The following is a 144,179-nucleotide window of genomic DNA, read 5'->3' as shown; positions in this document are numbered from 1 at the left end:
AGTGGAACATTGCTGATTTTAGAATCATTTAAGGCTAAGGCTGGTGGTAAATGGGGAGATAAGTTATCAATGATAAATCTTTGCTACTACAGGCAACTAATCTCCCCAAAATGCCTCCACTGGCAATAATGTGAATTGCCAGTGGGATGGCATACGTGTTTTCTGAAGTTGCCTCATGAGCAACTCTGTGGGTGACTAATCTCCCCCTGTGCCACAAGCCTAAGGCACATAATGTTCTAGCTACTGACCTGCCCCAGCTACATGAACACTCTGTTTTCTCTGCCTTTTGCAGCTTGCCTCTAACCTGTACTGGGTACCACAGAGCAGGGGACAACAGTAATACTTTTTGAAAAGCCGATACCTTGTCACATTCTTGACTTCACCGATAGGGAAGATGATTGAAGTCAACTCGAGAATATGTGACCTGCGAAACTGCGCCAACTGTGAGTGCTGGTTTTTCAGATCATGATTTCTCTTTTCAACCATATCACTCAGTTTGCGGTTCCGCCTCTGGATTTTTTCCTTTTTCTCCTGATGCCACTGAGCCCTACGATAAAGTTTCTGGTTATCCTCTTTCAACTTAAGGAGGAAGGTTGAATCTAAAAAATACAAAGTATATTAAAGTAAGCAAATTTTTTTGCCTAAATCACATTTTTACCTTTTGCCCCTGAATCTCAGTGACAAATATCACGATTTAGATATTAGCAAATATATGTGTTATATGGTTAATTTATATGTAAAAATAAAAAGATGGTGTAGGAGATTCATTTGATAAGGCACAATAGGACAGACCCACTCACTCCTGACAATGTGTGAAACGGAGAGTAGAGTTGGGAGCCAGAGTTTCAGGCAGGGAATAGGCAGACAGGACGATCAATCCTAGGATATCGCTGATGAGTTTCTTGAATGGGTGCAGAAGAGTGATGCCAAACACGTGGCTGCCCTACTGCTGTTGAGCTAATATTTCCAGCAGCCTTACTGGTTGTGTGCTCTCTGGATGCATTACTGTACCCAAGGTAACTTTATGAATATGGCACACCTATTTTTTCCCCTCCCCAAAGACCCATAATATCAGTTGGTCGGCCAAGAGAAGTTAGGGAACCATTATTCTATGTTCGTACTTGCAATTATGATTAACATAACTCGTAACGGCATTTCATCTATGATTAATTTGTATAATAAGCACCTTTCTGCATATTTTATAATTAACAAATGTAAATATTTATATGAGTAACAGCGTAAGGAATGTAGTATAAGGAAATGATGTTATTATTAACATATCACTATTTCACTTACTTTTTGATATCTCTTCCTTGCCATTGGAGATGCTTTGCTTCAGCTGCTCGATCCTCATTTTGCAGGACATAATCTTCCATTTCTGAAATATATAATATGTTTGGAAGCATTTCTGTTTAGCTTGTCAAGTAATCACTGTTGGTGGAACATTTTCATGTCTGAAGCCATCTGCCAGTCCTAGCATATAGCAGCAGCGCAAAAGTCTGATCCTTATGACTAACATCACATAGGGACATTACAAAGAGAAGCTACTTGTAGCAGGTCAGAAACAGGTATTATTGGTTTCTAACAAGTATATCAGATCTAGGGTATCACTGGTTTCCAAAAGAATTTCCAGGCAGCTACTAACCAGCACTGATTCTGTGATGCTCTTTTGAGCGCACAGATAAAATGATTTATCAGCTTATTTGTTGCCTAAAGTGTGTAATTGTGGATTGCCATACACTAGGCCACTAATATCCTTGCAGATCACCAGGCCATACTACATGGAAGTGACCAACGCTATCCTTTAGAACCAGTCTTCATGGGTGATTCCTGGCTAATTGTGTTTTCTCTATCACTTCCACTGCAGGATGAGAAGCCGGCTGCAACCTTTTATATAGTAACTATCTTCTTACAGACCCTCCAATGAATTATTTAAAACATGCCAAATGCTGGCGTTGGAGCAAAGCTGTTTAGGAATGTCAGCCCTAGTATCCCCTTCAGCCACTGTGAGTTTTTCTTATTGGGAAGCCATGACAGACAAGATAGACAAATAGGCAAAACACAAAAAGAAGAAAAAATGCTATAGGTCTTAAAGTGCCCCTATCACAATGAAATTGCTACCCCCATCAGAGGTACGGGCTAATAGACCTGCACTCAGGTTGGAGGAAACAATAGTTTTTGTTTTCAAACTGTATTTAATGTATTTGTGGTGTCACTACCCTCAGTGTTTCACTGCATTTAATGTATTTTGGGTGCCACTAGCTCCACAGAAGTCAATGTACCATTATTAACCGGTGCATAGTGGGGCTCATTTATCAAAAATGGGCAAATCTGCCTGTGAGCAGTAACCCATAGCAACCACTCAGTCACTCGCTTTTTTCAGATAGCTGCAGGTAGAACAATGAATGCATTAATTGGTTGGCATGGGTTACTGCCCATGGGCAAATGTGCCCAGTGTTCATAAATGACGCCAACTGTGAGTATATATCTATATATACTGTACAAACGAATTGATTCTAAAGGCACATGGGGCACAGTGCATTTTAGCTGGCAGAGAAATGCCTGAAGCCACCCTAAATAACTAGAAGGCAGTATAGACAGTTTTGCCTGTTTACCCACTGGCTAAACTTAAGGACAGTACCAGCAGTGCTATTAGCCTATAGAGTCACTATCAATTCAGGTAGCTGAATCCTTCAGCAGAGGTGTCAGGGGGCTGCTATATTATTTCCTGCCCGTTGTTCTGCTAATCGGCTGGGAGGGGGGCAATATCACTGCAACTTGCAGCGCAGCAGTAAAGAGAGAGACTGAAGTTTATCAGAGCAAAAGTCCATGGCACCTGGGAAATGAAAAACATGTCTAGCTTCACATCAAATGTCAAAATTAAATATATATATATATATATATATATATATATATATATATATATATATATATAAAAAAAAAAATCTGTTTGTGCTTTTCAAAAATGGATTTTAATGGAATTCTGCTGCAGCAGCACAATTAACTGATTTATGTTGAAAAAAACCCATAAAACCCTTTTTCCACAACAGTATTCCTTTAGCATTAAAGAATGTTGATTTATTTGCCCAGGTTAAACTGGACCTTTTAAATTTACCAACATGCTTCCATTAAAAGCAAAAAGACTACTCACCAGCTTATCTGCAACCAGCTTTTCTTCAATTGCCTTTGCAACTCTAAATGTAAAAAAGATATATATCTTATTTTATATAAAAGAACAGTAAATTGATAATTTATGAATGTGGGGAAAAAAAATGACACCCAAGAAGGGAACCAGTTCTAGCACACATTAATATTTTATAAAAACACAGATGTACTGAAGGCATTCCCAAAACATTCGTATTTTTACTTCCCATTTTTACTGTCCCTGTTGTTAGACTAAAGCTGGCTATAGATAGGCAGATATTTGCTAGCAACTTAACACCTCAAAACTGAATGACATCTGACTGGCCATGTATGGGAGCACAGCAGTGGCCTGCCCAGCCAATATCTGGCTGTATATCAGGTGTAGGCTGCTGCCACATAAGGCTGCTGTCTGCCAATGTATAAACATAGGCAGAGAAACTCGGCCTGTACATCAATGCCCCACGCTCAAAAAATCTTGCTGTTGTGCCTTTACCCAGGCCAAAACAATAGCTTTAGGTGCAGGCACAACAATAGGCTTTTTTGAGCATGGGGCAGATTTTTGGCCTGCGTTTCTCTACAGGCCAAGAATCCGCCCTGTGTGGAATCAGCCTTAGGTGACCAGATCAGCAAGAGGAAGTGGAAAGCAACCTTTGATTCTTTAACACTTTCTGCACAAAGGAAAACAATGCCAGGACTCAGCAACACAGATAAGAAGTAAGAGAACTGCAAGTACAGGGAATTACAGGCAGGCCAGCCAAATAATCTTTCCTCTTTGAATGATTATAAAGAACCCCCATGAACCAAAGCCCGGCTGCTAAGGCACTGCCCATTATCCAACTCAAAGGTGACTTAAAAATTGTGTTATTCACCTTGCCAAATGTAATTTTCAGCTAGATACTTATCTCATTACCCTGTGAGAAACCTCCCCTCCTGCATGAGATCCCGCTAGAAATGCCTTCATCTCCATTTTCAGGCAATTACCAAGGATTCATGCATGTAATGTGTTTTACTTGCGGCAATTCAAACAAAAAGGAGCAGGTATTGCTAGGTGCTGTACTGCCCACAGGAGAGGAGATTCCTTGCCCGGCAATGAAGCAACGCTTGTCATAACCTCATGATTAATATGAATGACACTGAAGAGATTCTAGCCAATTACTGGGGCACCAAGCCTACTCTCACTTGACCCCTCTAAAAAACATTATGAAACCATAGTTTAAAGCAAAGAAATAGACTTATTGTCATGCAAACAGTATTCTATTAGGCAGCAAGTCAGGGCATGGAATTTCCAGGAATTGTGTGATTTAACAGGGAAAAGCGTACCTATCCTATGTGTGGTTATAAATGGGATATTTTGCTTGCTATATCATGACTAAAGATAAAATACTTTCAATTACTACTGAACCAAGTAAAACCTACTGTTTCTGGAAGTCCAGCTGCGTATCACGGAGGTGATTTAATCTTTGTCTTTTGTCAGCAAACCTAAAAGGTAAGGAGATTATTGAGTAAACCAATGAAACTCAGCGAGTAAGCACAATTTAACATTTGATGTGTTCACTGAACATCTGACACGGCAGCTGACTGAAGCGTTCTATGGCAAAGGTAACTCTGAGCAACTTGTATGGCTGCCTAACATACAGACACCTGCTGAAATAGCTGATGCTGAGCAGAGAGCTACATGAGGAGGAGAATGTTTTGGGAGGTCTGAGGCCAATTAGAATGCCACAGCATATTGCATGTGTTGAATACCCATGGAGCTATGATTATAACAGTTGTACAGCAAAAGGATACATGTAAAAAAATACAGATTATGTACAAATATTAAATGTATGTGAAGTTTCCCCAGCCCAGGGTGTATACACAATCTGACCACATTTTTGTCACTCAACCCAACTACTTCCATTACCAGTACCCACCCAACTACTTCCATTGGAAGGAACCTCTGAGACCAGGCTGCTGACAGGGCTTAAGCATTACATTTAATGAGCACCCACAATAGGAAGCAAGGGTAACAATGGTACAAGTAAGAGTAAATTAGAGTGAAGCAAAAGACCAACAAAATATAGTAGGAATGTATACTGTTAAAGGGAACCTGTAACACTAAGAAATCATTCCAAATTCTTTTCTATTGTGTTTGTCAAGCAAAATAAACTTCACTTACACTATATAAGCAATACAAATCGTGTTTCCTTCAGTTTTGGAATTACAGAATCACAACAGATGCCATTTTGTGGACACTGTTGTTAAAGAAAGCTTTGTATCATGCCCATGCACTGGCTACACAGTTAGATGGTGAGGAGCGAAGTGAAAGTACATTCTGAATGGAAAGTGAAAGTAACTGTCTGTCCCACCTCTATGCATAGAGGCAGGGCCAGCAACATATGATTGACAGCTGGGATTTTGAAATGCCTTTTTAATGTGTATGGATGTGTTAATAAAACAATGTATTTGAGTTTCATGTATAATTGGTGAAGGGCTTTTGTAATACAGTTTTTTATGTCTGGGTGATAGGTCCCCTTTAAAGCAATACAAGGCTTATAGTGGTTCAAGGAGGATCTAAATTTACTTTGCTATTCAGAAACTGCATGTATATAAGTTCAATAACATCTTTTCACAGTGATCAAATCACTGGACTATATATGGTTTATTACCCTATATCAGTGCTGTCCAACTGGCGGCCCGCGGGCCGCATGCGGCCCACGACCCCCCTCCTGTCTGGCTGCTTTGATGGCTTACCTTTGAGTAAGCATTAAATGGTATCAGTACTGAGATTAACTGGCCCCCTGCATGGTTCTCACCTCAGATTCAGGCTGTAATCCCTCTGTATTGTTTAAAAATGTAATCCCCTATGTTTTTCACACCTTTTAGTTTCTGCATTGTTCAACCCCTGCAGTGTTCACACCTCAGGCTCAGACTGTAGTCACTCCCATTGTTCACTTCTTTACACCTCAGACATAGGTACTGTAGGCAGAGTATGGCACATACAGCCAGCATAGGGCAGGCAGAGTATGGCACACACAGTCAGGGTAGGGCAGGCAGAGTATGGCACACACAGGCAGCATAGGGCAGGCAGAGTATGGCACACACAGGAAGGGTAGGGCAGGCAGAGTATGGCACACACAGTAAGGGTAGGGCAGGCAGAGTATGGCACACACAGTAAGGGTAGGGCAGGCAGAGTATGGCACACACAGTAAGGGTAGGGCAGGCAGAGTATGGCACACACAGGAAGGGTAGAGCAGGCAGAGTATGGCACACACAGTCAGGGTAGGGCAGGCAGAGTATGGCACACACAGGCAGGTTAGGACAGGCAGAGTATGGCACACACAGACAGCATAGGACAGGCAGGGTGCTGCCTGTGTGTGCCATACTCTGCTTGCCCTATGCTGCTTGTGGGAGGTGAACCTGGCAGGGGTTTGTTGTGGGAGTTTGTTAGCAGTTAGAAATAGCCATTAAATGGTCCCAAAGGTGTGTAATTATGTACTGGGGGTTGCTCTGCTATCCACAGGGGATGAGGAGGCATATGGAATTTAAGGGTATATCTTAATATGACATAATTCTTTCACATATGAATGATGGTTGATATCCCCACAGTAAGGACCAAGCATTTGGGATTTTGCTGTGCTACCACCATTGTGATAAAATGGGTGTGGTTTGAAGTGGGTGTGGTTTCAAAAAGGGGAGTGGTCAAAACTGGCTTCCATTAGCGGCCCTCCACCATGTATGCTAGAGAAATTTCGGCCCTCGGCACCGTAGAAGTTGGACAGCACTGCCCTATATGATGTGTGGGTGTGCTAAACTCTGTGCTGAATCCTATACAACAATCCCTGTCAATAATTAGGTGGCTTCAGAGAGCTTTGTCTTCTTTTTAGGCTATTAAGGCTTTATTGCAATGCAGAGAACAAGTACTAGTCACTAACAGTGAGCCTTAGACATTAGATATCATGCCCTGTGGGTGCAATTATTACTCATTAGGGTGGTGTCACCTTATTATATTCCAATTACTGTCTTTAATAAAGGCACATGATAGATAGATACATACAATATCATTGCAAAGATGGCAGTATTCAAGTCCTGGCCATTGTAACATATCAGCTGGACATTCTGTTATTTAGGGTAGAGAAACTTTTCTCCTAATATTAAAAGCCTAATCTATGGCTTGTTCTACGGAGGGATGTAGGAAAGTCCGATGTAATGGAATGAAGGTTAACAGGCGAGATGTGAAGGTTCCAAGCAATGACTGTACAGATCATTTCCTGACTGTGTTGGCAAAGTGGAAAGTTCTGAATAACAAACATCATAGGGTGTAATTATAAAAGATTTAAATTTATGCAAACAGAAGGCCACAATTAACTTTCTTTGCTCACAGCCTGCCCCTTGAATAATGCATTTGCTATTTTAACACTGTAGTTACTGATGTTCTTAATATACAAGGGGTGGCACAAGAAGCATATTCTGCAGTTTGTTTCCCAATAAACAGAACAGTGTGCTCTCTGAAAAAAAAACCCTTTCTGGATGCTGATGACTATGATGCCATGTTTCCCATCTACTCCACCCGTAGTAAATTAGGAAATGCAAGCAGTGTTTGGCAGTAACTGAAAAGGCACGGCATTGCTAAATAGGGCCTCATTTTTTAAATGCTTGGGGCATGGATTTTGCTAAATACATGTTTTTTTCCACTTGTAATCTGGAGCAGCAATTCTTCATCACATTGCATCTAAACATTGCATGAAAACATCCAAAAGAAAAAAGCAACAAGTTGTGAAGTGCCATCAACATTAATTGACAGTATATTATTATATAAGTAATATTGGCTAAAAAGTATTAACAGTTAATCCTAGAAAAATGGAGAGCTCAAATAAAAAAAAAAAAAAAACACACTGCTGAGTAGCTATGCTGATTTTCAATGATTCGGATACTGAGTTTTTGGCCAATAAAACCCCTAACCCAAGGCATTACAAATATGTAAATAACTAGTTATATCTGAATACAATCTGTTAACTCCTAAAGCAGGGATCCCCAATAATTTTTAGTTGCGAGCCACACTCAGATGTAAAGTGCTGGTGAGCCACACAAGCATGAAAAAAAAGTTTTTTGGGGATTCCAAATAAGCACTGTAATTGGCTATTTGGTAGCCCATGTGGACTGCTGGCCTGCATGAGGTACTGCTAAGAGTAAACTTGTGTCTCTGGGCTTCCAAAACTTGTTTCCAAACCAGAAATCTAAAAATGGGCACCTACTTTGAGGCCACTGGGAGCAACATCAAGGGGTTGGTGAGCAACATGTTGCCCTCGAGCCACTAATTGGGGATTACTGCCCTAAAGGCACCAGAGAGTGAAGGCAGTGCCTCAACATATGGTAGCAAGAACAAGTACAAAAGGAGTGATGTCTCAGAAAAAATAAAGTGTAGTATGAGACCAGTGGTCTAGTCTAGAGAAGGGCTTTCAGCATGGGCTAGGAAGAAATTAGTGGCTTTGCCTCTCAAGCAGGTAACTAACTGGCAGTCAAGAATAGCTTCTACTGTCTGTAAAAGGGGTGTGCGCCCACAACTATGGACTCTCTTGTGTGTGAGGAAAGCTGGCTCTTCTGTAAGAGGGAGAATGTGTGTAAGGGCTCCCAGAGCAGGATATATGGCAGAAAGCCTGCCTGCTTGTGGAAGCAACTCCCAGAGGCACTGCGGCATTTTCTGCCTCAAGCAGCGGTGGGATAGATGGTCCAAGAAACTGACATGTGAGTGTAAAGCCAGGATTCTAATAACTCCACAGAGATATTGTGAAAATTCAGTAAGTGATGCAAATTTAAAAGGTAACCCCCAGACAAGTGTTTTTTTACTGGTAGTTCACAAGGGGCCCAGTGTAGCGAGATAACTCTTCAAATAAGTGAAGGTAGCGTCCAGAAGGCAGGAGTTATTTTTATAGTCTGTTGTGCGTGCTCAATAGGCACCCCTGTTTATCAATAAACTACCTTAAACTGAAAAATAGCTCTGCTGTGAATAACGCACGTTTACAAGATATATCTAATCTGCACTCTGATTTGTTAAGGGTGCACAATCAAATAATAAATGTATTTGATTCACTGGGTCAGAACTCCCAATAATATGCTTTTAAAAATCCCCTAGGAATGAATAGAAAGAAAGAAATGAACTTTTATTTCACACTTTGAATAAGGTTGGGGGTTTATCAGACATTTCATTAATTTATCAAGGATCATACACAAGTTATTATACAAAGTTTAAATACCCTCCCTCTGATGTGAAAATGGAGCCAAATTACAGCATGTGTCTGTGATCATAGCACAAATCCTTTGCTTTCCTTACATAAACACATCACATTGGGAATGCTGATCCACTGAATTAAATAAGTATTGGTTTGATTTTTTTTGACAGAATAAGGGCAATCCACTGAGAGCCCTGTAATCCATCTACTGTATAAAAAGGGACACAGTCCGGTGTCGTAGAAATACTGTTTGTATAAAATATTTTTCAAAATAATTGTAAGAAGGCAGTAATAGAAACACATCCCCACAAGTATTCCTTTATCCAGCAACAGTTTGATAACAGATTTGCAGTCATTGTAAGCCCTGAGCACACAAAATAACCAGCAAATTAGCTATTTAGCAGCACATGACAGAGGAAAAACGTACTCTCAAAAACAACATGGTAACCATTTCAGCATCATTAATATCTTGTGTTACCTTTATAATTACATTTTGATCTATAGTATTTTCTTCCCAGACTTCCCAGTCTATTTGATGTATCCAAGTAGTAAAAGCATGACAATGTACCCAGCCTGTAGCTATTGTGTGCCCCACAGGAATAAGGTCTCCACCTTGTTTCAGTAATGAAACAATCCTGGGCAATGACCAAGCAAGTACAACCACCTCTACATGGGACAAAATAGATATAAAAATGCTTCACTAAAGATGACCACAACAAAAATAGCGGAGCACCACGGGATAAAAAATATAAAAATCAATCTTTATTGCATCCTCAATAATAGGCACGAATACATCCCTCAGGACCTACGCTTAGGTGCGCTTAGAAGCGTAGGTCCTGAGGGATGTATTCGTGCCTATTATTGAGGATGCAATAAAGATTGATTTTTATATTTTTTATCCCGTGGTGCTCCGCTATTTTTGTTGTGTTCAGCTATTTCCAATTTGGGTCCCATGGGGAGAGGATCGGCGTGCAGCACACGATTTTTTGAGCGGTAAGTGCTCCCGTGTTATTGTTATATTTTTGCTTACTAAAGATGACAGCTGCTTAAAATAATTATTATTTATATAGTGCCATTGTCTCCCACAGGATTTACAAAGGTCCCCATACACGGTAAGAGATCGCTAAGCGAGCGGATCTTCCCCCGATATCCCCACCTACTGGTGGGCGATATCGGGGAGCTTGGAGTTAAAAAAAAAAAAATAACCCGATTGTTTGGCCCTGGGGCCAAACGACCGGATTATGTAGGCGGCAATGGGGCAGTCGGTTCGGGGACCGCATCAACGAGCCGATGCGGTCCCCGATCCGACTGGATTTTCTAACCTGGCCGATCGATATCTGGCCAATTTCAGGCCAGATATCGGTCGGCCAGCCCGCTCGTTTCTGCCCCTACACGGGCAGATAAGCTGCCGAGTCGGTCCAAGGGACCGATATCGGCAGCTTCTATCGGCCCATGTATGGGGGCCTTAAGGGCAATTGCACATGGGATCTTTTCTCACTTGCAATAAGTCTTGGCTACCGTGGGTGACTCAATATCCATTGTTTCCTTCCCAAAAGCTAAAATGTAAGTCTCCAGTAGGGAAATATACACAATGGGGCTATTTCTGAAGAGAGGCAACTTCGGGCTGCTTTGCAAATCTGAAGCAACATAAAATGTTTTTCCACTGGTGATTTTCTTTGTCGGTGGGAAAGCACTGAGAAACAGTGTCATCGATCCTTTCCATCACAACGGTTTTCTAAAATGTTATTGCAGTTTACAGGGAATTAGCAAGGTGAATCTCTTCTAAATGCTTAAGTTTTGGTAACTTTATATATAACAAAAATGCTTCTTTTATCACCAGAAAGCTGTATATAAATTTTCTTACAAAGGTTCCCATGTCATATAACATGTCACATAACATTATATCATTCTGATGCCAGTTGCTCTGATTTCTGAGTTGCCATGTAATAAGAATATGAATAAATTAATAATTGAGACATTTATATTCTATATATACAGTATACAGTGAGTTGGTCCCTAAGCTCAGTAAGTGACAGCAGCACAGAGCATGTGCAGGGAATCAGCAGAAAAGAAGTTGGGGAGCTACATGGGCATCTTTGGAAGCACGGATCTCCACTGCTAGCTGGTACAGAGTGCCAAAAAATATTGTTTCTACCCTTTTCTTCTTTGTTAAACTTTAATTCTCCTTTAAAAATAATTCCAGCTACAATTCCAGCTAATTATGGGTAAGTGCCCCTGTCGCACATTTACTGCCCCATAAGGTATGCACAGGACCTTGTTTAAAAAAAAAAAAAAAAAATTTTGAAACCCATATGATTGGCCGAGAGAGTTTCCAGTCCTCTGCAATACTTTGTTTTCTACCCAGTGAAAAAAATAAAAGTACAGATTCCAATTTCAGTAAAAACAAAAATATTAGATTTGTTTTACATATATTGATACTTCAATATAATTATGCTAAACTATGTTAGAGAGAAATAGGTTTCTACTGTAGGCAAATAATTGGGTTTGTAATACTTTAGAGCAGTGCTGTCCAACTGGCGGCCCTCGACCCCCCCTCTGTGTGGCCCCCCCACCTGTCTGGCTGCCTTGATGTTTTACCCTTGTGTAAGCTTTAAATGGTATCAGTACGGAGATTAACTGCCCCCCTCTGCATGGTTCTTACCTCAGATTCAGGCTGTAATCCCCCTGTATTGTTTAAACATGTAACCCCCTGCAGTGTTCACACCTCAGGCTTGGGCTGTAATCACCCACATTGTTCGTCTGTTCACACCTCAGACATTGTATGTACTGCCTGGCCTATGCTGCCTGTGTGTAGACAGCATAGGGTAGGCAGAGTATGGCACATAGGCAGCATAGGGCAGGGAGAGTATGGCACACACAGGCAGCATATGGCAGACACAGGCATCATAGGGCAGGCAGAGTATGGCACACACAGGTAGCATAGGCCAGGCAGAGTGCTGCCTGTGTGTGCCATACTCTATCTGCCCTATGCTGCCTTTGGGAGGTGAACCTGGCAGGGGTTTGTTCTGGGAGTGTGTTAGCAGTTGGAAATAGCCATTAAATGGTCCCTAAGGTGTGTAATTATGTGCTGGGGGTTGCTGTGCTATCCACAGGGGAGGAGAAGTCATATGGATTTTAGGGTGTGTCTTAATATGACATAATATAATTATTTCACATATGAATGATGGTTGATATCCCTGCAGTGAGGACCAAGCATTTGGGTTTTTTCTGCACTAGCACCATTGTGATAAAATGGGTGTGGTTTAAAAGGGGGGAGTGGTCAAAACTGGCTTCCATTAGTGGCCCTCCACCATGTATGCACGAGAAATTCCGGCCCTCGGCACCGCAGAAGTTGGACAGCACTGCTTTAGAGTATACTGCTGTAATAAAGTGTGAGTGGGATTAAAAAGAATTATGAATTTATATATATATGTTTTTAGGCTAACTTGGGTTAAAACTTTGTTCTAAAAAAAGGGAGTAGTACAAAGAGAAGGTACAGTATATACATTTCTCTGTGTTTGCTAAGCTGGCCAATATACGTGTGTATTCTGGACTTGCTGAAATAAAAGTGTAACTAGACTTTTCCATATCACTTCACAAAATACATGTAAAATGTAAATCTTAAACTACAGAATGATTCATAAAAACAAATTTGCAATACATATCCATGCCATAATGCAGATTTCTTCCCATTAGAATGTACAGTAATTTAGTGAGGTTCAGTGGCAGGCCCAGACTGGAAATCAATATAGGCCCTGGCAAGTACACAGAGGCCCAAACAGCCCCCACCGGCCCAATAAATAGTGACTGTCTATGGCATCTTACAGCAGCCCCTCTGGCATTTGCCAGAACCCACAGATTGCCAGTCCAGGCCTGTACAGCCCCATGTTATTTAAAGCATATAAAGCAAATGAGCCCCATGATTACATAATGTAAAAGCTTACTGACTCTCCCTGTGCATTTATTCTCAGCCCTAGGAGCCTTACATCGCAGAAGGGATACACCAGAGAAGAGAGGGTTAGTAGAGAGCCCTTGGGTGAGAGGGTTCCATGCATGTTAGGGAGACTGTAAGTAATGTTCCGGTTCAGGAAGCCCGGGTACCTGTAATGTTTACATATGTGCCCTTTGCTTAACCAATCATTTGCTAGTGTAAAATGTATAGTGACTCTAATGCGCTGGTTAAACAAGGCAGGTAGGGCCCCCTAAACACTTACCTCTCAGTGTCCCGGCCGTCAAAGAATACGAAGTCGCCGCTCAGGACGCACTTGGCGCAGGTCAGCCTCCGGCGGGTCGTGTTACATAGCGGGCACCTCTCCACCGCCACGTACAGCCCCTCCGCATCGTCGACAGAGTCCACCAAATCTGCGTCCCGTCGCGGACTGCCACTAGCCCCTGCGACAGCCTGTTCCTGCCAGGTCCGAGCTCCCTTCCCACTGGGAGACGCCATGACAGCTTCTTGACACCGGCTGTCACGTGGGGTTTTGTTTTCAAGGTGTTGCATGCTGGGAAAGGGGGTGGGCTGAGCCTAGAGTGGCAGGGAGGCGCTGAGGGGAGCTGCCAACTGATGGGATATAGAGGCGGACTGGGGATGGAACCAGTCTCTCCATGAACATTCTGCATTCTCTCCTACATTCTCTCTGCTTCTTCCTGGGCTGGGGGATTTTACCAAATGGCTCTAGGAGGCATTACTTGTGCTGTTTTCAGAAAGCTTGGAGGGAATGAAATTGAAATGAACTTTTAGGGGCACATTTACTAATCCACGAATCCGAATCACGAATAGGAAAAAATCGTGTTGGAAACAAAAATTTCGGAAGATCGCAAATATCACGAAAATGCTTACGAAAAAATCGTATTAGTCACGATAATATCGTACTGGCGATCCGAAAGTCACGAAATTTTCGTACCGAACAATTGTAAACAGCGGTAGCTTTTCCGATTTTTTTGTGCAAACATCCGAAAAAGTCGTGCGGCGGACGAAAACGTCGTGCGGACGCCCGAAAAAATCGGCGTAAATACGCTCGGAGCGTTCGCATGAACGCTTGAGCATTCGTGCTTTTGTAAATGTGCCCCTTAGTGTGATGTTGTGAGCGATAGTGTGACTGAGACAACTTGCAGTTGGTCTTTATTTTTTCAGCTTAGCAGCCAGGCATTGGTTTTAATGAGAGACTGAAAGATGAATACGCAAAGGACCAAATTAAAAGTAGTTAAGTTAACTAAGGTAGGTAATTGCAAGCTGAGAAGAGGTAGAATAGATAGGGAAATCATTCAAATCATTCTACCAATTTAAAATATAACACTTCCTAAAAATACAACTATAACATACTGAAGTTAACATGAAAAAGAACTACTATCCTGAAGATCCCATATAAAGGCTGCTTTTAATGCACTAAATATACTGATGTTGAAAACTTGAAACAAATGTACCCCATATCTACAGGCCACTGTGGGTTTTGTACTTGTGCTGTGCTGCATCTGGGATAACAAGCACTTGCAGACTGGATCAGGATTCACTGAATAATACAAAAACTTAATTACAATGAATTACATTGATTGTTGGATGTAGATACCGAAACAAAACACTCCATCCAACGATATCTGATCTGAGTTTACATTGCAGCTGTGGGAATCAGACTGTAGGATCCTACAAAATCTCATGCTGTTGCATGACAAGCACCTACATTATGGGAAAGGGATCATTTACATCTGCAAGTGCAGTGAGCAAAGTGCAATTTTGAGTGCAACTGCCACATTTTCCCCCGCAATTCCAGCATCATAGGCACTGTATAGCTGAATTCTACCTTGCCTAATAGCAGTATAAAGACTCATTATTTTAGTATTTTGTTTTGTGTGTGGACATCAAACTAAGGAAAGTATTTTGGGGATTAAGAAGAAGCTTAGACCTTTTGACAATTGTAGTTCTAAACTGGACTCAAATACTGTCAACAGGGCCTTGGGCCAAATGATCGAATTAGAATGTCGGATATATGGGTCATCGGACCAAAGACTGCATCAATGAGCCGATGCGGTCCCTGATCTGACGGGAACATCAAACCTGCCCAATCAAGATGTAGCCAATTTAGGCCATTATTGGCCCAATATCTGACCCAATATCTGTTAGGGGTGCCCATACATGGGCAGATAAGCTACTGAATCAGTCTGAAGGACCTGAATTGGCAGCTGCAATCTGCTTGTGTATGGCTACATTTTGTATACTATTGCAGCAGCAGCAGCAGCTATATCAGAATAAAAATAAGCCGAAAAATTCGCTCATTGCTAATGCCCAGTTTAAAAGCATAGTTAGCCATGTTGTAGATTTCCTATTCTTAGGAGCTTAATAACCATCATTTATATTTCTTTAGCAAGTTAGGCAGAACTTTAAATTAATGAGCCTTCATTTTTTTCATTTTTAATTATTTGCCATCTTCTTCTGCATTTTTCAGCTTTCAAATGGGGGTCAGTAAACCCTGCAGAAAAACCCCCCACAATAGTTGCTTTTGTTTTGTTCATTACTTTTTTCTCCTACAATATAATCCTAAAAAATATGCTTGTTCTTGGCTAGCTGAAGAGTTTGGGGGGGGGTGAAAAATAAAAGAATGACATTTTACAGTGTATAAATTAAATAAAGCCTTTATTTTTGTTCCAAAACTATGATTTTATATTTACATATATTATACAAACAATAATTTAACTGTCATAATGGAGGGAATTAGGTTGTTTTCTTAAAACCTTTAAGAATAGGGTATATATTTTCAAATGCTTCATAAATTTCAGAACGCTCTTTGGCACCTGTAGAAAAGACATGGAAAAAAACCCTGTAAATATTGCAAACCAAATAAGTGAGTATTCTAAATAAAACTTGTCTTTCATGAAATAATTAATCCTTATTGGAGGCAAACCAATCCTATTGGATTTAATTAGTGTTTCATTGATTTTTAGCAGACTTTTGGTTATCCAGATTACAGAAAGATCCCTTATCTGAAAAACCCCAAGTCATTAGAACTGGTCCCATACCTGTACAGACAGAATCATCTGGAAGTGAGGTTTGTTTTAAATTGCCAAACCTTTATTTGGCATGGCGCAGAGAGGCAACTTCTGAGCTGCTTGTACCTTGCAAATCAGTGTTAATATTTTATAGATATTACATATATTTAATACTTCGGTAGATGATGAGAAAACACCTCGAAAAAGCTAATTTAATTTTCCCTGTTGATGGGTGTGATAGAGCCAACATTTTGTACATGTATGGGACCCGTTATCCAGAATGCTCAGGACCTGTTGTCTTCTGGATAGGGGATCTTTCTGTCATTTGAATCACCATAAGGCTGATGCCACACGTGGCATTTTTACGCTGCGTATTTTCTAATTCTCTCAGCGGCCGAAAAACACCTGATATCATCATCCATAGAAATAACGTGAAAAGACTCGAAGCAAACCACACAATGCGGAAATACGCTAGAAAACGCCTTAGCATGGATTTTTCAAGCGTTTGCTGATATACGCCAGTATTTGCAAAGCAAGCTATTCCTATGTATACACAAAGGCAGCTGCCAGACCTAGCTGAAATATGCAGCGTTTTTTACTATTTCGCACTATTAGCACCATGGAAACGGGATTTGCTACATCACCAGTACTAGGCTGAAAACGCCATAGTCAAGGGCTGTGTGGCTTGTGCAGCGTTTTTAGGCTGAGAAAAAACGCAGCGTAGAAACGCCACGTGTGGCATCAGCCTTAGTCTAAAAATTATTTAAACACTAATTAAACCTAATAGGATTATTTTGCCTCCAATAAGGATTAATTATATCTCAGCTGGTATCAAGTACAAAGGCACTGTTTTATTACAGAGAACAAATCAGTGTTAAAAATGTGATTTGATTAAAACGGAGTGTATGGAAGATGGCCCGTCTGAATAACTGGTTTCTGTATAACGTCACATAACTGTATTAATATTGTTAAATAGAGTTGGACTGGGCTGGCGGGACACTGAAAAAAAAAAAAAAGAAAACAAACACTGGGCCCAGCACCAATCCCCTCTGCCCTTCCTCCAACAGTTGTGGTGAAATATAAGGTACGCACACTGGAGGTCGGTGCACAGGTGGGCAAGGGCTCCTGAAGGGGGTCGTTGAGGGGACCTCTGGGGTAGCAGCCCTGGTGCTACCCCAGAAAAAAAACAAACAATAAAAGGACAAATTTGGGCACCAAGTCCCGAAAACATATAAATTATAATTTCTAACAAGACATATTATTAACGCTCCAGGTATATACAAATCTACAGATATAGGAGGTAAAGAGGGTCCTAGAACAGAGCTTACAATGTAAAAGGTGAAGGTGGTATGAGAGACAAGGTGTGGGCATGGGCAATATCAGGAATAAGTAAAGCATGGCATAGATACAGATGGAATTCTATGCTAAATTTGTTTTTTGGAATTAGGGGTAGACAGAACAAACAGAATTGTCTAGGGTGCAATTGGTGGGGGTGCTATGGTATCAGCCACATTCTTCTGCTGCCTTATCTAACCTCTGGCCTTGTGGGTATTGAAAAAGTAGCACATGGAGCAAAAGGGCAATGAGGTATGTGGGTGGGAGGTTTGAGCAAGGTGTTTCTCACAAGCAGAGGCTGGCAGACAAGCAGGTACATTTGCCTTGGGTGACTATAACTTCGGGCCCAGCCCTAATCTCAGGGAGAAGACAGAAAGAGCGATTATTTACTACGATCTTTTAAAACCCCGGTTGCAGCAACAGAAAAGACAGTTGTGCTGACTAATTGATCTCTGTGGCACATGCAAAATTTGCCGCGCAGGGACTAGTTGCCGCAGAGACTGGATTTTTCAAAATCGTCGAGACTATAATTGCCCTTGTCTGTCTTTGCCATTATGAAACGGCAGGGAGATAAGGAGAAAGTCTGAACATGGGGAAGAATTCCAGTGTATTATGTGCAATCAGCTCTGTGCCTTTTGAGTTGGGTATGCTGATAAAAACACTAGTTGTGGTTTCTTTTTTTTTTTTTTAAACATAGTAATAAAATATTTGTCACAGGCAAATTATGTGTTTGCATATGGACCAGAATTTGATACTTCCATATTTTCTTTTGACAGGAAGAACTACAATAGTAAAACAAAAAGACACCTTAGCTATATCTCCTTTAGCTTGAAAAGGTATATCACATATTCAAAAAGAATTTAGATCTGGCTTGTTTTCATGGCCATGGTACATATAGGTCTTCCAAGGCAGCAGGATAGGTAAGAGTGGAAGTTATTTAAGCAGTCACTGATAGGTTAGCCGTACCTTTCTAAGGGAAATACTTTATATGGGGAAAAGTGTCTAGACACCTTTATCAGAAAGATCTATGTAAATACAGCCATATGCACTCACAGAAATGCTGCACTGAGTTCTCTTTCAAAAGATACAAGATTTCTTGTCTGTTTGTTTTCCTGTGCCAGAGACACACAGCTCTCTCCTCTCTCCTGCTTCCCCCTCCCTCAAGAATGCTAAGAACTCCCTCCCCCCCTTAGGAATGTGCATCTTAGCCAATCAGCAGGAAGCTTCCTCATAGTCTTACAAACTGAGCATGTACACTGGTCTTGGTCTTGGGGCAGAAGCGAGGCATTATGGGAACTTTCCTTACAGAGCTCAGCGTTTTTTTTTCCTATGAGGCTTCTGATCACCTGAACGGGAGAAATATGGGGAGACTTAAGGGCACTATTGAGAGAAGTGAAGGTATGCCTGCAGCTTTATTAGCCTTTCCTTCTCCTTTAACAGCCTTTGCTCTTCTGGGACACTTCCTACTAGATGCTGGAATACATGCCTTTATTCAGCAACAAGAGCATTAGTAAGGTTGGGCACACATAGAAACATTATGAGATAAATGCAACTCAAATATTAAAAGCCTTTTAATGGTGTTCATCAAGGGCAAAATATGGGGAATGAGTTGGTGGCTGTATCTGTGTAATTGTATATTACCATGCATCTAACTCATTTATGGCTCAACGTGAAAGATATACAGCACATATCTGGTCCAGGAAAACTGGTATCATGTGTCACTTGGCCCTCCTGTTCATGCAGCCATTTGCCTTGTATGGCTAAACCATGACCATCCCCTAATATTATATGAGAACAAAGACAAAAAAATGGAAGGAAGGATAGATAATACATACAGAGAAGTAATTAGGAGAATAAAGAAGTTGAGTGAAGAGAGGAGGAAAATAGTTGGGAAACTTGGGCCACAGTCTAAGGTTTTCTGGTGGGCCCCTAACACCCCAGTCTGACGTTTTAGAACATACTAAAATGGAACCTAACTCATCCATGAGAATGCCAGATGGAAAAGCAAAATTCAGCATTCCAGAGAAGCATTTCCAAAGCTCCAGGGGGAACAACCTTCAAGAGAATATGTGACATTAAAGATGGCGATGTTAGTTTTGCATGCAGCTGCTCATCTATTACAAAAATTAACTCTTGCTTCCAATGCACCTTTCGTGTGCTTCTCATTGCTTACAAAGAGATTATCTTAAACTCAGCAGTAAGCATTCCAAATTAGTATATGATTTTAGAAGGGGTATCCAGATACATGTTTCTTCATGCTTATTTTGTTAGGACTTGAACCCCAAAAAGGGACAGAGATACCACTGCAGCAGTGGGGAATGGCCAGTGACTTTTAGGAGGTAACTGTATTTCAATACAGAATAAATGTAGCGCTGCTCTGATTAATGGCAGTACTGGAGCCCTGCTTTCATTTATACTCCTAAATTGATAATGTAAGTTAAAGGGGGGTGAAGAATTAAAAGTCATGCATTTCATTTTTTTCCCAATTGAATTATGCCATCTAAGAGCAGCTTTGTTGCAATTGTTAGCACTGAAGTTAGATTCCATCCAGAGCATTATCAGCAAGGAGTTTGTATGTTCTTCCTGTGCATTCCCATTTTCCTTTGGCTACTTCAGTTATCTCCCACATTCTGAAAAGTGTGTTGCAGAATATGTTGGTGCTATATAAATAAAGAAGAATCTTCTGCCTTAAAGTATCAGTTTTATAAACTGCAACCATATACAAATTTTACAAACAGATGCCTAATCCTTCCTTGCTCTTAATTATAAGCAACACATAACTTTATATAAAAATGGTATTCTTTTTGCTTTGGCTGTGTAGCATTTGTATTGCTTTGAGACCAAGAAACAATAGTTTTGATGTGATTTTTTATTAGACAAATGGTCAACTTACCAGTCAACACAACTTTTCCAGAAACAAAAATAAGCAGAACAATTCTTGGCTTCACCATCCTATAGATGAGGCCCGGAAACAATTCAGGTTCATAGCTGTTGAATTACATAAATACAGTGTAAGTACATTGTTCATAATCTAACTGATGGCAAAAAAAACAATACTAATACTAAACTAAAAATGATAACACTTATTATGATGCGGGCTAGCCTCTGTAGTTTTTGTAATTCCCTGCAGTGCTATCTAAACAATAACTGTAAATAACTGTAAAAGTATTTTATGTATTTGTAGTAGAAATTAACTGAAATGGCAATAAATCTTTCAAAGGAAGAGATAACACTTGGGATAACCTCATGCAGGTATATGCATGTGTATTATTCAAAGCAGGGGTTTCCCATTTCATATACAAACCATCTAAAGTTAATTCTTCTAAAATCAGAACAGACAAGTCCACGGGCAGTCTGATTACTTAGGAAACCAGCTCTATTCAAAGTATCTCAGTTGCTACTAGTGAAACCAAATCAAGTTAATATATCACACACATTTAAGCTGCAGCAGCTTGTCTCTCACTTCCTAGTTAGAAAGCTCACTCCTAGCCTCACTCCCTCTTTATCAGAGGTTATAAGAAGGTATTTTAGCCTGAGTGAACATAGCCCCTTTTATTTTCCACATCTAATTTGTCGTATAGATTATTCTGGAAGTGACACACATTCCCTCTAGGATTTTATATACACACACAGTTGCTTGACCAACATGTGCTCTTAATTTCTCTTTTTATAAAACAGAGAACAGCATGGAAAGGAGTACACCAAAGTGTAATAATTAATTTGGAAACACCATCAGGTATATGTAGATTTACTCAAGTCTCATTTTCCCCATAATTTCTGCCTAAAAATGACTACCAGGCCAAAAGATTTCAGAAACGTACCTGCTAAACTGCTGATGAGTCAATACCAAACCTTCTAAACGGATTGGAAATCTCACATCACAACTTCCCACCATGTTCTGTATCTTAAAGTCAAGGAACTTTGCTGGGAATCCAAGCTTCTGTACCACTCGTGCATACTTCCTTGCTGCCAGTCTGGACTGCTCTTCACTAAAATCCAATCAGAATAGGCTATGAAAAGTGCGTCTGCTGTGTGTTATCAGCAAAATAACAATTAGAGGAAACAAATGCTTGAACAGTGGCACTACCTACAACAAAATAGTTAAAGGCTTTAACTCTACAGTAGTATAAAAACCATTTCATACCAAAATAGAAAAGTCTGTCAAAGTAGAATAGCAGGATAGCAGTAATACACCCTTATGGTCATGGGGTTTGTCTAATAATTAAATCTTTTACACCACTTTGAGTATGGCCTAAGTAGAAAATAAAAGGTAAATGTTTTCAGCCAGTCACAGTGACAACTGAAAGTTAAAGGAACAGTAACACCAAAAAATAAAAGAGCTTTAAAGTAATAAAAATATAATGCACTGTTGCCCTGCACTGGTAAAACTGGTGTGTTTGCTACAGTAACACTACTATAATTTATTTAATAAGCTGCTCTGTAGCCATGGGGGCAGCCATTCAAGCTGGAAAAAAGGAGAAAAGGCACAGGTTACATAGCAGGTAACAGATAAGTTCTGTAGAATACAATAGTGTTTTATCTGTTATCTGCTATGTGCCTGTGCCTTTTCTCCTTTAAATGGCTGCCTCCATGGCTACACAGCAGCTTATTTATATAAATTATAGTAAACTTTCTGAAGTAAACACACAACTTTTACCAGTGCAGGGCAGCAGCACATTATATTTTAGTTAGATTTATACACTTTCATTTTTTGGTGTTACTGTTCCTTTAAGGTTGTACAGCAGAATATAAAGGAAAAGGGCTAGCCTTTCCAACTGAGCCTACTACTATAACATACCTTGCCTCAGTCAGTCATATATTAAGTTCACAATATAAACACTCTGGAATGATAAAATTTAAAAATGGTGATGCAGGGGTCACTAAATGGTTTTGTCATAGATTTACTAGAAGTTAAGATTTAATTACTGGCACCTGATCAGAAGGGTGCTCATTAAAACCTCTTACTATAACTGTGTTTCCACACTGACTACAATATAAGGAGAAAAATATAAAACAAAAACAAGAAAAATTCTTAAAAAAAAAAATAATATTTTGGCAACTGTAGTTAACACTGGCATGTATATGTATAAACATGTATTTGATTTATTAGATTTTTCATAGACAAAAATATGAACTTAAAGTAAAATGTTCATGTGAAGAAAATTCACTGTACCATACGTTTATATAGCAATGCAAACTAGCAAAATATGCTCTATTATGCACACTAAGTACATATAACTCATCCACTTCTTATATCCTGCCATATATTGCAACACTGCTGGGCCCCTAGGCATGGACACTTCTGGGACTTGACCTAAATTTAATGTATCAAATAAAGAATTCATGCACACCTTTTTGCACCAGTGCAGACCATTTTGCCAGAGCTGAATATGAGTGCTGTTGTCCTGGGTTCTCTGATCCGCATAATTACTGCAGCAAATCTCTACAGTCAACATAGAAGAAGGATTTAGTGTTAGGGTTTTATACAAGAAGGGGGGATTCAATTCAGTGTGATAATATTACCTTCGGATTATATTCTGCATTTCTGGCATGAAGCGCAATCTTCTTTAGGTCCAGTTTACAGGCTAAATTCACAGTGGACACTATATTCCTGTGGAGAGCAAGGCAAAAGTGATTATCTGTGTAAATAGAATGGTATCATAAATAGATAAAGACAGAGAAAATAACAGGAATGTAACACACCAGATCTTGATTTTGAATTATTTGTGCAGGGGGCAATGCCAAATGGTTAGTCCCATGACAGCTCACGGGTGCCCTGTCTTTTAGTTCACTTTTGTCTGATCTGTTAGCTGACATGGACGGCTGGGACATTTGGAGTAGGGTTTCTGCAGACAGACTGGTAAGGAAGCATACTGCCAAACAGTTCTCCTAATCAGACTAATCAGTCTGTAGAAGGAAAATCTCAACCACTGGGGGGTGCCAAAGGTTAGGTACCCTCAAGCAATTGTAATCACTTACCTGATAACCAGGCCTGTGCTCCTGTGTTAATCTTATATTAGAGATATATATTAGTTCATATCACTTAATTTTAAGTGAAATTTTCAGTTCATGATTTTATACTCAGTATGCATGCCCATTGGACCAGACAATATAGGAGTAGATGATGGCATGCCTTTTATTTTTATCGATTATAAGGGTGAAGACATATGGAGCTACTAGTATCAGCTACTTTTTCACGGTTACTAAACTCCAGAAAATACCCTGTCATAGACAATATTGAGAGTTGCCTTTGCTAAAACACACACAGAGACAATTATCAGTAAATGATCAGCATTGCCTATTTCTGTAGCCATGACAAGTAGCTGCTACTAGTAGCTCTGTATGTCTTCAGCTTTCAGGACTACTTAGGTCCCTGCTTTCGGTGTGGTACATACAGCAAATAAAAAATCATGACATCCTTAGCGCCCACTCCCTTGTTTTAATGCAGAAGTTTTAATTGAGATAACAAATTGTGTGAACAGATGCATGGTCTTTGCATCATCATTGCAGGGAAAAGTTAAAAATGGTCTCACTGGGGAGCCTTGAGCTGCTTGAAAGGTTAGGTATGTGGAATTAAGCACTAGGACAAACAAACAAGAAAAACTGTATATTATATATAAATATATATAGCGAGTCACTGGAAATACTGCAAAATAACATTAATTTACTGTATATTCATTTTCTGTTGCACAGATAGAATTTTATTTCTGGAGGGTAGTGGAGAGGCACATAAGTATACTGTATATTCCTACAAGCAGAAACAAATATTTTCAGAATCAATGTAATGTTTTTAGGCAGAAGACAAACCCTTACATATTATTGCTAATGGTGCAAATGTCACTGTAAATATATAAAGTGGTCTTTTTTTCCATGGATTGGGACAATCTACCCTATCCCTTTTTAAAATGATAATGACATTATAAAACTTGTCCTCCCTGTGTGTAATTGTGTATATTGTAAGATTGTACAGAGCTGCATATCCTTGTAGCACTTTATAAATAAGTTATACATACATACATACATTTGGAGAGGATGAGTGATATTTAGCACCTTGAGGGGCACTGGGCAACTTTGCACCTGCACAGTAACTTATAGCACCAATCAGTGATTAGCTCTCTTTTTAAACCAGCTACACGTAAAACATCAAACCGAGAATTTTTTGTTGGCTGCCATTGCTTGCTGCCCAGGTGTAATTCTACCAGTGTTGATAAATGAGCCCCTTTGACTTAGTACTGTGGTCATGATTACATTAAGCAGACACCAACTCTGGCTGCTTCTTAACAGAAGAGTGAGCACAGATTTTGGTTATAATTTAAATTTCACTGGCTTTACAGTACAGGTATTGGATCCCTTATCCGGAAACCCATTATCCAGAAAGCTCCGAATTATGGAAAGCCCATCTCCCATAGACTCCATTTTAATCAAATAATACAGAATTTAAAAACTGATTTCCTTTTTCTCTGTAGAAATAAAACAGAACCTTGTAATTGATCCCAAATAAGATATAAATAATCCTTACTGGATGCAAAACAATCCTATTGGGTTTAATTAATGTTTTATTGATTTTTTAGTAGACTTAAGGTATGGGGATCCAAATTACAGAAAGACCCCTTATCCGGAATACCCTTGGTCCCGAGCATTCTGGATAATGGGTCCTATACCTGTACTGGTTTATACTGCTATTTAATATATGAACTAACTCATAATCCAGTTACATCATGTTCAAGTGCACTTACATTTTCAGAATTGGTCAAGATGGTTACTTACTGCAACTGAGGAACTATCCCAGAACTCTCTGCAACTGGGGTCATCGGAGTCATTGGAGTCATTGGGGTAATGGGCATGGGACATAGGTTAGTCGAATCTTGGGAAGCATCTCTGCATTCAGAAGGTGTAAATGGCTGAGAAAGATTAGAGGCATCCAAGCAAATACCACTATCTTGCTCTAGTGATTGTGATGAAGTTTGTTGTTCTTGTTGATCCTCATTTTCTTGATTCAGGTCATCAGGAAGAAAACTAAGATCCACAGAAGAAAAATCAGTTGACAGCTCCTTGGACTGTTCAAGTGCAGAAGAATATGATGTTCCTGGAAGTGGTTGTATTGCTAGATCATCATATGGAGTCATTGGTGTGTACATGTGAGCAGAGGAAGCCAAAACATCCTTATTGAGAAAGACATAGTACCGTAAATGCTTAATATTACATATTGAATAGTATATTTAAATTGTACTACACCAAGATTTCAAAATAGCACATGATAAAAAAGTGTTTTACTGATATAAAAGGTATACAGGCATGGGAGCTATTATCCAGAATAAATTAAATAAATCCAATAGGATTATTGTGCCGTTAATATGGATTCATGCAACTTAGTTAGGATCAAGTACCTGCACATGTTCTGTTCATTTATTACTGAGAAAAGTAGAATTTTTCCTTAAAATGGACTCTATGGGAGATTCCAGTAATTCAGAGTTTTATGGATGTGAGTTTCCACAGTAGAGATACCATACCTATGCTATATCACTATCTATTCGGTAGCAATACATGTTTAAGTACAGTACACGATTTTTGCAGAGTGTAACATAAATGTTACAATGTAGGTTATTGCATGGTAAAAAAAAAACAAACATATAAAGTAACATACAGAGTAACATATAAAGCAATCAATAACCAATACAAGAGGTGAAGAAGGCCCTGCCCAAAAGAGCTTACAATCTACAAGGAGAAAGGATTGAGACACAAGGTGTGGGAATGGGCATGACCAGAGTTGTGAGAGGTGTGGCACAGGGTATTGCTAAACTAGATTAGGGTAAGCTTCTCTAAATAAATGTGTTTTTAGAGATCTCTTGAAGGCAGAGAGATTGGGAGAAAGTCTGATAAATTGTGGGAGCGAATTCCAGAGAAGGGGGGCAGCCCTTGCAAAGTCTTGAATGCGAGCGTGTGAGGAGGGAATGAGAGAGGAGTTGAGGAGCAGGTCAGTAGAGGAGCGTAACAAGCGGGTTGGATGGTACCTAGAGATGAGTTCAGAGATGTAGGGTGGGGCAGAGTTATGAACTGCTTTGAATGTGAGGGTCATTAGTTTGAATTTTATCCTGGATGGTAGGGGAAGCCAGTGCAGAGTTTGGCAGAGTGGCATGGCAGAGGTGTATGAGCCTGGCAGCAGTATTCATTATGGACTGGAGAGGGGACAGTCTTTGGAGGGGAAGGCCAATTAACAGGGAGTTACAGTAGTCCAGGCGAGATATTATAAGAGAGTGAATAAGAATTTTGGCAGCATCTTGGGTGATAAAAGATCGTTTTTTGGAGATATTTCTTAGGTGAAAGTGACATGGCAGTGTCACGAAGGCCAGAGAGTCTGGAGGAGAAGAGGGTGATCCACAGTGTCAAAAGCAGCAGAGAGATCGAGAAGTATTAGTAGCGAGTAGTGTTTTTTGGCTTTAGCCGATAGGAGGTCACTTGTTAGTCGGGTTAGAGCAGTTTCGGTGGCAGTAAAGTTGTCAAAGAATTGTGAGGTCGGTCCAGGAGAAGAGCCTAATAGTGTGAACCTCAAATGAGGAAAATGAAAGAGAAGGAGGAGGTGGAAGGACTTTAAATGAATAGCGGGGGGCAGGGCCACCATCAGAAATCACGGGGCCCCTCACAACAAAATTTTCTGGGCCCCACCCTCCCACGCCCCCAATGGCCCCTCCCATCAATACAAGGGACACACAGGCATTGGTAGCGAGGGCCCCCTAAAACATTGGTAGCCAGGGCCCCCCTAAAACATTTGTGGCCAAGGGTTACGTTTTGCATTGGTGCCAGGGCAGGGACCCACTAAAACATTGCTAGCCAGCGCAGGGCCCCCTAAAACATTGGTGGTCCTCCCCCAGTGTCCCCATACAATGGCCCGCTCTCCGCAGCTCCCTTACGGCTTCTTCCCACTCCCCCCACCCAGCATCCTCCTGCTTCTTCCAGGGCCCCCCAAGCATTCTTCAGCTCCCCCCAGCATCCTCCTGCTTCTTCCAGGGCACCCCAAGCATTCTTCAGCTCCCCCCAGCATCCTGCTACTTCCTTCAGGGCCCCCCCCACAAGCATCCCCCACCTTCCCCCAGGGCCCCCCCAAGCATCCTCCACCTTGCCCCAGGCCCCCCCCCCAAGCATCCCCCAGGGCCCCCCCAAGCATCCTCCAGTCCTCTCCCCCCGCCGCCGCCAGAAATTTTCTGCATCCTCCGGCTCCTCTTCCCCTGCGTCAACTCTGTCAGTTGTCCCGGGCCCAGGCGTTTAAAGGGGGCCCAGCCGGACTCTGTTACCGTTATCGCTGGCGTCCGCTGTTATGTCCCGAACTCCCCGCTGCATGTGCGCTTTTATAGGGTTGCGCCCCGTGCGTGTGACGTCAGTACGCACAGGGTGCAACCTTATAAAAGCGCACATGCAGCGGGGAGTTCGGGACATAACAGCAAACGCCAGCGATAACGGTAACAGAGTCCGGCCGGGCCCCCTTTAAACGCCCGGGCCCGGGACAACTGTACCCCCTGTGCCCCCCTGATGGCGGCCCTGGCGGGGGGAGAGAAGGAGTCCTACCCCACCCCCTGCCCTGTTTCCAGGTCTGGGAGTGTGAGTAAGGTGTAGCCCCCCAAAGGACAGAGCAGCAGGTGAGGCATGCACATACATAAGACTCCTTGTGCATAATGACTTATGCTAGTTTAAAATTACCCTTGATTTATAGAGCTCCGGTTTTGCAGCACTTTACAGGGAATACTTTTGCTTCTTACCACAGGCACACTCTAGGTCTGGGTCTCTGGGGTCATTTTCATTAGAAGCCAATGAACCTGCCTGTATAATCTGCTGGTTGGAATTGAACCCAGTGTTGTGAGGCAGCAATGCAAACTATTGTGCCGCTGTGTAGCTGGTTAATATAAAACGAATAGAAATATCTTTTGAATCCAGCAGTTATGCTTTTTGACTAGGTGAGCTGAAAATCTTGCTATCAAATTAGCTTAACAACCTTGGGTGTTTTTTACTTCAGGTATTGGATATTTGCTATTGTCTAACACATTTTCTTATGTTGTAAATATGAGATTTGCAAAATATAAGGATGCATTAATAACTTTTAATATCCCAAATTATAGTGCATTTTTGTTAATGTTGACAACCATGTTACATTATAGAATTGGCCCACAGGCTCCAACCCACATTGAGACACTAGGGAGTGCTAGTTAGCTAACATGTCAGACTACAACTTTGCCTAAGTATTTTAATACATAGTAGCAGTGTTAATTTGGGCAGGAGGGGAAAAAAAACCTTTGCATTCACTGACCCACATTGGGAAAAAAGAGAAAACTAAGCCAAGGCTGTGTCCCTTTCTTTCACAATAATCACATACACACATCCAAGCCCCTAAAGCCATAAAGGGAATGGGCCAATACATCAGCTAGCAGGGCATTTCACAGGCTCACTGCACTGATGGTGAAAAGAACAACATTAGAAAATCAGCAGAACCAGGTTTTAATATGTTTACATATAACCTTGTATAAGGAGTGCTGCAATCTTACTTGTACTCATCGAACCTGCTGATGAAGACCCTTGCCTTTTTTAAATCCACATTATAAAAAGGATTATGCACAGGGGATTGAGATATGTTACCAAGCCTCTAGGAAAGAGTTTTAGAGGATAGTTATGTGTTTGCAGTGGCCCACTAGACAGCTCTACACTACATAGAAAGAAATGGTCAGGGAATACTGATAATAACATGCTCAGTCACTGTAAACAATCTATTAAGAGAATACTAGTGGGACCAAAATTGGAAGTAATTATGACTATATGTGAGGCAACCATTTATAGCAAGGAACAATATTATACCCTGGTATAAACAGTTGAGCATTTTAATGACCCTTATGGGCCATTACAGTTCCACCTAGGGCTGAGTTGCTGAACATTTACATAGATGAAATAGAGAGACGAAAGTGTGATTATTATATATCTAAAATATATCTAGCAAGCGGTTTTAAATTTGTCAGAATCTATTCAGGGAAACTGGATTGAACTCAGCCTTATATCTAAAAGGCCATAAAAAAGGCAGAATACAGGAAAAAAATCCTTGGAAGTAGGTTTGTTGGTGCCACCCAATGCATATCTTACCACATGTATGTACCTTTGAATCTTGGAATAACTGTTCAGGAGAGCATTCACTTTTGATGCAGGTAGATTTTCCTTTTAGAATCCGAATTTCAAAATGTAATGGGCAGTTATAGTATAGCATTGCAGGGTGCTGCAATCAAGAACTACTCATTGGGTAAGCACTGGCAGGAGGCAGTGAAGTACAGCATGGAGTTTGGAAAGTTGAGGTAAAAGGAAGACAGGTTTGTTAATATAAAAAAAAAACCCTTGGGCCCCCAGAGGACCTAACCTCAAGGGCCCCTGCTGTCCCTGGCTGACTGCCACTTCCAACAATAACAACCCCCACCCTCCTCCACCTCAATTATATCTGATATATATATATATAGATCCAGAAAAATTAATATGCACTTCACATGAATAAATCACATATTAAAGGATAATTTATTGTTGTTTCGGCCTCTGCTAGGGCCCTTCTCAAAGTGAGAAAGGCCATCAGGTTGTACCCTTTTCTTTCCCTGTTTATTGATTTCTTTGTATTAGCCATGTTGCAGACATTGCTCTTGTGATGCCAGGGGATGGACTGGTGGCTTTGCTGGGGACATGTGATGGGAAAATGTAAGGTGAGCTGGCATAAAGAATCCTGACACATCTAAAGAATGCGAAACAATAAAGAATTTTATTGATTAAGGGGTGAAAAATGTGTGTGACTGCTGAAGCATCAGGTTGATAGCCATGCTCTATCCCTAATCTAAGCCAGTATGTGAATGACACAGTCCACCACCAGACTGACTGTATGTTAATAGATGGCACAACAGTGACTACCAGATTGAACTCTGGGCACTGTTCCTGTGAATGCAAGGCACAAAACAAGCAAAATGTTTGGGGTTGGGGATCATTGCATTAGGCTAATGCCACACTGGGCTGAACGCAGGCTGAAAATTATCCCCTACAATTTAGCAGCAGACACTGATGTTGGAGACAATTTGAAATTGGTCCTCATGTTTTATTATTTGTTTCTAAATTATTTTTTCTTGTTAGGCAGTTCTCCTTAATTGGAATCTAAGTTGTGATATGGTTGTTGGGTTTCATATTTACCATAGCAACCAGGCAATGTTTTGAACAAGAGGCTAGAATATGAATAGGAGAGGGCCTGAACAGAAAAATAATAAAAATTAACAATAAACGTTAACACCAAAAAATGAAAGTGTAATAGCAGATAAGCTTTGTACAATACAATGGTGTTCAACAGAGCTTCTCCGTTATCCGTTTTTTAACCTGTACCGTTTAGCCCAATTTCAATGACCTCCATTGCTACAAAGCAATGTGATTATATAAACTATAGTAGTGTTTCTGAATCAAACAGATCAGTGCAGGGTAACAGTGCATTATATTTTGATTATTTAAAACACTTATTTTTTGGTGGTACTGTTCCTTTAAACTTCACAGAGCAATAATATTCTGGTTGTCAGTGGTAGTTATTGGCTGCCCCCCTGAAAGAATTTTTGGGGGCATGGTGCATAGAGTTCAATGCACCTGCCAGGGCTGCTTTAGGGTACCAGGGACCCTGAGCAAATTTTAATTGGTGGGCCCCCACTGAAATAGGCATGATCCCCAGGTGTGCTGCCCTGGAAGCAGAAAAAGAGCAAAGACATTAAAACAACCATACAATAAAGCTCTTCTCTTTAATTTAAATAAAGGGGTCTGACATCTCTGCAGGATGCATCTGCCAAAAGTTATCCCAAATAAAGTGTATGCTAGTGGGTCCAATATCTTGGTGGGCCCCAGGCAAATGCCCCTTTTGCCCATTTTTTTCAAACAACCCTGGCCCCTGCCTCCTCTATCTGCCTGCTGGGTAGCTGCCTATTTGCTTGCAGCGGGCAGAATTACCACTATACAGTGATGAGTGTTAGTGCAGTAGTGACCATCTGGCATGTAGTGTGCAGGTCAATGAAAACCTGAGGTTCTGCTAGTAATGGTAGTGTGTTGGCTATCAGGCAGCTGTACGTAACAAAGGGGAAGTGGGGGCCTGTAATTAGACACAGTGCTGGACATAATGTGACAGTATACAGAGTTGGGGCATAGGTAACCCAAGTGTATACTTTGGGGAAAGCATTATCAGCTGACTGTAGATGTGCTGCAATAAAGATCAAGCTTGACAATAGCTTAACGATAAGACTGGATGACTTTTTAGCCAGGGAGAAAACACACTATTACTGACTTAGTACAAAGCTGATCCAGGGACTGGCCCAACTGCCATGAGTCTGGAAGGAACTTTTCCCCCCATTGAGGCAAATTGGAGATGCTTTAGATGGGGTTTTTTGCTTCCCTCTGGATTAATTAACAGGCAGGTATCATTGAGACAAAGAAGCTGAATTTAATGGATATGTCTTTATTCAACCTATATTAATATTTAGTTTGATTCACTGCAAAGTGCTGATTCTGCACAGAAAAGGGCTAAAACCAATTTATCACAGGTGGAGTTCATCAGTCAGGGAGCCCAACTTACATGGGTGCCAGATCCAGAAGAAAATGAAAGCAAAACAGTTGCTATAAGTTACTAGATTTGGTGCTGACTTATTACCATCACAAACAGTACCAATTGTCTGCGCTTTTATATCTGTGCATATGATAGCTGGGCCAGGCTAGCATCAAGCTGTACCCAATCAGAGCACTTTAATATTCCAAATTTAAAAATCAACTATCAGTTTTAATATGGACAGTAACACAGCGTAAGGACGCCCCATTCCATAATACATTCACATTCAGCTCGCTATTTGTGCTATCACTGCTGCAACATTGTATGATATTAATATCGCAACTTGGTAACCTAACCCAAATCTTAATAAAATAGGTGAATATGAGAGAATAAAAATTAACATGACTGCTTTAACTAAATCTATGCAGCACACAGAGGAAATGAATCAGAATTAGTTGCAGCTGTGTCTTTTCATGAATCCCAAAAAGGAAGTGGAATGTGCAAAGGGAAAATATTTCCCCCCACAAATCACTATATATTTTGCACACATTTATGTTATACTGTAGCAATTAACATCTGCATTTCATGTGTGCATTAAACAGCCATCTATGACTAACATCTGTGACCACCATATAAATATTGCCAATAAGAAGCAAGGAAAGCCATAACATGTGGGAGATGCCATGTTTTAATGGACAATACAATATATTGTACCATAGTTTGACATTACTTTCACCCTTTACTGCAATACACTATTTTCCATCTCCCATTCTGTCATAAATGTATCTATTTTACCTCAGCATCACACTGGTCTAAGTATCTCTCCAAAGAAGACTCTCCATCCATTTTGAGGCCCTCACCACAGCTCAGTAGCAGAGGCTGGAGACTAAACTCCCATAATGCACCATTTCTCTGCCCAGGCCTGTAGCTATGGTGAATGCCTTTGGTTTCTAGCTAGCAAGTAAATGAATTATATCCTGATTAAGAACACATGAGCTGGCCCATGCAACTTTCCCCTTTACATAATTACACTGCATGAACAACAGACCACAGGAGGGAGATTTGCTGGAATGTCTGTAGCTCCAAACAAGTTAATACAAGTGTTGTTTTTGAATTACAAAGCATTTATTGCTGCTTAAAGAGGTTGTTACTTGCAGTACCATGTTGATAGCAGAAAAAGTGCATTTGCAGTCTGTTTTTGAATCATGTACATTTTTTTCTGCATCACTCAGATTTGGAATTCAAACAGATTTCTGGTTACTAGGTGTTCATTACCCTAGCAACCATTGAGCCATTTTGAAATCAGAATGCAAGGGTGCAATATTATTCATGGCTCTGAACAACAATCTGTGCTGGAATTGCTGCATGTAAAAAAAAAAGACTTTACATGCAGGTATCCTTTGTAGCTCTGCAAAAATATAGACGCACCCCATGTGTCATTGCTTATAAGCTAAAACCATTTCTCATAAGAACCATTGTTTGTAACAATTTTTTTTAAAGTGCTGCACAACTACAACTCCTACTATTACTATGTAATGTTTTTGAATAGAGGCATGTACCTTGTCACTAGTTGAACTATTTAACTATTTTTGAGCGTAGCATCGATTTTAATTGATATACCAAATGTTCTTGTGCTGAAAATGGTTTTGCTGTTATAACATACATCTGAAAAAGGGTCCCTGATCCTATGAATCCAACATGCACTAGACAACGGGTATTTCAGCATATGTACACCCTTTGTAGAAATTTAGTTGCCAAGTTGGATGTTATATACTTATGCTCACTTAACTCTGTTTTTTTTATAATTTTTATTTATGCATTTTCATTTATAACACAAGGAAGTAGGAAAGAGAGTAAAGGAGAGCGAGGTCATAATTTAAGGCACCCTTATTGAGTATAGCTTGTATTTAATAACCATTTTTAGTTTGGTTCCCTAGGGGAGAATAAAATTGCAGGTATAGATGACTTATCAGGTGACCTGGACCTTTGGGTTGGTGTCTAACCAGGGGCTTCAGATTTTGTCTAATTTCCCAGGGCACCCTCAGGCATTGTAGGTTAATGAAAGTCTTATTAACCACTGATACCCAGTCAGGGATAGTGGGAGTTTGGGAAGCCACCCACCTAATTATCCAAAGTATTTTAGCATAAAAGTGCAGGGCCCACACAGGCCCAAAATTTGCACAAATTGTGCTTGGAAGGCATGCCATAGTCATAGATATCAAAAAAGCTGAATGTCTTGGCCCTCTGCTTTGTCCCTAAGTTGTAGGAAGGAGGGGAATTCCCTACCTATCAGAAGTTCTCCTAGTAGCTTTAATTTAAGTCTCAGCCAATATATAAAGTCTTGCAGGTCCCTAAAATGGGGAATGTTGCTTTATCTCCAAAGGATTGGGAAGGGTGAAAGCAACAGGGCAGTTCATCTCGACAAGTTGCAGGAGGCCCTCCTTGCCCAGTAGGGGTTGGTTATTGCGGATAGGTATTTGTCATAATTAGTGAGCCTCCGGTAGGGAAGATTTCTAATAACTGGGTCCTCTTCCTTGGGATGAAACCATGTATGTATATGATATAACTGACCGGCAAAAAAGTAGTGCCAGCCCCCTTGCAAGATAGTCAGGGAGCCCTATTAGCTCACCGGAAAGAGGTCAGGATGGAGGTGGAAGTTGAGAACATTTTTTGGGGGGAATTCAGATCGGGGAGTTTTGTAAATGGTACAAGGAAGTAGATCATGTTGTATAGAGTTTAGGGATGCACCGAATCCCGGATTTGGTTTGGGATTTGGGCAAATCCCTGCGTTTTTCTAAGGATTTGGTTTCGGCCGGATCTGCGGTCTCGGACGAACTGAATCTGAATCCTAATTAGCATAAATTAGCATATGCTAATTAGAATTCAGAAAGGGTTAAATGGGCAGTGACAATTTTTTTTAACCCCTTCCGATCCTAATCAGCATATGCTAATTAGGATTCAGTTCGGGATTCGGCCGAATCCTGCTGGGTGGGTTCGGAGGTTCAGTTGAACCCAAAAAAGTGGGTTTGTTACATGCCTAATAGATTTACCCGTCCCCATGTAGTTATGGGTAGGGAGGACCAAGCAACTGTTGCTGTCTTAAATTGTCTAATAAGAGGGTTCATGTTATCAGGTATGTGTTGTGTTAGTTGGGGCTGGCATTGGGTCTAAGGGGAGGATTACTGAATTGTTTTGATTAATTGTTAGGCCAAAGAAGGAGCCAAAGCGTTCACGGATAAAAAGGGCAGTCTTTAGGGAGTTGTGCAGATCTGCGAGGACCTTAAACAGGTCATCTGCATATAGCACCAGCTTGTCCTCTAGGGGGCCCCTCTGAAACCAGCAGTTTCGTTAGTTTGTAGTATAAGGGTTGCTGCAGGTTCTATGGCTATCACAAAGAAAAGAGGTGACCCTTGTCTTATCCCTAGTGCTATTGCGAAGGGGGGGACAGCATATGGTTGATTCGGAGTCTGGCTTTAGGTTCTTTGTAGATGAGTTTGACCCAGCTTACAAAAGTGGGGCTAAGCCAAAGTGTTTTAATATTTCCCACAAGTAGGGCCACTCCACTGAATCAAACAGTGGGGGGCCAAAACGTCGGCCTGTTTTCTTTTTAATGATGCTGATTAAAAGTTACGTTTTTCTTGGTGTGCAACTGTATTTTGATTTTTTATATATATATATATATATATATATAATAGTAAGAGTGCCGCACACACAGGGACTTGATACAAAAGAAAAAGTGTTTTTATTGAAAAAATTCCAACGTTTCGAGCACAACCAGTGCTCTTCCTCAGGGACAAACCAACAGACCATATCCCAACACCCACAGTAAATACCCCCCCCCATAAAATGGCACAAAAAAAACAGCCATAGTTACCATGGCAACCAGTGTAAACAAGCCCCACACCCACCAGAGCAAGGTAAATTCAAATGTCAACAGATACAGGCAAATAGAATGGGAGTGCAGTGCTGGAAAACAAGGTTAAGTTTAAAATCATGTAGCTAGTAGGCAAATGGATACATGTTGCAAAAGATATATGTTGCAAAAAATGTTGCAAAAAACTACACAGAGAATGTTCCCAGTCAGAGATGTTAAGCTTTTCACTGTGATAAGTGATGAATGCCTTAGTTGCTAGGAGCAAAAGATTATAGAGGATAATTATTTATTGGAGATAACAGGCATCAGGTATTAAACCCATGTCCGGGCGCACCAGAGAAGCTAGGAGTATAAAGGAACGCACGAAGAGTAGAGTCACCACCTGTCAACTGTACCCAGCGATCGCTGAACCTCAGTGTGTAAATGTGATCATCATGTGGAGCAGATCATATTGCCCACGAGGGCAATGCCCAGTCAGATATTGCGGACGCTGGTCGGGCGTATTCAATTAGTGTGCCGAATTGTAGGGAGCGTGGGGCGCACTGTTGTCTAGTTACCATGTATACATGGCACCCCGGCTGGCACCAGGGGCGCAAGTAAGACGTGCCCAATAGGCAACCAACACAAATATCTAGGTTCAGCTAGCAGACAGTGAGGAGTGCAAGGGTCCAGCTTCGGTCCCTGGCGATCTGCAGGAGATGAAGTGCAGCAAGTGATGCCAACGGGCTACACGGAGTGGTGGAGAGCGTGTCCGGGCGCAACTACAACTCTCACGTGTCCAATTCTAGTTAATGCAACCCGCCTTCAAAAAGGACCTGGACTTATAGGGCCAATTGGAAAGGCCTGCAGTAACAACCCAGGGATATTCATAAGAACAATAAGGACCCATGAAGCATGCATTAACTGTGTATCTCCAGAAAAATAAAGAAAAAAGAAAATGAAAAATCAAAATGAAAAATATGCAAAAATAAAAGACATGCAACTGCGTTTCAGAAAATGAATCATGCAAGCACAACACGTCCATTAAGGATCATTGAGGAACACTCAGGGTGTCTCAAGCACAACATACATGTATAGAATAACTGGTAACATGAATTTGTTATATATAACAATAGGTGTTTTAGGGTTGAGCCAATACCTCACAGGTGAGGTAACAAGAGGAATACATGGACCTTGTGTACAGTATCCATGTAAGAATAAAAGTAATGCTATGTACAGTATATGCTACATATGCTATATATATATATATATATGAGTCCTTACTGGCCTGATGGTTTGGCCCACATATACATAACTACAAATCTTTCACATGTAGCATATTTTTTTTTGGAATATCAAAGCCTTTAAAGGAGTGAATGACTTTTTCTTCTTTAATTTTATAATTGCATAAGTCACAGTTTGGATAGGAGAAAGTACCCATTTTTGGTTTACAAGGGATCCTTTGATTTACTCTTTTTATTTAAAAAAAAAAAAAACAGCCTGTCTTTCAGTGATCTACCTTTCCTATAAGAAAAGTGGATTATCCCTGAACAAGTGGCCATATGTGCTGTCATTTTGTAGTAGCTAATACTTTTTAATTATCCCTTTAATTTTATTGCTTCTACAATCAAATGTGGAAACAAAGGGAATATGATCAGTTTTCTTTTTTGTGGCCTTAGATGATAACAAGGTTTCTTTTGGGGTTGATGTGACTTGGCTAGCTCTTTGCTGCATCTCATTCCTATTATACCTTTTTTGTGAAAACTTTTCTTGGAATATTTCTTTTGTACCTGACCATAACACTAAGATGTCTTAAAACAGGCTTTTATATGCTGAGAGTATGGTTCCTTGTGTAAGGAATATTCCTTCTCCAGTTTGTGTACCACTATGTTGGCAAAAGAGGGCGCTACAGCAGCACCCATGAACATGCCTTTTTTTTGCCAATAATACTGGTCACCAAACCTAAAGTAATTTTTACTTACCACCAGTTGTAAACAGTCAAGTAAGAAGTACACAGTAGGGGGCAATAGTGTAGTATTAAGTAATGCTTTATTGACATATTGTAACCCTTCTTCTTGTGGTATTGAGGTATATAAGGTTTTTATATCAATTGATGCCAATACTATGTTTTCAAGCCTTCTAATTTTGCCTTCCAATTTGCAACAGAAGCTCTGTTGTATCCTTTAGGCAGGTTCCAATGTTTGCTACAATGAACTTGTATAATGTACACCACACTGCAGGCTGCTTTGGTAAAGTCATTGGTTATAAATGGTGCTTATTGATGTTACTTGTGTCGCATAACTCATTGACATTTTCACATTAAATGAAATTATTTAATGCTTACTTTACAACAGGGATCCTAAACCTTTTTTTACCTGTGAGCCACATTCAAATGTAAAAAAGTTTGGAGAGCAACACAAACATGAAAAATGCAAATAGGGGCTCTGATTGGCTATTTGGTGGCCCCTATGTGGACTGGTAGCCTACAGGAGGCTTCTTATGGCAGTACACCTGTTTTTTATGCCACCAAAACTTGTCCAAAAGTCAGGAATTCAAAAATAAGCACCTGCTTTGAGGCCACTGGGAGCAACATCCAAGGGGTTGGGGAGCAACATGTTGCTTATGAGCCACTGGTTGGGGATCACTGCTTTACAATAAACTGACTTTTAACAAGTGGCTTAGTGTTCCATGGTCTGTATGAAAACACTTATAGATCACCTTGGTAACTTATTTTAATATTGGAGGTACAGTAATTTCTGTATAACCTTACAGTTGCAATAATACAATTTCAGGGTATGGCAGATCATTTAGTACCAGTTTAATTCATACACAAAATACAAATATCACCCTGGCTGGCCAGCCTACAATAAAAAGTAAAACATATACCTATAACATAGACTCCTGTATCTAATTAAAACACAATCAATTCATACAATACATTGCTAAAATTCATTCAAGTGCAATTAATTACAATTAGCAGCAATCAACCAAAATAATCCTTACAGTTATGCTGTTACGACATGTGGTATACAGACTTGAAGAGTCCCCTAGATCAAAAACAATTATTTTTTCTATCACAGTAAAGTGAGAGTAGTAGTGTGGGATTAAAACAGGTGGTGAATGGGGCAATGCCCATTGTTTGAGACACAGAGACGGACCAGACAATAATTGCACCTGGGCCTATGGAATTCTAATGATAGCAGTGACTCAGAAGTAGATTGTAAGGCTATAAGTAACCTCTTAGTTCCATTCTATGCACGACCATGTGCCAAAGGCTATTAGCCTTTATATAGTTCACAGAGCTCCGAATGCTATTTTTAATATTGTTTATTAATATAATGAGTCACATTTATTTCCCTCCAGTGTGGTCATAGCAACTTTAAGATACAGGATTGTGTTTGCCTTTGAATTATAATCTGTCATATTAAAATTATTTCCAGATGCATTTGTAGTAAGACTTCAAATCAAATATTATTTGAATGCTAGCTTCAGATAGTTAAGCATGTTTGCTGTGGAAGTAAAAGACTTGGTGACACCCATTGCCCTTGCAAATGACTGAAATATACATTCTCCATCTGTACAACAGCAATAAATAATTACAAAAATGAGCAACTGTTTTAGAATTGATCTGATGGGAGATTCAGATTTTATATGGGAGAGTTCATTGTGCAAATATGGTGATCAAAGTGGTGCTGCTGTGGATACAGTATAAGTAGGGTTGCTACCTAGTATTTAATTAAATTTCAGCCAGAGCCGGGCTGGTATTACAAATTTACCAGCAATGTATTTGTCCTCTGCATTGGCCCTCCTCTGATCCTTCACCTCCTATTCCCTCTCTCAGCTCCATTTCTAAAACACCTTGCTCCCTATTTCTCCTTGAATGCGGCCCACTGACGTCATACCACGCCCTCACTTATGTCGCAACCCCGCCCCAACATCACCGACCCACCCCTCATGGAACCCCCACCCTGACCATTAAGAGCATTGAAGAAAGGTGGCAACCCTAAGGGGCTGATTTACTAATCCACGAATCCGAAACCCGAATGGGAAAAAAATCGGATTGGAAATGAACATTTTGGGTCTTTTTTTTTATTTTTTGCGATTTTTTTCGTCGCTGTTGTGACTTTTTTGTGAATTGTTGCGACTTTTTCGTAGCCGTTACGACTTGCGCGAATTGTCGCGACTTTTTCGTATTGAGCGCTCGTAAACGGCGGGCAAACCTTTCCGACTTGATTTTTTTTCCGCATCATTTTGGAAGCCTCCCATAAGACTCAATGGCACTCTGCAGCTCCAACCTGGGCCGAGGAAAGTCACGATACTGAAGCTTGAATGAATCCGAAACTTTCGTACTCGGCGCGACAGTACGATTTTTTCGCGACGGCGACGAAAAAGTCGCGACAATTCGCGCAAGTCGTAACGGCTACGAAAAAGTTGCAACAATTTACGAAAAAGTCACGACGGCGACGAAAAAAATCGCAAAATACCGATCATTACGAAAAAAACGCATTCGGACGCTTTCGATCCGTTCGTGGATTAGTAAATCGGCCCCTAAGTATGAGTTGTGGGTGTAAGGCTGCTACACAGCCTGTATATAGCACAAAGAGTCTAAATTTGATCATGTATTATATCTAGATCAGGCAGTTTGGGTGATTTTTAACCCTACATTGTCTGGGCATGTATGTCATCTTGGGTGTGTAATTTCAGCAGACCATCTTGTAGTCCTATTGGTCAGATACATGCATTGAGTGTCTGCCAGTTTATATGGCCACCATACGTAGGCAAGATGCCTGGGGTTCTCTTAGTAAGCATATCAGATTCCAAAAGAGAGAGACTCTTAATTTATACAAATAGCATATATCCCTTTGCATTTCTCATTTTATGATACCTTTTACATATTTACAGTATAAAACACAGAGGGAACTAAGAAGCATAGGTGAAAATGATTTGCCATGGCTTTTTGCCACTGTATGCAATATATTATCTTAGGTTCTGCAAAGTCACAGAAATGTTTCTTTGTACAGCTGTAAATATTACCATATGACCTTTCATACATAATCAACACACTTATTATTTTTATTGTCCCTTTATGATTTTGATACATTTTTTTAATTGAAGAGATTCTGAGTGCTTGCAATTCGTGTCAAAGGATGTGACAGAGGTGGTTAAGCTCTGAAGTGGAAATGTGAGAACATTCCGCTTCATTGAAAGTGGCAGATACAGAAAGCAGCCTCCAAGCAAGTGTGCAAGAATTGCAATGTGCTCTGGAAAACTAAAAGCAAACGGGCATTTCTTGCCCCTGAGCCGCCTCCTACGATGCCACCCCCTTGCCCCTTTACAGCGCCGCATTGGGTCCAGTGGGGGCCGCTTTGCTAGTGAAGAGTGCACAATTGCCCTAGTAGAGAAGAATTTCTGTTTAAAAATTGAAAATGAAGCTCTTAAAGTTACCAGCAGCGGCTATCTGCCACCCCTGGTAACTCCGGGGGTGCTGCCACCTGAGTATGCGTATGTGTGTGATGTAGGTGAGTGATTCGCATCCACCGCTCCTACATCACACGGATGCACATAATGAGTGAGCGGGGAGTCTCACTCATTATGCACATTTGCACAAAATAACACGGGAGCTCTTGATGCAGGAGGCCTAGTGCTAGGGGGACTGTATTTGTTAAAAAAAACAAAACTATTAATAGTTTATTATTATTATTATTATTAATAAGCTCTATTAACCTACACCTCTGGTGAAGGACACAATTTTAGTGTGATAGGTGTCCTTTAAGGAAAGGAATGTCACAGCGCAATGCATTGTGGGTCTAGTGTAGATCCCGCATGCTGTCTGTAAGTTGCGGAGAAGTTGTTACAATTTGTAACACCAATGTTTTAGTCCCTACTCCCCTGCCAGGATTTCAAATGATGCAGAAAAATAACTGTTTTGCAGCTGGATTTGAGCATATAAAATGGTTTTTATTCATACTTTTTGAAGAAACAGATAACTTTGATAGGTATATTAGGGGTTTCATTGCGGCTCTTTAATAAGTTTTAGTTCAGAAGCCAGATTACTACTGGTGCAGAGTCCACATGGCTTTAGCCCCATACTTTATATTGCCAATGATACCTTGTTCACCTGTATTTTAGTATAATGTAGAGAGTGCCATCCTGAGACAATTTGCAATTGGTTCTCTTTTTTTGTGTTTTATTAGTTATTTAGCTTTATATTCAGTAGCTCTCCGGTTTGGAATTTCCACAGCTATTTGGTTGCTATGATCCAAATTACCCTAGTAACCAAGCAATGATTTAAATGAGGGGCTGGAATAAAAATAGGAGAGGGCTTTAACATAAAAATGAGTAAAAAAAGTAGCTATGACAACAAAATTTTAGCCTAATAGAGCATTTGTTTTTTTGGATGTTGGGGTCACTGACCATTTTAAAGTTGGGGAGTGCCGGAGAAGATATTATTCAAAAACTATAAAAAAGAAAAAATTAATACCAATTTAAAAAGTTGCTCAGAATTAGATATTCTATGACATATTAAAGACCGTTTGCAGACACTTTTGTGAATTTGTCTTTTAAACGACATAACTTTAAACAACGTAACTGTTCCCCTGTGTCAGATCAATTCTCATCTTATCTGCTCTGCTTTGTTTCCAACAATCTTCATTTCACACCTCTTGTAGGTGCCTCATTGGGGGAATAGGTGCAAAAAGCCTCATTAACAATTTTAGAAACAAGTAAACATTGTTTAAACATTGTAAACAAAAAATATAAATATAATATTATTACACCAGATATAAATAAAATATAATTATATATATATATATATATATATATATATATATATATATATATATATATATATATATATATATATTCTCCTCCAGAAAGCACTCACAGTATTAAGAGAAAAAAAGAAAATCTTTATTTACACAAAAATGTCTACGCGTTTCGATCCATATAGGATCGTCATCAGGACAAAGACAGGAAGTGAGGTGCATGATTAAATGTAAATGCTATCCAATCAGTGTATCCGTGTAAGTAAACTCATGTTAACCCCTTATGTGCCCATAAAAAACACACAGTGTGTCACTGTTGTGGCAAATAAATACATCTATATATATAAAAAACTCTCTAGTGTGTGACCAACATATCTATTTCATTTAAAACATTCAACAGGTGTATGTATCCTTATTATAGATATATGTGTACATCCTTTTTATAAATATCTCCCCACTAACAGTGAAGTAAAAAATATATTCAGAAAGTATTCAAATTAATCCCAAATTAATAGAAGTGTTAGTGCACAAAACTGCTTAATTTATAATATCACTAAAGATCAAAACTAAATATAGCAAACAATGTGTTAGCAGCCATCGCATAACAGAGTGGCATATAAAACTCACGTGTTAGAATGTGATCTAAAACACATAAAAAGATTTTTTAAAACCTATAGCGTTAAAACCATGACTTAAAAAGTAGACCGGTATTGTGGGACCCAAAATTATTACTTAAAGATCAATAAATCCCTTAACAGTCCCATCTCACAACTTATCATTATACTGCAGGACCTATAAATGCAGATGTATAACACCTAACCACCCCCCTTTTTTTTATTTTACTTGGTTATAAAGACATGGGCAACACATTAACTAACATATCGGGTCTTATTAGTGCCTAGCAATTCATGAAGACAAAAGCAATGGAGAAGCACATTAAGTACCTTCTCCACAAAACATGATATGACAATACCCGTTGTTGCAATGTATAGATATTTAAAACTTAGTTTGCCCTAGACAGTGTAATATCCCTAGTAACCAACATAGTAAGAATAGGACAATAACAATCCCATTCAATCACAAACTCTCAAATGTTATCAAGTCTTGGGAGCAAATATTAGCTCAATTGTCTCATAAGAAGCAGGAGAGTGAAAACATCTCATTCAAACCGCGTGGGGCAATAGTATCCAATCTTCGAATCCATTGGGCTTCTCTCTGTAATAAAAGTTTGGATCTGTCACCCCCACGTGTCAAGGGAGGGATGTGATCGATCAGCATAGCTCGCAACATTGGCAATGAGTGTTTATGCTGCACAAAATGTCTTGCCAATGGGCTATCAGAGTTTCCGGACGCCAGGGCTGCACGGATCACAGACCTATGGTTATTCATCCGTGTACGAAACATGGTAATACATTTTCCTATATAGTAAAGGCCACAAGGGCACATAATACAGTATATAACGTATTCAGATGTGCAGCAAAGCCTGTATCGGATAGTAAACCTTTTCCCAGTATATGGGTGGGCAAACGTGGGCCCTGTAATCAAACATCCACAGGTCTTACAATTGCCACATCTAAAACATCCAAGTTTACCCGTCCTCAGCCAAGTTCCTGGTGATTCAGATCTCAAGTCAGTTACCATAAGCATGTCCCTTAACCCTTTAAGTGCCAGCCGAATTCGTCATTTCGGTTCCCCCCAGTGCCAGACGTTTTTTAAGCATTTTGTACTCATTCACTTTAACAATGTTTTTTGGTAGGAAAACCTCCACGAAACTAGGGAAATTATATATCGTTTTTTTCGTCACTAATTGGGCTTCGACATACATACCAAATTTTATAACTTTTCTGGAGATATGATGTGTATTTTGGGTGAAATATGTAAAAAAAAAATAAAATTATGAAAAATTTCTGTATATTTTGAGGTTTTTTTCCATAGAAAAGTTAATTTTACTCACTTTTTTTTATTGTTTGTAAAAGCCCTAATACTCCCAATTCCAACGATACCAAATATGTGGTGGTACCCCACAGTTCCTGTCCAGAAGTAACCCCCAAACTAAAGCAATACTTAGTACAATATCACACCAGAACAAAGCAGAAAAGCGCTTGTAACAGTTAATGCAGCATAACTTATATGTAAATCTAAAATATCCCCTCATGTTTGGTATCTTTAGAAACTACAGACCTTCAGGTTTCTAGGTGCAATGTAGTTTTCACTCAAAATCCAAATACCTTTTGTCAGTGCATTGTGAAATTTGGAACTTTTTATGACATTTTTTTTTTTTTCTAAAACGTAAACTTGGACGCATGATCAAATGTGGATTTGACAAAAAAAAATCTCATAAAAATTTTCTAACAAAGGCATATTTGAAAGACAAACTCCTCCTGAATAAAATGATGCCCCATATGTATGGGTGCACATAAAGACATGGGCACCAAACACTCCAAAGCAGGGGCAATGCACAAGGGCAATTACAGCTAAAAATGTGGGGGCTGCGCTCTATGTGCACTTCCTGCAGTTTTTCAGTGTTAACCCCCCCTACCTGTGAAATAACCCCCACAAACTATATATTTCTGAAAAGTGCACACCTTCAGCTATTCAGAGACACCACTCTTCTCTTTCTACATGGAAAATTGTGGCCGCAGTCCCTTGCAGAAGTAAGCGCTTTGGTCAGAAATCAAGGAAAAACCAGATAAAAAACCTAGATTTCTCCCCAAAATCTCCATGGCAACTACCAAAAACTTAATAAACATCGATCTGCAAGTTCCCCTGAATAAAACGATACCCCATATGTATGGGTGCACATAAAGACGTGGCCACCAAATGCCCCAAAACAGGGGCAATGCATAAGGGCAATTTCAGTTGAAATTTTGGGGGCTGCGCTCTATGTGCACTACCTGCAGTTTTTCATTGATAACCCCCCCTACCTGTGAGAAAACCCCCACAATCTATATATTTCCGAAAACTGCACACCTTCAGCTATTCAGAGACACCACTCTTCTCTTTCTACATGGAAAATTGTGGCCGCAGTCCCTTGCAGAAGTTAGCGCTTTGGTCAGAAATCAAGGAAAAACTAGATACAAACCTAGATTTCTCCCCAAAATCTCCATGGCAACTACCAAAAACTTACTAACCATCAATCTGCAAGTTCCCCTGAATAAAATGATACCCTATATGTATGGGTGCACATAAAGACGTGGCCACCAAATGCCCCAAAACAGGGGCAATGCATAAGGGCAATTTCAGTTGAAATTTTGGGGGCTGCGCTCTATGTGCACTACCTGCAGTTTTTCATTGATAACCCCCCCTACCTGTGAGAAAACCCCCACAATCTATATATTTCCGAAAACTGCACACCTTCAGCTATTCAGAGACACCACTCTTCTCTTTCTACATGGAAAATTGTGGCCGCAGTCCCTTGCAGAAGTTAGCGCTTTGGTCAGAAATCAAGGAAAAACTAGATACAAACCTAGATTTCTCCCCAAAATCTCCATGGCAACTACCAAAAACTTACTAACCATCAATCTGCAAGTTCCCCTGAATAAAACGATACCCTATATGTATGGGTGCACATAAAGACGTGGCCACCAAATGCCCCAAAACAGGGGCAATGCATAAGGGCAATTTCAGTTGAAATTTTGGAGGCTGCGCTCTATGTGCACTACCTGCAGTTTTTCAGTGATAACCCCCCCTACCTGTGAGATAACCCCCACAATCTATATATTTACGAAAAGTGCACACCTTCAGCTATTCAGAGACACCATTCTTCTCTTTCTACATGGAAAATTGTGGCCGCAGTCCCTTGCAGAAGTCAGCGCTTTGGTCAGAAATCAAGGAAAAACCAGATACAACCCTAGATTTTGGTCAGAAATCAAGGAAAAACCAGATAAAAACCTAGGATTTCTCCCCAAAATCTCCATGGCAACTACCAAAAACTTACTAAACATCAATCTGCAAGTTCCCCTGAATAAAACGATACCCCATATGTATGGGTGCACATAAAGACGTGGCCACCAAATGCCCCAAAACAGGGGCAATGCATAAGGGCAATTTCAGTTGAAATTTTGGGGGCTGCGCTCTATGTGCACTACCTGCAGTTTTTCAGTGTTAACCCCCCCTACCTGTGAGATAACCCCCACAATCTATATATTTACGAAAAGTGCACACCTTCAGCTATTCAGAGACACCATTCTTCTCTTTCTACATGGAAAATTGTGGCCGCAGTCCCTTGCAGAAGTCAGCGCTTTGGTTAGAAATCAAGGAAAAACCAGATAAAAACCTAGATTTCTCCCCAAAATCTCCATGGCAACTACCAAAAACTTACTAAACATCAATCTGCAAGTTCCCCTGAATAAAACGATACCCCATATGTATGGGTGCACATAAAGACGTGGCCACCAAATGCCCCAAAACAGGGGCAATGCATAAGGGCAATTTCAGTTGAAATTTTGGGGGCTGCGCTCTATGTGCACTACCTGCAGTTTTTCATTGATAACCCCCCCTACCTGTGAGAAAACCCCCACAATCTATATATTTCCGAAAACTGCACACCTTCAGCTATTCAGAGACACCACTCTTCTCTTTCTACATGGAAAATTGTGGCCGCAGTCCCTTGCAGAAGTTAGCGCTTTGGTCAGAAATCAAGGAAAAACTAGATACAAACCTAGATTTCTCCCCAAAATCTCCATGGCAACTACCAAAAACTTACTAACCATCAATCTGCAAGTTCCCCTGAATAAAATGATACCCTATATGTATGGGTGCACATAAAGACGTGGCCACCAAATGCCCCAAAACAGGGGCAATGCATAAGGGCAATTTCAGTTGAAATTTTGGGGGCTGCGCTCTATGTGCACTACCTGCAGTTTTTCATTGATAACCCCCCCTACCTGTGAGAAAACCCCCACAATCTATATATTTCCGAAAACTGCACACCTTCAGCTATTCAGAGACACCACTCTTCTCTTTCTACATGGAAAATTGTGGCCGCAGTCCCTTGCAGAAGTTAGCGCTTTGGTCAGAAATCAAGGAAAAACTAGATACAAACCTAGATTTCTCCCCAAAATCTCCATGGCAACTACCAAAAACTTACTAACCATCAATCTGCAAGTTCCCCTGAATAAAACGATACCCTATATGTATGGGTGCACATAAAGACGTGGCCACCAAATGCCCCAAAACAGGGGCAATGCATAAGGGCAATTTCAGTTGAAATTTTGGAGGCTGCGCTCTATGTGCACTACCTGCAGTTTTTCAGTGATAACCCCCCCTACCTGTGAGATAACCCCCACAATCTATATATTTACGAAAAGTGCACACCTTCAGCTATTCAGAGACACCATTCTTCTCTTTCTACATGGAAAATTGTGGCCGCAGTCCCTTGCAGAAGTCAGCGCTTTGGTCAGAAATCAAGGAAAAACCAGATACAACCCTAGATTTTGGTCAGAAATCAAGGAAAAACCAGATAAAAACCTAGGATTTCTCCCCAAAATCTCCATGGCAACTACCAAAAACTTACTAAACATCAATCTGCAAGTTCCCCTGAATAAAACGATACCCCATATGTATGGGTGCACATAAAGACGTGGCCACCAAATGCCCCAAAACAGGGGCAATGCATAAGGGCAATTTCAGTTGAAATTTTGGGGGCTGCGCTCTATGTGCACTACCTGCAGTTTTTCAGTGTTAACCCCCCCTACCTGTGAGATAACCCCCACAATCTATATATTTACGAAAAGTGCACACCTTCAGCTATTCAGAGACACCATTCTTCTCTTTCTACATGGAAAATTGTGGCCGCAGTCCCTTGCAGAAGTCAGCGCTTTGGTTAGAAATCAAGGAAAAACCAGATAAAAACCTAGATTTCTCCCCAAAATCTCCATGGCAACTACCAAAAACTTACTAAACATCAATCTGCAAGTTCCCCTGAATAAAACGATACCCCATATGTATGGGTGCACATAAAGACGTGGCCACCAAATGCCCCAAAACAGGGGCAATGCATAAGGGCAATTTCAGTTGAAATTTTGGGGGCTGCGCTCTATGTGCACTACCTGCAGTTTTTCATTGATAACCCCCCCTACCTGTGAGAAAACCCCCACAATCTATATATTTCCGAAAACTGCACACCTTCAGCTATTCAGAGACACCACTCTTCTCTTTCTACATGGAAAATTGTGGCCGCAGTCCCTTGCAGAAGTTAGCGCTTTGGTCAGAAATCAAGGAAAAACTAGATACAAACCTAGATTTCTCCCCAAAATCTCCATGGCAACTACCAAAAACTTACTAACCATCAATCTGCAAGTTCCCCTGAATAAAACGATACCCTATATGTATGGGTGCACATAAAGACGTGGCCACCAAATGCCCCAAAACAGGGGCAATGCATAAGGGCAATTTCAGTTGAAATTTTGGGGGCTGCGCTCTATGTGCACTACCTGCAGTTTTTCATTGATAACCCCCCCTACCTGTGAGAAAACCCCCACAATCTATATATTTCCGAAAACTGCACACCTTCAGCTATTCAGAGACACCATTCTTCTCTTTCTACATGGAAAATTGTGGCCGCAGTCCCTTGCAGAAGTCAGCGCTTTGGTTAGAAATCAAGGAAAAACCAGATAAAAACCTAGATTTCTCCCCAAAATCTCCATGGCAACTACCAAAAACTTACTAAACATCAATCTGCAAGTTCCCCTGAATAAAACGATACCCCATATGTATGGGTGCACATAAAGACGTGGCCACCAAATGCCCCAAAACAGGGGCAATGCATAAGGGCAATTTCAGTTGAAATTTTGGGGGCTGCGCTCTATGTGCACTACCTGCAGTTTTTCAGTGTTAACCCCCCCTACCTGTGAGATAACCCCCACAATCTATATATTTACGAAAAGTGCACACCTTCAGCTATTCAGAGACACCATTCTTCTCTTTCTACATGGAAAATTGTGGCCGCAGTCCCTTGCAGAAGTCAGCGCTTTGGTCAGAAATCAAGGAAAAACCAGATACAAACCTAGATTTCTCCCCAAAATCTCCATGGCAACTACCAAAAACTTACTAAACCTCAATCTGCAAGTTCCCCTGAATAAAACGATACCCCATATGTATGGGTACACATAAAGACGTGGCCACCAAATGCCCCCAAACAGGGGCAATGCATAAGGGGGGGCCTGTGCTCTACCTGCAGTTATTTAGTCTAAACACCCCCATACCTGTGAAATAACCCCCGCAAACTATATATTTCTGAAAAGTGCACACCTTCAGCTATTCAGAGACGCCACTCTCCTCTTTCTACATGGAAAATTGTGGCCGCAGTGCCTTGCAGAAGTCAGCGCTTTGGTCAGAAATCAAGGAAAAACCAGATACAACCCTAGATTTTGGTCAGAAATCAAGGAAAAACCAGATAAAAACCTAGATTTCTCCCCAAAATCTCCATGGCAACTACCAAAAACTTACTAAACCTCAATCTGCAAGTTCCCCTGAATAAAACGATACCCCATATGTATGGGTACACATAAAGACGTGGCCACCAAATGCCCCCAAACAGGGGCAATGCATAAGGGGGGGCCTGTGCTCTACCTGCAGTTATTTAGTCTAAACACCCCCATACCTGTGAAATAACCCCCGCAAACTATATATTTCTGAAAAGTGCACACCTTCAGCTATTCAGAGACGCCACTCTCCTCTTTCTACATGGAAAATTGTGGCCGCAGTGCCTTGCAGAAGTCAGCGCTTTGGTCAGAAATCAAGGAAAAACCAGATACAAACCTAGATTTCTCCCCAAAATCTCCATGGCAACTACCAAAAACTTACTAAACCTCAATCTGCAAGTTCCCCTGAATAAAACGATACCCCATATGTATGGGTACACATAAAGACGTGGCCACCAAATGCCCCCAAACCGGGGCAATGCATAAGGGGGGGCTGTGCTCTATGTGCTCTACCTGCAGTTATTTAGTCTAAACACCCCCATACCTGTGAAATAACCCCCGCAAACTATATATTTCTGAAAAGTGCACACCTTCAGCTATTCAGAGACACCACTCTCCTCTTTCTACATGAAAAATTGTGGCCGCAGTCCCTTGCAGAAGTCAGCGCTTTGGTCAGAAATCAAGGAAAAACCAGATAAAAAACCTAGATTTCTCCCCAAAATCTCCATGGCAACTACCAAAAACTTACTAAACCTCAATTTGCAAGTTCCCCTGAATAAAACGATACCCCATATGTATGGGTGCACGTAAAGACGTGGCCACCAAATGCCCCAAAACAGGGGCAATGCATAAGGGCAATTTCAGTTGAAATTTTGGGGGCTGCGCTCTATGTGCACTACCTGCAGTTTTTCAGTGTTAACCACCCCTACCTGTGAGATAACCCCCACAATCTATATATTTACGAAAAGTGCACACCTTCAGCTATTCAGAGACACCATTCTTCTCTTTCTACATGGAAAATTGTGGCCGCAGTCCCTTGCAGAAGTCAGCGCTTTGGTCAGAAATCAAGGAAAAACCAGATACAAACCTAGATTTCTCCCCAAAATCTCCATGGCAACTACCAAAAACTTACTAAACCTCAATCTGCAAGTTCCCCTGAATAAAACGATACCCCATATGTATGGGTACACATAAAGACGTGGCCACCAAATGCCCCCAAACCGGGGCAATGCATAAGGGGGGGCTGTGCTCTATCTGCAGTTATTTAGTCTAAACACCCCCATACCTGTGAAATAACCCCCGCAAACTATATATTTCTGAAAAGTGCACACCTTCAGCTATTCAGAGACACCACTCTCCTCTTTCTACATGAAAAATTGTGGCCCCAGTCCCTTGCAGAAGTCAGCGCTTTGGTCAGAAATCAAGGAAAAACCAGATAAAAAACCTAGATTTCTCCCCAAAATCTCCATGGCAACTACCAAAAACTTACTAAACCTCAATTTGCAAGTTCCCCTGAATAAAACGATACCCCATATGTATGGGTGCACGTAAAGACGTGGCCACCAAATGCCCCAAAACAGGGGCAATGCATAAGGGCAATTTCAGTTGAAATTTTGGGGGCTGCGCTCTATGTGCACTACCTGCAGTTTTTCAGTGTTAACCCCCCCTACCTGTGAGATAACCCCCACAATCTATATATTTACGAAAAGTGCACACCTTCAGCTATTCAGAGACACCATTCTTCTCTTTCTACATGGAAAATTGTGGCCGCAGTCCCTTGCAGAAGTCAGCGCTTTGGTCAGAAATCAAGGAAAAACCAGATACAACCCTAGATTTTGGTCAGAAATCAAGGAAAAACCAGATAAAAAAACCTAGATTTCTCCCCAAAATCTCCATGGCAACTACCAAAAACTTACTAACCATCAATCTGCAAGTTCCCCTGAATAAAACGATACCTATGTCTGGTTGCGCATAAGTACATGGCCACCAAACCTGAAAATGCATAATATTGGGGCTGCACTCTATGCACCCCTTTTTTTTTGCCTGCACCCGAATGAATGGGATACGCTCGGGTGCAGGCACATGTAGCCGATATACGCATGAAAACGCGTGAGAATGCAAAGTCTCGCGTTTTCATGCGTATATCGGCTACATGTGCCTGCACCCGAGCGTATCCCATTCATTCGGGTGCAGGCACAAGTAGCAAGCGTAGGGCTGAATTTTCGGCAAGCGTTTTTCCACTTGCTGAAAAAATCAGCCCTACGCCATGTGTGGCATCAGCCTAACCCTTGGCAATAGAAACTACCAGAACAATCTTAGCACCTCTGGACCTTTCTAGAACAACTGAAATCAAATGAAGTTAAAATGGAATAAAACCACTAAAAGCAATCAAAGAACAATAGTTGCAATGAAATCGGTAAGAGCCCTGGATCCACCAATGTCACTGCAAAAGCAACCTTTTTGGGGGCACTAAACACACAAAGAACAATGCAAAGATAAAACACCATAAAATCAGTAAAATCCAATAAAACCACCTAAACCAACAGAAGAACAATAATTGCAATGAAATTGGTGGTCAGAGCCCTGGATCCACCAACGTCACTGCAAATTCAGCACCCAATAGCAATAAAAAAGTTACAGTGCAATAGAATAATTCAAAAACAGAAATCAATTATGAAAATGCCAAAAAAACACTAAAATGCAACCAAATAAATCAGATAATTATAGAGCAAGATCAGAAATAAAGTTTTAGTAAAAAAAAAAGACTGCCAGAGAAAGCAAAGAAAGAAAGAAAAGAAAAGAAAGAAAGAAAAAAAAAAAAGTGTAAGTGTAAGTGTGTGTGTAAGTGTCTGTGTGTGCTTGGGAAAGTTGTAAATAAGTGTGTATGTGTACAAAAGTGTAATAATGACAAAGATAGAAGAAAAAATTGAAAAAAAAAAAAAAAAATTTTTAGACAGTTGAGATAGAAATAAGCAAAATAAACAGTGGTAGAGAGTTGTAGTTCAGCTTACCCAAGGCAGGCAGGCGATCAGAGGCGATCAGGGGCGATCAATCCAGCAGGAAGGCAGCAGGGGAGCTCCATCTTGTCCAACGTGCGCAGCAGGAGTGAGGGAGCCGACAGTAGGCGGCGCTATTTAAAGGGACAGCAGTGGACACGTCATCAACGCGTGCCCACTGCTGTCATTGGCTGGAGCGACCGATCGGTGCGGCTGGGGGACCGGATCGGTGAGTATGTCTTACTCTGCTCGTTGCCTAGGGGGATCTGAGGGGTTTACAAGCGCTGCGCTGCTTTAAAAGCGAGCGCAGCGCTTGTAAACCCGACAGTGCCATTGGACGTAGATTCTACGTCCCATGGCACTTTGGTCCCTTGGTACCTGGGACGTAGAATCTACGTCCCTTGGCACTTAAAGGGTTAAAGAACGCCCCCGTCGATGGGCACACTCAGGAGGTGGCATTTGGGTAAAAGGTAAACTGGAATCCAATTGGAGAATAGGCCAGTTTCTCTTAATGATCTTATTGACATCTTGACTTATAGGGGTAAAATCACTTACAAAGACCATACGATCTGTTTGAATGTCTGTCCGTTTGGCTTTGGAGACTTGACCCAAAGCATTCTCCTTTGCTTTCTCCAGTTCAGAATTCAGGAACCCCATAGAATAGCCCCTTTCAATAAAGCGATCCCGCATTTCATTGGCTTGTTGCAACGCAGTAACAAGGTCTGTATTAATTCTGAACACTCTTAAAAATTGCGTGTATGGGATGGACCTAATCACAGCAGGTGGATGAAAGCTGTGTGCATGAAGAACGGTGTTCCGATCCGTACTCTTACGGAACAATGTGGTCCCAATTCCACTAGTTGAGCGGAAAATCCTAACATCTAGGAAGTCGATAGCATCCTTATCACAATTTAAGGTGAATTTCACTGGAGTAGGTAAGTCATTAAGACCGGCAACAAATGATTCAACTCCAATGAGGCTCCCACGCCAAATAATAAAAATATCATCAATATATCTCAAGTACAGAAACAAATTGTCCGCATAGTTAGGAAAAATGTACTTGCACTCAAATGAGTCCATATATAAATTTGCGTATGAGGGAGCCACATTGGAGCCCATCGCCGTGCCGGTCTTCTGTAAATAAAACGTCTGTTCGAATCTAAAGTGGTTACAAGTCAAAACCAACTGCAGTAAGGAACATATAAACTCAATAGGTGGAGCCCCCATGTGTCCCTTCACAAGTGCCTTCCTACATGCGGCAATCCCCTCGTCTAGGGGGATAATGGTGTATAAATTACGCACGTCGAGTGTCACAAATAAAGTGTCAGTTGGCAGGGTTCCACACCCCCGCAGAGTATCCAATAGCACTGAAGTATCAGGCAAGTAGGATCTCATATGGGCACATAAGGGTTGCAAAAAACTGTCAATATACAGAGCCACATTCGAAAAAAGAGACTCTCTGGCTGATATTATTGGGCGACCAGGAGGGGACAAAGGATCCTTATGCACTTTAGGAAGTGTATAAATGATGGGACACTTCGGGAACTGTGTCGTTAGAAATCCACGGCAAGTTTCATTAATCCACCCAGCTACCATAGCCTGCTCCAGAACTGTATCCAACTTCAACTTAAAACTTACAGTGGGATCACCCATCAATTTTTCATATACTGAAGGGTCAGAAAGTTGTTGTAGTAATTCACGCCTATAGTACATTAAGTCCAGAAGTACAATCGCACCCCCTTTGTCGGCCGGGCGTATTATAAGTTGCTTGTCATTGCGCAACGTATTAATTGCCTCCCTCTCCTGTTTATTTAGATTTGAAAAAATTTTTTTAGAATTCCCAACCAATTCATTACATTCCATTTGTACCTTTTTAGTAAATGTTCTGATGGAAATAGCTGTATTAGGGGGGTCAATATATATATATATATAAAACTTTTTACCTTACATATGCATTATAATGCTAGTTTTAGCTTAATGGATGAGGCAATAATAGCAATTTGAACAAATATATTGTATATATCTCAATTTAAAGGAGAAATAAAGCCTCCCAGGTACATTTTTAGTTTAAGCTGCAGTGCCCCCTCTTTAATCACTTCACTGACACTTGCTCCAACCTATCTGTGCCCCCATAGCATGTCCAGAATACCAGAGATGCTTGACAGCACTGGCCACCACCTTTATCTGTATCAATTCTGTTTCCAGCAGCTATCTTGGTGATCAACAAGCAGCACAGGGACCCAACTGGGATCATAGTGTACTGTGAATTTAAGGATGGACTCGCCCAACAGGGCACTGGGAAAAACCCAGTGAATCCAGGTCCTGTTGGGCCCACCTTACCAGGCAAGTTGGTGGATGGGCTGTTTTGCTGTCAACCTGTAATCAGTTATATTTACCAATTTTGGATTCCTCATGTGTACTTGGTAGTGTATTGAGTTTTTGACACATACAAGTCTCCATAAAAAAACATATTTGGTATTGACACATTCATGAAACAAGTGGATTTCTCAATCAGTTTCAAGCATACATTAAAATATGTTTGTGATATATATTCCTATATTATGCAAAGTAGCAATTTATTTTCTTTTCTTTTTTTTTTGGTATTTGGACCTTCATATCTTGTTACATAATACTTTAGAAGAAAAAAAACAGAAAGCCCAGATTGTCCTGAAAAAAATGATGTATAGCTTTCCCTGGTAAACTAAAATTTCCCTTAAGGAAATGCCCCTAAGGTGAAATGACTAACAAATGAAATGCAAAATCCTGCTGGCAAAGTTATTATTACAAGGTGCATGCAGATGAGGGGCTCGGATTGATCGCACACCAAAAGATTAAATAAGACAAATTCAGAAACAAATGAGTGGAGATAGAGGTTGGTGGATAGGGTGGAAAATCTGACAAATCTAAATCCACAGTAGCATAAATTAGAGGGGTGCCCCAAAATTGGTTTTACAGGGGGCCAATAAGGGTGAAATAATACCAATGGTTTCTGTCTTTTTGGATAAAAAAATACTGGCCCTCCTAAAGCCCTTATACTGGCCTGGCCCACCAGGATACCAGGAAAATTCCCAGTGGGCCCTGGTGTCAGTGGGCCCTCTTGCTTCTAACTATTTTGCCAATTGCATGGTCATTTCCTATTTCTATATGGGAAAAAGAGATGGAAGGATAGGGAAAAGAGACTTGGATAATAAAGAGGTTGAGTGAGGAGAGGCTGAAAAATAGCCCCTGGCATCTCAGTCCAACACTGAACATAACAGAAAAAGTCTTCTTGGTTTTAATAGTAACTATAACAAAATATTTGATTAGGTAATTAAAAGGTATTTATCTTAGTGCTTAGTCCATCAAAGCTACTTCTTGGAGTGAAAACCTGCAAAATTACTGTTTTACATTTAAAAAAAATATTTTCAAGTGAATTTTCCTAACACAGTATGCTACTGTTCCATATTTAAGTAGGAGATTAATTCAAGCAATTAACATTCCAACAACCTGCTCACACTCTCAAACATTAGCCAGCAGGCAAACTTGCTCCACCTATTGTGGCAACCTTTTATTAATGCCAACAATTTCTTATTAGATGCAGTGTGACTGTGCATAGGTAATAATTCACCCCATGTAGTTTTTTTTATATTAAATTTTTATTTTTGGCTGCAACCACGGCAACCAAACGTATATGTTTCTATCCCAAAAATCAAATGCATAGGCACATATCTATGGAAAGCCACAAAGACGTAGGTCTAGGTCCAGTACCTAGGACACCCCCCCAACTCAATCAGAGGTTTCAGGTACGCCCACACAGCGCCATTGCCAGATTTGGCTGGGAATTATCTGGCGATGGCCTCTTTTTTTCCCCATGCAATTTTTTTTGCCATAATGTCACTCAACGGGGTTGCCCCCTAAAGCTGCCGACCTGGGCCTAGGGCAGTAAGTTTTTGAATATGGCGGCCTGAGAGGTGTGCAACTGTGTATGTAGCTACTATTAGCAACAAGACAGGCACGCTGGAATATGGACTGTTGGATCTCCTGTCCATCCAGTTCTCAGTGTGGCTCCCTTGTATCCAGTAATAGCGCAGAGTTTAAAGGCATCTTACTTAATGTGGCATCTTACTTAATGAGCAGTTTCAATATAAATTGGTAAAATAGTTCAAATTACAGATGGTTGAGGGGGATCATAAAATTAGTTCACATCACTGCCACACTGTGCTGAAGTACATCTACTTGCATTCTTTATTTTCTGCTTGCTCAACAACCCCTTGGATGTTGCTCCCAATGTCCCCAAAGCAGGTGGCTGAATTCTTGACTTGGTGGCAAGTTTTGTTTGAATAAAAACAAGATGTACTACTAGAAAACAAAGCTTCCCATAGGCTGATATATATAGGCTACCAAAGGTATAGGTATATAGGCTACCAAATCAAGTCAATTACAGCCCTTATTTGGCACCCCTAGAACTTTTATGGTGCTTGTGTTGCTCCCCAAGTGTTTTTACATTCGACTGTGGCTCACAAGTAAGAAAGTTGGGGACCCCTGTTTTAGACCTTTAAAATCTGGACAGTCTTTCCAGAACTGGAGATCTCCTGCCAAAAGAAAACTATCTAGTTTTAACCAATATACCGGTAGGTAGGAACCATTTGGGTCCCCTACATTACTATATTAGTAATAAAAAGTGTTACTTAAACAGATAATTACTAATTAATAACTAAGTTGTCTTCTATGTGGGCTTGATTTACTGCACCCTTACAGGCATAGACCTGTTTAAGCCCATGGGCAGCAACATTATCCATCATATGGATCAACTCCATCAGACCCACAAAATGTTGTCATGTAACAGCACAAGATTTTCAGTAGATCCCACAGCTGTTAAGTTCCGATCAGATAAAGTTGGATGGTGTGTGTTGAATATGAGATAAAGTAATTGTGCATGTTTTCCTGTTGAATCTGTGTTTTGTTCATGCATCTACATCCCACAGTCAATGTATTTCAATGAGAAGAGAAAGTCTTTCAGTCACCATCAGATTTTATGTTGTTGGATGCAGTGTTCCCTTCCGACAAACTTGTCCCTTCTAAATCCTACAAATCTCCTGTGCTGTTTAACTCTATTCCCAAAAACCCCCATAAACTCAGAAGCCCTGATATATGACAAAAAGTATATCAGCCCTTCAACAGCATAAGAACTAGCACCTTCCTTAAAGATACGGTTGAGAGTTAATGTGATTTATTTTTAGCAATTCAGTGGGATATGAAAGAAAATCTAATAATGACTGTACTTGAGGTTGTAAAATACACTGATAAACTGATATAGATGAGGACATTGCGCATTGGGGCGGCTACCAGGGGCTTATTTTTATTTTTTTCAAATATATGAGCTGCGCATTCCTTTGCCGAGACAGTAGCCAATGGCTCAGTAAGAGTTTGCAGGTATATGGCAGCACCAATCCTCTCAGAATCAGGTTATGTGTGAGGAGGATTCCCGGCCTGGCGCTGGGAGGGAGGGACAGGCTGAAGGAGGCCGGCTTATGGACACGTCGCGGACGTGCCTCTGACTCCAGGCCGGCCCCTCCCTCCGCCTCTCCCCGGCCCTCCTTCTCCTCCTCCTGGGTAAGGGATCTGAATGAGAAGAGGGGGACCGGCCGCACATCCAGCGCGTAGCGGGCCGAGGGGAAGTGATCCATAGGCGGTATATAGGCGGTGAGTATGGGCTGCTGCGGGCTCTCTCGGCCCGTGTGGCTACACCGTGACTGAGGGGCAGGGAAGCTTTTGTGATTGCCATGCTTCGGGCATCGGTACCATGTTTGCGTTCACATGCAGGCGAGGCCCATGATCCCCAGTTCCGAGCAACCGGGAAATGTTGGGACCTTTAACTACATCTCCCAGCATGCCCCTGCTGGAATGCGAGTCAGGCTACCGAGGCGCCTCTTGGGGCTCCCTGGGATAGGGGGGATGGCCGCGGCCCGGCGCACACCCACCTCTCAATCAGTGCAGCTCGCCCAATTGCAGCACCCACTCTAGAACCTCCTCTGTGCTAGGAAACAGAACAGTGTCCGCTAGAACCTGCTGTGTATTGGGAAATAGGACAGTGTCCCCTAGAACCTGCTCAGTGTACTGGATAGGGCCTGGGAGGCATTCTCTCCTGGGGGGCTGGAGGGCTGCCAGACCATCCCTTTAAATCGGACACATGCCCGCTTCACTTGTATAGGGCTAATTAATAATACAACAATACATGGCATATCATGTCTGCAGCTGTTTCTCAACTACAGCTCCCAGCAGCCTACTGGGATTTGTAGTATGAAGGGTACAGCTACATTAGGATTGAGCAGAATGAAAACCTCCATTTGTTGCTGATCTACAACTCCTTCATTCACCCATCAATGTGTATATCATGGGAGCACATTTATCCTTGTACCCACTGGCCACAGTACAGATAAGAGTAGGTGGCAGGAAAGCACAGGGAGGGTGTAGAGACCTCTGCTCCAGATGTCCAACAAGGAACATTCTCAGCATTCCATTAGCAGCACATAAGATATAGAGATTCTGGGACGTGTAGTTTCGCCACCTGGAGTGTCGAAGTAGGAAATCAGCAGCTAACCTAGAATGGATGGAAGATGACTGTAAAGGCCATCGCCATGTCTTGTGCTCATGGTCAAACAAGAAAATTTATTCCATGCTTGGTCCACTGAGCACAGGTTAATTGGAATTTGCTCTCTTCCTCCAAAGAAACCTCAGCGCTGGTCATGTGACCCCTCTGTAGGAGATCTGGGAAAATCAAGCGTGTTGGCTAAGTGGGGCTTAGATGTTATAGTAAATGAGCCCAATAGAAAAGTAGGAGCTTGTAGCTGGAATTTGGCAGCAGCTTACCAATGTTTTCCATATTACAGTATCCTATATATTGCATGTTTCTGTCTTAGGTGTTGGGCCCCTTTAGGTTTTGGGCTTAGGTTCTTTTGTTAACCTGGCTCTGCTTATATGCAGGAATACTTTTAGATTGAGAGCATTCTCTCCTTTATCCCATGTGTGCTTCATTTTCACCAGGAAGGGTTAACCCAGACTTTATATGCAGTTTATTCTAGCTTTGCTTGGTCAGCAAAATGAAAGTGGCTCAGTTCTACTTCCTGGTAAATGAGAACAGCTTTAGAATAAGAAGGAATGAGTAATATGTGGTTAAGTAGTATGGAAATTATCCAGATTTCAATAAACAAGTATAATTCAGTAGGTCCCTAAAACCATGACCACTAAAGGGCAACTGAAGACCAATTAAAATTATGAAGCTAATGCTTTGTCTTGTGCAAAGAACTTACTGTAGCAGCCTAGAGTGACAGCAGGACTGTAATAGCTTACCCTTGAAAATTGCACCCACCCCAGCACTGATATTGCCACAAATTCTCCTTGGGGTCTTAGAATCATTCTGTGTGCCGTTTGCTGCTTAGGCACCATGAGTAAAATACATTGAGCAGAAACGAAAGTTACATCCATAAGATAAAAATAATTTTCTTTTATATAAATAGATAGGAACACTGTGTGTGACTCTTTGCTGTCTGGCTTGCAAATCTGAGTGCCCCTGGTCAGAAGCAAACCCATATAAAAACCCATTGGTGCGGCTATGATCACTGGTCAGGCACATATTGACTTAGCAGTTTTATACTATTTATTTGACAGATGTAGGTCAATTTGCTGCTTGCTGTGATATTTTGCACACATTCCCTAAGCTAAGGGTAACGGTAGACATGGCATAGAATCTGCCCAGTGTGTTGTGACCAAGACTTAAGAGCGCTCTGAAGTGGCCGCTGACAATTGCATCATAGTCCTCCTTCCTCTCAGGCTTTCAATAGCTGTTTCCTGTGTTTCAAGATGTAACATTTACCAGGACTATTTTCCTATTAAGATGGGATGTATATTCTTTGAAATAGAATTTAAACTTCCTGCAAGCTTGTTTACACTGAAGTGAAATTATTAGAAATTGAGTACATAACATACTGGTGGCTTGGCTCAAGCTTATCACTGATAGGGGATAAGTACAAAATGGGATCCATCTGCCTTGCTCAAACTTGACATTTTGCCATTGAAATGCAGTTGAAAATATGAAATTAAATATTAAAGAGAATTAATAACACCCATTTGTTGGTGTTGAAGAAAAGCTTTTTTTTTTAGAAAAAATAGTCGGTTAGGGTCATCAGACAAATCTGTCATCCTCCTCAGAAAATACTGCAATGCTGTGGGACACCTAGTGGTCTGCAGCCTATTCCTTCAGTTACATCTGTTCATTATAGTTAGATAAGCATATGGTAAAAGGGTAGCCAGTGGCATAACTAGGAGCCAGTGGGCCCTGGTGCAAAATTTGACTGGCTGTCATGCCTTATACTCTAAACCACATTGCTCCAAAGCTCCCACTCACTGCCAATTTTTTAATTCTCCCAAATCTCTGAACCCCTTCATAACTTTAGGTTGGACCCTTAATGCAAATTAGTTGCTCTTTGGGTGGGGCCATCTCAGGAACTTGCACACCGGTGTGATGCCCCCAGCTAAAAATACCAGTGAGTAATTTACATGCTCATAAAAACAGATTACCCAATGAGAAGCTATTGTTCTCCTAGGCAATCACTTCCAGTTTTTCCACTATATTTTTTCACCGGTAAAGACCAGCATGAGTTAACTGCAACTGTGCATGCACTAGTGTAACCCTATTTTCTTTGCAGTCAGTATAGCTTGTTAAATTACAAGATAGAATTCTCTGTATCTGTCACGTACAGCTGCAAGGTGTTGTATTTTTTTTTTCTCTTGGTACAAGTAAACCACTCATCATCTGCTGCATTATGCTTGGAATCAGGGTACCCATTCATTCTAATAAGGGTGGAACTCTATGATCTTCAATGCAGTGAAACTTCACTGTGTAGACAATAGAGATAAAAATTGATGTGCATAATTCTTCCAACAAATGTATGCATGGGTCACAAAGCTGACCCCTGAGAAACAAGAAACCCTGCCTTGAAGTAGAGCATTGGTAACCAGAGTGTGTGGATACTGCTATTAATACTAGTCTGTAGTGGCTCTGTTGGCACAGATAAATTATAGATGCCATCTTAGTTGGGGAATTATAAAACTTACACAAGTATGTATACTGGTATTAAGATGCTTGATTGGTTGTACTGAGAATTTCTCGGGATACAGAGATGACAAGTTCCCACAATCCACCTTTCCCATTAACCGCTCCATCTTCCAGACCGGCAGGAGACATGGATTTTAATGTGAGGGCAGTAAATATTTTTATACCTTTATGCTAAAAGGCCTTATTAACACTGGCTCAGTAGAGACATGTGGATATAGAACTACTATTTCTTTTTTTGCCATTGCGTGCAGTAGGTGTGTTTTGTGGTGCTAGTTTGAGGCATGGTGCCCTAGCATTTTCATTATAATTCTTTCTATATATTATCAGGAGCAGGTCCTGGTTACCCAGCTCGGATTGGACTGTTTGAGTGGGTTTCTGGGGAAGATATGAAATGATAGTACATTTCTTCAGTGTAGTTTATTAATTGCCACAAGTGCCCAGCATGCTGTGAACACATCTAATAGCAGTTCCACTGTGCACTCCTTGCAGTTCTCTTTGGACAAAATTGTCAGATTAGGGCAGTGGCACACGTGGAGATTAGTCGCCCGTGATAAATCTTCACTATTGCAGGCGATTGATCTCCTTTAAATGCCATCCCACGGGCAAAATGTAAATCGCCGGTGGGATGGCATATGCGTCGCTTTGGTTTTTCCGAAGTTGCCCTCAGTTTCCTTGCAAGGCGACTTCAGGAAACCGAAGCAATAGTGCGCCACTGCCCTTAAACCCATTCCAACATCAGCGATACATGTGAGCCATTTACCAAGTTTTATCACTGAGGTGTGACTTGTACGCAGTGAGGTGTACGCAGTGATTAGCAAAGATAAGTACTGGCACCACCCTTGCTATCACCTGCCTCTACTGCTTTGATAAATACTAGTGTTATGCCTTTAAAGGGCAAAGGCACACAGCTTTTTTGGCACCATGTTTTTGTAAGGGGGCTCATCTGCCCATGTATGGATACCCCTGAGGGGGCTACCCGACAAATATCTCACCTAAAATTGATCAAATGACCATCGGGCAGGTTTAATTTTCCCGACGGATTTTGGGATGCGTTGGCTCATTGCTGTGGTCCTTGCTCCAATGGGTCCTATTCGTATAGTTGCAATTTGATCATCTGGCCCAAGGGCCCAATGATTGGATTACTCTGATATCACCCTCCTTAGGTGGGCAATTACTTCCATGTGCACTTTACGGCATCATTTTTTATTGCTTGCTGCCTTGTTTGCCCCTAGAAATGAGCTTATCTACCACATGCCCCCTAAACAGTTTTAGTGGCTTTGTTCTGTCACTTTGTATTTTTACAGGGAAATGGATTAAATGCAATGCTTTTGTTCTCTTTATGATGCTGGCCATAACTACAAATATATTTTGAGCATTTGATATTTGCCTAATCAGCCTATTGATTTGGGGCATATATTAGGTCAAATGAATACCTGCATGGCAAGCCCAGTGGCTTCACGAGGATGGCTTGGATAGGACATCCATCATGGATGGCTATTATATGACAGCCCAAACGTGTGCTGGAATGTGACCAATACCAGGTGTCTGCTTCTCACTGTCATTGTGTACTCTTAGTTCATGTGTCCATCATTATGTGGGTAGAAATGTTCTGGTTGTAATGATATATGCAGCAGGAAGCCATGACTGCATTCATGTTTATATGGGCAAGGTTTTTTTTATTTTCTCCTGTGGTAACCATTTGGGACAGTATAATTAATATATGTGTGTGTATATTGCTTCAATCTCAATTTAGCTAGAATCATAATTGTTCCTTGAAGTTGATCCTGCCTTGTATGAGTGATTGGTCTTTAGTCTGGAAGTGACTCCAAACAAATCCAGAGACATTCGTAAAGTAAAATTGGGCTAAATCAGGCAATTGATGTAAAGACAATGCATGTACATTTATATTGGCCTAAATTGTTCTGTGTCTTTTATGTTCTATAAATCATCATGCACAAGGGTGCCATATTCCTAGTTTATTCTCATTAGTTATAATAGGAAGTAACTCCCTCTACAGTGCTTTCTGTGAGAAATGAGACCGTACATGCCAGTCTCCACATAAACATTTTTCTGATAAATTCATCTCACATTTTTCTTGATCTATTACAAATATCGACATAGTAATTTGTTTGCTGTCTCTTTTTTTTATTTGAACCTCTCTTTAGCCTTGCACCTATATTGCAAGTCTACAGCTGTATTGTGGTTAAGCTTGCTTTATTAACTATCCTTTTTTCCACTCCCTTGTGGGTCACACCCAAAGGTGTGCCTCCTGTTTGCAATATAACTCAGGCTAAAGTACAGAAAATCAACCCCCTCCCCTTTTAAATGCTTTATATCGGGATCAGGAAAAGAAAATGTTTGTATCTGAGTGTGCATACTTCAATTTTGCTTTTCTCCCTTGAACTTCACTCTGTGTAGGTCTTGTGCACTTATTCTTGCCGCTTTTTTAACGCTTTTAATCATTTTGTAACATTAGATAAAGCAGTGAGTTGTAATGTAATGTGCAAAGGTATGTAGAGATTGATAATATAAAAATTGCAATGTTTCTTTTGTGGCTTTTCTATAGAGTTAGTAAAGCTGGCCAAATGGGGAAGAACTCTGCCTTACTGGCAACTTCACTAAATTGGCTATTCATGCGGTGGGTGGGTAAAATCAAACTGGTCGTCCCCAGGCCAAAAGATTGATCATATAAATGGGACCCTTGCAGACATCAGACATAGACAACATCAACTTCCCAGCACGCAGGCCAGAATACTGCCATATTTATCTACTGTCTCACAGGGTGAATGAATCTACTCTTGAAATGAAACTGCCTATACAATTAGTTTGATAATTTTTGGGGGGAATGTCAATGCAGGAATGCAACCCCTAATCAGGTGAAAAAGTCAGTGCTGAAAATGTGTTCTGCTTATTGTTTTAGTGAAAGAAATATATACTCTTCATATAGTTTAAAAAAAAAAAAAAAAAAAAAAAATATATATATGTATGTATGTATATAATGTTGGAAATGTACTGTAGTATTAAGCTATAGGTACTGCTAATTATTCACATTGAAAATACAATGACTTGGAAAGTTAGTGCTGTTCATAGAAAAATAATAGTTTTCTCTCAGTATGGTGAAATAGATTTTCTATGACAGTTCTAAAGTGAACTGAAGTGAAGTGGTAGATCCCGATTGGTAACTTCACTGAAAGTAGAAGCTATGTTGATACATCTGGGCACAACTGTTGTCGATGGCTTGATAGCTAATTTGGCATCTCTAAAATGGGGTGTCTACTGGAAAAAAGATCCATTCATTTTACAGTATGTCTGATCATGTGAGTGCTGGGTATGTTATCATTGTATAAAATTTTCAGACCAGCCCAGTTGAAACCAACATGGTCCCTAGAGAAATTGGGGTACAGATACCTAAATCAGGTAACAAACTCTATAGTTGAGCGGAAGATAGCGAGTGAGAATACTGTAGTAGAAACATGCAAATAGAAAGATATCTGTTTTGAAGAGCTGTATTTGCTTAGTTTTTTTAATTTTCCAGAACACATGTTTAACCCTGAAGCAGCATGGCTGGTTTCGTGTATGTTTAACAGATTTCTTTTAAGTGGCGAGTAAACATTATGTTTGGTTTACAGTTGTGTGTGAAATTTGCACGCTGAAAGACGTGCTTTACTGCTCAGCAGAGGAACATAAACTTAAATATATAGAGGGAATATGGTTTAAAGCAGGGGTGGGCAAACTACGGCCCGCGGGCCACATCCGGCCCCTTGGCCTTTTTAATCTGGCCCGCCGCCGACGCCAAGTCTCATCACGCGAGACTTGGTGTCATTGGCGGGCCGGAATTAAAGAGACGAAGGGGGCGTAACGCTGGCCTGGCCCTGCCCGCCCTGGCCCGGTCCGGCCCGGGGGTAAGTAAATGGGGCCCGTGAGCCAAAAAGTTTGCCCACCCCTGGAAAGGATACGTAAGCCTTTTATCTTAAATGTCCCCCAATAACATAACTTTCTCCCTGCATGCAGATTTATTTTGTTCCTCTATTAAAAGCATCTGAACTGTATCTCTTTTACTGACTTCCTTGTCTAGCCTTGAGCTCCGCCTCCATTTGCTTTCTTAACATTCATCTCAGACTATGAAGACCTCCAAGAGGTGCTTCAATTAAAATCAATCAGGGATGCCCAGTAAGCACCTCTTTGAGGTCATCATAGTCAGAGAGGGAAGGAGTGCTCACAGAGCAAAAGGGAGCAAAGATTCATGCTAGACAAAGAAGTCGATGAAAGAGCTTTAGGTGAAGTGGCTGTAATAGAGAAATTATATAAATCTGGATGCAGGGGGAAAGATAGGTTATTCTGGGGACTGTTCTGAGTAATTTAAAAAAAAAAAAAAAAATTACTTGTCCTTAATGAATATTAGGGAAAAGCATGGAACATTTGCAGAAATACCTGATGTATTTTCTAAACTGGTGCCACCATTCATTATTATCTGCCATATATTTCATACGCATGTATTTGGTCTAGCATAGTATTAATATGATGTCATGTTTTTTTACATCCCATGGAGGGCACATGTCCATCCTACTGGATTCCAATTCGTCACCCATGTTCTAGAGTTAAACCGTAGTAATACTGAAAGCATGTAATATAATATATTGCCTAAACACTTTTCTGTCATTGTCTAAAGTGAGCTGGTAGATCCCGATTGGTAACTTCACTGAAAGTAGGAGCTATGTTGATACATCTGGGCACAACTGCTGTCGATGGCTTGATAGCTAATTTGGTTAATCAGGAGGTAGCATTTTCAGGTCAGCTGTTTGAAAATAGACATCTAATTGTTTGCTATGAATTACTAGATGCGGACAAATTTAAGACTATCATCTCCATCCTTTCCTACTATACCTACTGCCCCATGTCTCGCTACTGCTCTATGGGGCCTCACTTTATGCTGGGCTCTGAGCAGGTTTTCCTATTTGCACCCTGTATAGACACCTCTGCATTACAAAAGCCAACCCGCTCATTTCTTAATCTGCCTTTAACATCCATTCCGTAACTCATAAATAAGACAGAGCTTTCTAGAACCCCCTTATAACTGGAAACCGTCAATTAGAAATTAGGCTGCTGTCACACTGAACAGCTTCCTTGCATTATCCTTAAAGAATGGTTAATTCAATTTCTCAGACGCTTATAGCCAACATAAATCAAGTTAAACTGATATTGGTCTCCTTTGGAAGAATATAATTCTATTATTCTTTTTGGGAGATACAGGGACATTCTCTTGTGTGACATAAGCAGGGGACACATTATGGGGCCAATTCATTAAAGTGCGAATTACGAGTACGATTTGCGACAATTCGCATTAAATATGAAAGTTTCTGATGTGCGTTAAGTTTGTGAAAAGTCGCATCATGCTTGTACGAAAATATCTTGGTACAATCCTGAAAGTTACAAGATTTTGTATCCGAACGATCGTAAACTGCGCGAAAACCTTTCTGACTTTGATCCTTCTGTGCATGATTTTGGAAGCCTCCCATAGGACTCAATGGCACTCTGAAGCTTGAATGAATTCCGAAAAAGTCGCAGAAAATACGCACAGTTCTTAAGCTTAGAAAAAATATGAATTTTTAGTATTCAGACATAATCGTACATTGATAAATGTGCCCCTATGTCTCTGAAAGTAGTGAAAATTATACATGTGGGCTATGAATGCAGCTCCATTCTAACTCTGCAGCAGTCCCATTATCCATACTGGTACAAAGCATGCTTGAAAATTAGAAAGGCCCCCTCTAAGTGAGGCTTTTGCAGTACAGGTATAGGACCCATTATCCAGAATGCTCGGGACCAAGGGTATTCCGGGTAAGGGGTCTTTCCGGAATTTGGACCTCAATACTAAAAAATCAATAAAACAATAATTAACCCCAATAGGATTGTTTTGCATTCAATAAGGATTATTTATATCTTAGTTGGGATCAATTAGAAGGCACTATTTTATTACAGAGAAAAAGGTAATTGGTTTTAAAATTCTGCATTATTTAATTAATATGGAGTCTGTGGGACATGGGCTTTCTGTAATTCGGAGCTTTCTGGATAACGGGTTTCCGGATAAGGGGTCCAATACCTGTATTCGTTTTTGCCTGTTTTGCAGGACGCACATCTATTCTATTGGCTACTAAAGAACAGTGCCAAAGGTTACAATTTGTGCTGCACTGGAGTCATTCATTTTAACTTTGTTAATATAAAGAAATAAGCTGCCTACTCATGTTCCAGTTTCCATGCAAAATGGAGCTTCTCATATTGGATTGGCCAACTGCACTTTGCAGCAAGTCAAGTAATTGGAACTCAGAGGAAGTGGCACCTCTCTCTTTGTCACTTAATAGCTTACCACACATACTGATTTTTGGCTGACATGGTTTTGATTTCCTAGCAACATTGTGTCATCTGACTGAATTGCAAAGGAAATCATTATCATATATACAGGTGCCAACCCTTGGAGTTGTTTACTTCTATTGAAGAAAGGGAAAGCCCTTCAACAAAAATGTATTTTATAGCCATTGTATTCATGTTTCCATTGTATTGCACATAAAAAGTGTTGCTTTACAGGATAAAAATGATTGCACAAACCTACACACAACCATGTAGTATGCATACATCTACATTTTCAGTTAAATTGTATTGGTAGCCCCTACTATTGATCCCAACACATACATTTTGAGAGATTGTTGCTAGAACTGTTACACTATATAACGTATCCAAAACTCACCATGTGTATATGAACTGTCTTGTGAGAATGTGAATGCTGACCCTGCAGTTCTTACACTTCTTATAGGACTTTCTTGCTGAGACAGGACGTGGTTAATTTTCCTTGGGTCTACCTAGTGTACCATTTTCCCATTTAGGCTTGTTCCCAATCTGTTGTTATGCTGTTTTGTCAGCCATTTAGAGACCCTGTACTTAAGATTCCCACCCAGTTATTGTAAATGCCTCTGTTACATATATATCTTGTAGATGGAAGAGTGACTTTTCTGTTGCTCACAAAATCATATAGATCAATGCTGTCCAACTGGCGGCCTGTGGCCCCCCTATCTGTCTGGCTGCTGTGACTGCTTACTTCTTTGTTAACTTTAAATGGTATCAGCACTGAGATTAACTGGCCCCTGCATTTTTTACACCTTAGGCTGTAAGTCCCTGTATTGTTCACATGTGTAAGCCTCTCCATTGTTCACACCTTAGATGTATGCTTTTTTGCGATATGCTGCCTGCACTGGGAGTTCCCACCTGGTGTGGGCAGCCATGTAGGGAGTATAAGCATTTAGTCTGAGCTCACTCATTCAAGCACATGCGTGTGACGTCATGGAAGACTTGTTCATTGTGAGCATGTGTCACCAAACATGGCCATCCGCACTGGAAGCTCTCTCCCTTCTGTTTTAAGTATTGTGCTTGCTACAAACATTTTTGGACAAAATAGTATTGTTACCCCCAACCAGAGTGCTGGCTTTGTTATTTATAAACATTTTCTTATGATAGGTGCTTCTTAGTAGTCAAGGGAAAAACTTGCATGCATTCCAAAGTTATGTAACCCTGATATTACTAGGAAACCTACGTATATCATGTCTTTTCATTTTCAACTATCCGATCCACTGACTTAATTGCAAAGCGGCAATGGAAATGTACTGGATTTCACAGCCCCTTGCTGGCATTTACATGGCTGCCAATTCAAAGGCTCTGCCTGGCAGTGCAATATAAATATTTTTGAATGGCGAGGTAGTTGTTGAGTCATCTTTAACCTTCACTATGAAAACTAAAATTGCCCTGAAGCAAAACACAAAAGGAATGTAAAACCTTCACTGCAGAGAATGCTGTCTAGTGAGGAGGGAGGGAGGCAGCAGGAAGTTAATGTGCAGGCTAGGCCTTGTTGCAAGGTATTTACAGACATGGGTGAGACAGGCAAAAACCTGCTGTTTAGCTGTGTAGAAGAGTAATTAATCACAAGTGCATTTATTATTTTACATGGCATTTTTCCTGCATTTTTGTTACCTTGGGCAAAATGGTGCGACGGGATGAGAAAACACACCACCCGTCTCACTCTGCTACTTGCAAATTGGTGAACCCAATGCCTGTACATTTTCATTTAATCTTGGTCATATTGATTGGACAGAACTAACATTCCAGAGGCCTACGTAACATTGTACATTTTCACCGGTTGAGTACCCTGTAGAACTGTGGTTCTCAACCTTCCTAATGCCGCGACCCTTTAATACATGTTGTGGTGACCCCCAACACATAATTTGTGTTTCCCTGTGAAAGGGTCCCCGACCCACAGGTTGAGAACCCGCTGCTTTAGAATGAATTTGAGAAATTGAGTTCAGGCCTTTCCCTTTGTGGCCCAAAATAGTGTCCGCCCCAAGCTCTTAGCTAGCTTGCAGATAAGCAAACGTGTCAATAACATTTCTCTTTACTGCAAAAAGCCCTGCCTTAATATACAAGTATGAGGCCCGTTATCCAGAAAGTTCAGAATTACGGGAAGGCCATCTCCCATAGACTCCATTATAAGCCGATAATTCTAATTTTTAAAATATGATTTCCTGTTTCTCTGTTATGATAAAACAATATCTTGTACTTGATCCTAACTAATATATAATTAGTCCTTATTGGAGGCAAAACAATTCTATGGAGTTTAACTAATCTTTAAAAGATTTTTAGGAGACCTATGGTATTGAGATCCAAATTATGGAAAACCTCAGGTTCAGAGCGTTCTGGATAACAGGTCCTATAACTGTACGTGGCCTCATCTGATCCCTAGGCTTGGTCCCCATCCACTGCATGCTACTAAGGCCACTTTGGGGACCTTTGATGTGATGTACAGGAAAATGATGATCCTCTCTGTCTTGTGTTATGTCCAAAAGGGCAGATCATTTCATAACACCTTAATAAAATATTTTGTAATGTAATTATTGTCTAATTAATAGATTTTAAATTGTATTGAATACTTGGACAAAACAAACTTTGTATACATAAAAATAATATATAGCATGTGAAATACATTTATAATGTATTTGTAACACTTTAATGCTTAAATATTTTTTAAGACTTAAGGTAAGTGGATCCAAATTACAGAAATATACCTTATTCAGAAAATCCCAGGTTCTGAGCATTCTGGATAACAGATTGTTCAACACTTGCATCAGCCCTGCCCCAGACTAGCTTACTTGCCTAAGCTTAAGGTTGCTTTGGATATTTTAATATTCTATAGCAGGGCTACATTATATAATTAACAGGGTTGTGTGTTTTAGTATTTGTTAATAAAATGATTCATTTATCATGTGTAAGGTTAACTCTTTGTTCTGCCTTGACAATGTCTGCTTTTCTATAAAATGTTGTAGAAATTTAAGGCCTAGTAGTCTCCTGTTGCCATAAAGTCAGTGTTGTTTCTGAGATACCTTTCCCATAGGCTGGTCTTGGGATATAAGAAGTCCTATTTCATCGACAGCTGGTAATGATGAAGATCACTACCATATTGTGCAAAAAAAATACTAAATGGCTTACTCAAATCATCAACATTAATTACTTGTAAAGGATTAGGGATTTTGAAAAAAGCAGACTTGCACATTGGGTTTTTGCTAAGTAGTATGAAATAGTTGTTGGCTACTTCTACCAAATGTTAGCATTGCTTTGTATGCCTTCATACATATAAATGTTAGTGTATATGTCCAGCCATCCATTGTCACCTTCATATCGCTATACCATGCTCGAAGAGAAATGACATGGCAGCTGAGCAGTTTATGTTCTAAATGTAGCTTAACAAGACTAATTATAACAAACCTTTTATGACCGCTTATGAGTTCAGTACTGAACTAATTTGTTTCTGTATATGCTTTTAAAATTTATAAATTTATAAAATCTGGTCTGTGGAAATAGCGATGCACCACCTTTTAAATACCAGTGTCTTCAAATCAAATTAAGTATACGGTTAAAGGTTGTTGATTATATTAAAGTAGAACTATCATGAAAATGTACATTTTATATAAGCTTCAACTCATGGATATATCTTTCTTAATATAATCAATTAAAATGTATATATCATTTTTTTACTAACCCCCTACTTCTTGCCTGTCTTAATGTACATACAGCTTTGTGTCAGAATAGGATTTCTTGAAAGACAACTGTCATACAGCATCTGAACGTAAGGAGCACGCACTAGTGATTTTTTTTTTCTTTTAAAGAACTGCCTATGAAGCCCATCAAAAAACAAAACAAACAATGATTATATTTAGAAGGTTTCTTAGTTGACAATAGACAAAAAACATTTACAACACAAACATAATTCATGGTTTTCATGCACCAGAAGGGACAGAACTTAACTAAGGGTTGGGGATTAGATTTGACTGTGGCGCATCAGGCGGTGTTCTTAATTGTACAGCTTTTTATTGTTCAAAGATATGCCATAACCTTATGGCTGTTCAAATAAAATTAATTTGCTTTTCCTGAAGGACCATATTGGTCTTCCAAAGTTAATAGAATTATTTAGTATGCAGAATAAAGTGCTTCAAAATTATAGTAGGCTTAATGGTAGTTATTTTGTATTCATTTGTGATATGTCACATGGAGAGGTTACTAACTGCTACTTAGAGCATAAGTTTAATTGTTTTTTTATGAGCTATAATAGACCTCTTTATTATTTATTATTAGTAGCACTTAAATATGGCCCTAAATGAGATGTGGTCTTTCAGTTGGGTTGTATTTGACCAAGCTGGCTGCTTAAAGTTCATTGTGTCCCGCTCCAGAATTGAGCAGATAGGGCCTATAGGATTGAAGTTGGCTGCTTAGAAAGTAATATCTGTTCTGCGGCTATACTGACCTCCACTGGTGCACCTCTGAGGGCATAGCCAACCAGTGAAGGTGGCCAAAAAGACCAGTTTTTATACAGTCTTCAAAGTAAATTTTATGATCTCTTGAATCGCCCTTATTTATTTAGTTATAATCACATGGTAAACGGCTGGCCGTAAGTCAGAAAAAGCACTGCCACATGGGTACTCAGGAAATTTGCATGAAGCCAGTCCCAGTAGTTTAAGTGACATGGGGTGATAAAAATCTTGTAATAAAAAATAAAATATAAAATGAACACATATCCAACCTAAATTGGCAGTGTTTGCAACTGAGTGACTTGCCCATGATAAAAGGCACACACATTTTCACAAAAAAAAATCTTTAATTATATGCTCAATACCCCTTTTGATTTACATGATGCACAGGAATTAATGCTGTTTGTCCCTGTCCTTGGAGTTAGGCTTTTTGTTAAATATACCTTCTTTGTATGGGGATATATTTGTTCAGTAATTTTGTTAAATTTTGTTGCTCGGACATGGTTTTTGGTGGCAGTGGCGCTAGTTCAATTTTAGTCCTTGTGGCCAGTGACATGAACGATCAGTTGGCGGAGGGAAAGGTAATTCCTGGTTCTCTAAAATAGTCATTCATTCTCTTGCCGGAAGGTTCTGCCTGGAACATTCCTCTTTATTTTTACTACATTACTCAGCAGTCCTTTATTCAGCATCTTATTTTGGGAGGCAGATTAAACCGCTCACTAAAGATATCTCATGATACAAGATGCCAGCTTCATTTTTTATATTCCCTCTAGTGTGGTAAAACCTGGTGCTTAATTTGCAAATCACCCTATTATATGGCACACACTGTAGAATTTATAGCACCAGCATAAGGTGCAGTTCTGCTAATTCCAGAGATTCTGTGTTGCAACGTTTTTAAGATGACTCCATGTCCATTTGCACTTGATACAAGATATGACATGGCAAGCTATGAAGGACCTTGGCACTGAAAGGCTTATCCCTTACAAAAGGAGAGCAAATTTAAAATGTCTGTTTAAAAAAAATGCTCTATACATCCATATGCCTGTCAAACACTGACTGGTGGTCCTTTATTAACACTGGGCAAATGGCCTGTAAGCAGTAAGCACACAGCGCCACTACTGGCAAGTGATGTTCGGCCTGAAACTGCATACATTACCAAGCCCAAAGCCTTAACCACCTGTATGAGCTGTGACTGGCATTCACATGAATGTCACCAGGTGTTTCTGCCCCATGTGAAATACCTACAGAGAAATGTTAGATATAAGCCTTAGTGAGAACAGCATAAATATAACCAAACAAATGTGGTCAGTGCTGAAAACACTTCAGCAGGTAAAACCATGAAATGTAAAGGTTGCAATAGATTTTTTTCTATTAAGGGGGAAATGTTTTTAACATGAACTTTGTAATAGAAGTTGTGGGAAACATTCTTTTGGTTTAATAAAGACATATTTATGTTTCTGTTATTTCTTGTACTAAACAAGAAAATAAAATAATTAAGACTTTAGCGCTACCTACCTGCAAAGTCACTGTTTGCAAAGTAGTAGGTAGTAAAAAATAAATGCCCTGTATGTAATAATCTGCTTCTTCTCTCTAAACCTAACATAGGCTGCTGCTTTGGGGTTGTTTATACAGAGCTCTTTATCTCCTTTTAAAAAAATTACCCTATTTGCTGGGGGAAAAATGCATAATTTGCCACCAATGCTAGGAAATGAACAGGTAGAATGATGTATACATGTGTAAACTGCCCCCTAAAATCATACATGGAATAAAGGAATGATTAATAATGGTAAAATGTCTGTACTTCTTGCCTATTAGTTCGAATCATGAAAGCTTTTGTGTATGAAGTCTGCACTTCTGGGTGAGTTTAGCAGCCAGTTTTGCTTTGTAACCTTAACAAGCAAGTTCTGGGTCAAAGTGCACAATCACTAATAGGAGGGGAAAATGTTCCTGTATGATTTCATTATAGTATTTTGTGTTCTCCTTTGAATATGCTAGGGAAAGTAACACACTAGATATTGCTCCTGATATTACTGGGTAAATGCTTTTGCTGAAGCAGGTAATATGGCAGCACCATATAAATAAATAAAATCATGCCTTGGAATTTTCTGTGTATGCAGTAAACAATATAATCACACTTTGGTTTGATCATATTGCTTATAAATTGCACAAGTTTCCCCTTAACAGACTTGGTGTTTATATAGTACTTTTGCTAGTTAGGGGTAAATAAATGATTGGAAAGTTGGACCGCTTACACTGAACTGCCCTTCATTTGCTCTCATACTAATAGGGCTTGTCCCTGTAAACACAGCAACATATGGCAGCAGCAGTAACCGCCACAGAATGGAAAGTATTTACCTAGAGGGCTTTTGGACTGCTGAGATTATGGTGTTCAGCAAACAGACTGATTGGATCAGGGTAATCAACTGAAGAGGAAAAGAATTTCATGATGGCTGAGTTACTGCTCATTAAGTTTTTCTAACCCACACTTTTTTTTTCCCTCTGATTTGCTTTTAAAAGCCAACCGCAGTCTGAAAGATGGGCAATAGAAAGACTTGAGAAATTATAATGACTAGACTTGTCCTATATGCACTAAAGTTTGAAGTGGCTCTCTTAGAAAATGATATTGAATTGTGGAAATTGCAAGATATAGCATTATAGGTAATGCTTTTTTGTGAAACTGAATAAGAAATATGCATACATGCAGACAGTAAGGAGCAATGCACGTCAACGGTGTGGGCTGACGTGGACGCGAAATGAAAACTATGCTGTGAATAAGGAGTGTTTTGTCTAAGTGAAGATGATAAGTCCCACAATAGCGACTGTTTCTAAGCACTCATATCTGCCGCTTTATGCTGCTTTTGTTAAAACAACTCCCCTGTTGACTGGCGACAGATTCATGGACAATATTGCAGATTTTCAAATCCTGATTAACATCGTTATCCCCTGTAAATAGGCTTATCCAGATGATCACGTGTATAGACACAGTGCATATTATTTGGTGTTATTATAAACTGGCAAGATGTCTCCCTGTAGTAATTGTTAAAACGTTCGTATTGTTACTTCCAAGTGATACTTATAGGGTGCAACGGAGTAGATTTGGGCATTTTAATCTAAGTTTAGCTAGAAAAAGCCTAAAATCATATTGTGTGTCATTGCCCTTAGAATACAGCATGACTTGAAGGAGTATATGGCAGATGACTACAGCCAGGCTATTAGGGAAGGCTACAGTCATATCAGGGAAAAAAGTTTATATGTGCAGCAGAACCCTGATTTTGTGTCCCTAGATTTTACTGATGCATGGAACGCGTTAGGCATTGCATGTAGGGGGTTGCTTTGTTGTTTTTAATGGATTGAAATAAATGTAAAAACTTTTTTTACTTATTTACAAGTGGTTTTTGAGCTTCTGTTTTGTATATATGTGACACAGCACCATATTATTATTATTAGTAAGTAACAGACTAAGGGTGTGGTATTTCTGAATTCTTAAGAAGCACTTTCATTTATTATTTTAATAGCCCATGCTGCCAGCTCATCTAGACAAACAGGGGATAAGGAACTCGGCAGGGTGAGAAACATTCTGTGCTGGCCTAGCAAACGTATATGTGATTATGCCGATAGATTTTCTGTAGCAACTGAAAGCTCTTATGAAAATTAACTATTAAAAAATCCCTTTGATAACAGAGATTGCACAAACATCTTCTCAAGGACTTAAAAGAGTTGGGTGCTGTCAGGGTAACAAAGGGAGATGTGAAACGTGTATGTTAGCCTCATTCCACTCTTCCAGGTGCCTTCATGGCTTGGTGCATTTGAATAGAAACTGGAATGGTTTTTAGTGTAGTAGTAGTAATGTGTAGGTGTGTTTAATGCTAAATATTGCTTCTATAATCATCATCCATCTAACATGTGCGGCACACTTTAATTTTGCATCTAAATGTCAAAGCTTTCCATTGGGTGTGGTGTAGGTTTGTGTGCCAACGTAAGATTTCCTGCATATGTTCATTTTTGTATATTTATGTTTTATTGGGTTGGGGTTCAAAAGTGGTTCCCTTTGCTGTTTCAAGCAGATCCACATAATCTACTTTAATAATGGGAAGTTTCTTTCTACAGTAGAAAGTATTAATTATAATTGTAGAAATCCAAAAAATAGGAAAAAAGCTTCAGCAGGTTTGCTGCATTTGGTTGCACACAGAGCAACAACTAAGAACTAAAGCTTTTTTTCGCAAGTATTTTATACAAAGTTCACCAACAATTTTTTATTTTTTAAAGTATTAATTATAATGAGGTGCATGACTCTTAAACAAATTTTTGGAATGCAAAGCTTATTTATTGATTAAATGTGGGTTACCTTGGAAAATGTTAACAAATGTTGATGGTACAGTATTTTTATATTGCAGGGACAAAATACTGTCAGTCTGTATAAATGTCATGTTTGATATTTACAGTTATGGGACCCATTATGTAGAATGCTCGGGACCTGGGGTTTTCCTAATAAGGCCTGCTCAGCAACATCTTGACAGGGTGCCGGTTTGGCCGACAAGTTTGCCGGTTTGGCCGAAACCGAATCCTTCAAAAAAAAAAAAAAAAAAAAAAAAAAAAAAGGCCGGGTATTCGTTGCACCCCTACTTATTTTGTATACTAGTAAAATGAGACATGGAATTTAAGTATTGTTTAAAAGAAAACTTAATTTTTCTTATTCTCAGGTATTTGTCACAAGTCTAACTCATTTAATTGTTAGATGTATGTCTTAATGCATACGTGAAGTAATTGCTCATTGCGTCATACAAAAAGTGTTTTCCCTGACTCATTCGTGTGCTCTTTGTGTTCCTTTTTCAGATACAGAACCTACAGTAATACTAGAGAACTTTTAAGGGAAGCACGATGGAGTTTTATGAGTCCACATATTTTATTGTCCTGGTCCCCTCTGTGGTCATTACGGTTATCTTTCTCTTCTTCTGGCTTTTTATGAAAGAGACCTCTTACGATGAGGTTCTTGCAAAACAGAAGAAAGACCAGAAGCCCCCTCCTGTCAAGATAGAAAAAAAGAAAACAGACAAAAAAAAGAACAAGAAGAAAGAAGTTCAGAATGGCAACCTGCATGAATCAGACTCTGAAACAGCCATGCGCGACTTTGATTTGGTGGACGCTCTCTCCAGTGAGGAAGAACATGTTGTCCCCACTCCTGTTGTTTCGCCAGAGTCTTTTGGAAATATAAGGGAACGAAAGAAAAAGGACAAGAAACCTTCAAAACCAATTGAGGATCAAGCCATCAAGGAAATCAATGGAACAAAATTACCTAGTAAGAAACCTGAACCTGTTCCAGTTACCAAACAGCCAACACCACCACCACCACCAGATACCGGAGTATCCAAGAAGAAAGCAGGGCAGAAGAAGCAAAAGAATGGGAGAGGTATTTCTTTCAATGTGCCATGCGTAACCTCTGTTAACTGTAAATATGTGCTAATTGACTTGTAACAACTGCATCTTGTATATCTCTTGTAGGGCAGTTTATTTCCTTCTCTCTGTGTTGGTGCTGTTTTGTTTTGATGACATTTGGTAACAGTACATATTTGCCATTCATAATTGTTAAAGGGGTGGTTCACCTTTAGGCTAACCATGTTATAGAATGTCCTATTTCTAGCAACATTACAATTGGTTATTATTATTTTTTTGTTTTTAAATATTTGCTTTTCTCTTATACATCTATCAGCTTTTAAATGGATTACCTCAGCAGCTAAAAAGCTCTTGTTCTTTGAGGCTACAATTTTATTATTGTTACATTTTATTCCTTATCTTCCTATTCAGGCCCCCTCCTATTCATATTCTGGTCTCTCATTCAAACCACTGCCTGGTTGCTAAGGTAATTAAGACCCTAGCAATCAGATTGCTGTTGAAATTCCAAACTGGAGAGCCACTGAACATAAAGCTAACTAATAAAAAAACACAAATAATAAATGAAAACCAATTGCAAATTGTCTCAGTATCAATGTCTACATCATACTAAAAGTTAATTTTAAAAGTGAACAACCCCTTTAAGGAAATCTCAGCAGCATGAAACCCCCCATATACACTATACAAAAGAAACTACAGTTGCACCAGAGGGGCACATACACAATCTGCGGTGAGGTTTTTAAACAGGAATTGATTGTGATAGAGGGAAGGGGCAATAGGCCTCTCTGTATATCACCGTCTGTATAGTATAGGAAGAGGGAAGGCCTGTACAAACTCTTTATATGTATATTGTGAGTGATAGGAACTTGTACATATAATTATTTTGGATTTGGCCAAATACTAAATCCTTTACCAAGAACTGAATACTGAATGGTATCGACTGAATAGTGTAACATACCCACATTTGCAATTATTGATTGCTTTATAGCCTTGCGTTGTTCTTTTCTTTTAAGGCAAAGTATGATCAGAAATACACGGGGCGTGGATGTGTGCAGGTTGTTTGTCAGTATATGCAGAGAGAGTGTCAGTCTGTTCAAATACAGTATAAAGAGAAAGGATTAGAAACTTGTACAGTGGAGAGAGAGAGAAATCCTGTGCAAACACAGTTCACTGACAGACATGCTGCACAGTATAGGGAGACAGAAGGCTTGTATGAACACAGACTTAAGGTGCTGGATTAGTACTGTTGTACAGTATAGACTAGAGGTTTTTAAACTTGTACATACCACATGGCTAAGGGAGACCCATGACCATGTCTAACATACTCACTACTTCTTACCAGACAAAATAATGTGATAGTGACCCATTCTTAAAAAGCACAAGTTATTTTCATATGCTTCAGATGAGGAGTGCCAGGTTTGCCTTCCTTGCATGATGCCCCACTGTATGGTATGAGTCTGGCTCTGTTAGTTTCACCTTCACCAGCAGCCTAGAGAGACAGTAATATAGTTCTTTAAAGGAGACATATCATATAAAAATTATGAATGAACCAGCAAATTATACTCCTCTAGATATAGAAGGATTGTGCGTAAAAAAGTTGTTTCAGACTGATTTATTGAGAAATTCCACCAAAGCTCCAGTAGTCCCACCCATCAGTTCCACTTCCTGCTGGCTAAATTCTCTGGATGTGCAGGGGAGCCGGCGGCTCTCAGTATACTGCACTGTAGGATAGGAACCAATCAGCAGCTAGGCTGACCTGATAGGGAACTGAAGCCTGTCTGTGCTTGTGTGACTGCAGGGCTGTGATTGGCTCTCCCCCTCCTACTGTGCTTCTGGCAGGGGCCGTTAGGACACGCCCACCCTTCATTTCAAACGGGGACAGAGAACCGATATAATCTCCAATAAAGGGGCCATTTTTACAGATAGGATTAATGTTTGGCACAAAGTGAAACCAGCACTATATATTATTCATAATTGCCTACAAAATTAGGGTTTTTCCCATTTATCAAATATGTCTCCTTTAAAACGTCTTGACTACAACTCATTTACACTCATTTTAAAAGATCATAATATGTATTGATCAATAGGAGCAACTGTAGGCACATTAATCTCTCCACATCTGTTTGCCTGGTGTATTTCCCCCATGGCTATACATTTCAACAGCTGAAGACTAGATGTGACACAAAGGCAAATACAGTTCAGGCAGGATAAATGCAAACGGGCACAATGACACAATAAGTGCATGTAAATACTGATCAGCAGTGATGTTCACAAATGGATACATGTGTAGACATAGATGAAAAGATATTTAATTACATGATTAGTTAATATGTTTATGAATGCCTTTTGGGTCTGATCTCCCTCTACATAGATGCATTAGTTTTGCCCTCCAACAAAGAACTCTCTATATCTGTTTACTTTTCCCATTAAAAGGAAGTATACACAACCAAACATTTGTTTGCTCAGAACTTTAGCAATTTTTTTTTTTTTTTATTGTAGTAGTCAATGGCACATGGGGCAGTTGTGAGCCTGTTACTGCCTGTGGGATTTCCAGCTTGGCATGCAGTAAAATGTTTGTATTTACCCAACCATCTTGTGATGCTTAAAACAATTTGACAGTCCTTGCCAAACCCTAACGCACCCTCTACCAACTTACTGGCCCAATGTTCCTTATAAAAGAGCACTCGACCCACACCTTGCACGTCTTCACTGGAGGGCATGGGGCTTGTGTTCAAAAATGAAAGCAGCAGCAAGCCAGAGTCAGATGGAGCTAAACCAGGGGAGAGAAGTTATTGGCAGCAGGGCACTGGACAGGATTAGACCCATTGCCTGCCTGAGACTCATTGACTGAGTAAGTGGTTGGCCCAGAGCCTTGGGGACACATGCCATCTTGTCAGGTGACATTCACTGCCACATTTCTGCCCATCGGCCAAACACTCCCCTTAATATTATTAGTAAAACTATTAATGGAAAAACTAAAAGGAAAAAAGAAGAGTGTAAATATTTCCCCTTTAGATTTGTTATCTTTGCTATGGCTTATTTGTGGCTGTGGACAATTATTTCTTAACCTTTTTGGGTTCGCAAACGCGATCATTTTCCAGGGCTACCGCCGATCCGCACCGCTCTGTGTGGGCACACTCGGGCTGTTGCCTTTGCTTCTAGTGCAGGCACACAAAGTGGTGTACTGAAGCGGATCTGCTTCTCTCTGGCAGGCAGAAAAGCACAGGGCTGAGAGAAGCGGATATACGATTCGTCTGACCATGCCCTAGCAAGTAGGCAAAAAGCAATAAAAAAAAAAAAAGAGCAGGTTACATCTGATAAGAACTGTGTCAAAGGCCAGATAAATAGAACTAAAAACAGATAGCACAAAAAAAAAGTAGCATAAAAACTAACATAGTAAGTGATACTAATATGTTGCATATTGTACACACTTGCAAGTTGCTAAACCAGGCGGAACTAAATATGTATACTAGCATAGCAGTCCCATGGCACATTTCAATAATGCAGGCATTAGCAAAAGTTCTGATGCTCACTAGTATGCAATGGGGGCTATATAAATGCTTTCTGAACCTGAAGTACAATATATTGCGGCAGGCACTGTTACATTGATGGTACCTGAGGGAGTGACTGGGAACTTGTGCTGACACATTTGCTTTGTATTTCACAAGACTTGCAAGAGCAGTGTTTGTCCTGTGCACTTTCCTTAATCACTGGCACCCAAGCTTCTGACTTCTACACATGGGTATATACAATGAACATACAGATTACATTAAAAAAATAAATTAAGAGGTAAAAAGTGCCCTGGCCAGAAGAGCTTACAATCTAAAAAAGTGGTATGAATTGGACTTAAAGGAGAAGGAAAGGCTAATAAAGAGTTAATCTCAAGCTGCAGGCATACATTGTGCCCTCAGTAGTGCTCTTAAGTCTACCCATATTTCTCCCGTTCAGATGATCAGAAGCCAAACAGGAAGAAAAAACGCTGAGCTGTGTAAAGAAAGTTCCCATAATGCCTCACTCCTGCACCAAGAATAAGACCAGTGTACATGCTCAGTTAGTTAGACTATGAGGAAGCTTCCTGCTGATTGGCTCAGATCCACATTCCTAAGGGGGGGAGTAGGAAAGGGGAGAGAGCTGCGTGTCTCTAGCAGAGCAAAACAGACACAACAAATCTTTTCACAGATCTTTTTGGCAGTGTTTTTGTGAATGCTTATAGCTGTATTTACATAGACCTTTCTGATAAAGCTTACTTAGTTTTTACCTTTCTTTCTCCTTTAAGAGAAAGGCACTATTTTGTTTGGATTTCAATGCCTCAATCGCTAACAAGAATGACCTGTCAGCGAGTTGAGCTGATTATATTTTGACTAATTGTACTGTTTATAATGGAATTAAATAGAGGCAAGTGCTCCAAATTGCAGCTGGGGGTTAAACCCCTTCTGTTGAAAACTTTTGGGTGCTTGCCTCTGTTTCATCCCATCAAGGTGTTGCAGGTGGATTAGGCAAGAGTAGCTTTTATGTACTCTCTTTATAATGTGCCATAGTTAGTAGGAGGAGTTTGCTGGGCACTAATATATGTGGAATGTTATGAGTTTGCTTTTGTAATTCTCATGCTGCCAAACAGTTTCCTGAGCACTGTACGATAGGGGAATTGAAAACAATAAGAAGGATTTGCATGCATGTTGAAAAACAAAGTTGTAGCATAGATACACACAAAGCAAATGGTTTTGCTGTTAGAGCATTGGAGGGTATACCACATACCCCTTAAAGCAGTAATCCCCAACCAGTGGCTCTGGGGCAACATGTTGCTCACCAACCCCTTGGAAGTTGCTCTCAGTGCTCCCAAACCAGGTAGTTATTTTTGAATTCCTGACTTGGTGGCAAGTTTTGGTGGAATAAAAACAAGATTTCCTACCAAATAAAGCCCCATTTAAGCTGATAGTGTGCATAGAGGCTACCTAATAGCCAATCACAGCCCTTATTTGGCACCTCCATGAACTTTTATGGTGCTTGTGTTGCTCTCCAAGTCTTTTTACATTTGACTGTGGCTCACGAGTAAGAAAGGTTGGGGACCCCTGCCTTAAAGGAACAGTAACACCAAAAATTTTGAGTAATTACAATGTAATGTACTGTTGCTCTGGACTAGTAAGAGTTGTATGTTTGCTTCAGAAATTACATCACTAAGCTCTGATTATAACTGATAACATCATTAAGCACCATTTATAAGGATATAATTTACAATTTGCTCCCACAGGGAAATGACCAAACTGTATATTATATAAATATGCTGCTGTGTAACAATGGGGTAGATATTCAAGTTGAAACAGGTTAAATAGCAGATAGGCATTGTAGAAATCAGTGGGTTTTGTTCATACACAGGAATTTAAACTAGTTTTATTCTACAGAGCTTATCTGTTATTTAACGGGCATACATGCTCTTCTTTTAGGTCTCTTCTGAATTGTCACCCATAAGCTACCTGGGAAGGTCATAAAGACCCTGGAAAAAATGACTAATATGATTTTTTTTTTTTGCCTCAGGAACAATTGGTAATATATTCCTCACCCTTTTCTCTGTGGCACTAGAACCATTAAATGTATGGCTTTGGCTATATACAACACAGCCTTTATCATTGAATTTGTGTTTTATAAAGAGATATACTACCACTAATTATGATATACAATTTTTTTTTCTAACAGACGATTCACCATTAAGTCCTGAGACAAAGAATGAACAAGTTGTCCCCTCTTCTAAAAAACAAGAGCCCCTTAGCCTGCCAGTTGAGGTGAAACCACAGGAGAGCGGGGCAGGAGGGAAGAAGAAATCTTCCGTTAAAAAGCAAAAAGTAGAAACTGGTATGTAAGAGAAGAAATCCACTAAATCTTTATAGGGAATGATTTACTTCATTAAATCTGATATAGCCATTTCACTACATACACAATATTTTTTAGGAAGCATCATTTGTGCATTCATTTATTTATTTTTGTTCAATCCTGGTCTTTACTGTACGTTCCTCTGTGCATGTCTTGCTCTGCTTATGATGACCTCGCATTTCCCTATGCTTCTCTTAATGCCCCTCTCCGCTACACGTGTGCCCTACTTTACCCTTTTTTTTAACCTCCAATGTGAACTAGCTCCAGCATTAGACAATATTTTAGAACATCTGTCAGCTTACAGAACATATCAAAAGATTCAGGAATACAGGACCTCAGAACAGACTGATGGTCTAGGATAGAATTGAAATAAAGTATAAAATTTACCACTTGAAATGCTCTGGAAACGGCTGTGGATCACTTCTTTATTTCTTTTTTTTTTATTTGTACATGCTGATTGCTGTTGGCAACTGTATCTGTACAATATTGCATCTATGTTAGTAGATGAGCCCTTGGATTATGCTTGGCTGGAGAGTAAAACAACAAAAAATATTATTCAAAAGCAAACTGTAGTAAGACTGTAAACCTTTTAGGAATGTTGAAAAAATGTATCAGTATGCGTTATAATAATGTGTATTGCAGAGTAGTTGAGGTGAGCATTTAAACTTGTTTAGTAAAGGAAAGTGGAACTATATACCTAGAATTTACAAACTTGCCTTTAGTTTCAGGCTTAGTGGATGAGCCATTAATTCAGGCCACTGTTTATATCCCATTAATGGACAACTCGGAAGTAAATGTGGTTGAAAAGAAAGAGCCAGCCAACTTGGAGAAATTGGAGTTGCCTGAGAATCTTCCGAAAAGCAGTGGCAAGAAGATGAAGATAGTTACAGATAAAGGTAAGAAGGTTTAAGGTGGCCATACACGTGGCGATCCGACGATGTTTCGTACGACCATCGGTCGCACGAAACATCGTAAGATCCGCCACACACCATTCAGGGCTGAATCGGCAGGTAAGGAGGTAGAAACAATAGGATTTCTACCTCCTTCTGCCGATTCAGCTCTGAAGGGAGAATTTTGGTCAGGCGCCTTCTATGGCGCCCGATCAAAATTTTCAAACTTGTCCGATCGGCGAGTCGTCCGATATCGGCAGCTTCCTGCGATATCGGTCGACTCGCCGACATGCCATACACGCACCGATTATCGTACGAAACGAGGTTTCGTACGATAATATCGGTGCGTGTATGGCCACCTTTAGTCTGATGTTCTGTCACATCCAGGCAGGGCACAACCAGGGGTCAGGCAAACTGTGAACCTAGTGATAAAAGCTTAGAATCTTTATTAAACTAGATCTGTAGAAGTACAAATCTGTTTTCCTTCAGTCAGGTGCCCCTACTGCTTAGGGAGAGAAGTTTGGCTTAGCAGTGTGGTCTGATGCAGACTGAATGCAAATATCTGAATATTACTTTGCAATATCTGGACAATTGCTATAGCTGACTGTTAAAAAACAGTACTTTCTTATATTCTGCTTTCCTGATGCTGTCACCATTTTGGGAATAACCACACACAAAAAAGCAAACAAATGTGGAAATCAAGAAATAAATACAGTATTTGTGAGAACGTCAATCTGGAATTCATTATAAAATGTCCCAGAAATTACCCAGGGACTAGACTCTAGCAAAACTTATCCCATCCTATTTTTAAAAATAGAATGGGAGAAGCAGCATATTTGGTATATCACCCCTCACTCACCGCATGCATAACAGCAAGCATTATTCTTTTCAAAATCAAAACATTACACAGCTGTCTGGGAGAGTTCAAACAGAATTCATAGAGGAGCAGGATACATGCCCAGCAAGTACTATTTGTATTGGATAGAGAATATTTGGCACAAAATTAAAAATGTGGCATCTGCCGAAAACATGCCAAATCATGTAAACTTTTCTGTTTGGGGGTATATATCAATTTGGCAGTGCATGATAGGTGGACAGGTAAACATGGTACCTTAAAGGAATACTTTCATGGGAAAACAGTTAATAGAACTTTTGCGGGAGAATCCTGCACTGAAATCTGGTTTTTAAAAGCGCAAACAGAATTTTTTATATTTGATTTTAAAATTTTACATGGGGCTAGCCATATTCTTCATTTCTCAGGGTGCCACAGCTATGTGACCTGTGCTCTGATAAACTTCAGTCACACTTTACTGAAGTGATATCACCCACCTCCCAGTGGCTGATCAGCAGAACAATGGGAAGGTGGGAAGGTAGCAAGATAGCAGCTCCCAGTAGATATCTAAACAGCACTCAGAAGTAAACTTTAAAGGAACAGTAACACCAAAAAAAAAAAAACTGCTGTGTAGCCATGGGGGCAGCCATTCAAGCTGGAAAAAAGGAGAAAAGGCACAGGTTACATAGCAGATAACAGATAAGACACCATTGTATTCTACAGGGTTTATCGGTTAGCTGCTATATAACCTGTGCCTTTTTTTTCTTTTGAATGGCTGCCCCCATGGCTACACACCAGGGTTTATATAAACTCTAGTAATGTTTCTGAAGCAAACACAATTTTTACCAGTGCAGGGAAGCAGTACATTAGGTGTTACTGTTCCTTTAAAGTCTAAACATTTTGTCACATAAACAATAAGTTGCCAATTGTTCTCTTTAACCCCTCCATGACCTAATTTGCATATACAAAATATGATTGATTCATTTTGGCATTTGGCCGAATCTTTCACAAAGAATTCAGTTTTTGGCTGGATTCTAAAAAAAGTGGTTTGGTGCATCCCTAATTTAAATGCCTGGGATGCCAGTATATGAAATCCTCTAGTGCTCTGGGAGATCGGAGTTGCCCCATAAAGGAAGGTTGAATGTGAGTAAAGGTGGCTTATGTGTGAGATCCACACTATGTGCAGGGGTAGTGAGTGGACAGAAGTGAGACCGCATTCTAAAGAGAGCAGTATGGAAAGGAGACCAGGTTTGCATTGTTATATTTTTAACTATTTTTCTTTACTTTTCTTGTAGAAAATTCTGAAGTGAAATTCAAGGATTTTCTTCTGACCCTGAGAAACATGGTGTTTACAGAAGAAGAAGCGCTGTCCTTGGTGGATGCGCTGAAGGCTAAATCTAATGCTGTACAAGACATTGTACACAAGGTGAGCAGTGTTTTATTGGCTTAGTGCACTTAAGTGTTGGGATTTTTGGGATGGTAGGACTCTCCTTACCAGAAATGGTTATGTGGGCCCCAGCTGCAAACATTACTAAGCGACCAATGGAACCTGTTATCCGTAAACTTGTAATCCAGAAAGCTCCGAATTAAGGGAAGGCCAATAGACTGCATTTTAAGGAAATTCAGTTTTTAAAAATTATTTCCATTTTCTCTGAATTGATAAAATAGTATATAGTACTAAGATGTAATTAATCTTCATTGAAGGCAGAAAATTAATGTTTACATGATTTTTTTAGTAGACTTAAGAGCAATGGAGGTCTGGAAATCCTTAGGTCCCATTCTGCATAACAGTGTGTGTGTGTGTGTGTGTGTATGTATGTACAGTGGTGTGAAAAACTATTTGCCCCCCTTCCTGATTTCTTATTCTTTTGCATGTTTGTCACACTTAAATGTTTCTGCTCATCAAAAACCGTTAACTATTAGTCAAAGATAACATAATTGAACACAAAATGCAGTTTTTAAATGAAGGTTTACGTTATTAAGGGAGAAAAAAAACTCCAAATCTACATGGCCCTGTGTGAAAAAGTGATTGCCCCCCTTGTTAAAAAATAACTTAACTGTGGTTTATCACACCTGAGTTCAATTTCTGTAGTCACCCCCAGGCCTGATTACTGCCACACCTGTTTCAATCAAGAAATCACTTAAATAGGAGCTACCTGACACAGAGAAGTAGACCAAAAGCACACTCACTGCCACACACTCTATATATTTTATACTTGTTGATATGTTTATCCAATGACCAAAAAAGGAATCTTGAGTGAAAATAAACAGATTAGTACAAATTAAAAAAAAAAAAAAATCCAAGAAAGACATCATCTATGCAGGGCAGAGTTTCCAGGGGGTTCACACCTGTTCCACACCCAAACAGTAGAAATATATATTACAGTTGTAGGTCCTTATATGGCAGTTTGTAATACATTTTTCAGCTATTTTTGTAGCATTCAAAACTAAACAGAAAAAAAATGCTGCTGCCTTCTCCAATGTGATCCACAGACAAGTATAGTGTTTATTTGGTGGAATTAGAAAAGGAAACTGTGCCATATTCCTCTTAAAAATGTTTTCAAATGATCCCTTGTATTTAATAAACACCATATTAATATATCTGCTGGAATATTTTGCTCGACCTGATTCCCAGCCTTTAGCCCGGTAGTTCCTGCAGTTTTACATATTTCTTCATGCAGTTGTTTTTTTCAGTTTGTATTCATTTAAATACAACTTTTGCAGTATTTCAGGGATGTGTGTGTGTGTGTGTGTTGCTTCCTATTTTTATAATATAAGTTTTTCTTGTTCTCTATACTTATTAGTTGGTGGTGATGCATGAGCTGCCATTAAACAAAGCTAGGCATGCGTAGGAATAATATGCTGTGAAATGACTACAGCTTTAAAGGATTACTTTTCTTGTACTGCCGACCGCTGTCACAATAAGTTGGTGCCTTGAAGCCTGCAGTGGAAAGCTGCCAGCTACTTCACCTAACATTTTTTTTCACATTACTTTCCATTTAAATACATCATGGTCGTGGGTAGATTTCTATGTTCTGGGTGTGCTCCAGGAACAAGTGGCAGCCATTACCCACTACTATAGGAAGTCTAACAATACATTCCTACATCCCATTAACAATAGATTCTGCTGGCAGAAAAATCTAGTGTTAACTGTTAGGCGTACAAAGATAGATTTTTTTTTTTAATGTGTGCTTAAGGCAGTTACATGACAGCATAGTTTCAGTGAACAAACAAAACTATGAAAAAGAGTGCTCTTTGGCAGCTACAAAAAACCTTCCTTGGTAAATGCGTCTCTGACCTATTAGGCAGCATCATGTAATGATTTACTGATAAAAGTGGAAAAAAATAGGTGGACAAGCGTTAAGACCGCTATATATGCCCAGATTTGGTTGGACTGGTATAGATGAAAATCTTTGTACCTTTAGACCATTTTACCATGCACTGTAATGGTAATGGCACACCAGGGGTGCTTTGAAGGTTGCATTTTAAAGGAAATGTAACACTCATTTTTTTTAAGTAAAAAAGCTATTCTACCCTGCACCAATAACTGCCCTATCCCGCAAACCACTTAGTATTTTAAATGCTTTAATAGAAAATACCTGCTAAAACTTGGCTTCCTGTCAATTGAAGTACGGCGATATGGCGAAGGAAGGAGCTGCATCCATTATGCGACGATCGATTGAGCCTAGCCTGACTCCTTCCTATACAGAAAGAAGGCTAGGCTCGATCAATCGATCGTCGCATAGTGGATGCTGCTCCTTCCTTCGCCATATCGCCGTACTTCAATTGACAGGAAGCCAAGTTTTAGCAGGTATTTTCTATTAAAGCATTTAAAATACTAAGTGGTTTGCAGGATAGGGCAGTTATTGGTGCAGGGTAGAATAGCTTTTTTACTTAAAGGAAAAGTAACACTAAAATTTTTTAAGTACCCAAAAAACACTGTGCCAAATCACCCAGAACTTCCCCATAGATATTCATTCAAATTATATTACAAGCCAGTGCTTGGAAAAGGCTATGTACTCTTAGGAAAAATAATATCAAATTATACATTTGCTAATCAGAGCTCTAAAAATCTAATCTTTTGTTTTTAGGCCAGCAGGGGAGATGCCACTGCTGCCCTTCACCAACTGCAGGAAAAGGAAAAGCATCTTATTGCAGCCAGAGACGAAGCTGCAAAAGTGAAGGAACAGTGCAAACAGCTCTCTCAGGTAATTCCCTCATACACTGATTAAAAACCCTCAAAATGGCCTGTGGCATGTAAAGATGGGGTAATTGGACTTTTTGGAGTTTGGTAAAGCTATCTCTAAGTAGTAAGTGATAGGATATCCTGATACTGTAGCATCTCGGCAAATGCACTCAACATTCGCACAAGCTTAACATTGTCACTCTGGTCTCATATGCATTCTGATTATACTCAATGTTACACAATACTACAAATACATCTGAGTGTATATATATATATATCCCCTTAAGTACGATAGATGAAGGCTCCAGGGAAGTTGTTGCCATACAGAGAATGTTTACTCTGTTTAGAAAAGCTTCCTGTTGGGTCCTGAAAGCTAGCATATTCTGAAAGTAACAGGCAGGACAGACTTTCCCTATTGTTCCAGCCACGGTATGTTTGTCCTAGGGAAAAGTATTGATAAAAAAAAACTTTTTAATTGCTGATACAAGCTGTTTTATCTGCCCACCCCATGGAATTGGAAAAAGAACTGCACTCGTGGACAAAACCTAATGTGTCTGTTTGAAGGGCCTGGATATGTCTGTTCATTGCTGGGTTGGCCCTGCCCAACCTGGAGATGTAGTACCAGACTTTCTGCTTAGCGAATTAACCCTTGCATCACAAGCACTATAAAAACCAAGACACCCGCTGCATTTAAATATGACGGTAAACTTGCATAAAGTACTTCCCTAAGCAGATCTTGCAGATTAATTTATTTTTATAGCCATTTTACTCAATTTACCCAACTGATTACACATTTCCAGCCAAGCTCAAACATGTCTTTACATTTTTTTTGGATTTTAAGTCAATATTTTTTCCACCAGGACCTACTAAATGCTGCATGTTTTTTTTCTTATGTAAGCAGACTTGATTTTTCTTTAAACGTATTCCTTAAGAGTAAGTAAATCTTGAGCCCTGGCAGCTCGGTAAGGTCGCTGCCACCCAAGAACTTGCAAAATGCCTCAAACAGGATTGTTTTTCCTGGGACGGAGCAGTTTGGCTAGCACTGCAGTGAAAAAGCTGCTTCTTGCAGGGGCGAATTTATTTCATTATCAACATTTATTTATAAAGCGCCAACATATTCCGCAGCGCTGTACAATAAGTGGGTTTCATACATTGGACATACAGAGTAACATATAAAGCAATCAATAACCAATACAAGAGGTGAAGAGAGCCCTGCCCAAAAGAGCTTACAATTTAGATACCTAGAATATCTAGTCCTTTCCAGATATTGGTGGGTATATTGTTTTTTTGGCCCCAAACACAGGCCAATATGCTGATGACTTGGCCTGGCAGCTAATGACTGCCCATGTATTGCTAGCTACCAGCACCAGCAAACTCTTGTTATCAGTTTGCAACTAATATGATGACCTACATGATTAAAGGAATTTTGAGTTTTCTGGATGAGCTGAAAATGACCGCTATTCTAAAAGATGTAATATAGGCTGTAGGTGGTGGTGACTGACTACTAGTTCTCCATGATCAACTTTTCCCCACCAAATTACTGTTTGCTTTTATGTTCCTTTTTACCCTATCTAAACTAGAAACTTTTGATGTATGCTTTTATTTTCTTACACCCAATTTAATGTTTTTATCCTAGGAGCTTGTAGCAGAAAAACAAAAGTTGAACTTGGTTGAAGCAAAAGCAAGGGAGAGGATAACTCTCCTGGAGAAAGAGCATGGGGTTTATCAGAGCAAGATGCACAGCAGCTACCAAGAGGCACAGCAAATGCAACTAAAGGTAAGGGAGTGGTTATGGATTCCTTTATTATGGTTTTATATTATGGTTTTATGTGCCTGTGTCTACCTGCTCACTAACAGGCATCCAGTAATCAGCAAGAAGGGATTGCTTTTCTCCCAAGAGTTAGGTTAATAGCCTTTGATGCAGAATTCTCCCCTAGTGTGTGCAGATGGGCTGAAGCCATGCTGGTCACACAGCAAGGGGCAGACAGAAACAGATTGGCCTTTTCTTCGCTGACAGGGAAAAGTGTCCCACTTGCCTTAGAATAACAGTCTATTCTAACAGGGAATTAATAATACATCATCTTATTTATGATGATAACTTCTAAGACATGTTTATAAACATTAATTTAATCCTATAATAGCCTGACCTATTGTTGTTATGTCTCTCCTAAATATTGTGTTTATCAGCATTAATTTGCCTTCAGAGCAAATTATTCTACACTGGCTTCAGGCTCTTTTATACTCTTTGATACCTTCAACTCCCGTGCCCTTTTTCTTATAGAATTTAATTGAATGGCTTCCTTCTTACATTCCCTTCCTTGTCTGCACATAGTAATCATTTTCCTCTGTAGAAGGCCCAGTGATTTAGTGGTTTGTCACTATAATGTGGATTTTGGCTCTTTGACCCTAATAATGTCAGCTGAAAGCTTTATAATAAAAGTAATTTTCAGATTGAAGATACAAAAACCATCCATACCTGTAATAAAGGTATTTAAAAATCTGAGATGTAAATCATATATTGCCTGCCCCGCCTCTATGCCTCAGGCATAGAGGCTAGGCTGGAAATTACTTTCACTTGACATTCAGCACTTCCTAGATGTTCTCCTGCTCTCCTAGCATTCCCAGCAGCCTCCTCACCACCTATAACTGCATTGGCATCAGGCCCCCCATTCTAGCGCATATTATGGGATTATGGGATGATGATGTAAAGCTTGATTTAATAACAGTGCCTACAAAAGGGCACCTAGCTACTTGCTGTCATTGTGAATTCCAGTTCTATAGGAAACAAGATTAAGTTTATTTTGCTTGACTTACATGATAGAAAAAGATTTAACATTATTTCATAGGGTGACAGGTCCCCTTTAAATTATCAGAAAAATGAAGACCTGTCCTTAGGTAAATTTACTTAAATAAAATCTAGAACTGTGAACTGCAGTAGTGTAGTATCATTTTTAAAACCTAACAGAAATCCCATTTGAAAAACCTCTATTTCTGCACAAAGGATGTGAAACTAGGAAAACACATCCTCTGTCTTCCATTGTAACAATGGTGTGTTTGTGTTGGCAGCTCTAATATATTTTCTAAGGTCTCCTTGTTGCCAGTGCAAGCTGCCACAGGCTCTAAATTGCATAGCTAATAATATAACTATAAAGCTATACCGCTGCTAAAAAGTTTGCAGCTCTCCACCACCAATAAACCATGATTGAAAGTATATTTTTGCTTTGTAAAAGAACCACGGTGCCATTATTGTTGATTCCATAGTACTGGGTTTCTCATTGATCTATATTGTGCCACATGATTTTAGGCAAGACACAGACTAGCATGATGAAGAGCCTGAATAACAGAGGTTAATTCAACTCCTTACTAAATTATGCCGCTAAAAGAAAAGGGCTAGGACCATAACAACGTACATGATGGTGAATTACTGCCAGATCCCTGGGTTTAGCCACCGGTAGAAGCAGTCCTACATTGTGACCCCAGCACTGCATTATGATTTGCTATTCAGTGGCCAAAGGGCTATTCAAAGTGTTTCTTTAAATAACCTGAGGCTGGGGGGTTATATTCATAGCTTCTCAGGATTCAGCCGTGGCTCAGCTTCCCTTAATACCAGAGAGAATGTAAGCTGAGAACAGATGGTGCCAAGAGATCTGCCCTTCAGCGTACCTGCATGCATAGCTATTTAATTATAAATAACCAATGTCCAGCTGCACACTATGAGACTGCTGCCTTATCCCAGTCATGGAAGAAGCCTGGACAACAGTGTGAAGCAGATTGATTTCTAGGATCAGGTTTTTAGTGATTGCTTTCTCTGACAAGTTCATTGAAAGTAATATCACTTGTATTCTTCTTGCCCAGAGTTCCTTCAAGGGAATATAACATGTATATTCTACAGCTCTGTACAATAAGTGAACACACAGAATTACATACCAAGCAACCAATAGAAGAGGTCAAGAGGAACCTGTCCAAAATAAAACTCTTGGGGGTTATGTAATAGAAGGCACTAAGTTTGCCCAGGTGCAGTAACCCATAGCAACCAATCATCAGGTAGAATTTACTGGTCAGCTGTTTTTAACAAACCCATATCTCTGTATATATTGTGAAATCTTCAATAAAAGTTTTAAAACAGGGGAAAAAAGCAAGCATCTTGTTGCTATAGATTACTGCACTTGGACAAAGTTAATGCCTTTTATTACATATGGGGGGTTAAAGTCCTGATCTTCTAAATAGTAATTTATTCAAAAATATTCTTCAAAATGCTGCATCTACTTTATTTTATTGTTATATATCCAAACACCCTTGTGTTTAAGTTTTACCATTTTAGCAACTCTGCTTTGGCAGAGACATGGGGTGCAAGACATAGGGGATAATATTAGCAATATTTGCGTAAGTTTGATTTAAAACATTTGATCAAACAAGAGCTTATTACAGTGCTACAACTTTAAAAGCCTGGTTGTATTAATGTTGTTTAAAAGCACCCAGTCTATTATCAATGACCTACCTCCCCAGTATTAGTGTCCAAGTCTCCTTCATAAAATATGCTGGATTACCTGGCTAAAATATGTAAAGCTGAGCCTTTAGGAAAAGGTGAACCACCCCTTTAAATTGTTTTTCGGGAGATCTGGCGTGTGCAACATGTTACATTGGACCATTTAGTTTATATGAATAGAAACTCACCAAATAAATTTGACAATGTTTGCCTTTGTTGGCTCAATATCTGAGAGACAATAGGGGAAATATATAGCACTCTACTTACCCACTGCATTTAAATCCTTTGTTTTATTATTTTGAGCATGTTTGAAAAAATTGTAAATAAAAAAAAATAGAACCTTGAATGATCTAAAACTGGGATCCCCAACCTTTCTTAATCATGAGCCACAGTAATGTAAAAAGACATGGAGAGCAACACAAGCACCATAAAAGTTCATGGCGGTGCCAAATAAGGGCTGTGATTGGCTATTAGGGGCCTCTATGCACACTATCTGCTTACAGGGGGCTTTATTTGGTAGTAAATCTTGTTTTTATTCAACCAAAACTTGCCACCAAGTCAGGAATTCAAAAATAACTACTTGGTTTGGGGGCACTGAGAGCAACATCCAAGGGGTTGGTGAGCAACATGTTGTCCCAGAGCCACTGGTTGGGGATTACTGCTTTAAGGGGTATGTGGTATACCCTCCAATGCTCTAACAGCAAAACCATTTGCTTTGTGTGTATCTATGCTACAACTTTGTTTTTCAACATGCATGCAAATCCTTCCACTGAGAGCAACTTCCAAGGGGTTGGTGAGCGACGTTGTCCCCGTGCCATTGGTTGGGGATCACTGATCTAAAACATCTGTGACAAGTTTAGTGTATAAGTAATGCCACATAGGAAAGGTGCCATTATGCCTTCTATGAGTGGACAGCCAATGGGCACTAACTGCATGTTTTTCATTGTGTTCAGATATTCCACATATGCTGGTTGATGACATTATGGGTTGTCAAGACCTGGCTTGGTATATATTAAAGTAATTTTAAATATACTTACCAAATGATCACGTTAAAGCAAGTACTTTGATATCTATGGTTTTTATTTTCAATTTTGCCATTTTAAAACTTCAAAACAAATGAACCCATTTATGTATCATTTTGATCCAGAAACTATGCTCTGTATGAAAATAGTTGTATTCCCATGTTGTGCTGTAATGGGATCTAATTTGGGGCAATGCTAACTGACATAAGGATTCCATTTGTCATATCACTAAAACTGGGTCATAGCATTTAATTTTAAACGTGACTGGGATAGCAAGAGCATGCTATGTTTATAGCTGTGTTTATGAACTTGTGTGTACCACATGCACTCATTGTCATTCTCTATAGTTTCAGCAGGTCCGTGAGCAGATGGATAATCAAATTTCACACCTAAAACAGGAAAACACTATCCTAAGAGATGCTGTCAGCTCGGCCACCAATCAGATGGAGAGCAAGTACGTGATGAAGTGAGCTATGAATGTACATCACTCAGTTAGTGCAGGATCAATGGTTTCTTTAGCCAGAGACCTGGCTTTAAATGAACAGTTCAGTAAAAATGAAACTGGATAAAATGGACAGACTGCACAAAATAAAAAATGTTTTCAACATAGTTAGTTAGGCAAAAATGTAATCTATAAAGGCTAAAGTGAACATATGTCTAACATAATAGCCAGAACCCTACTTCCTCCTTTATAGCTCTCTAAGCTGTTAGCAGTCACTAGCCAATCAGTGACTTGAGGGGGCCATATGGGACATAACTGTTCAGTTAGTTTGCTATTGAATCTGACCTACGTGCTCACAAACTAACTTGTACCAAGATTTGTTCTGCCAGTATTCCATCATAACATAATTTATGTCCATTTATTGTTTATAAAGTGATCAGAACAATCAGTTTTTGAGGGGAGGTGAATTTACATGTTCTAATCAGGCTCTGCTTGTCCATTATGGTGTCTTAGGCTGATGCCACACGTGGCGTTTTTACGCTGCGTTTTTTTTCTCAGCCTAAAAAAGCCACACAGCCCCTGACTATGGCGTTTTTCAGCCTAGTACTGGTGACGTAGCAAATCCCGTTTCCATGGTGCTAATAGTGCGAAATAGTAAAAAACTCTGCGTATTTCAGCTAGGTCTGGCAGCTGCCTTTGTGTATACATAGGAATAGGTTGCTGTGCAAATACTGGCGTATTTCAGCCAACGCTTGAAAAATCCGTGCTAGGGCGTTTTCTAGCGTATTTCCGCATTGTGTGGTTTGCTTAGAGTCTTTTCAAGTTATTTCTATGGATGATGATATCGTGCGTTTTTCAGCCACTGAGAGAATTAGAAAATACGCAGCGTAAAAACACCACTTGTGGCATCAGCCTTAAAGAGTCTAATGTGCAGTGAGGGGTGATGTTCAGCTATACTGAATGCAACCGTGTAACTTTAAAACTCTGGACAACTGAACACTTTAGGAATTTTTCTTTAAAATTGTTTTCTCAGATTTTAGTATTCAAATTAGGTTTGGTATTTAGCCAAGTCTAAAAATTATAGATTTGCTGCATCCCTAAATAAAACGTTACATTCCATTATTTGGCAGGAATAAAAGGCGCATGCCATAGTAAACGGACTAAATGATAAGTTTGAAAGAAATGGAGTAGTGAACTTAATGCATTTAATATATTCTCAGGCAATCCAGTGAACTTAATAAGCTTCGGCAGGATTATGCCAGGCTGATGAGTGAGCTCACGGAAAAGAATAATAGGGTGGCGCAGGAGGAACTGCAGAAGAAGACCTCAGAGCAAGCTGTAGTGCAACTAAAGGTAGCAACAACTTTGACAACTTTGTAGCTTGCATACTCTGTGCTTCTAGATTTTTACCTCTCTCACTTACCTTTTGCTATCTGTTCCAGTCCCAGATGCAAGAGGCAGATCGAAACTGGAAGGAAATGGAAAAGTATCTACGAGCAAGAGTTACAGAGTCTGAAGGAGCACAGCAAGGTGACAAACCGTATTGTATTATATAATGGTCTATTTATCAACTTGTAGCTGCTTTGCTCTATAGATAGATTATTATAAAAATAACAATAAAGGGCAAGTGATAGCTTTCTTTCTCGACCTAGCTGTGTGTGAGTTTATTTGTTTATGCCATGGGGTTTCACAAAAGATACAGAGATATCCTTTGGGGTTAAGGGCTCTGGCACACGGGGAGATTAGTCGCCCGCGACAAATCTCCCTGTTCTCGGGCGACTAATATCCCCGAAATGCTATCACACCGGCGAAAATGTAAGTCACCAGTGGGATGGCATACGCGGTGACGCGATTTCACTGAAATCGCGGAAGTTTCCTCTCAAGGCAACTTCCGTGATTTCACGTTTTCGCCGGTGGGATGGCATTTCGGGCAGATTAGTCGCCCGCGAACAGGGAGATTTGTCACGGGCGACTAATCTCCCCATGTGCCAGAGCCCTGAAAGAAAGGTGTTTTGGAGCAATGACAACAGTTCTCTACAGTGCAGTCAAAAACTGTTGTACAAATGCAATTAGCAGACTTGGCTGGCGACACATCACACAAAGATATTATGTAAATCAATTGAAAAAATTACTGGGTGCAAGGGCAAGGAACAAGTAGAGGCAGTAGGGACTTCATAACCTATGAGAATGGCAAGTTGGGACAGGGGCAGTTATTATGGCCCCACAGAAAGACAATTCATAGTTACATGGCCATCACCCTACTAAAGGCATCTGATTAAATTTGAGGCAAATCTCTAACTGTGCAGGTATAAAATACAGGGAGCAGTAGGTGTCTGCAAACATTTCTGTATTTATTCCTTATCCCTGCTCCCTTCTCCCCAAGAGCATGTAAGATAAGTTATATGGTGGATATTGGAAATAAATATTTGAAGATAAATATGAGTTGTCTAACCAATTTTAGTTGTATAGCTTTGTCTATAAACAAGAGATGTACTGATGAGGTTTTCTCCTCTATGCTAGAAAAGCCAAACACAATAACAGGGCTTTTTCAGCTAATGCTGAACGGGAGGGCTAAATACTTTTTGAGCATCACCCTTGTCTCTGCGAGACTGAATATTTTTTTTTTTTTTTTTTTTTTAATTTTGTTAAGCCAACTTCTTATTCTTCAGTTGCTGAACTTATGTCATAGAATTGTTACCTGAATGCAACACTATTGCCAGGGTCTTAGCAGTTTAATTTCTGTTCTACCCTTGCAGAATTGCAAGCAAAGCTGATCAACAAGGACAGTGAAGTTCAGAGCCTACACAGCAAACTTACAGACACTATGGTCTCTAAACAACAGCTGGAACAGAAAATCATGCAATTCATGGATGCTGGGCAGGGGGACAGTCTGCAGGTGCAGTATGGCTGCCTTTTTATGTGTCATTCACTATGTGTTTGCACTTGTCAAGGAAAAAAACATTGGGAATAAGCAATGGAGCATTTTACAAGCTCAAACGTGGTCGCTTGTGACTCACAGAGTGCATCAGATGCTTCCTAAAGCTGAGATGTTTATGGACACGCAAAAAACAATCCCTGGCAAAATGTTAAGCGGTCCAGATTACAATTACTCATTACTCACTAATTAGTTCAGGTTATAGAGTATACCGATGTGTGAAGGCAGACCTGGAACTGTTCTTGATTCAAAGGGGTAGTTAACCTTACAGCAAATATTTAGCTTAATATAGACAATGTCATTTTTTTAATGTTTGTCTTGATTTTAATTTTTTGTGGGATGCAGTTAAAATGAGTCCCCCAGATAATCTGTTTTTAACCAGATTACATATTGAGACAGGGAGAAGGCTAATTATTTTTCAATCTTTCTGTGTAATGGCACAGCCACACTAACTGCCAGGGTGTAAGCTAACTGCACTTTGCCTTTGTTTTTATCTTTACCCAAGGATCTGGTGAAACAAAATGAAGCTCTGAATGCCCAGGTTCAGAAATTACATACACAAATTGCAGCTCAGGTAAGTTACCAAAGCATCTTCCAGTTCTTGATTAGATTAATTGGGAATTTTCCTGTAATATTTCATGATTGAGCTACCTGTGCTTAGCTTATCTTTTGTTTTTAATGTGGACAAAGCCTAGTGGAGCCTTAGATAATGCATATTTATAACTAGTCCAACAAGCCATCAAAATTCACTGAAAATGGAAGAAAATAAAATCCCTTATAGCGTTTACTTTCCTGACATGCAGGACAAGCAAAAATGTGTATGTGCATTCATGGCATTCTAGTGTCTTGGTGTTCATCCATTTTGTATGTTGCCTGTGGCTGAATTTATTGCATTGACTTGATGTTATGTAAAGTAATAGTGACAAGTTGCTGGCTGAGGTACAAGTCATGTCATGATTGCTTATAATACAGCTTGTTTCTGTGCCTTTTATAAAGAACATTTTCTTCCCTTCCCTTAGCCTAGGGATAATAAGACCCATCAGACTTTAACCTTTCACACCAGGCCAACAGGTGTTGTGAAGCACAAATAGGCTGCAGTACTATTTTCAACTGTATTGCAGCCTATCAGAACATTGTGCCAGCCACCTCTTAGCCCAGTGCGAAGCTAGACTTGACAGCTTTGGGGTTGGAAGAGTACTAGAGTATAGTACTAAGGAAACGCTGGGCTGGATGAATGGATAGGAAGGACTTAAAAAAGGGTCAACTGTGTGTTACCCATTCTACATGGGAATTAGTCAGTATAACATGTTACCTGCATGTAGGCTTTCCAGGTTGAAGCAAATGAAAATGGGTGATGTCGGGCCTTATGTATTGGCCTGACAGAATATTGGTGGGCTGATACTAGGAAGATTGGGGCATATGGAGATCTTAATAGCAGATGCAAGTACTATTCATGCCAAAAAGACATTCACTGTATATCTAGCACCTACTAGTTAGGAAAAGAGCAGCAGTCTCCATAGTAGCATGCTTGCCTGGCTCAGTGCTTTGTCTTTTGCAGGTTCACCTCTTGGGACATATATTATATCAAGTCAGTTAGAGCAATACCTAACTATATATTTTTTTCTCTCATAGTCCTCAGTCATTGTCGAAGAAATGCAAAAAACGTAAGCTTTTCATTTTTTTTACCCTTATACTATTGACCTGATATTGATAAGGCCAATTATAAGTGCCAAAGGGTGCTTTCCAAGTTGGCCTTTTGGAGATTATTATAGAATTTAGAGATTCTCTTTTTCTTAAAGATCTTTTAAGTTCTTTCATTTTAATTCTGCCCAGTGAGGCATTTAAAGAACATAATGGAAACTTGCATTTTCATACACAGAAAAGCATTGGTGCTTTCCTTTTTGTTCATGTTGCTATTTGGAATGGTGTTTTGAATTATTCAGATTCATTCTTTAGGAAATCTATGTATAGTATAGTGGCTACTTACAGGGATATTCCTGCTGAACCCCAGAGAGATTTTGAATTAAAATACACACATTGCAAGGTCATTAAACATATATTTATGAATATTTTCACACAATTTCAATTGGTGGTTTTCTTCAGGCTTAAACTCTGGTCTGCTAGCTAGTCTGCTAAAACTTTTCCTTACTATTCACTGAGCAAAGGGAAATAAATATTCAGCCTGCAAGGAATCTCTGAGTGCAGACAATCCTATACGATCAAGTTTTTTATCTCCCCTGGCCTTTCATTTTTGGGATCTCTGTTTGGAAGATGTTGCCTAAGCCTTTTATCCTTTCAAAAACAGGTTCTGTAATGGTCTTGGCTGTGCCATTCTTGGAGCCAAATTCTGTTCTTTGATCCCTGTTATATACTTACCCTTTATCTGTTTTTTAGGATTGCAGAGAAGGACAAGGAAATTAAGCAGATGTCCGATACGCTGGCATTTGAACATGCTAACTTTGCAAACAGTGGAGAAGAGCTAAAGGTCTGTAAATCCAGTATATATATATATATTTTTCTTTTCTGTTCATTCAACTCAAACCCAAAAACAGTTTTTGCATAATTTTAAGAGGATGTTATTCTAAGCAATTTTCAATTACATTAATGGAAAATTTCAGTGTTGTTAAGTTATTTGTTATTGCAATGAAAGTGGTATTTATACATTTCTGTGTGTAGGAGAAGTTAGTTCACCTCCAGGTCTGTTAACTGGTTTCTTCAACATTGCTTCAGGAATGTGTATCAGAAGTGCTGAGAAAGAAACAGGCTTTCAGTAGCAATTACATAAACAAATACATTTAAAGCCATTGATATGTTTTATTTAGTCTATATTAGAAATGTACTTCTCTTTCATTAAACGAACAGTTTAGGGCTGTGGCACACGAGGAAATTAGTCACCCGCGACAAACCTCCTCAAAATGCCATCCCACCGGCGAAAATGTAAATTGCCGGAAATTGCGCGGAAGTTGCTTTGAGAGGAACTTCGCGGATAGCATTTCAGGGAAATTAGTCGCCCACGACAAGGGAGATTTGTCGCGGGCAACTAATCTCCCCGTGTGCCAGAGCCCTTAGGGGTGGAGTTGTTTCATGGTGTACAGTAATTTTTTCACTGTTTTAAAATCATCATGAAAGCTTGTAATTGCTTCTGAAACGGGTTTGCAGTGTCTGGGAACGTACTGTGTAAACTGTTCCCTGTACTTAAAGGTTAATGCCACCCATGAAACAGCTTTGCACAGCAGATAAGAATAAACACTAAAGCTGGCCATACACTAAAAGATCTACTCATTTGGCACAGTCGCTAAATGAGCGTACCTTTCTCCCACATGCCCACCTTGAGGTGGGTAATATTAGATCACATTGACAGAATGCAATATAATTTGCCATTGTCTGCATATTCCCCCACTTTACAAGAAAATCTTGCCATGTTATTTGCTGAGTGTCCTCCAGGAGGCACTACTCTCCGAGTGCAAGCTGGGATGCCTTTATTGCATATTTTGGCACAATACTCCTATTTATGTCTTGACTTCTTTCTGGGACCTTTTTTTAGGAGCTGCTGAAAGAAAATGAAGCTCTGAAAGCCCAGGTGCAGAAATACCACACACAAATTGCAACACAGGTAAACTGAACAAAACTGTACAGCAGAATTGAGATGTTAGTCTTCTACTGTAGCTCTGCTCCTTACAATCTTACGCATGGTACTGGGTTCTATAAAGCCCAAGGCACTGAGGTTGATACCTGTCATATAAGCTAGGCTTTGTACCTCTACAGTGCATCTTAATGACCAGGTAAATGGGACCTGTTTCATAATTTGAGGCTATGAAGAAAGTGTATCTTTGGCACAGTAGTGTTTCTATGTTTTGGAGTACTTTTAGTTCACTTTACTTTTCAGTTTAAACACTCATTTCATTTTTTTTTCTTTAGTCTTCAGCTCTGGCTCATTTAGAAGGTCTTCAGAAAATGTAAGTTTATATTATGGTTTAAGAGTGATTTGTATGATTTAGAAGCATGACATAAAATAGCTGTGGCTCATTCAAAAATAATTATATAATGACAGCTTTTCTATATATTTTTTCTCACCTCTAAATACATCTAGGGCCTAGATGTGGCACTATAATGACTACTTAGCATTTTGGTGCCAAGTTACATTTTTGTGGTATATTTGCAGATGCTCTTCTCTGTAGAAGTAGTTTTGGCAAACTGCCTGGTACTGTTACAGATCCCTATCCATTGTAGGCTATGGGAATCCCAATAAAAATGACAGATACACAATAAAAACCAAAAGGCGCTTTCTCAGGCTGTAATTCTATGGGTTCAACACACTAACATTGTTTTTGTGCTTTGAGAGCCATTGGGGGTTGTTCCACAGCTAAACATTTTTTTTACCTGCTGTGACAAACACATTTAAGCTGTGAATATTAGGTTGCAGAAATTGTTGTACAAAATATCACAGATGCCAATTTGTTATTAGTATTAATTAGTATGCAATTAGCTAGTGTTAATTGCCTGTTGTACCAGAACAATTTCTGTTTTTTTTTTTTTAATTTTACTTACTCTTGAAAATTAAATATCTGTACAATATCATGGCTATACTTCATTAAACAAAATTACTGTTCCTGTTCTGCATATGTGCATTCAAGCATTTTGCGCTCTGTTTTTGCAGGGTTGCTGAAAAAGATAAGGAGATCAAACAAGTGCAAGATTCTCTTTCTCTGGAACATGCCAATTTCTCCAACAGTAAAGAAGAGCTCAAGGTACAGTAAAACGGCAGCAACATTTATTTCATTATTGTTTATTTTACTTTTATAGGACTCTGGTCCCTGTAAATAAAGATTAAGTATTCATTTTTGTTTTTTTATTTTGAAACCATTTTCCCAGAAGGCAGTCTTTTCTAATTAAGTTGCATTCCATACAGTATTCCGGTACACACTGCCAGTTCAGTGATGTCATATGGAGTGAATTGTAGCAGCAGTTAGTTCATTCCTAGCAATCCTAGCTTACCTGAATGTGTATTTGCTATTTGCAGGCGGTACAGAGAGAGAACGTAGCACTCAAATCAGAGCTGCAGTCTCTTCATACTGCGAAGGATGAAAAGGTAGAAGGATTTTTTTTTCTTGCATTGTTGTTGTTATTATTATGCATTTATTGGATTTACCCTTAAGTATTACAAATTGTCACCAAGAAGATTCAGCTAGGCACATTAGATGTGACTCACACTTGGGGGGCAGTTTATCTACCTGAGTGACTTTTTAATAGTCATCGGAACGTCATTTAAGTTGACATTACTGTTGAACAATAGGCAGGCAAAGTTATTGTATGCATAGCATTGATTTACATCTTTAGATACAGCTCTAAAGTTGGCCATACACGTACCGATAAAATTTTATTTGACATTTTTACCATGTGGGCTCTGATTATTTTCTTACCATGTCGATTGGCTGTTTAGTCGATTGGCCAGGTTAGAAAATTTTGGTTGGCTAACAATTCGTGCAAAGTCACTTTCGTATGATTGGTGTCTGCCAACTGTTTCATGTTCAGAACATCCTCCGATTTGTATTTTAAGGGCTTTATCCTACAATTTCAGCCTGAATGTTCGTTTTAGATTGTTGCATTTAAACGCATGACCAACATCCAGCGTCATTGAAAGAAGACTAAAATGTGAACGTGTATGGCCACCTTTGTATTGCTTTCTACAGTAGATACACAATCCCTTAATTTGTATTTACAAAAGCACACAGTAAGGTCTTTTTCCCTTGGTACTTGAAAAGAAGGCAAAAATTATGGTAGTTCCCACATAGTACTCGATACACTAATTTATTTATAATGTTTTTAAAGTTTATTGTTTGTGTGACACTATATGAATTAGTATACACTAATGTTAATTTATTTATCTATATAGGTTATGCTAGCCAATTCATTGGAACAGATGAAAAGAAGGTAATAAAATGTTCTCCTAATTAGCCAAGAGTTATCAAACATTAATCTTCTGTGTGGCAAATGAGTTGGAGCCAGAGAGAGTAACTGTCTCATCATGGCCCCCGGGCTTCTATCCCTGTTACTAAATGTAACCAAATTCAGGAGCAGCACACTATTGTTCTTTCACCCTTTTTCCCCAGTAGGGTTTTTATAGTTTGCACCCAAACCCTAGTCAGTACTAGGGATCTAGTAAATTGGGGTCGGATTATTTCCCACTTTCTGCAGGAAGCAGATTGCCAACATTTTTCATTTTTTCTCATATTTTCCTTTAGTGTCATGGAAAAGGATGAGCAAATTAGAAAACTGGATGGAAAACTCAACACTGAGCTTGCAAAGGTGTCCAGCAACATAGAGGATTTTAAGGTAATAGCATTTTAATATTCTGTAAGCATACAAATAAGTATCCAGGCTTAACCAGGGTGTAGCTGAGGTCCTTTTCCATTCTCATTTGGAAGATAAAATTGATTGAAGGTATTTTACTTCTACTTTTAAAATTTTCTTTCTCTTTTTTTTGTCTTCTTTCTATAAGGCTAATAAGGATGCACTGGGACAGTTGGAGAAAAGGTGAGCTGACATGTTTACGAGTAGTGTTAACTGGTGTTGCTTTCCACAACAATGACAACGAGGACCTCCTTTTTAAATCCATTTGTGTTTATGTAGAACTGTTACAACACTGGCTCAGTTATCACAATATCACTAGAAACTGGTTTTGAAGCGTATGTGGGTCCGTTTAGATACTGTGTATATATTGTTTGTAGTTCATAATCTTTCTGTGCACTTTTAGTATGCAAGAGAAAGATGAGAAAATCAAAACAGTAGAGGAACTTCTGGAGACTGGGCTAATACAGCTGGCAAACAAAGAAGCAGAACTGAGGGTAAGTGCTTAATGGACACACAGACAGGCTTACCTTTCGTTATGTTTGCATAGCGCTTTGATATCATACCATACTACTTGCCTGTAACATATATTTCTTTTTTTAAGGCAATAAGGGATGAAAATGAATCCTTGAGATCAGGCTTGAAGGCCCTACAGGAGCAGCAATCTGCACAGGTACATATAACATATCTGTTCAAGCTATAGCAATCTTCTATTGGAGATCACTAGCAAAACAAACCAAAATATAAACTTGTTTCTGTATGCCTTCATTGCTTGATTGATTGCTGTAATTGATATTCACAAAGTGAACATTACCTATCAGCAAGGGTGGTTATCATTTTAATGGACATAAGTTTTACTTAGCTGGTAGGTACCACTGCCGTTTTAGTTAACATATTTACTTGGCCTTGCTAAAACCTTAAAATTTTGCTCTTTACATAATATAACTCAACTACCCTATATAGGTGTATTGAGGTAAGGGGCATATGGGATTCATGATTGAAACCATACAAGGAATGAAACCTTTAAGCAGTTAAGAAAATAAAAACAGTTCTTGTTTGCTGGGCCCTATAATTTGTCTTTAAAAGGTTTTTGACACTTTCTTTTAAGAACATAGGAAGAAGGGGGTGTAGCCTCCATTTGGGAGGAAGGATACAATGTATACATATTGAGTCTCTATTTGATTATTGGACCAATGATTGATGTATCATTATTATCTGCCACCTGTTTGCTGCTTCAGTTTTACGTGGCAGTTTGGAACTGCCTTCAAATTATTATTACCACTGGCTGCAACATTTCTATAGTTCTCATTAATAATTTGTCATTTTTATTCACATTCTCTTCATCAGATATCACTCACTTCTGTTGTGGAAGAACTTAAAAATCAGTAAGTCACACACTTGCCTGCTCCTCTTTACTCTTTATGTAATACTTTGCAGTTTATGATTTTTTTTTCTATTACGGACATGTAACTTAAAGATACTTTGCTTTTTAAATATTTTGCAAGTTGGTATTTTTGTGGCGTGTCTACCATGATGTTAATTTTTACGCCCCTTGGACCCAAACCTCATGTACTGGAGAGTACTAGACATCCCTGAGATGTATTTTCTTTTGTATGTTTGGATTTGGTTTGTCTAACCCAGGGATTCCCAACTTTGTTTTTTAACTGAGCAGCATTTAAATATAAAAAGTTGGGGAGCAAATTCCTAGGGGGTGCCCAGTAAGGGCTATATTTGGTTATTTTGTAGCCTATAGGAGGTTCTATTGGGCAGTACCCATGGTCTTTATGCCTCCAAAACTTGCCTCCAAGTTAGAAATTCAAGAATGAAGACCAGCTTTGAGGCCACTGGTTGGAGATCACTGGTCTAAGCACTAAGGGTTTTTCTCCCTTGATTGCTAGGTTTCAGCAGAATCTCGAACCAAATGCAGGATTTGTGCAAGTAACATCCCAGTTACAGTTCAGTAGTTTTGGCCATTTATCATCCGATGGGGGGAAGCTGCTGTGTACACAGGATGTAGTGACAGGCCTGCGCCGATGGCTGTGTTACCAAGGGGGTTAGCATATACTGACTGGAGCTGAATTGCCATTTTGGCTTTACCTATGGAAATCTTTGCAATCCATGTTTCATCCATGTTTCTTATTTTTGAAGTGTCAAGGCTAGAAAAAACTTACAATGACTGGAGCCAGTAACCAGTTGGCACCTTAGAATGTTCCCAGTTCAATTATTAGCAGGGCCAACTATCAACAGGAGCAGAAGAAGCAAATTGTGTCTTGTTGCTGCTTTATGTTCATTTATCTGTGCATGCAGTTCAGGGTAACCAACCTTGGGTACATACACATAGCATGGGGATAGGGGAAATTGCATGGTTTTCTAGGCATTTCAGTCAGTCCATACTCAAGTAATTTAAAAAGTCTTTGCTTTTTTGTTGAGAAAATCTTTAACTCACTTTCTTTGTGTCTGTTAGGATCCACGAGAAGGAGGGAACCATAAAATCTGTGCAAGATCTTCTCCAGGCTGAGCAGCGGAAAGCCAACAGCCACGAGGCGAATGTTACGGTACTGGATAACTCCCTTTATCATTTTCCTCCATTTCTGTCCTCCTTCACTTCAAGATGGGAGTCTTTCATATAATTACCTTTTAAATCAATCAGTTCCTAACTTAATTGGACCGTATATTACAAACCACATGGCAGAATGATCCCCATCTAGCAGTGAATGGATGAGCTGGTTTCATCTGTTGTGTAACCATTGTATGTTGATCTGGTCTCCCATCTGTCTCGTTTGTTGTTGCCAAGGCATTGAACCAAGAAATCAAGTCTCTGAAGGAAGCTTTAGGAAATAGCCAGCTTGAAAAGGCTGAACAGGTAACAAGCAATGAAAGTTGTTGTATCAGTGTCCAGTAGGATGGTAGAGGTTATTGGCATTAACATTTCAAGTGTTTATTTGGGAAAGATGCCCATATTAGCTGTGCATGGCTTTCTCGTTTAAAACGTACATGAGAGAGTCTAATTTAGGAATGTGAGATTTGCAGTTGTGTGTATGAAGTCTTTGGACTCTGTGAGATGCAATTTTTCCAAATCTGGCATTTGCAACTTCTGATAAAGAGTAAATATTTTACAGTTCAGTGTAAGAAAATGTGTCTAGAGATTCCTGGCTTTTTGTTTGAAATCACCCCAAATAGAAAAGGAACATATAGGGGGCTAATTAATTAATGCTCAAGCCTCTTGGCTCAAGCAATTGGTTATCGAAACCTCATGTGAGTTCCTAAACTCACACATGGTTTCTGTATCCAATTACCTTGGCTTGCTGGCGATTGTTTTTATTTTTCCCTGAGCGATTGCTCAAGTTGGGAGGCACAAGCATTAATAAATCAGCCCCTGAATGTAAAATGTTCTGTTTATTTCTGTGTTCACTTGTAATATCCGCTGTATGCACAGACCCGCAGGGCAGACTGAGCTTTGCATATGGCTGCACAGCCTACATTATAGTAGCTAGTGTAGCAATAGAAATGAGCATTGCAAGTGTCTTTTTTAGCCTTAATAGGATTCCCTTTATACTGAGTGTGAGGCAACATAGGGACTGAACTCTATTCAGGAATCCTTTAGGCTTTCACATCACCACTCACAGCATTTAGAAATATTCTTACCAGCTTTGCATTTCTCTATTAAGGGCATCAAAAAGTCACATTTCTTTTTCAGATTTCCAAAGGAGCACAGGTGCAGGAACTACAGAACGAGTAAGTAGGGATTTGTGCTAAATATTGATCTTAATCAAGGTGGTCTTATTATAATGCTACATTATGTATGCACCTTTAACCATTCTCCAGTTCCATCCACTAAAACTACTATTTAAATCAAGTGTAAACCACATATTTTGTTGGTTTAAAATTGTAAGCATGAACAACTGTTAAGAACCTCCCTTATGCATTGTGGGGTATTAAAAATGGAAATGGGGGAGCGACAAAAGGGATACATTGCATATGGTTGTTGAGAACAATAGCAGGGAAAATAATGCTCTGTAATAAAATTGTATGATAGAGGGTGTACCTTGTGCAATAGTGCAAATGTACACTTGCAGTTGTATACCAGCTCCTATTATCTCCTATATTCTTTATATACGGTATTTGACCTTTGGTGCTCTGTTAGTTGCTCTGCTTCTATTAGTGTTGCATACAACAAAACTTAGTGCATTGTTAATGAATGGACTGAGTTTACACAAGCAGTTTTAAATTATTGTTGACATGAATTTAAGAAAACTGTATAAAGCACCAGGATATTACACAGAACTGTGTAGTAGAAGATTTCAGATACAGGAGATAAAATGGAAGACTTTTTGTTATTATATAAATGCTAAAGAAAGTAAAACTAATTACAATACATAATGAAGAGCATAGGGTAATTAACAGTTAAACTCTTACACAGTTTTTTTTGTGGTCCTATATAATGCATACTACATTTTCCCGGATTTTGCAGTTTTTTTTCTAGTCCCCAGTAAAATGTAAAATGGGGGTTCCACTGTATTATGTAATCGAATTCTGTACTATTGTTCAAGTTTTATTACATTAATTTTGCAGATTGAGAAGCAAAGAAGAATCATTAAAAAACATAGAAATGCGATTCAAAGAACGTGAGAAAGATATTGCTGATAGAGAGAGACAAATCCAGGTGAGTCTTTATACTAGTGAGCACTAAAAAAAACACACACACATAATAGGACTTGCTTTCCAACACAAGGCAAAATTGCCTTCATGCATTAACCCATAATTGTAGATTGGTTGCTATGGGTTACTACACTCATGCAGTTTTGCCCTGTGTTACTGTTACACTTATGTTATTTTACTTATATTGTTTGTGTTTTCCCATCTTTAGGATCTGGATAAAGAATGTAAAGTGCTGAAAGCGCATACTGAAGAAGTACGAAAACAACTACAACAGGTAACTGATATGTTTTACTATGTTAGTTAAGGTGCCAACACTCAGAAAAAATGTCCTTTGATGCACTGAAACTGTGTAATGTAAATTCTATTATATCAGATCTTGAAATTCTCTCATTTACAGCACTGGTTTAACACTGGAAGGCTTCTAGTGGTTCATAAACACCCCAAAATATGAGAATATTCTATGTGGCTTCCCACTAGTAGACGTTATAATGATTTGCTCTGCTATGTGCCTGGGCTCTCTGTTATGATGAATAAATAGACAAAGTCACTTCTAGATCTCTTTTATAAGAGACACTTCAATAATTCATTGTATGACTTTTGTGTCATGTGAAGCACTGTATATAGGCTATTGGAGGGCCCAGAGGTTGGCGACCTAAGCACGGGTTAGAGAAAAACCTTTTGGGAACTTTTTGGAAAGTATAATTAATCTTAGTAAACTTTTTCCTTGTAGCGAGAGTCTGCGTCGTCACAAGCTGCAAATCTTCAGAGTCGGTATGTTTCCACATAATGTCCACATAATGCATGCAGAGTTGGTCATGGCAGCATTTTTGCGGCAAAACAGATAATTATTCTAAAAATGAATGTTCCATAACTGAATTTATTAGGGTAGTTCTGTGCATACTTTTTTTTTTAAATTTACACTGAAAGTTATGCTTGCTATTAACTATAATTTTAAGATGCTGAACCCATAAATATAATACATTGCCTACCAGCAGCCAACCCCCCGTTGCCATCTGAATTGTATTCTCGGCATGAGTGGTTCCATCAAGAGCAAGTTGCAGTTTGATGGAATCCAAAATGTCCAGTTGTATTAAAGCGGTCAGGCTGTGATGGTAGCCAGATGGACTTGCTTACCGTTTGCTGGAACCCATTTTGTGCTATACTTGACAAAGACAAATGTTGCTCTTTTTGGAAGAAGCTACCATTTTGTTTCGTTTGTAAAGCTTCTATCAAGATATCATATTACTTAACTAAAGTTTTGACTGGCTTCCAAAGCCCCATGTGGGTGCAGGCCATCAAAACATCAGTAGAGGCAATATGAGAAGCTTACAAGTCTAGTGGCCATTTCACTAGCCACATGAACAATTTGTTAGGTAGAAGGATCCAGACATGAAGGATCTATCTAGACATAACTGCGGTTTACCTTCACGTTACCATGTTTTCCATCTGATTGGCTCTGGTACCTTTAATATAAACCCAGTGCAACATACAATTTTTTTAACCCTGTGAAATATGCGATTGTTTAGTCATAATCTTGCAAACTGTACTTTTTATATTGCACCCTGCAGGCTGGCAGAGCAACAAGAGAAGGTTAGAAACATAGAGGCCATACTGCTGGAGAAGGAGAAATCTGTTAATGACAAATCTCAGGAACTACAGGTAAAGCAAGATATTCTTTTACCATGTAGTAAAAAATTTACATTTACAGATGGGATTGACTGATATATATATATATTTTTTTAAATAGACTTTAAGAGCTGAAAATAATGTTTTGAGGGTTCAGGCCTGTGAACTGCAACAGAAACACGAGCAGCAGATGGAACAGGTATGAGCAATTGGCACCATTCTGAGAAGCTCTCTGTGTGTGTTTTGTGTTATTGAGACTGAGAATTGGGAAGTTCCATCCTCCACTCCCAGATTTATTATCCCATGTTTTTTAAAAGTGGCCATTCCCTGTGAGATCCGCTCGTGTGGCAAGGTCACCAAACAAGCAGATCTTCTCTCGATATGCCCACCTACCTAAAGTTGACGATATTTGGCTAATTCAATCGTTTGGCCCTAGGGTTAAATGATCAAATTAAATAATAATGATAATTGCTCTTTTAGTGGGCAAACTACTCTTTGCTGCTATAGCTTAATGGATATTTTTTTTTTTACTTTAGGCCTCATCTGCTACCCATAGTGAAGAAGTATTAAAGACGTAAGTATAATGCTCTTACCATATCTAAACATTTTTAGTAGTTCTCCATGCTAGTTACTACAGCATTTGTCATACACTGCAGTCAAACTCACCAGCAGGCAGAGCCACATACCTGCTTGCAGAAAAGAAAACAAAACAGTTATCTGGAAGTTCACGATGGCACAATATAAGAAGATGTTGCACTTCAAGTGGATATTAATGCTATTTGTATGTAACTTTGATTCCAATGGTGTTCTACTGATGCTCTCTCTGTCCATGGTCAGAAAATTTCATTCTTTTGTTACGAAGTAGTTTATGAAACACAATGCACTCAGTATGCCAACAAGATGCATGGAGTTGTACCATGGCAACACCTGGAGGATAATAGAGTGAAGACCATTGACCTGCACATATTGCACAAACCAAATGAAATCTCTTCCAAATAGATCAACTGTGAAAAAGATGCAGTTGTCTTTATCACAAACTACAGCTGGAAACATGCTCAGATAATGTCAAGTCACATTTTTGGCCAAACTGGGTATCATCTGCTGGTGGGTCTGGGTTGCAAGCTGTCTGCTTAGAATATGCTTAAACAATCAGATTCTGAATGGAAATGTTTGTGAATTCACAATCTCTTATATGGTACCCTTTATAAATCCAGTTTTTTGGGTTCGGCCTAATACTGAACCGAATCCAAATCCTTATTAGCATATGCATATGTTCGGGCGTGGTGAAAAATTTTCTACTTTGAGTTAACATGACAAAAAGTCATGTGATTTTTTGGATTCAATTCGGCCGAATCCAAATCCTGGAGAAAAAGACGAATCCTGGATTTGGTGCATCCCTACCCATTATTAATAAATCTCTGAATTACTCCTCCTCCCATAGAGTCCATTTTAAACAAATGATCCAAAATCTTCTTTATGATTTCCTTTTACTCTTTATTATTATGGAAAAAAAAACCTTTATGGAAATGCCTAGGTTCCAAGCATTCCCGATAACAGATCCCATACCTGTAGTGTCATATGCATATAGTAATCCTCTACATGAAGTGCACAGTTAACCCTGTTGGCATAGACAGGTCAGTTACTGGATCTAGGACTGCATTGGCATTTGTGTCCCATTGTGTGTGCGCCAAGTAAGCCACTTCTCTGCTCAGTCAGTTGTACAATCTGCCCACTAGTGCTATGCCAGGTGACCACATTTCGTTGAGGGGTATTTACTGCTAATCTAAACTTAATCTTCAGACTTGCAGAAAAAGACCGACATATAAGAGAGCTACAAAGTGAGCTGGAATCGCTAAGATCTGCTGTGGAACAGCAACGAAAGAAGAATAATGTAAGTGCATCTATGCAGAGTGCCTTATTTGTTTTATTTCCTTGTTTTTTTATTTTGCCTTTAATGTGCTATCGCTTATGCAAACTCCCGCACAGCAGATAGAAGATGCAAGGAGGATTCTGATTTACCTGCAAACATATTAAAAAAAAAAAATTGTGCAAGGCAAAAAGTCTAAAATATTCCTAAAGTCTTAATGCTGTCTGAGTAAGAGGTCTTCGAATCGGAACAGGATGAAAGTTCATGTGCTTCCTTTGCAGTAGGATGGAATAAACCATCACAAGGATTCAGCAGCCCATTAATTCCAAGTGATTGGTTTAAACCATTGATGGATAACATGTGACCCTCCATACAGCTCCCAGCACATCATATCCATCTTCAACCAGTAGAGGGATACTGGGAGCTTTAATAACACCTGGAGGACATTCTGTTGCCCATGTAGAATTTAAAAAGAAATTGAAGAATAATCCATCTTTTTTTCTAGTTGTCCCATGGGTCCAGTCCTTAACATTTAACAGAATATATAAATCCAGCGCCTGTTTGATTCAGTATGTTCTCTGCAGACAAAATATTGACCAGAGAGCATTTTAACTGCTTTGGAAGGATTTAAACCTTTAAAGAGCCCAGAAAAGATTAACTGTATTAGTTGATTATTCTTACCTGACTGATCAGTAATAGAATAAAAAAAAACAAACTGGCAGCATGTTCTCAGATATTTTGATCTTTCTTATTAGGCACTTGGACGCCAGTATTCTTTATAGCCTGTTTACTTTATGGATTTTGTGGCAGGATGTCCTTCCAAACCTTTATTTGTGTGGGCTGGTGTCTATCCCTTTCCTTTGTAAACTCTTTACCTTTTTATTCGAGCATTCTGGTTAGCTTGACTGTTAACTAGCGTAAAATTGAAACTAAACATAAAACTGTTCAAACATTAAATTAGTGTCCTTGTGTCAAAATTTTCTTTGATCCCCCCCCCCAATCATAAAAAGGAACACTCGATAACACCAGAACATGGCTATTAAATATTAGCAATGGATTTGCAGTGTAAAAGCCCATATAGTGCCCCTTCCGCAGCATTCTAATGCAATATGGCCACGTGCAGGAAACTGCCTTTTAACTGCAAATTACTGAAATACGCCTTTGTAGTGTGCGGGTCGACTGAAACCATTCTTTCTGAAAACAATTAGGACCTTCGGGAGAAAAACTGGAAAGCAATGGAAGCTTTGGCATCCACTGAAAAAATGCTACAAGAGAGAATGAACAAGACAGCCAAGGTTGTAATACTAATGGGGAACTGCACATCAGTCGGGGATTCAATCTGCCATTGGCTTCATGGAGCATTGCCCCTCTCTCTCTGCAACTTTAAGCCAGACCCAAGGAATAAGCTAAATGGTGTAAATACTAAGTAACCCACTTTGCTGACTCTATAGAGACCTGTTATGGACAATGCATGCTGTGCACAGCACTTGTTCCTTAGTGTAACCAAGAAAACCCCATGTTTGGGAGATGTTTTTTTTTAAATAAAGTTATTGAAAGCTGAAGAGCATCCTACCATTATTACCAGATACTTCGGTCAGTTAGTGACACGTTTCCCTTAGTCTCAGACAGAATTTTCCACCCCACGATATCAATATCTGAATGATAACCAATTGGCTATCGGGTAGGGGAGGCAAGGGTTTTAGACCCATACACAGTCCGATGGGTTGCAAACTTGATCGAGAGTGACTAAGCCTGCAGCCAACGGCTGAATGTACGTGGTTTCCATACCATATTAGCATTTAAGCAACACAAATTATGTTGAAAGCTTATTATGCACACTTACATACATGTAGCACAATTGTTGCACAGTGCCACTTTATTTGTGGAGGTTTATTTTAATTTCTCCTCACTCTATCTATAATCTCAGTTGAAGTTGTTTTAAAGTGGGATAATTGGCAACAAGAAGTAGCCTTCTAGTAACTGGCAATTTAAAGTTGCAGAGGGCGTGGGACTGCTCCTGTAGACCACTCCATGATGAAGGCTTGGGCACAGCAATTTGATTACGCGTGCTCTTTTTCTTCCATCACTGTGGAGGTTAAGACAGATAAAGAAAGCACTTTGTTGCAAATCCAACATACACAGCTCTGGGCCATTTCTCTATGTTCTGTGCTCTGCACTTGCCTTTCTGTCTCTCGTGTCTGGTGTCTAGACTTCCCCCTTGAGCATGCAGTGTCTGTTCACTCTGTGTCATGTTGTGTATGTCTTATTTCTTACTTTGTGTCATTTGAATTCAAGGTGAATATCTGCCCAGTGAAATCTAATTAACAGTGAGAAATGCATGGTCTCACAGGCTACAATTTTTTTTATAATAGGCAGAGAATGTAAAAGCAGCTTGGTAGCTGGGCTGTTTCTATGCCCCCCACCTTGAAAATAGGGGCACCAGTGTAGTAACCCATAGCGACTGATTAGCTTGATATACCTGGTGCTGTTCACTACAGTCAAGTTTTTCATTAGTTGCTATTGCATATTACATTTATTTTAACTCCCCACTTTGTTTGCACTTTTATCTCAAGCTGGTTTTTATCTGTTTTTTTTCACTGCCTAGTACACTGCTGCTGCAGAAGGTATTAAATACAAGATATGGGGTAGTGTTGGCATGGCTAGAAAGAATGCCGTTTGTGCCACACCAGTACTACAATTGCAATTAAACAAATGCTAGTAGTAGTGAGAAAGAAACAGCCTCTTGTGTAGAACTGTAGAAGAAGGAATAAACTATATGTATATACATATATTTATATATTCAGCTCTAGTTAAATCAAGGCAATTAAGAACATTATGTACATTAATACTAATGTCACGCATGTCATGCCAGTGTGCAGTGTGTCACATATGGGTGTTAAAGTGATTAGTATCGGCCAAAGGAATAAAACCCCCAGAAAGTATGTACTGATCCTGTCTGTGTCTGGGGAAACCTGCAGAAACATCTTAACTTCGCACTGATATAAATTGTGCTCAGTATGTGGTTATCAAATAAGCTGTCTAGATTTAAATAAAAAAAAAAATCCATTGCGTCATTTTTGCGGTTTCTTGGCCCACTTACTAGCTTTTCTATGGTGATACATATTTATATGGCTGTGCTACAGTTAAATGCAATAGCACCAAATGGCTGGAAGTGGGCAGCACATTTTGACAGTAGGGTTGGACTTGTACCCAGTTTGACAGGGAACCAAATCCTGTGTAGCACCTGTATCTAAGCATGCATATATTTTGCTGGTAATTCGTTTTTAAACAGGTATTGCAACTTGTCTGAGGACTACTAATAAGGAGAACAGAGGTTATTGATTATTTATTTTCATTACTTCTCTCTCTAGCTGCAGCTTCTCTTTACTTTCTCATCTGCTGATGCACTGTGCACTGAACGACATGGTGCCTTGGCAGAGGATATTTCTAATCCTGCCAGCCAATAAACCAGTGGGTATCCATTGTACATAGAGTATTGCTCAAGAGCATCATATATGTACCAAAATCGCACAGTACTTTATTTTTTATAATTTAACCGTTCATATATTTGTGCAGCTTAAGTAGGAACTGTCAGGCAGTGTGTTGTCTGGCAGCCTAAATTGGATATCCAATAATTCTAGAGCAATAAAAGTAGGTCAGTGCACACTAGTAATCCTAAAGCTCATTCTTTGTCTTAATATTTGAACACCTTAAAATGAATACATAAATGGCATGTGCTTCTCTTTACTGCCCATTACTGGTAATTGCAATTGGTGCATCTGAGCACTATTTTAATTGATTGGATACAATCACATCTCTAAAAAAAATGTATTTAAAGCAGATTAGCAATATTATGACATTTAGTTATAAATCTGTAGCATATTTAAATGGTGCACAGCTGATATGCAGACAGGTCCCTGCCAAAGTGTAACCCAGTGCTGGATGTGCTGTAGTGGCACCCCTCAGATAAACCATAGAGTGCAGCGCACAAAGAAGAGCAGATGGATATATATACTATTTTAAAGCATTTTTGGGTCACTTGCAGCTGTATAAGCAGTTTGTGTACTGACCAAAGTACTTTATCCCTTGGTTAACTTCATTGGAAATTATTCCTATACAATGCAATGTAAAAGCTAATGTAGAGATTTAGGACCCTCCAAAATAAAATAGAAATAAATGGTGGAGGGGCTTGCATTCTATAGTAATAAAATGTAACATTCTCATTGTTTGTAATGTGTGCTCTTGCATATGTGGTAAAAGGGGGGTGCTTTGGCACCATGCTGCATGGGCTGCATATTAGAGGGCATGGGATATCTCTACCCTTCACACTGCTGTATTATAAAGGATTCAATAGTCTTCTGAAAACTAGAATATGGAAGATTCAGAGAACTAGCTATACATACAGGCATTATTATTGCTGTTTCAGAAATCTATAAAGAAAAATAGAATAGAAAAATATCATCCTAAAGCAGCGGTTCTCAACCTGTGGGTCAGGACCCCTTTGGGGGTTGAACTACCCTTTCACAGGGGTCACCTAAGACCATCAGAAAACACATGTTTCCGATGGTTTTAGGAATAATTTTATGGTTGGGAGTCACCACAACATGAGGAACTGTATTAAAGGGTCGCGGCATTAGAAAGGTTGAGAACCACTGTCCTAAAGTGTAATGTTAGGTGGGTCATTGTACATTTGTACTTATTAGTATGGGTGTGATATTCATGTTGTCATGTTTATTAGTGATTAGTTATGTGTTTGTGTAAGGCCTGTGTGTGTTTGTCCTTACCCATGGAACACATCTCATCTTCAACCTGTGTATTAATGCAGCTCTTCCATCTCTCCTCATAGGAACAGCAGCAACTGGCCCAAACAGCTGAGACCCAGGCCAGGCAGGTCCTGCAGAAACTCTTCCCCGGTGTCTCTGTTTCGGCGGGTTTGGTAAGAGATGATTTTTTTTTACACATATATAAATCCTATGCCAATTTCTTTTAAAATCTCTGAATTCTAAACATAAATATTAAACATAGCTAGTGGCATATATGTAGCTGCTTTATATAAACCGCTGAGTGAATAGTTCTGTATCCTGTCCCCCTAATATAGCTTTGGAGGCAAAATAAGAAATAGTTGAATTAAACTCACAATGACTCAAGCAATATGGGTGCACCCACTCCTATAAGACTGTATATCAAGAACAATAAGTATAAGAATACTGTAAGCTCCACCATCATACTGCAGTGTCTTAGAGAAAATATATATATATATATATATATATATATATATATATATATAATATATTTTCTCTATTATAATAAAGCCCATGTACAGGCTATATTTTCCATTTATATTAGCAATTGTCTGACATCCTGAAACCCTTGATAAAAGTTGTGTTCCTTTTTTGTAGTGTCATGGTGATTGGGTGCAGGAGTTTGAGAAAGGTGCAAGGAATTGTTTGAATGAAAGTGCAGGAGCTGAGAAAGTGAAGGTAAGTGAAATGAGTGCATATGTGTTAGCACTGACTGCTAATTGTGCCACTTTAGTAAACCCAGCCATACATACCCAGATTTCAGCCAAGTTAGCTCTTATGCATGGCATCACAGAGTTAGCCGGCATCAGCAACAATATGTCTTATGTCTTGGACTTTTAGCCTTCCTAAGGAAAGGAAAATTGACATGAAATGTGCTCCAAAGCATGGCAGTCTAAATGAGCCACCATAATACTTTGCTTTGTTCTTTTAAGGTTTTGGAGCAAAAGCTGAAGGAAGGAGAGGAGATCCATACAATGTTGCAGCTTGAGTGTGAGAAATACAAATCGGTGCTGGCAGAAACGGTACAGTTTTGTTCTTTTGGCAGGAGGCTTATACTTAATGGATTTATACTGAATGCATGTTCCACAGATGGCCCACTGTTTTATCATTATTTGATTTTGTTCAAGTACATGTATGTGTGTGTATATATTTATTTATTCAAAAACATTGAATTAAGTTAGAAGCATGCAAGTCTTATGCCTTACATCACATGTTTTGCAGGAAGGAATTCTGCAGAGGCTGCAGCGCAGTGTGGAGGAAGAAGAAGGGAGGTGGAAGTTAAAGGTTGATGATTCACAGCAGGAACTAAATGAGGTAAGTATGCTTCCTACTGCTTATAGTTTCCATTATGGTCTTCAACCATACCCTTCTCAAGCACCCATGTTTATTGCTGTAACTCGGACAAAATGTGCTTTGGTCTAGTTCTCTGGGTGGGGTTGTAGCTGGAGTGACAGCTGTGGGTTACTGGCCTTGTACAGCATGTACTCATTATTGATTTCAAGAGACAGATGCTGAGTAGGTAGATAGTGAAGTTTAATATGATTTTTAAACATCAGAAACAGTATAGAATTTTTGGCTGCGTCACTTCCGACCCCTGAAGTATCTCACTTAACAGGGACCTGCACTCTGGGAGATGATCTTGAGCTTCAGGTGCATGTGCTACTGGTCACTACTGGGTGCCAGAGAGCCATGGCCTTTAAGTGAAGCAGCTAAATAAGCAGCTAAATATTCCTAGTTCTGCCTTTTCTGGTCCAGCATGGTGGAACAGGGTAGTTGTCAATAGCCTCAGTGCTGCTTTGGTGGGGTTGTAAGCAGAGGCCTTATGGTCTATAATGGTCTTTGCTTCTTCTTGAATGGTGAATGTAGCCATGTGTGGGACTTTTTATACTGATATTGCCCAACTACATCTGATAGAATTTTATAATGCAACTGTATCTCCTAATCCAGGTCCATTGTATGGTTCGTAAACTGGAAACAGAACTGGAGAATTTAAGAAAGAAAGACAAGGAAGCAGAAAATGTAGGTATAACAGACAATCCAATGTATACGTCATATGACCCATAGAAGGTGTTGGTTTGAATGAAGATTAGAAATATACATTTATAATTAAGATGGAATTGTTCAGTGTTTTGGGTTTATCAGTAATTTCTGGAGGCTGCCTTTTGTAGACTAACCTGTCAGTCACTTTAAGCTTACCCACCATCTCAAGGATGACCCTGGCAGGAAACTGGGAAGCACAAATTGTATTTACTCAACCACAAAAAAAGATTATTAAGTTGCACTATTGGGTAAAAGTCTTTAACATCTATATTAGTAGAATGTTTGCTTACAGCTTGATGTCTTTCCAGCTGCGAAAGGCGTTGGATCATTTGGAATCAGAGCTGGAGAAAGCAGAAACAGAAAGAACCACTTATGTTTCAGAAGTCAGAGAGGTAAGTTGGTTCCATGCCCCACTATAGTCTCAGTGCACATAAACAGGTGGCTGGGGTTGTTTTGTGTTACACAATAGAAAAAACAGAAAGGTGGAGAATTAAACATCTGTCCCAACATTGGCAGGGCTTCATTTTAATACAGAGTTGTTTATGTGAATGGAGAAGTGAATGGGAAGTCTTCTAGATTTGTGGTTTTAAGAAAAAATAATATGACATAATAATTTTCCCTTTCCTCTTGGTTTCTGGGTTATAAGGCAATTTTACCTAGCAATTTAAATAAGGACTTTGATATTGGCCACAAAACCTGATTAGCGCATGTGTCTTTACCTTTAGAGACACAGAATCTATCTTTGATGAAAATGTGGTATACACAATCACGATTTATAAATGCAAATATGCAAAGAAAGGATATTTTTGTGCACACAATAAGCAATGCCCTAATACATTACTGTCATCTTAGGGTGCAATAATTTGAAGGTAAACCATATTTAGAAATTATTTAGGAATAGGGTATACCTTTCCTTTTATATCCCCTAATATTTGCCACTGTCCTTGAGAGGTGAAATAACTCAGATTTCTTTAAAATGCCTTTCTGGAAGACCCCGCCTTCTCTGTTCATATAATACCTCTAGGGAGCCCGCTTAGAAGGCCGCAGTGTTAAAAACTCTGAACTTCATTTCAGCTCAAAGATCTGTTGACTGAATTGCAAAGAAAGCTTGATGGTTCATATTCAGAAGCCATAAGGCAGAATGAAGAGCTTACTTTGGTAAGATTTGTACCAGGCCCTGCAAGTCCTTCCTTTCTGCTTGTCTTTGGGTGGTGCTGGCAATCCTTTTCATTCTGGTGGTTGCTTTCCAAATTCTCTCTTTAACAAACAGAGGTGTCAGTTTACAAACTGTAATTATTGTTAACAAAGTGAATGAAAGTATTGTAGCGATGCAGTAAAGCATAAGGGCCTGCACTCTAACAAGTTAACAAGCAGGGTACAGGGTCAAAGCAGGTATTTGTCTAATGATAATGTCATTTTCATTCTTTACATATTTGTTCCGTATGTAAATATAGGATAGAAATGGAAGATAACCCCTACACATTTTAATAGCGGCATTACTAGACAGGGAAATAAAAGGAAGAAACTAAAGAAAAATACATTTCATTACAATAACTCATACTTTTTTTTACCTGAGCAGCATGTACTGACCAAGAACTAACACGGAGATAAAGCATGCTATGATTTTCTCTAAATATATGCTGATTTTTAATTTTTTTTTGTTTTTTTACCAGTAGATTAGAAATGACATTATGGTACATACAGACCGGTAACTTGCCTTTAAATATGCAGCTAGTTTTATGCCTTCCACTGCTTGCTACAGAAAGGGTTACTGGATTGGTGTCTTCCCTGCGATTCCCTTCCCACTGGAAAGGATACAAACGCTGAACACAGAAAAAAATAAATAAGGGCACTAGGGGGCAGATTTAATTCGGAAAAATTCGTATTAAATACGATAATTTCTGATCGGAAATGTCGCAAAAATGCTTACTAAAAGATCGTAATATTCACGATAATATCGCAATGGCGTTCCAAAAGTCACAAAATTTTCGTATATCTGAAGGATCGTAAAAGGTGGGAAGACATTTCTGGTGATTAAGACCACATTATTACAGTAGGGGTTGCAATGTAGTGTAGCCTTTGTTTTTCATCAGTCTACAGTGCACAACTACTTAGAAAGTAAAGGCATCTGGTTGTTATCGGTAACTGCAATTAAACTGCTACCAAATGAGATTTTGCACTGGCTGAATGCTTTTATACATACATTTTACATATTACTTTGCTTTTGTATTAAAAAGCGTATTGCACTAATTCAGCATTTATGAATTTATCTGCTATATTAATGGCATCAGTTTTTTTTATCCTTTTTTAAGCCACAACTTATTGTAAGCAGGTAGTGATGAAACTTGTTTCACTTAAAAACCATGCTTATACAGTGTTGAGTGCCTGGCCAAACCGAACCCAGACCTTAAAGATCACGAGCCTTGCGTATAAAACACTTGATAACTGAAGGTGATGTTTAAAAAGAAAGAAAGCTGATTTATATAGAGTATAGTATACCCCCTATTGTAAAATATGCGCACGTGCTTTTATACAGGTCATGCAACTCTGAGGTGACTTCTAATACCCTCATATTTTATAATTATTTCATACAATATGCAAGTTTTAGTGAGTTGTAATAGAAATGACATCACTAAGCACAGTTTATAAGAGTGTAATTTACAGGATAGTTATGGCTTATATATTTATATATATTCATATATTTATAATTTGTGTGTGTTTATGTATGTGTGTATATATGTATAAGTGTGTGTGTGTATATATAATATAATATAATATACAAAAAAAGTTCTCACGACCGCACCTCACTCCAAAATGCTAATAAATAAAACACAGCCAGCACCAATAAGACCCTTGGTGCTGGCTGTGTTTTATTTAATTTATATATATATATATATATATATAATATATATATATAATATATATATATATATATATATAATATAATATGCAACACTGAATTTATTGCAAAAAAAATCAATTGTGTATTAAAAAATGCATGAACAGCTGGATGAGTGGTTCCTTTAGGTAACTGTTTTTTACTTTCCATCTTGCTTATAGTTCTTTTGCTTTGGTCTTGCTTCTCACGCAGGGTAATGTTTGGCATTTCATGTAAAAGGGTAAATCGTAAAATTATTCTGTAGGACCAACTAAGTCATATATTTATTTTGTGTATATCCCACTGTGTATAATTTGCTGGTGAATGCTGGGATATGGAGTTTACTTGGGAGGGGAAAGCATGTTAAAATTGAACTGGGCAATGTACTGTCCGAAAAGGCATTGTCAGTGGCAGGTGCTGTATATGGAACTGCAATAATATGGAAACTGGGCATTTATGCCAGCAACGTTGAAACAATATGGAAATTGCTCACTGATAATTGATTCCCTTGTTATCACCTCTTTTATAGCTGAAGACTCAGCTCAATGAAACATTACTGAAACTGGAAGAAGAACAAAGTGAGCGGCAGAAAGTAGCAAGTGATCTGCATGAGGTAAGGAGTGTTATGGTTGCTTGTGTTATTGGTAATGATAGCAAACCGCTACATAGTAAAAGGTGTAAAGTTGGCACCAGGTCCAGTAACCCATAGCAACCAGCCAGCACTTATTGGTTTTCTGCAGTTAGAAAAATGGAAAGAAGCATTTATTTTTAATTGTTGTTGGTTACAACACTTATTAGCCCTATAGATTTATATCTGCAAGCTGGAAGTTAAATTCCAGTTTCCAACCCTTTACCTATATCCCCTATACATTTACCCTTTTGGAGAAGAGGAGGGTAGTCTGAAAAATTGTCTTTGTAAAAGAAATTGGGAATAGGTGAAGGCAGAAACAAACCGGATTGTTTTCTCTACCCCTCCCCTTCCTTTCCTTTCTTCCTATGCCTGCCCACTTCCTGTAAGACATAACTATTAGAGGATTACAGGGGGTACTACTGTCACATGGTTTCTTTATACTCATTGTTGAATAAACATATGGTGTTAATTAATATTTTAAGGAAAAGTCTACCCAGTCCCCTATATATATATATGTATATGTATATATATATATATATATATATAAAGTGCACTTGTCAGACATACAGTGACATTACTATGTTATATTAATGCTCAGTGCAAACAGTTAGATCTGTGTTAGTTTATATTAAATGTTGTCACAGATGTGAGCTCACAAGACTAGGGCAGAGAGTTTGTTTCTTTAAAGAATAAAATCATGTTTTTATCCAGAATATAAATCTGTTTATTCTGCATCCTTTTAGGCCCAGAAATCACTGGATCTCATTCAGCTGGAAATCCTCAAAGACTCAGGGGACTCCAATGTCATTGAGAACAGCGACATTTCTCCAGAAATGGTGGGTCACATTGTAGAAATAAGTCCTGTTTTTGTGCAGTCTTGAACACACACTTTTTGTCACAGTCACCCATGACTTAAAGGTAAACAGAGGCCCCGGAACAATCTTAAACCAGTTAGTCCATATACCAATGTGATGATATACAGTATTTCCTGAAACAGTTTCTCTGTGACACTTGATTTCTCTTCCCTAGATTGGGGGACACAGGCACCATGGGGATGTAGATCCTGCAACTGGAGAAAGGACACTGAAATGTTAAAGTGACTCCTCCTCCTGCCCAGGGCTACATCCTTTGCCTGCTTCCCTCAATCTTCAGTGTCTTTTTAGTGTCTTCAGAAGGAGGAGGACTTTAGGTGATGCGGGGGAGCATATGGTCAGGACTGCGGTCAAAGCCATGTCACCACAGGGCCATGGACTCATTTCAGCGCCCTCGTAGCTTTAGGACACACCTCACATTGGGCTCTAGATAATATAGAGCTCCATTCCCTGCTCCCACCTAAGGTCACACATGGATAGCAAAAAGGCTGCTAAGAAAATGTGTTTGAGTTTGATTGTAGCACAAAAATGTAAAGATCACCACCCAAATCTGACTGAAAGAATAGTCCAAATAGCCTTTCTACTTTACTCTATTTGCTTTTTTTAGACCATTGCCAAAAACTTACAGTTCAGATTTTTTTTAGTCCCATCACCTTCGGAGATAATAAAGATATTGGTTAATTGTCACCATTAGGAGAGGCACTTTAGGTAGAAACTTTAGGTAGAATTTGCATCATCTATAATGTGACATTTTGGCTGGGAAGGTTTTCAAAAATATTGTTGTCTCTACCCACATTTATAAAAGAACATTTTGCAGAAAATGTATTTTCTGTGCCGGTACATGTTCAAGCATGACATTTCATGTTTCTTTGTTCATTTCAGGAGGAGCAGGAAAAGAAAGAGAAGATAATGCCAAGTTTAAGTCAGACAGTGACAAAGTTACAGCAGTGTCTTCAGGCAGTAAACCAGCAACTTACAAAGGGAAGAGAACACTTTCAGATAATAGGTATGAATGGAATACTGAATTACAATAAAAAATATTTAGATGAGTAAATCTATTATGCAAGTTTTTAGTGAATGCACACTTACAAAAGTAAATTTCTTTAGAAGTGAGGAACATAATGAGTAAACTAGAGCTGCACCTACCCCCACACACAAAGCACAGCTACAGTTTGACTTACTGCCCTTACAAGGTGGTATCCAGGATTGTGTTTCTCCCCAGTGGACAACCACATTGTTTTCCACAGTTTTGGCATTTGTTTGGGTGTCTGTATCACTTAAAAGCAACATTTACATCCCCCCCCAATAGGAGGCTGTCCAACACTCCAGCCTGTGTACTGTTAACCCCACATACATATTCAGATACCGCCATTTATCTAGCTGTGTCACAAATATGGCAACTCATTATGATATCTCTTCCCCGCTACCTTTTTATTCTCCAGAGAACCTCTCTGCATATTAACTTTTATATATTAATTGTAAATGAATGTCTTAAATGTTGACTTGCACAGTTATTTTCAGTAGGTCACTACAGCAAATCTAATTCTGACTACTAGGGGTGCTGTTTCTATAGTTTTTAGACAATTTTGCTTCCTGAGCTAGCAATATGACTGATCTCCCTCTGGTATAAAAAAGTATAATTAGAAGGGATTTGATGTGCACACAGCAAGCAATGCCCTACTTTATGCATTTAAGGGAAAATATATTGAATTCAAGATAAACTGCAGTTATAAATAGGATGTGTTGTCCCTTAAATCATGGCCTACTTATGGTCCTTGCAACTTTGCTTGAGTTCCAGGTGTATTCTCTGATAAATATGTAGGGTACAAACTTGGAGTGCCAAAAAATATTTCACATTTCTATAAAAATTCCTAACTCAGATTGAGGAAAAATTAGTTTTCAGGCCTGTAGGAGGCCATTTTATAAAGACGAGACATGTTCTTTAGCACTGCATTCTGAACCATACTTGTCCTGCATGAAGGGAGCCCTGTTCATCCTCTGTGTTTATTGGGCTTGTCCAAGGGTTAGTGCATGTGCATGAATGCCTATTATAGCTCTCTGCGTGTGTACACATACATGAAAGCCAATTGTATCGCCCTATGCATGCACAACAAAGTCAGACGGTGGTGACTTTAGTGCCATGAAGTTGTACTTCATTTACAAGTAGTTATTGGCAACCAGTTGTCTTCCAGAACACCCAGCAGCCCCATGATCTTGATAAAACCTCAGTATTTGGAGCCACAGAGCTTGCACTTGTTTCTCCCTTCCTCATACACTATATTGTTAGGTAAGCTCTCACCAATGTCCATTTTCTTTGCAGGATAAAGTCACAGAGGGAACATTCAACTGAGGACGGAGCAGGAGGCATTGTATTATATTTTGCCAAAATAAAGCCTTATTTATGTTTTCACCCTTTCTACTTTGTCAGAAACACTGAACAGAGCTACATCTTTTTCTAACGTCTTGTTAAAACTACTGATTTAAGACAGGGAAACCTCTCCGCATACAGTTTAGTTTTATAGTAAAAAAAAGAGAAAAAAAAAACCTGATAAAATCTGTTTGCATATATAGATCTTTACATTCCTGAAGAAGCAGTAAAAAAAAAAGTGTACCTTTTAGCCTATTTTGCTCAGTACAGACTTATCCAGATTCAACTATGGCAGAGATACAAATGTAAGAATTCTATATATCATTTTATTACAGATATTGTACACTCTTTTACTTAAATACACTTTGGGAGTAGACGCCTCTGATTTCAACCACAAGTAAACACTCCTTTTTGGTTGCTAATTCAACCCATTTTTGTAATGGTGTCAGCAAATAAAAGGAAACTTATTCAATCACCGCCTTCTTTATGAGCTCAGTCACTAATGCAGAGGTTTACTTGTTTTAAAATAAAACTCTAAAAAAGCTATGCATACTCAATAAAATGACAAAAATCACTCCTTTTGTCTCAGTGGGTTGTTTTGTCTAAGCCCTGTAGTATGGAATTGCCTGCTGCAGGGATATCAAAGTCCTGGCTCTCCGGCTCTCTGTCAGCTACATTACCCTGTATGCCAGCATAAGGGTTCTTTAAGCGCAAGGTCTCTATTCTTAAAGGGTCAGGTCAGTGATGTATGATCATAAGGCTTGGCATTGAGGAACTGTTGCAAGAGACCCAGGGATTGGGAAACCAGTGCAATTGAATTGCTATTCCCTAGAACATCCATGTCAATGGGACCTCTAGGAAAGCAAATGCCTTTGGTTATAGTAAAAACTGTGGGTAATTGCAGAGTACTAACTGCTAGATATGTATAGTGGTTAATTCCCAATAGTGGCCTGTATAGTCAGCGCACATAAGAGACTTTAATCTGGAGACTTAACAGAGGCAGGAGAAAATGACTATTTTTATTAGTTGGTATATAACCACTTTTCAGAGATTGTACATCATCCGCATCTCAATTATGCAGACACGGGCAGAACATGCATACATAGTGGCAAAGCTGGAATGAAAGTCAGGACCCCAGCGCTGTATTGAAGAAGTGCAACCCACTGAGTTACTTAGTTGGTAGTACTAAGCTTAAAGCTAAGCTGACTCCACAACCACCACCACCACATCTGTCTGGAGGTAGGAGGGCCATTCCCCACTAGTATTGACCTTCCCAAGGGTTTGTTGGGCCATCCCGGGCCTGAACTTAGGGGTAGGCAGAAGACGCACATGCCTAGAGTGCAACAGAGGGGGAGTCGCTAGGCATGTATCACATCTACCTGCCTACCCTAGTTTGGCATTCTTCAAATCCAGCTCCCAAGCAATGTATGATGGTGACAAGCAGGGGTGTTCCTGCTAGTCACTGTTGTGCATCGCTGGTCTGGCTCATCATCACCGCATCACCCTGCTTGTCACTTTGCTTTTGGCGGGTGGAGCGATCGAGGGTGGGGGCATGCTTTGGGCCCTAGCTGGTGATTTGCTTATTAGGCCAGTCAAATACCGGCTGGGTGACAACCCTGTGTTGTGTAGAAAAGCTTTTAGAATTACATTTTCTTCTGATATGAAACAAAAAACAGTATTCCCATTATTTTGGTGGACATCCACAGCAGCCCACTGGGAAGCTGCTCTTTAAAGGAACAGGAACACCAAAAAATTCAAGTGCATAAAAGAAATTCCAATATAATGTACTGCTGCCCTGCACTGGTACATCTGGTGTGTTTGCCTCAGAAACACTACTATGGTTTATATAAAGAATGCAGCTGTGTAGCCATGGGGAGCCCATTCAAAGTAGAAAAGGCACAGGCACGTAGCAGATAACAGATAAAACACTATTGTATTCTACAGAGCTTATCCGTTATCTGCTATGTAACCTGTGCCTTCTCTTTTTTTCCAGCTTGAATGGCTGCCCCCGGGGCTACACAGCAGCTTATTATATATAAACTATAGTAGGGTTTCTGTAGCAAACACACAACTTTTACCAGTGCAGGGCAACAGTACATTATATATCATTTACTTTAAACTCTTTAATTTTTTGGTGTTACTGTTCCTTTAAGGGTGAAGACACACAGCTACTTAGTAGCAGCTACATGTCACGGCTACTAACCACCAGAAAATACCCTGCAAGGGAGAATTGCCTTTGCTAAAACAATAGAGACAATTATTAGTAAATGATCAGCATTGACCATTTTCATAGCCGTGACAAGTTGCTGTTACTAGTAGCTCCGTGTGGCTTCACCCACATAAGCTGCTGCTGGGGGAAGGGAGGAGTTTATACAGAGGCTTCTCAGCGGGCTGCTCGTTTGTTTTGATTGTGCTCATAAGGATCAGGATACAGAATGTTCAATTTTCTTTTCAGATTTTGCCCTGTTCAGTGCAAAAAATAACAAAAGCCAAATATTTTCCCAATTAAACAGTAGGCAAAAACTATGTTTAGCACAACACTGAACTACCGTTGAAAAAGATGGCATACTGCCCCTTTAATATACCCCTTACCTTAAGGCCTGCATGTGTTGTTCAAGGCAATTGTGATTTCTGTAGCCTATAATATTAATACACATTAATATTACAGCAGAGGGTTGTTTAACTGCTGTAGACCACTTCTAGCAGCATGGGCTGTAATCCTCCTACACGTGACATTAGCATCATCTCACATTGCTGTCACCTCACCTACCGTAACTGTATTTATATGACACAGGGCAATTACAATGTACATTGCCATAATTTACATTTTTTAAATGATTTTCTTTTTCTCTATAGTAATAAAACAGTACCTTGTACCCAACTAAGATATAATTAATCCTTACGGAGGCAAAACAATCCTATTGGGTTTATTTAATGTTTCAATTATTTTTTGGTAGATTTAAAGCATGGTGATTCAAATTACACAAATACCCCTTATCCGGACAACCCCAGGTCTCAAACATTCTGGATCTCAACTGTACTTGCTCATGCAATGAAATAAATTCCCTTATTTCTCTTGTGCCAGTAGTCTCCACCAGAGGGAACCTTTTAGTAGCTAATGAGATCAGTGAAACAGGAAACTCAGCTGTTGAGGATCTGGAAGTGAATTGTACCTAAATAAAAACTTTGGTATAACAAAATATACTAACCAAATCAAATAGCAAGCATAATATTATTATACATGCTACATTTCTGAAATAGTACAATGCTTTACAGAAAAATGTTATTCTCAATTTAAATTGAAAATTGTTTCAATTATTGGCATTAGTCATTTACCACTAGAACTTCTAATCCAATTGCCTTATAATGGGCACCAACACTCACATGCACGATGTGGAAATGTGTTCAAACTTGAAATAACCTGCCAAATGTTGTAAAAAGAGAGTGGTATTTAGGGGGTGTGGTAAAAAAAAATGTTTGCCACGCTAAACTCAACATTTCTTTTTGTCCCTCTTTCCATTTTCCATTATGTAGTAGCACAGGCCCAATGATATTCCACCAGATAAGTGCAGGTACCCTTCACATTATTATATGGAATATACAGGCATGGGATCTGTTATGAAGAATGATTGGGACCTGGGGTTTTCTGGATAAGGGGTCTTTGTGTAATTTGGATCTTCGTACCTTAAGTCTGCTAAACAATCATTTAAAAATGAAATAAACTTAATAGCATTGTTTTGCTTCCAATAAGGATTAATTATATCTTAGTTGAGATCACGTACAAGGTACAGTTTTTTAGAGAAAAAGGAAATAATTTTCAAAAATAAGAATTATTTGCTTCAAATAGCATCTATGGGAGATGGCCTTCCTGTAATTTCGAGCTGTCTGCATAACAGGTTTCCAGATATGGATACCATACCTGTATGTATTAAATATGCACACACAGATACACAAAGCAGCCTTCTTCTGTTGACCACCTGTTCTTCTGTTGGTCAGGGTTCTTTGGGCCTCTGTATACTTGAAATGCCAGGGCCTATTTTGAATCCCAGTTTAGACCTGTTGTAATGCCACCAGTTAACAGGAACCACATGGGGACAAATAATTCCCACTAAACGTTTGGCAAGCACATTATGTAAATACATTGAGTGGTGAGTGTTTATTTGTGGATAAATGGCCTACGGTTTAGAATATTAAGTAAAAGGCATAGGGTGCAAGAATGCTTTAACCTGTTTAAAACCATAAGAATAATGGTGAAATCATAATGATTTGCAGAATTTTGTGCAGAAATTGTCTGCTTTGATTTTGAGCCAGGGTGGAGATGATTTTCCTAAGCTTGGGGTGAAGGTTTAGTGAGCATTAGTAATCTGCTCAGAGTCAGGTTACACTTAATGCATAACCATCTTATTCTGTGCTTGTTTAATGTGCTCTAGAGGCCAAGCACCAGTCTGTCAGCTTTCTGCTGATACAAGGCTTTCCTCTGTCACTGAGCTGGCTCACATTCACATCCAGCCAGGGAAGCCTCCCAGCCACTGCAGTCAATAGGAGGCCGACTGCACTCCATCACTATTAGTGATGCTACCCAGCACCGGGCTGAATGGGGAGGTCTCAGGTGCAACACCAGGTCAGGTTTTCAAAGTGCCATACGTCTGGTTATCTGCAAATACAAAGTATTATATTATAACCATATATATATTATATTGGAACTATACAGAAGGACTGGATCAGCTGTAAATACAGCATGTAGTTCCTGTACCTTTGCCACTGCTTCGGCCCAAATGATGATTTATTCAGCAGAGGAATAGGACATGTTGGCAAAGATACACCAAAACCAGGATCTGTGCTGTAACCTTATTTTTCAGAAAACTTTTTTGAAGCTGTGAACATTTGATAAAATGTCTGGATATCCTATTTTCTCTGATAAATATATAAGTATATGCATATTATAAAACTTCCCAATCATCTCTGCAACTTCTAAACCTGTACCAAACCTACATGTTCCACTTGCTGGTGTGACAGTCTCTGAACTGCAAGAAGTTAAACTGCAAGAAGTTAAACTGACAGGAAAAATAATATGGATTGTACCAATATACTGACCAGGAATGCAACATATAAGGTTATATGTTTTAATGTTTATTAGGTTCTAATTAAGTTATAAAAAGTTATATACAGACCAGCTAACTTCTGTGTAAAAATCATAGCCAAACACTGAGCAGAATTTTTGCCAGACTATTGTCCTTAATGGACTTTCCCTAACCCCCCCCCCCTTGTATAGTCATTTGGTCTGGTCCCTCTTCAGTGCATTAGCCCCACAGAAGAGGTGGGCTGGTGGCCTTGTGATGTAGCTGAGAGCGGCAGTGTTCTCCTTACTGTTTTACAGGTCCCCAGACACGTGTACATCAATAAAATGTTATACAGTTATGGTATCACTGCCTGATAGGTTCAAGTCCTCTTGCCTATGCTGGCTGAGTGTGTGGACCAGATGGTCACATGGGTTGGTGCAACAGAAAGGTGGCTTACACTGGAAATGCACATTGTAGTTCACAGCAGCTAGAGGCCTGCAAGGCTGACCTGTTTGCAACAGTCTGTGTAATACAAAAAGGGCAGAAAAGTTTGTAAGGAACATTAAAGGAAAAAAAAAGGTTCGGTGATACTGAAAGCTTTACGTGTATAACTGATAATATCACAGCATTATATGGTGCGGTTCCTGCAACTAAAGGCTGTGAGGGAATGATGGGATGGGGGTTGTAGATTAATAACAGCTGTATGGCAATAAGTATGAATAATGCATCATTACACAATAAAAGAGGTTTCTACATGACACGGCTGTGTTCCATTGGTTAATGGTACTTTCTCTTATATTTATACTGTTTTAGAAACCATTATAAGCCATTATATGTTCCAGCTAAAAGTAGCCCAGAACCTTAAGGGTGATGGGCCCCAGGGATTCACTTTATTGCTGGTGGGACAGTATTTCTGGGAGATTAGTCACCCACTGTAGCCAAGATTTAACTGCAGGCGACTAAGCTCTCTGTGGGGCCATCACCCTAAAGGAGAAGAAAGCTACTGAGTTTATTCTCAATACATTAGCCACAATAGTGCAAGTTAAAACCATATATTTATTCTGTAGAATACTTGACCATGCCTGAGTAAACAGGCCTAGAAACCCACTCTGTTTTTTAAAGAAAAACTATACCCCCAAACAATGTAGGTCTCTATATAAATTTATTGCATAAACAAGCTCATATGTAAAACCCTTCTTCATCTAAAACCATTTTCATTAATATATACTTTTTTTTGTAGTATGTGCTACTGGGTACTCCTAAAAAGATAATTGCCATTTTAAGAATTAAGGGCTGCCCCCTGGGATCATAGGATTCACAGTGCTCACAAACAAACCAAGGCACACATACATGCTAGGCCCCATCAGCCAATTAATGGACAGAGTTCTGGCTTTTGCTTCCACACTACTTCCTGTTACAGTTAAAGCTGCATTATTTCTGGTCAGGTGATCTCTGAGGGAGCACACAGCCCATCACTAAATGGTGGATCAAGGGAAAGAATAGAAAAGGGCAATATTTACTGATATATATATATATTTTCCAGTTTGGCGAAATTGTTTAATAGGTCACTTAACATAATAGAAACTACCGGTATCTGTTGGTTAAGTATTCATTCTAGAGGTATAGTTTTCCTTTAAGAAGCAGCTACCATATTAGCTTGGTGTGACATCACTTCCTTCTTCTGTACCCATGTATCTGACTGGCTCCTAGCAATGGGCTCAGATAACAGATTGTAGGGGAGGAGGGAGGATCAAGCAACACAGTTTCTGGCCCAGGAGGTTTGAGCTGAAAGAAGAAGCTCTGATACTGCCCATGTGTACATAATAGAAACAAAGTAATAGCATGTTTTTTTTGAGTGCTTATTGGTGTATTTACACCAATTTTTATAAAACTTACATGGTTATAACCTTTCCTTATCCATGACTTTCTATGCAGTAACATCTGTAAAACTGACCTGTCAGTGTTTTCTTGTACTTATAAACAGATGCATGGAGAGAGATCTTTTTTTATTGTTTTGTGCTTTTTGTATTAACTTCTTACCTATTTGAACTCTCTCTAACTTGGAATTTAAAATCATATGTGGTTGCTAGGGTCACTGACTAAAGGTCGCCAAACGAGCAAAGCTTTCCTCCAATATTGTGCTAATGCAATCATTTGTATTTTCAACTGCAGAAATAGCTCTAGTGTAAGAAAATAATAAAAGGAAGGAGATATTTGTGTGATGTCAGTACCTATTTAAAGTGACTACTCCAATGGAAAACAACTGCCATGACATTTATTGTTCTGCCTACAGGGACAATGACATTTGTTACGTAAGTTTTTGTGATGTAGAAGATGGGGGTTCCCCTCAAGCAGAGCCATGTCTGGGATTGGTGTTACACTGACGGCCAGCATATATTGCCCAACAGCAGCAGATCTGCCTTTTTAACACCCTCCCCAGCTGTGTTTCAGTGCCAATTCCAGCTATGCATTGGAGGGGCCCAACACTCCTTACTGTTAGAGCCTGGTAGCAATTAATCAACAATGTTGTCCCCTTATATAAACTGGCTTATCAAAACAGAGGATCCAACACCAAATATGACAAGCTCTGGGGGCCCTGGTGTGACCTAGACACACATTTGTGACCTGGAAACTACGAATTGTTTTTTTTTCAAGGTTATTCTTACTTTTTTGTTTCTATTTTATTTTTAAAATAATAAAGTTTACCTTAAAAAACGTGGCGCAAATTGGCCCCCATAAGACCCTCTTTCTTGAGAAGCACCCGTTGCATGACAAAGTAGGTATGACACACAGCGCTATAGTTCACATATATTGTTATTTGATTAGCAAACAGGGTAGAAAAAGTGCATGCTTTATTCCTAGCACCAAGTATACAAAGTTTGTTGTGGTTAGTCGCCCACAGTAGCAGTGTTTTTTTCAGTGGCAGAAAACATACCTCCCAACTCTTGAATGTAAAGAAGGAGAAAAAGAAATGCTGCATACAGCGCTGGGAACATTTTTTTGACCATGCCCATTTTTCGACCACACTCCCTAAATACCACTTCCATTTTACTAAATTTGGCAGGTTATTTTTGAACACATTTCTTGGGGTTTTGCAATTGTTTTATTACAGTTTTGCTAAAAAAGGTGAAATTTCCCTTTAAGCTGGAAGTCTCAGTTCCTCCAAGAGACCTGTTTAGCTTATTAGTTACAATTGTAGCTAAGTGCAGGTGTAGCTTGTTAAAATTTCCAGGGTCTCTGCTAAAAGCTACCTATTTAATTAAGTTTGAGTAACTTTGTATCTTTTTTAGCATTCATTGCAAGAGATCAAAGAGATATGAGGGACTTTTCAGTAAGAATCTGAGCTGAGCTATCAAAAAAGGGATTGTCTCGCGAAAAATGGGATTGTGGGGAGGTATGAGAAAAGTTGTCCGCATGATTTATTCTTGTACCAGAATATTACATTACATTACATTAACATTTATTTATAAAGCGCCAACATATTCCGCAGCGCTGTACAATAAGTGGGTTACATACATTGGTCATACAGAGTAACATATAAAGCAATCAATAACCGATACAAGAGGTGAAGAGAGCCCTGCCCAAAAGAGCTTACAATCTACAAGGATATCCATTTACTGGTACCTATAACTTTTTTTGTTTCCTTCCTGGCAAACAACAGAAGAACTATGTTTGCTTTATGGCAGGGATTCTAAATATACATGCATGATTAAAGTACTTTCCTACAAGACAAAGTGAGATAGTCAGGCCTGGACTGGCAAGCAGAACAAATTAAGCAGAACTGAATGTATATATTTATGACATTTGAATTTTTTTGTGTAAAAATGAAATGGTTTTACAAACAGTGTGTAAATCCATTTATTTATTTCTCTACCAAATCTGTATCAACACCTGGCCTTCTACTGAGCCAACAGAAACTGGTCACAGCCATAAATGCCTACTCCTATTATAGCTGTTTATAAACCTTTGTGCAATGGCAAATATTTTTTGGATGCTTCGAATGCCCAGTTGTCTAAATAGCTCTAATTGCCTATGTGCCCACAACTGACCCCCTTGAGTTCCATCTCCTGTATGTGCTTGATTTCTGGAAACATGGACTGGCACATTTTTTGGCACCTATTGTCAGACAAGCACTTGCCAAACACTTGCTGCCAATTCGCATGGGATTTACAGGGGACAGTTTCAGGAGCTTTGGTACCACATGTTAGTTTGAAATCTTCCCAAGCTCCATTACTCTTATAACCTGGTATTGAGATGTTCCCTGCTGGCATGCATCATTATCACTAGTAATAGGAGACAGCACATTTCATTTTCTAAAATCCCCCCATGCAACCCCCCAAACCAGCCATACTTACAAGTCCTGAGTACTAATTGTATTTGTACCCCAGCCTATACAGTAATGCCCCCCCCCCCCTCCTCATTCCAGCTTGAATGTCATAACCGAATGTCCTGAGTAGATAGTAAACTTTCTCCTCTTCCACACAACACTCACTTCCATTTTTATGGAGGGTTTTTGCTCTGTTTGAAAGGTCAAACACTCAGAGTTCCATTTTTTTTACTCTCAGCCATTACCTCATCTTCATCTTCGCCATAGGTAGAAATCAGAACCCATCAGGTTCTTCTTTGCATTTGGTGATACTGTTTCTGTCATGTGACTCACTGAATCTTGTGTATTATGATAAATAATATACTCCCTTTAGTAAATTATGAAAATATTAGAAGTCACCTTGGAGTTCCATGACCTGTATAAATCAGCCTTTGGCCACATGCCTTTATATGGCCATGGAACTATGACTTTTGGGGGCAGATTTACTAAAACTTTAACATTTCTCTTTTTTTTTTTTACTATAAAATTTAAATAAACTCATTTCCACTAATGTCTGACATCTACTAAAAAGTCTGAACTGAAAAAGTCAACACGAGAAAAAGTCACAGAAAGGTCGCAAATTTCACACAAAAAATCAGCATCCTAAATCCAAAATCTAAGTTTCTTAGCATAAGAAGGATCCTCCAGGGAAGGGACATCTGCCATTGACTTTTACATAATATCAGCAAGTTTTAGCTGGCAAATTGTCAGATTTGTTGATTTTTTTTAAAAATAGTTAGACATTTTTATGCATAGTAAATCTTAAAGAAAAAAATTTTCCTGCATATTTTAGCGCTACAAAATCTGAATAAAGAAAAAAAAAAACCAGAGCATTAGTAAATAGCCCTCTTAGTATTCTTTTATTTTACAATAGGGGGTACATTGTTCACTATATAATGGAGGGTAAGTCTAAATGGCCCTTTTCATTGAAACCTCATATATATATATTTTTCCAGTTGGCCAGTGCTATTCGTTCCATCCTGTTCTTCTCTACCCCGTCGCTGGAAGACAATAGAATTCTTTTTAAGAGATTTCTATGCTGTGTGACTGTGTGGGAGTTGTACTCGTGCAGCTGCAAACCTGCTATAAACTAGGACTTCTAACATATCTTTCCTGGAACTGCTCTGATTCAGTGTTGTACTGTCCAGCCATTTCCTCCCAGTGCAGTGCAAGGGCTCAGCAATGCTCCTTATTGATTTGTTACACTACATATTGGCAGGTGGCTTCTGTCTCCTTTGGGCAGCGACTGAGCCTCTCGGGGGAAACAAGAACTGGCCCATTAGCTGTGTAGTTCATGTCTTCCCAGAAGGAAAATGAAACTTCAAATTCTGGAAATTCCAGGGACTTTTTACTAAGATCAGTCCAGTCTCCTCCAAATTCTAGGCTTCATGATAAGCTCCATGCTTCTTATCTGTATAAGGGCAGGTTTAAACATTCTAATCTTTATACATTTAAGACATTTGAAGATATATAAACCCGCTAGCTGGATTCCCTCATCCTGACCCTTGGCCTAACTATTTCAAACTGCTTCCTAAATCTATCATTTAGACATGACACCCAGTACTGACATAGAAGGCATTTGTCACATGAATTGAAGGGGTGGGGCCCTGTAACCATGACAACAGACGTTTGCGCCAAAACAGTTTTCTTGGAACATTTTGCTATCACATGCCTGACATAAAATTCTGTCAGGAGCCCTTGAAAATAATTTCAATAGACTTGATTGTTAACTGCCGCTTGGCTAATCATTAACAGCATCCTGCTGTAATAAATGACTCCTGCCACTCCGCTCCTTGTGAGCTTTCCAATGGGAGGAATGCATGACATATACCCTTCAGCCCCCTCCTAGCGGGAATGGCTGAAGACTCCTGTCACACATAAAGCAGTGTTTCTATTCCAGAATTCTCCAGAATTCAGCCGTGTCTTTAGTTACATAGGAGTGAGATATTTGGTGCGGCTCCTTAGAGTCTCTTGTTCTTTACTCTTCTTATATCTCTTTTGGGCCACTGTATTCAAATTGATCTTGGAGTTTTGCAGTTGTGATATTTATGAAGTTTGCATTTAACAGCCAACATTAGATTTAGAACTGTCAAACCCTGAGAGGGCCATAATAAAGAGCTAGGAGGCCCAATTGCAGATCCAACAGTAATGGGTTGTAAAAAATAGGGATAGGGAGACTTAACTGCAAACCCAACAATAAGGGGTTGTAAAATTATTGATAGGAGACCCAACTGCAAACCCAACAATAAGGGGTTGTAAAAATATTGATAGGAGACCCAACTGCAAACCCAACAATAAGGGGTTGTAACAATTGCAGTAGGCGCCCCAACTGGTGCTGGGTGCCTATAGTGGATCACTGACTGATGGCCATTTTTTATATTTTTTATGCGTACCAAAAATATTCAGAATTTTTATTTTGCGCATAGGCAGGGGTGAATTGCTGCTGTAGCCACAAAATTCATACAAAGAAAAGAGGTCTTCTGCACTTACCCATTATAAATTTATATAGGGCATTAAAACATTCTGTGCATTAAATTATTTAAAATGCATATTTAAGCCGTAGAATTCTTAATAAATCAGATGAAAGTGAGTGTAGAGCTGGCCAGACTGGGGATGATTTTTATGTAGTTGTCAAAATCAAATACATTATTACTTTGGCATACAAAGAGTTTACTTCCCATTGTTATAAATGTGTCACTTTAAACAAAACAAACAAACAAAAAAATAACAGGATTGTTGCAGATCAGCATTTTATTGGCATTCATTAGAATACATTGTTAACCTAATGCCAGGTGATTACATGCAGTTACGGTACTAAAATCCTGACATGCCAGATGAGTGAGTATTACCGGGGAATTTTACAGGCTACTGTCATTGTATTTGTGTTCGTAGCACTGGCTCACTCACATTACTTAGTCTGTTATGCAGGCAGAAGTATCTCAGCTTTCCCACTTGTGACAGTCATGCTGCCTGTGAAACTGAATGGAATGTGTTACATGCTTTTACACTTGGGTAGGATTACTGCACGCACACTGAACTGTTACACTGTAAATCTACTCTGCAAAATATTTTATTCTGCCCCTTTTGCCACTTGCTTTGTTTCTCCCCTGTGAGTTATTATACCAATTCCTTTTCCTTTTATTATTTTCCTTTTCCATCACATTCTACCATGCCTTTCTTTATTTCTCTTTACCTCAATGATTCAACAGTCCTTTCTATGCCTCATGTTCCCTTCCAGGCATAAGCAGCATGAAGAATTTGGTTGTGAGAAGGGCATGTTTATGATACAAGTGACTTCAAGCCTAAAATTAGATTATTTTTGGCCTTGGCTTATATTTAATAAATTCGTACATATAATAAGCATGTTTTCTGTCTTTAGAAACAATGAAAGATTTCCAGCTCTCAGTCTAACCCACAGTGTAGCATTGACCAGCTGCTAGAAGCACCAATATTCCAGCTCTTGGTCCAACCTATATCGCCCAGCTGCTAGAAGCATCCCCGTATGCCAGCTCCTAACCCACATTGTAGACTTGACCAGCTGCTAGAAGAACCCATATGTCAGTGCTCGGTCTAACCTACATACTGGAGTTGACCAGCTGCCTGACAAGATAGCTATTATGGTGCACAAAGAGAAGGAGAATTTTGTTATTAGACTTGGGCAAACATTTCTTAATTTCAGTCTCTACATCCTCTCTGCATCCATAACCTTCAACCACATCTATATACCAGATTTCTTGGGTTTTCCCATAATTTTTATTATTTTGTGTTGTAAGCTAAGAAAGTTGGGATCTCATAGTTCTGTCTCCAGTGACTGTGGATATACTGGACGGCCCAGGCAGTTGGCCTCAGTAAAGTAGAAGCCAGGACCTTAAAATAGGCCAGACACCGTAGTGAAAGTTGGCAAAAGGGACCCCATGACCAGATAGCTCCTGTTAAACCACGCATTAGGAGTGTGAGATATATATTATGAGAATTAGAACTTTTGTGCATCACCAAAGATGTTGCAGCGTGAAGTTAAGATGGCCACCTGGCTGGTATTTTACCAGCCTGGTCGATAAAAATAATGCTTGATGCCAATGGAATTAATAGGAAAAAAGATTAAACTAGTATTTTTCAGAAAAGGTGGCAACCCTATGTGGGGTATTTCATGGTGCAAAAGCCACCAGACTATAGGGACTAGTCAGACTAGAGGCCCAAACAGCCCCCACCAGCCCTATAAATAGTGACTGTCTATGGCATCTTACAGCAGCCCCTCTGGCATTTGCCAGAACCCACAGATTGCCAGTCTGGGCCCAGGGCAGGCTTTGAAATCCCATTTGAAACTACTGTGATGTATCTGCCATGAATATTCAGTAGTATGAACTGTAGTACATCCTTTCATTTATATTCTTCTTCACTAAATGTACTGTTTCTGTTTAAAAGCCCCTGACACCTAAAAATTCAATTGAAAGTATGTGTGTAGTTCAGCTATTACACCCTTTACCTCCACTATTCAACAGGGGCCCAGCTGAGAGACAGAGAGCCGTGTTCCATCAGGAAAGCAGCTGGAGCCTGCAGTCCCCCAATGTCTATATCACTACTCTACCATTGTTCTAGTCTGGCCCACTGCTTGATTTGCTAACTTCAAGTTGATCGATGGATCGGTGGAGAACAAAGTTCTTTGAGCCCACTGAGCTAAAGTACCCTGGGAATGTAAATAACGTACATTTTTAACAATGGGACTTGCATTATCATTATAATTACAAGAGGCTAAGGGTGTCTTCTCTGTTGACTGACTTTCATATCTTATAGCTGTGACTGGGCTTCTGACTTATTTTTATTTATTACACCAGATTCTATGGAGGACTCAAGCATTGGGATGGAATAGATCACCATGATATTTTTTTGCAGGGATGTTAATAATTCGAAAACAGTGTAATTCTTAACAGGTCTTGAAATACAGAAGAGCATCCTCTGTACAGGAATTCTGGGCCTCCATCTAAGGCAGTGCTGTCCAACTTCTGTTGTACCGAGGGCCGGAATTTTTTCGACCTGCGTGGTGGAGGGCCGATAATGGAAGCCAGTTTTGACCACTCCCCTTTTTGAAACTGCACCCACTTGAAACCACACCCATGTTATCACATGACCATACCCATATTAATGGTTGTAGTACAGCAAAAACCTGCCATACTCTGCCTGCCTGTGTGCCATACTTGGCTGGTTTGTGCCATACTTGGCCTGTGTGTGCCATACTCTGCCTGTGTGTGCCATTCTCTGCCTTCCCTACCCTGCCTGTGTGTGCCATACTCTGCCTGTGTGTGCCATACTCTGCCTTCCCTACCCTGCCTGTGTGTGCCATACTCTGCCTTCCCTACCCTGCCTGAGTGTGCCATACTTTCACTGTGTTTGCCATTCTTGGCTGGTTTGTGCCATACTTGGCCTGTGTGTGCCATACTCTGCCTGTGTGTGCCATACTCTGCCTTCCCTACCCTGCCTGTGTATGCCATACTCTGCCTTCCCTACCCTGCCTGTGTGTGCCATACTCTGCCTGTGTGTGCCATACTCTGCCTTCCCTACCCTGCCTGTGTGTGCCATACTCTGCTTGCCCTATGATGCCTGTGTGTATGGCACACACAGGCAGCCTACAGTGACACAATGCTGGCACTGCTCCTACAGTCTGCACAATAACTATATATTAAAAAAACTTTTTAATTGCAGTACCACCTCAGTATATGTTCTTTTTGTAGTGTGCAGGGATTATTTGTGGGTTTCTACTGCTCCTGAGGTGTGAACAGGGGAACAATGTGGGTGATTACAGCCTGAGCCTGAGGTGTGAACACTGCAGGGGGGGAACAATGCAGAAACTAAAAGGTGTGAAAAACACAGGGGATTACATATTTAAACAATACAGCCTGATTACAGCCTGAATCTGAGGTGAGAACCATGCAGGGGGGGAAGTTAATCACAGTACTGATACCATTTAAAGCTTACACAAGAGTAAGCCATCAAAGCAGTCAGACAGGTGGGGGGCCACACAGAGGGGGGTCGCGGGCCGCATGCGGCCCGCGGGCCGCCAGTTGGACAGCACTGATCTAAGGGGATAGACTATATAAAGCAGGAATGCCCAACTTGTAGTACCATAAGCTATTAAACTATGGCTTTCAACATCCCCCCTTCCAGATGTTGCTAGCATAATGGGAACTTCAGTATAACAACTTCCCTTAAAGTCCCCATGAATGCTGGGGGCCCAGGTCAAATGTATTTTCTATAGAAAATTTATAAATAATATTTATATTTTTTATAAGCTGCACTGTGGCCAGCAAATCAGAAAATTGATGCAGTGTCATAAATCTTGCTCTCTCCCAGCTTGTATCAGATTTCCAGGTAATGGTGCAGCCGTATGTGATAGACTCAACCTGGAGCCCATTATTTAGTCCATTATTTAGTCTCCATAGTCTATCCCAGTGATCCCCAACCAGTGGGGTTGCTTACCACCCCCTCTGATGCTCCCAGTGGCCTCACAAATAGGTGCCCATTTTTACATTTCTGGCTTATAGGCAAGTGCTGGAACAGAGACACAGTTTTACTCCAAGCAGTCCCCATGGGGATACCAAATAGCCTATCACAGCCCTCATTTAGCTTCCCCAAAGAACCTTTTTATGCTTGTGTGACTCACCAATACTTTTAACATCTGAGTGTGGCTCAAAAGTAAAAAACGTTGGAGATCCCTGGTCTAGCCAGTCAGTATGAACAACAAGAAGAGCATTTAGATGTTATGTAATGGAAAACTCAATATGTCTGAACTTATTCAGATAAATAGAGACCCATGATAAACACACATCAATAACTTGCATCTAAAAATATACATGTGTATAAGACCATACTGAACTAAATATGAGGCATTGCATATATAAAACTAGGGCATTGCTCTCTGACTCTCTTTAGTTTTGTAATATTGCAAGCCTATAATTGTAGCATTACAGCATTATGTATTGTCAATGACTGTATTTTCTCTTAACCCCTGCCTTAAAATTGCAGCGTAACCACACATCTTTGCCTTTGTCTATTGACTTTTCTCCTGCCTGCTTTAAAGATGGTTACGCACCAACAAGTAGAATTAAAAAAAAACTATATTTTGTTAATGTGAAATATGTAAAAAAATGGAATTAGCTTGTAGAAAAGGGCCTGCTAATATGCATTCAAATACAATTCATTTTGCATTGACAAGAGGTCAGATGGAGAATGTCAGAATGCTTTGCTCTGGGCATAGTGCTTGATCCGATTCTCTCCCGATAGAGACATAGATTTGATTGTATAGTAGTGCTACTGCACTAATTACAAGGCTCTGGTTTTATGGTCAGCTCCAACAACGGGGGAACCCTCTAACAATTTCTGCAACCACCACAAGAAAGTAAAATAAAGAA

General features: G+C 39.6%; 3 protein-coding genes and 1 long non-coding RNA gene across 11 annotated transcripts in view; 1 reads left to right on the top strand and 3 right to left on the bottom strand.

Moving 5' to 3' along the window:
- atg14 (autophagy related 14) overlaps nt 1-13,890 on the bottom strand; it is a 20,822-nt gene extending 6,932 nt beyond the window's left edge. Inside the window, exons 1-5 of the mRNA XM_002933725.5 lie at nt 13,568-13,890; nt 4,561-4,623; nt 3,152-3,194; nt 1,297-1,378; nt 362-599 (exon numbers count right to left, since the gene is read on the bottom strand). Of these exons, the coding sequence (XP_002933771.2) occupies nt 362-599; nt 1,297-1,378; nt 3,152-3,194; nt 4,561-4,623; nt 13,568-13,854 (713 nt within the window). The 5' untranslated portion in view covers nt 13,855-13,890. The remainder of the gene's footprint in view (nt 1-361; nt 600-1,296; nt 1,379-3,151; nt 3,195-4,560; nt 4,624-13,567) is intronic.
- A 2,076-nt stretch (nt 13,891-15,966) lies between these two features.
- Nucleotides 15,967-33,138, bottom strand: tbpl2 (TATA-box binding protein like 2). The gene is made up of 7 exons (NM_001017309.2): nt 33,037-33,138; nt 25,437-25,831; nt 23,193-23,280; nt 23,021-23,112; nt 21,491-21,658; nt 20,563-20,657; nt 15,967-16,139 (listed from the first exon to the last, which is right to left on the bottom strand). The coding sequence occupies exons 1-7, from the start codon at nt 33,085-33,087 to the stop codon at nt 16,060-16,062; spliced, it is 969 nt and encodes a 322-aa protein (NP_001017309.1). The 5' UTR covers nt 33,088-33,138; the 3' UTR covers nt 15,967-16,059.
- Nucleotides 33,139-58,728: 25,590 nt separating this feature from the next.
- ktn1 (kinectin 1) lies at nt 58,729-127,924 on the top strand. 8 transcript variants are annotated; one of them, XM_012967910.3, is made up of 46 exons: nt 58,729-58,960; nt 78,047-78,620; nt 84,293-84,448; nt 85,189-85,362; nt 87,484-87,614; nt 90,280-90,396; nt 92,011-92,151; nt 96,230-96,348; nt 97,545-97,677; nt 97,767-97,854; nt 99,081-99,220; nt 99,765-99,833; nt 100,892-100,923; nt 101,654-101,744; nt 102,804-102,872; nt 103,178-103,215; nt 103,917-104,007; nt 104,280-104,348; nt 105,153-105,190; nt 105,502-105,592; nt 105,759-105,793; nt 106,014-106,104; nt 106,212-106,280; nt 106,955-106,992; nt 108,072-108,162; nt 108,402-108,470; nt 109,305-109,342; nt 110,180-110,270; nt 110,475-110,540; nt 110,997-111,037; nt 111,835-111,925; nt 112,014-112,091; nt 112,429-112,466; nt 113,693-113,783; nt 114,968-115,054; nt 118,606-118,695; nt 119,159-119,239; nt 119,494-119,583; nt 119,783-119,875; nt 120,509-120,580; nt 120,910-120,993; nt 121,676-121,759; nt 124,009-124,092; nt 124,854-124,946; nt 125,865-125,988; nt 127,303-127,924. In XM_012967910.3, the coding sequence occupies exons 2-46, from the start codon at nt 78,092-78,094 to the stop codon at nt 127,305-127,307; spliced, it is 4,230 nt and encodes a 1,409-aa protein (XP_012823364.2). In that variant the 5' UTR covers nt 58,729-58,960; nt 78,047-78,091; the 3' UTR covers nt 127,308-127,924.
- Nucleotides 127,925-131,478: 3,554 nt separating this feature from the next.
- On the bottom strand, nt 131,479-132,380 carry LOC116407057. The gene is made up of 2 exons (XR_004220030.1): nt 132,104-132,380; nt 131,479-132,004 (listed from the first exon to the last, which is right to left on the bottom strand). It is a non-coding gene; the product is annotated as an uncharacterized LOC116407057 (long non-coding RNA).
- Nucleotides 132,381-144,179: the final 11,799 nt, after the last annotated feature.

The sequence above is a fragment of the Xenopus tropicalis genome, chromosome 8 (genome assembly GCF_000004195.4).
Source record: "Xenopus tropicalis strain Nigerian chromosome 8, UCB_Xtro_10.0, whole genome shotgun sequence".
NCBI classification, from domain to species: domain Eukaryota; kingdom Metazoa; phylum Chordata; class Amphibia; order Anura; family Pipidae; genus Xenopus; species Xenopus tropicalis.
Note: the sequence above shows the minus strand (reverse complement) of the source record. Positions and strands in the feature narration are given on the sequence as shown.

What these genes read in the sequence shown, in the direction of transcription:
- ktn1 (XM_012967910.3), top strand. Translation starts at nt 78,092, where the DNA reads ATGGAGTTTTATGAGTCCACATATTTTATTGTCCTGGTCCCCTCTGTG. An exon ending in AGTGAAGAAGTATTAAAGAC is followed by an intron (nt 112,467 to 113,692) that starts GTAAGTATAATG and finishes CTTAATCTTCAG; the next exon opens with ACTTGCAGAAAAAGACCGAC. An exon ending in TCTCTGTTTCGGCGGGTTTG is followed by an intron (nt 118,696 to 119,158) that starts GTAAGAGATGAT and finishes CCTTTTTTGTAG; the next exon opens with TGTCATGGTGATTGGGTGCA.
- tbpl2 (NM_001017309.2), bottom strand. Translation starts at nt 33,087, where the DNA reads ATGGATGGAGAGTCTTCTTTGGAGAGATACTTAGACCAGTGTGATGCT. An exon ending in TAGACCAGTGTGATGCTGAG is followed by an intron (nt 25,832 to 33,036) that starts GTAAAATAGATA and finishes TTTCTCAATAAG; the next exon opens with GATGTTTTGGCTTCCTCTGC. An exon ending in ATGCAGAATATAATCCGAAG is followed by an intron (nt 23,113 to 23,192) that starts GTAATATTATCA and finishes TGTTGACTGTAG; the next exon opens with AGATTTGCTGCAGTAATTAT.